General features: G+C 44.8%; 5 protein-coding genes across 9 annotated transcripts; all 5 read left to right on the forward strand.

The window, feature by feature from the left end:
- Positions 1 to 3,930: 3,930 nt before the first annotated feature.
- LOC108934535 (SKI family transcriptional corepressor 1 homolog-B-like) lies at positions 3,931 to 14,004 on the forward strand. Of its 4 annotated transcripts, none has more exons than XM_029256060.1 (9): positions 3,931 to 4,089; positions 5,839 to 7,630; positions 8,442 to 8,538; positions 8,878 to 8,985; positions 9,135 to 9,206; positions 11,902 to 11,976; positions 12,304 to 12,378; positions 13,010 to 13,075; positions 13,469 to 14,004. In XM_029256060.1, exons 2-9 carry the CDS (start codon positions 5,849 to 5,851, stop codon positions 13,564 to 13,566), a joined length of 2,373 nt encoding a protein of 790 aa, XP_029111893.1. In that variant the 5' UTR covers positions 3,931 to 4,089; positions 5,839 to 5,848; the 3' UTR covers positions 13,567 to 14,004. The 4 variants fall into 4 exon arrangements, with proteins under 4 accessions (XP_029111893.1, XP_029111896.1, XP_029111894.1 ...); XM_029256063.1 differs by having other exon boundaries at positions 13,472 to 14,004; XM_029256061.1 differs by lacking the exon at positions 3,931 to 4,089 and adding an exon at positions 4,515 to 4,650.
- A 4,425-nt stretch (positions 14,005 to 18,429) lies between these two features.
- Positions 18,430 to 53,207, forward strand: pias1b (protein inhibitor of activated STAT, 1b). The gene is made up of 14 exons (XM_029256521.1): positions 18,430 to 18,486; positions 37,079 to 37,514; positions 43,598 to 43,682; positions 43,884 to 43,931; positions 44,326 to 44,416; positions 45,329 to 45,463; positions 46,141 to 46,246; positions 46,987 to 47,060; positions 49,776 to 49,936; positions 50,196 to 50,326; positions 51,633 to 51,813; positions 51,921 to 52,066; positions 52,307 to 52,347; positions 52,848 to 53,207. Exons 1-14 carry the CDS (start codon positions 18,463 to 18,465, stop codon positions 53,148 to 53,150), a joined length of 1,962 nt encoding a protein of 653 aa, XP_029112354.1. The 5' UTR covers positions 18,430 to 18,462; the 3' UTR covers positions 53,151 to 53,207.
- Positions 53,208 to 58,929: 5,722 nt separating this feature from the next.
- On the forward strand, positions 58,930 to 60,677 carry LOC108934539 (relaxin-3 receptor 1-like). Its single transcript, XM_029256353.1, has one exon. The coding sequence runs from the start codon at positions 59,126 to 59,128 to the stop codon at positions 60,206 to 60,208; it is 1,083 nt and encodes a 360-aa protein (XP_029112186.1). The 5' UTR covers positions 58,930 to 59,125; the 3' UTR covers positions 60,209 to 60,677.
- A 6,024-nt stretch (positions 60,678 to 66,701) lies between these two features.
- morf4l1 (mortality factor 4 like 1) lies at positions 66,702 to 73,719 on the forward strand. Its single transcript, XM_018752418.1, has 12 exons — positions 66,702 to 66,856; positions 68,990 to 69,036; positions 69,821 to 69,888; positions 70,336 to 70,422; positions 70,725 to 70,805; positions 70,950 to 70,972; positions 71,379 to 71,467; positions 71,648 to 71,749; positions 71,907 to 71,995; positions 72,167 to 72,339; positions 73,007 to 73,091; positions 73,201 to 73,719. The coding sequence occupies exons 1-12, from the start codon at positions 66,817 to 66,819 to the stop codon at positions 73,283 to 73,285; spliced, it is 969 nt and encodes a 322-aa protein (XP_018607934.1). The 5' UTR covers positions 66,702 to 66,816; the 3' UTR covers positions 73,286 to 73,719.
- Positions 73,720 to 80,204: 6,485 nt separating this feature from the next.
- On the forward strand, positions 80,205 to 117,892 carry LOC108934664 (uveal autoantigen with coiled-coil domains and ankyrin repeats protein-like). 2 transcript variants are annotated; one of them, XM_018752666.2, is made up of 19 exons: positions 80,205 to 80,426; positions 95,977 to 96,107; positions 101,415 to 101,503; positions 102,325 to 102,389; positions 103,266 to 103,323; positions 103,752 to 103,822; positions 104,191 to 104,297; positions 104,834 to 105,015; positions 106,777 to 106,814; positions 108,345 to 108,401; positions 109,135 to 109,242; positions 109,389 to 109,421; positions 109,981 to 110,073; positions 110,293 to 110,323; positions 110,514 to 110,563; positions 112,425 to 115,130; positions 115,569 to 115,721; positions 116,461 to 116,526; positions 116,736 to 117,892. In XM_018752666.2, the coding sequence occupies exons 1-19, from the start codon at positions 80,379 to 80,381 to the stop codon at positions 116,805 to 116,807; spliced, it is 4,158 nt and encodes a 1,385-aa protein (XP_018608182.1). In that variant the 5' UTR covers positions 80,205 to 80,378; the 3' UTR covers positions 116,808 to 117,892. The 2 variants fall into 2 exon arrangements, with proteins under 2 accessions (XP_018608182.1, XP_018608183.1); XM_018752667.2 differs by lacking the exon at positions 80,205 to 80,426 and adding an exon at positions 94,922 to 95,196.
- Positions 117,893 to 142,452: the final 24,560 nt, after the last annotated feature.

Raw genomic sequence — 142,452 nt, forward strand, 5'->3', positions numbered from 1 at the left:
AGTTTACCCAGTGGCCAAGTACAATTGAGCGAAAGCAGCAGCACTCTGACTCTCTCTGCGTGCAAAAGGTCCACAAAAGGTCCACAAAAGGACAGACTTCATTCAAGGAGATACGGGAATCTCTCCGACAGATGAGTCCCCCGTTCGCCACACAAATAAATTCACCACTTTTATAGCCTCGCTCCGCAGAGTCTCTCCCCTCCACGGTCCTAATTAAAAATGAGCCTTCTGCTCGGTCCACTTTATAAAACAGCCTCGTGTCGGGGACACATTAAAGAATTTCCCCCGACTGGGTGCTTCTCTCAAAGAGCTTTTACCTGTGATTTAATTCTTCCCTCCTGCCCTTTTTTTGTTTCAATTGTCCTCTTCTCAAAACATTGAGATGCATGCAGTCAGAATTACGAAGTGCCTCTAGGTATCCTGCGTGACGAGTACATTTCTGAAGCGCTTCGTGATTCATATGGACGTTTGTAGAAGCGATATTTTTATGAATCGCTTTCTCTTGCACGTTCACGTTCTGTCACTGTGAGATAAAGCATAAATGGTAATTGAACATCTGTGGCTAAGTGTTCACTAAAGCCGAGTACAATATAATCATGTAATATAATATAATTACATTTTAAAAGTAACGCAAATCCCCAGTTTTACGTTTTCCCCATATAAATGTCAAGGTTTCAAACTAGCGTGTTACAGCGAACACACTTGAACGACCTCAGTCTCCGTCCTATTAATATTTAAATGATCATTTGTTTGAAGAACCGAAAGCGCGCGAATAAATGCGGCTCACGCCATTTACTCGGGAAAAAAGAAAAACTTCTCCCTTTCTGTCCAGCTGTAATAAGGGTTAGGGTTCCGCTGAAAATGACCGCGGCTGACGCGTCTAATTAAAAGCTCTGAGCCCGAGCTGAACCCGAGCTGAACCCGAGCTGAACCCCGACCTCGTGAGTGTTTCGCCATAGTTGAGAATAATCCTGTTACGATGCGCTCTAAATTATTGAAAAGAGAGAAATAATTACAGTATAAAATTGTAATTATTGTTGGGAGGGAGGAAAGACCGTGAAAGCTGACACGGCCGGGCCAGACCCGGTTTAAGTTGCTCCCTCCATTAATATTGCATAGAGTCGCGCTCCTGCCCCCCAGTGAGCAGCGCGCGGCGTCCCGACGCCCATCGCCTCCCCTCCAGCTCCACAAGTTCCAGCTGCTCAGAAAGCAGTGGTTCCAGTGCTAGTTTGTGCACCTTCGCATGGAAGCAGCGGCCCTGCTCACTGTTTACCACATTTTACCGTCTAGTGCACCGTGTTCCCGCCTGTATTTACAGGACGCCCACAAACTACATTAGACGCCGGTACACTATATTTCCAGGACGCCAACACACCACTTTTACCACATGCCAGTGTACGCTCCACTTCCCCGACGAACGTGTAAATGCGTGTTCCTATACTGTACATTTCCATAAACCATATTTACCAAAAATGGGCGCACACCACATTTCCATAAGGCAAATATATATATATATATAAATATACCAAATTTGAGCGTTAACTGCATTTCCAAAACATAGACACACCGAAGGTGAGCATAAATCATGTTTTCACTATACACACACATACAAAATTAGAGTTTACTCAGTATTTCCAGTCGCATACAGCTATAGCACCTATTCAGCAATATATATCCATAACGCGCATATACACCATATGCACCATATGCACCATATAGACCATGTGCTGTCATTCCTTCTATTCAGATGCCGCTTTTAGGAGATCATGTTATCAGCAGGGAAAAAAAAAATGTTTGGGTTCTACAAGAATACAGTGGTGCTGATGTGTTTTTAAGGAAAAGTTAAAACATGAAGTCCGCGAAGGCTAGAGACACTGGGCTGATAGACAGACACACACACACACACACACACACACACACACACACACACACACACACTGGAAAATGACCAAGCGACTCCGGTGGTAAATAATGCATATATGATTATGTAACCCAAGCGTTGCTTAACAGCAGAAGCTGTTCTAGTTCAATAGGATCTGCTTAGCAAAAGCATAGCTGGAGGCCGTTTGTGGACGTTTGATTAGGGTAATTGTTCACATTTTGGCCGAGACAGTATGATTAATTACAGTTTAATCAAGGCGTCCATTAAGGACAGTTAATAATATGGCATCGTATAAAGAACCTCGGGAAATTTGGACTCTTAATGCATTGTAATTTGTATTTAAATTGTATCCTATACACTCGAAAACTCCTTCTGAACCATGAAATGTTGTTCAGGTGGCTACAATAAAGCCCATCTGGATCAAGAGAATGAATGATAAACAAATTATACCGCGACCACAAGGTCGTTTGCTATTATTATTATTATTATTATTATTGCTGTTTCTGTTGTTCATAAATTAGTGAAACAAATCCCCTAAACAAATTATACATTTGATCAGTTCTGTCATTTCCTCGTATTTTGCCACTTTGCTCTAACCTGTTCTGTCCATTTCTTACATCCTTCCGCGGTATGTGCAGTGTAAAAGTCTTGTGTTTGAATGGTGACGAAAATAAGGGAGATACTGATCGAATAATCTTCGATTCCCCTTCAGTAAAACCCTACTCGGTTATGACATGTAGTACATGTACATTTTTTTACGTCACAGAGCAGGCGATGATTTTCTCGAATGATGCGCTGACTGTGAGGAAAAAGGGATTTTTCTCTGCGAAAAACAGCGGACTAGAGCTTTTCTCGCAGATCATGTCGGGACCGCATTTCTGTTTTCGACAAGTGACGAAACGTTCGCGACTGTTTGGACACACGACACGTGCGGTGCGTGTGAGCAACAAAATTCGTGTGTGTGTGTGTGTGTGTGTGTGTGTGTGTGCGCGCGCGCACGAGGGACTAAATTAAAGGCGCCAAATATTATCATTTCTTCTTTTATTCCGAGAACCATCGACATGAACGATCGTGTCGTCCAGTCGTGTCTTGGGAAAAATGAGCGATGTTCTGTTTTCTGCAAAACTGTGAAATGAATCTGGTGGCGCGTCAGTCAGTGACTTGGTCAAATTTCTGCTCGTAATTATTAGAGGATGATCATTGATTTCTGGGTGCGCGAGAGAGAGAGCCCACGGATGGCTGTATCGCGTTAAAGAATAAATAACGCCATTAAGTTGTTTATTATTTGTCTCCTAATTATTTTTCGATACATTGAGGATCATTTCGTGCTTTGCTCATCCCTTCTCGAAACGAGTCCAGTAATTCATTCGTTCGGTGTAAAATAGTCTGTGGCCCGCCTCGTACTCCATGAGTGCACACAGGGAAGTGTAATATTTCACATAATCTACTCGACAATTGCAGTGACCGTGTGCTTCATGTGTGTGTTCACTTGTGGCGCCCTATTAATAACTATAACTATAAGTCGGTTACCTGCTGGAGCTGTGCTGTTCGGCGGGGAAGTAAACATTATTTTATTGAGTACATGATGATAATAAACACCCTGTGCACTGAAATGATGATCATGAATATATATATATATATAGCTATACTGCTGGATGTAGTCTAGGTGTGTATCGGTGTGTCTAGTGTGTTCTCCTCTCCTTTTCCTCGCGCGCTCACTTTGGACCGTGCGCGTGGCAGGCGGTCCCGAAGGCGGACTGTGGAAGTGAATATGTCGCGAATATGTTGCGAATCTGTTGCCGCTGAGTGGGAGTGTTTGGACATTGGTTCAGCTGTCAATGGATCTTCGCCACGTGGCCACTGTCCTCGCGCACCCCGCACACGCCCCCACGCGCACACTGCACGAGCGTGGGGCAGGATGGAGGTGCGCTCGCTGCTCCGACAGAAAGATAGATAAAGAGAGAGAGAGAGAGAGAGAGAGAGAAGGAGGGAGTGGGGGGGGGGGCAGAGGGAGGGAGAGAGAGAGAAATAAACAGGCCGATACAGTCCAGTATCTGTGACCAAATTTAAACACGTCAGTCCTCCACGCAGTTCACCTCCCACGCAGGACGGTCCCCGACAGGTACCGCCGCGTTATTCTGTGAGCAGTTTCGTGTAATTAGTTAGCGGTGTTTCCGAGGAGCACTGATTTCATCTCTCGAAAAAAGGTAGGACTGCTCGTTCTCTCATTTCACCCCGTTTCGCACTCCTCCCTTTTCGCCATTCGTAAACACTCTCTCATCTATTTTTTTAATTAAAAAAAAATGTTTTATATATATATGTGTGTGTGTGTGTGTGTGTGTTATTTCTCTATATATTTATGTTATATATACATATATACACATATATATATATTATCGGGCGCACTTTTTATTTGGGCTAATGAAGCGGCCGCTCCATTTGGCGTCAAACTATTATGATTTCAAAGTGTGTAAGTAAGCGTGTGTGTGTGTACCCGCGTTCATTTCGGCGCGTACGCGTTGCGTTGTACTGAAGCGCGGTGTTTTCGCCCTTCTCCTGTCGACATCACGGCCCGAGGGGCGAAGACGTGACGATTCCACGTAAACGCGTCCCCGTTTCGGCGGCGCGACGCGCGGTTGCCGATCGACGGTCGCCCGGTTATCATGGAAGGAAAGGCGCCTTTGTGCTCTTTTAATTATACAGGACGGCGGCCGAGGCTCAGTCTGTGTAATTACACGCAAAGCGGATCAGCGGCTCTTTTCCTGCAGGTAAAGCTCATTGGCGCGGCTCAGAGCGGCTCCCTTCTGCTCTTTACGCGTTACCGTCTCCGTTGGCACAGCTGGGTAATCTGGCTCGCCTCTGAGCCCCAGTGAAGATGATGGGGACAGGAGGATCGTGTCATACCGATCACAAGCCACTCGGTTCACTCAAACGCCCGGGAGCGCAAAAAGCAGACAATGGTCGGATAAGAAGAGAACATAACATAATATTATACTCACTGTACGTGGCTGATTTTGTTTAGTTCCTTCGCAATAATAATAATAATAATCATAATAATACCAATTACTTAGGCAAATCGTTCTGTGTTACTTAAAACCTTAATCCAGATTATTAGGATTTGATTTGGATTAAAGAATCCTGGCGAAAAAGCAGGAGCGAGACTACGTCACCTTAAAAAAGGAAAAAGTTTATTTAAAACAGCAGCGGTCAGTGGTGAATAAAAAAGAGCCACCGACATCGCCGGTCATTTCCTTCTCATAATTAACTGTAACGGTTTATAAAGTTTAATTATTCTTTCTTCCAGCCATCGTCACCTTTTTTTTCTGCATCTCGTTTATAGAGAAGTTGGCAGTCTTCTTTTTTAAGTACTTATGCTTAATTTTGCGATGGCAATAACAGTGCGATTAATTACGCTATTTTAATATTACATATTTTTTATCTCAGAGTGTGAGTAGAGTTTAAATTGCATGTATACATAATTGTAAAACAAGCGGAATAAAAACGTGCAGTTAGACAAGATAAAAGCAATATCGCTTTTTCACAAAGAATCAATAATGTGACAAGAGCTTCCTTCCAGTGCGTCAATTACGATTTCTAAAAACGACCTAATTTGGATCGCGCAGCCAGGGTAAAATTTACTTTAAACTAGAAAAAAAAAATAAAACTGGTTTAAACAGAATAGAATCCAATATTAAATAGAGTGGAATTTACTGTTAAATATAAGAAGATTTTTTTTTTTTAAATAAACACGATTGTTTTATTCTTACCAGCATTACTGTTTGTTTCATTAACGTGATCGATTTATTTTGAAGACCGTGATTATTTGTTTCTTTATTTTTTACGAGCATGGTTGCGGTGTGATGCCCCCCCCCCAACACCTCCCCTATAAAGTTAGCTCTAAAATCAGCGCGTAGCTCCAAACACTAATCCGAGGGGTTGTTCGCGTGTGTTTGCAGACCTCCAGGGATGGAATCGATTCCCAGCCAGCTTCCAGCAGGACGAGATTCCAGCTCTTCCCCGAACTCCAAGCAGGACCTGCAGCCCTTCTCCTCCGGCTCCAGCTCCCTGAAGCCGAACCAGGTCAGCGAGACGGCGCTGTACGGGGTGCCCATCGTCTCCTTAGTCATCGACGGCCAGGAGAGGCTCTGCCTGGCGCAGATCTCCAACACCTTACTCAAGAACTACAGCTACAACGAGATCCACAACCGGCGCGTGGCGCTCGGCATCACGTGCGTGCAGTGCACACCGGTGCAGCTCGAGATCCTGCGGCGCGCGGGGGCCATGCCCATATCGTCGCGGCGCTGTGGCATGATCACGAAGCGCGAGGCCGAGCGCCTCTGCAAGTCCTTCCTCGGGGCGCACAACCCGCCGAAGCTGCCCGAGAACTTTGCGTTCGACGTGTCCCACGAGTGCGCGTGGGGGAGCCGCGGCAGCTTCATACCCGCGCGGTACAACAGCTCGAGAGCCAAGTGCATCAAGTGCTCGTACTGCAACATGTACTTCTCGCCCAACAAGTTCATCTTCCACTCGCACCGCACCCCCGAGTCGAAATACACGCAGCCGGACGCGGCAAACTTCAACTCGTGGAGGCGCCACCTCAAGCTGACGGACAAAAGCGTGTCGGAGGACGTGGCCCACGCGTGGGAGGACGTGAAGGCCATGTTCAATGGGGGGAGCCGGAAAAGGACGCTGCCGATGAGCGCCTCCGAGCGGTCCTCCCCCCTCAAGCAGCAGAGCTCCGCCGGCGCTGCCCTCCCCCAGACGAGCTCGCCCGAGGTCCCACACAAAAGCCTGCGCTGCGAGGAAGAGCGTGGCAGCGCCGTGGGGCTTCCGAGCGGCGTGCGCAGCTACCCGGTCATCCCGGTGCCGAGCAAGGGCTTCGGGATGCTGCAGAAGATCCCCCCGCCCCTCTTCCCCCACCCGTACGGATTCCCAGCCTTCGGACTGTGCCAGAAGAAGGACGAGTCCGTGGGACTAGTCGGGGAGCAGAGCAAGAACAATCTGTCGGGTGTGTTCTGGCCCGGCGCGAAGGACAGCGTGTACCCGTCCTTCCCCATGTTCTGGCCTGCTGCTGCGGGGGGGCTCCCCATTCCCCCGCCGTACCCGCCGCAGTCGCAGCCCAAACCCCCCACGGAGCTGCTGGGCGTCAGGCCGCAGGGTGAGCCGGCGGACATGTCTGAGCAAAGCGATGGGAGCACCAACACGCCGAAGGACAGCCTTCTGGACAGCGAGCGCTGCTCCAGCACCCACTCCGCCAGGAACGAGGAGGACAAGTCCGGGGACGAGACCAGATCCACGGAAGGGGTGCCCATCGCCCACAGGAAGATGAGCTACATCTCTGCCTTCAGACCCGTTGTCAAGGACGCCGAGAGCATCGCCAAACTGTACGGCAACAGGGAGGCGTACAGCGGAGGCCCCACCGGCTATGTGTCTCCAGATTTCATGAGCGAGAGCTCCAGCTACAGGTCCGTGTCCCCAGACGTGGACAGCGTGGAGGAGGAGCCCGATGTGGACGTGGAGTCCAACAGGGCGCCGGAAGACGACGAGTCTCTGCAGCTCTCAGTGGAGGACCGCCAGAGCCCCCCAGATTTGCTCATGGCTCAGGCTGGCGCGGAAAAGAGCCAGGAGGAGGCTGGGAACGAACCTCTGGCTGCGCTGGAGGAGCCCCAGAGAGGGACCTTCGCCGCGGACGAGGAGCACCACAAGGAAGCGGCGTCGGAGAGCGGAGACCACCCGGCGCTGTACGGGGTGAGTGAGTGGGTCTCCTGCCTCACCGGCCACCGGCTTCTCGCATCCAAAAAAGTGAGCGTTGCTGTAAGAAGTTGCGCAGCGCGGTATTCAGTCATTGATGACGGGGAAAGGCAGGAGGGGGGCGACTGATCCGGACACCGGCTACATCTCCAGAGGGACACGGGGTGAACAGTAAAAGAACATGAGGAGAGCATTCCTCTCGCTGATTATTAATTAAAATTATTAATTAAAACAGCAACGGTGGCACGCGTCTAACACACGTGCTCCGTCCGTGTGTTTTTTTTTTTTTTTTCTGCATGCATGGATGGTAATATATTATATTCGAGATACTAGCGAGATGATGTGAAATTCTAACAGATTAAAGCACAAAAGGCTTTACACGCTGCACGGAGAAATAACAGGGTATCTAGTGCACTTCACATGAGATGAATTTTCAATGAGGGGACATTTGGAGACGCTGGGCTCGAGGCTTTGAAGAGCTTCCATCGCCTGGCCCAGCCTGAATTTCAATTGCCGCCATTTGTGCAGAGTGTCCGTAATTATGTTTATTTATAAATACTGTAGCCCAAATATCGTTCTAATTTGGCCCGACAGCAAAGGGCCAAAGGAGGGCTGCAAACTGGGGCGTATAAAACATTAATTGTTACTTATTAACCGTGCACAATTTAGCCTCGTGTCCCCCTCCCCGCACACACGCGCGCGCACACACGCTGGTGTTTCAGATGTGTAACAGGAATAAAGGTTGTGGGGTTTCGTGGGATTAGAGAATTGCGGGTAATTACATTTAATTACCCGGTTAATTTTACAGGTGTACGCACGTGAAAGGGATGATCACATGGCCCCGAATGGCCCAGCTAATTTTGGAGCAACCAGCAATTATCCGTGCGGCCCACTGGACTCAAACGGTATACACAGCTGATCTTTATTCCTTGCAGTGTCAATAAACCCCTCTTGTACCTCCAGTAACATCTGTTGCTGTATATTGATCACATCGTCTTGCACAACAATAAGAAGAAGAAGAAGAAGAAGAACAACAACAATAATAATAATAATCATAATAATAATAATAATAATAATAATAATAAATCACCCAGACACGTATAACGCATGCTACTGTAAAATGAAATTAGAATAAAAAAGGAAAGCAGCTCCTCAAATAATTTTTATCGAAACACTTTCAGATCACAATGTTAAGCAGTATTTTAAAGAACTTTTTAATTGTTTAAAATTATATTTATTTTAAGACTCTCTTAAAGAAGACATCGCCTCTGCGCCAAAAGAAGCGGAGCTGAAGAAAAGTTATGAGGATCGAGGAAGCGGGTCCAAGGAAAGTCCTAGAGAAGCAGCAGCGGGTGGGTTCGTCTGCGCTCTCTGACATTTGCTCCCTTTTCTTGCTTCTAAAAACCTTTTCAAATACATGTCATGTGCACGCAGATGAGTTTGAATGTGCTTGTGTGTATCCCCCTTCCCGAGTCAGTGTGTTTTATTATTGTGCGCACAGGTGAGGAGGTGGTGCGCGCTGATGTCAACAGAGTAATACTCGTGGAGAAAGATATAGAAAACATGGCAAAAGGTAAGAAGATCGCACAATAGAACAACAGTAAATAACGCTCATCAGTAAAAAAAGAAAAACTTCTCTGTTGCGATATAGATTTAAAATTACGGAGAATGCTGTTTAGATCTGATACCAATATTTAAGTAAAATTAAGCGTACGCAACCCCCCTCCCCGTTTGAAAACCCATTTAATAAACGAAAATTCCAATTCGTTAGTGATAAAATCCAAATGACAATTACTGCTCTTTTCCAGCACGGTGCAGAAATGAGCCCCGAATTGGTGGTGCTGCTGTGTCCTCGTGGCTTTTCCCTAGCAGTGAAACACGGTGAAACACAGTGGCGCGCATTGCGGGCGATGTGAGCTTGTTCTCACAAACAGCGAGTGGCTTTGGAAAGAAACCTCAGCACTTTGTGTGCGCCAGAAAGTCATCTTTCAGTGCGCAGCTCCAGCGCTCCAGTGAGTGAGGGGGAGGCACATGGAAAGAAAGATAACAGTATGCACTTCGCCACTTGTGACTTTAATTGTTATTACCGAGTCACTGTCAGTAAAATAGAGACGTTCACTTTCTTTATTTAATGAGCCGCCAGGTCGCATGAACGTGCTCATTTTAGAACTGCTCGTACCGAATGTTTCCTTTAGAAATCCCATGACTGAAATAAAAGTGTCTCAGCTCAACAGAACATTTAATGGAATATTTAGCGACGGAACGTTTAATGGAACATTTACTGATAGAACTGTCACAGTGTTATTAAAACATTTGCAGGAAGAACCTTTTATGGATTTTCTTGCTAGCAAAACGCTTAATGGAACGCTTGCTGGTTGAACACCTAATGTAACATAATTGCGCGTGTTGTCTGCATGGTGGCAGCGGGGATCGAAAAAGGTCATTGGGGGAAAAGGGCAGTTGAGGGCATGACGTCACGGTCGCTCGGCCGTTTCATGTTCGGCGCTCGTCCGTCCCTGCAGGGAAATCCCGGCGCTAATGCGCTCAGCTAAAAAGCTCCCGGTGGATAACGGATAACCGATGAGGGACGAGGGATGAGGGATGAGGGATAAAGGCGCACGCTGCTTTGGTAATCATGCTGTAACTATGACTGTACAGCTGATTACCCGACTTTACTGGGAAACAGGGCCACACACTTCTGACGGATGGCTGCTGGCTTATGTGCAGGTTATCTTATTAGAAGTACTTACTTTTCCAAGGTTACGTACACGGGTTTAAGGTTCTCTGCACGATTTAACATCTGCCCAGATACTTCTCAAGTGCTGGTCGACCTCTTAGTGCAGCAGTCTTACGAAAATAGAATAATAAAGAAGAAGAACAAGAAGAAGAAGCAAAGGCCAGCAGTGTTTTGTCCGTCAGACCTACTTCATTCCCAATATTTATGTCTGCTTTATGACCTAAATATCATGCCTGTTTGCATAAGACTGTAGTTTTCCGACACTCTTCGAGTTTTCTTGAAGCGTTTTTACAAAAATCACATTTGGTGGTGGTGACGATGATGATGATGATGATGATGATGATGATGAGAGCTGTACATGATCCTGTTCCGTCTATTATGATCTCCATTTCTCCACGCTGACCGTCAAACGTCAAAGCTGGTTTGCTGTAGTTAAATTTTAAAAATGAGCAACATTAAGCCCCAACCAACGTAGACGACTCTAGAAAACAATTTAAAAAAAAAAACTCGAACGACTTTAAAAAGTGTAACAGATTTTAATAAGCCTGTTGTACCGGAATTCTCTCCAAATTGTCGGCGGTGATATACAAGATGTCAGTTTCTTGTGTCATTTTAATACCGAACTTATGTAATTACTCCGTCTACACCGCATTTTACACAATATTTTATGCTCACGCGCGCGGACAATCTTCATAGAGACCGATTGAGACCGATGGGGGGCGCTGTAGACCTGGTGTGACTCTCCTCCTGGGGTACAAATAACATTTAAAAATATGCCGAGAGGAGTTGATTAAATACCATTCATTAAATGTATCTTTAAATTTTGCCTACCATTAGTACTTTTGAAATGAACCTTTAAAATGTTTTTAGATTTCTTGGTCTCACTGTGTGTCTGAAACGGTTCAGTACTTCACATGTAAATACGAGTTAGTTCGGCCGAAAAACAGATTAAATTTTTTTTTTTTTTCGAGCAGCCAGTTCTTCTTTAAATAAATTTCATTTTATTTTTTCCTCTTTTTTGCCAAGCAGTCCAGAATTGTCACTTTTATTGCGTGTTAGAAGTTATATATTAATTTTTAAGCGTTATTACGTGCAGTTGTTTATTGTGTGTTTTATAGAGAAGTACTAGCCTACCGCAACATTTGTTAGAATAATTTATTTAATATTCCAGTTTAAAATTCTTTTCTGAATTAGCGATATTTTCAGTCCACCTTATTACTCTACACTAATTGTCCTCTTTTCACCCTAAAGCAATAATTATCCTACGGTCGTGGATCTTACATACACCGTTTTTACCACACACCGTTACAGTTCGCTCAGTAATACCATTAACTGTGGTGCTGGAATAAACGTAACATCCTCTTGGTCTCTTTCCTGCAGATTATCATTTTTATTTCTGAAAGTAACCGTTTAAAGGAATAATGCTTCTAGGGAATCTGAATAACTGAAGACACTGGAAAATTAAGTCTTCGCTGGTTCCGTGTCGTATAAAATATGTTTTTTTTTTCTTTTATTTTAATATGTTTTGCAGATGAATTGCAGAGACAGCTTGTGGAACAGGTGGAACTCAGAAAAAAGCTGGAACGAGAATTCCAGAGTCTGAAAGGTATGCCAACATTAATAAAATATGTGCTCCAATATACTTTTGTCTGTGGGTTCAGAAGCATACGGGCTATTTTTTTCCTGTTTCCATAATCACGCTTTCATGTGTCTTCACAGAATATGGCTTAACTGACCTGTTGTTTTCACTTGTTACCGCCTAAGCGGTATGTTACTCAGTGACTGGACTTTGCTGCTTCCTCGTGTTGTGGGGATATAACTGAGTGCCTGGATGGTTATGAGGATCATTAATGAAAAGCAACATCGTCACGGTGATTAAACTGGGAGTCCAGCAACGGTGGAGGGACTCAGATTTGCTCTCGTCTGTGTGCAGACAATTTCCAGGACCAGATGAAGAGAGAGCTCTCCTACAGGGAGGAGATGGTGCAGCAGCTGCAGATCGTCCGAGGTGAGACACACACTCCACACACTCTTCTTCCTGCTCACACTCTTCCTCTCTCTCTCTCTCTCTCGTGGTACTCACTCACTGTGCCTGGCTTTAGCGTGTAATCCGGCTGCACGAAATTACACGAATCCCACGCTCATTCCATATATTGTCCACATTTTGACAAAAGAGGGGGTTTTCCAGGTTCAACGTTAGGAAATAAATAATTACGTACCGAGTTTCCCAGTTTAGTCCAAACTGAAACGATTCGATTGTGTGACGTCCGACACTTGATTTCGTTTCGTATGTGTCTCTTTTCCCGAACTGCACAATCAAGGGACTGAATGTGAAGTTTTAACTTTTAATTCTGTCCCATTTGTAAAGCGTTCAATGGGGCGCAGAAGCCAAAACCCAGATGACAGGGCAAACGATCGCAGTGATTTACTTCTGTTCAATACAACAAATGGGATCCGTGCATTTTAGAGATCCTTTTCCCAATACGAAATGTGTTCGCAAAAAATGAAATTAAGCAAATGAGAAATAAATGGCACATATATTTAGCGGTCGTTGTATCACTCTTTTATTCCAAATAATTATAATCACGCTTTTATTAGTTCGTGTATTTATTTGCTTCTTCATTCTTTTCTTTCTAAAGACACTTTATGCAGCGAGTTGGACCAAGAGAGGAAGGCTCGCTATGCAATACAGCAGAAACTTAAAGGTAATTGATCTTTTCGTAACGCCCGGAGCGGGTGGAATCGTGACTGCGCGTGACGACGCGCGTGCACGATGATGTGGGCCGTGGTGGCACGCGCGCCGACTTTCATCCGTCGGCTCGTTTACCGCGTTTACTCTCGGCGGGTCGACCTGTCCCTTCCTCCAGCGTTTAAGCAAGTGCAGCCGATTTTTGTGTACGACTGACTCCATGATGATTAAGAAGTGTGCTGCCCCAGCTGCGTGGCATCGTTCGTACAGTAGCAGCTATACTGTATCCTATATATATATACATACGAATTATCCGGCCGCGTGTGGCAAGTTTTTCAAACAAAGTGTCACACGGTTGCCGGGGCGCCCTCGCGCAGCTCTTCTAGTGATCCATCCACTTTCTCCCCAGAAGCTCACGACGCGCTACACCATTTCTCGTGCAAGATGCTCACCCCGCGCCACTGCACGGGCACGTGCTCCTTCAAGCCCCCCCTGCTGCCGCCGTAGCGCGCGGAGCAGCAGCGCGCACCCCCAGCAGCGACGCGCACGCGACAGCACAGTTAGCGAGCCGCTCCGGCGGCCGGAGCTCCTCCTTCCCCGGCGACGCGGACGACGAGCAGCGACGGACGAAGCCCCGTGTTTCCGCGCCCGTGTGGCCGCTGCTCGTATGACTCTGACGCACGTTGATTGATTCATTAGCGGACAGTCACAGGAAAGACGCAGGTAGCGCACATCCACACCCCCGAACCAAACGACTCCCTCCGCTAGATTATTATTATAATAATGATCCATGATTCAGCGAGTGCAGGCGGAATTTCCCGGCTCGTTCATTGTATCTACTGTAGATTGTTAATATAAAGTTTTAAACTTCTTGAGCCCCTTCTGGAGGATTTTGTACCACCCTCTGGAAAGATATGACCATCTTTAGATACTACTACTGCTGGCATATATTATGTGGCTATGTGCAATTAATATATATAATATATATATATATATATATATATATATACTGTGATTCTTTTTTTTGTTAGTAAAATGGTACCTTTCATTTCTTTCATTTGGATTTAATACTTAACCTATGTATGGATTTTTACATTATTATTATTTTTTTTTGTTGTTGTTGTCAATATCTGTTTGCTCTCATCTGAAACAGTTTGTATATTATTGATGTAAAGCACTTTAAACTCGATATCCTATTAACTTAGGTCTGTAATAAAAAATCTTGTTTGAGAATTAAATGTATCAGCCAAGTTTATCATTATGAATCATTGTTGTAATTATTGTAATGCACAGTTTTTTCGATTTTATTAGCAAAATTTCATATGCTAATGATATAAACATTGTAAAATACAAAAAAAAGTTGAGTTCTAAGTATTCTGTTGACTGACAATTTATTTTTGTGATGTAATTTATGTCTAATAATTCTGCACTTTTGTGGCAGCTTTACCTAAATGGGCTTCATCAAGATCCCCATTTTATATATTTACTAATTTATAAATCTCAGTGTTTTTACTGAATTAATTCAGGATAATTACCTTCACAGAGGTATAGAGTATCAAAATTTACATCTGTACCATGTTGCTTTTTTCCACAGTGTATTATCCAAAACTTTTACTGACATCAAGATGTGACAATGGCATCAAATTTGTTACTGTGACATTTAATTCTTTTAAAAATTATCAACTTGAACATATTATTTTTAAGACACTTTCTTTCCAAGAACTAATTCAGTTAAGTAATGCACAACATATTACTGTTATTATTTGTGTTATTGACAGATACCTATCCAAAGTGCAACATACATGGGCATTTTTATTTAAGCTGTTCAATTTGACACCTTGCTCAAAGGCATAAATTCGGTTTCCCATCTGGGTTTTGACTCAGTAACCTTCTCAAACCACTTCACCAACTGCTGCCCAAACACGAAAAGCCGATAAAAAAGAGAGGCTGGCCTGTATCCGACATAAAGGATGACTTTCTGAGAAATGTAGGAGTGCAAAAGGAAAACTGGGCTTCTCACATTCATTTCAGTTCATGTAGTGGAAAAACACTTGAAAAATTGTATGATGGAAAACAGATGACATAAAATTCTCGCATAAAATAGATAAATATACCCAATGTAATGATTTTACTTAAAGGCAGAGATTTTACAATGACGTTTCATATCTTAAAGAACAATTTAAACCATAATGGCCTAATATCAGACATGGAATAATAATATATTTTCTGAGAGTCCCGCTAAATTCAAATAATTAAATACACAAATATTGTGTCATAATGACTATCGGGATTTGTGGCCACATTTAACAAAATGTGTTTTTTCTATTAGTGAGAAAGTATTTTGTCCCCAGTTTCCAGTCCTTCATTCCAGACTCTTAACTACTCTCCTCTGGCCTTAACAGTGAACATGGTGTAACTAAGAAAAGACACTTACACTTAGAGATGCCACCCATCACAGAGATGGCTTTCGCCAATAAAGGTCTTCATAGACAGAAATGCTTGGAACACAAGGAATGCAGGCTGCTGTGTCAAATTATAGGAATATTGATAATTTCCCAGTTTTGCAATCTCCTGCTTCTTCAAGTCAGCTTCAGTGACTTCACTTGCTGATGTGAAATAAAACCACAAAGCTCCCATGTTGGGAGCAGGAAAATTCTTCAGTGTGTTTTGTCCCTGTAAATCAATAGCAAAAAGAGACTTGTAAATTCTGGCCACATTAATTCGGGGGCGGCACGGAGGAGCAGCGGGTAGCGCTGTTTCGTCACGGTACCTGGGTGGCGCGACAGTAAGTGGGTTCGATCCCTGCTCAGACTCCCCATGTTCCCCCGTGTCAAAAGTGGGTGTGCTCTCTTTTCCTCCCAAAGACATACAGTTCAGGCGAATTGGTGGTTCAAAACTGCCTTTAGTGATGAGTGAATGTATGTGTGGCTACCCTGCGAGGGAGTGGGGTCCCGTCCAGGCTGTACTCGCCTCCCTTCAACCTTGCACCCTATGGCTCCGGAATAGGCTCCCGATCACCGCTTCCCTGCTCAGGGCAAACCGTTACAGGATCTGAATGGACGGACAAGTTCTGATCACGGGCGGCGAGACGGGTGGCCGGTGCCTGTTACAGCCTTTGCCCCAGCCGCCCAGTCAAACATTTCAGGGATGGAAAAAAAGGGGGGAAAAAAAGATGGGTCAAGTTCTAAATTCAGTGGTTTTACTTAACTTCTTACACTCACCACTTACTCTGTCTATCTGTGCTATTTTTGATGGTCAGTGGTTCGAAAGGCTTGTTTAAGTGGATAAGCAGCTGTAGCAGTGCAACTGTGCGAAGAGGAAGGTTGATGTAACCAGCAGGTAACAGTGCAGATATTTGTTCCTTGTCGTTTTGTAACAGTTTCCACTGAATCAATGTAAATGTTGAATTTTGTGTATTTGTGCAAAAGTAATGTCTTTTTGGCCAGCTCTCTTTGGGCCAGTCAGCTGGCGAGACGCAAAACTATCCCTTCATCCATCCATCCGTCCAGCACTAACTGCTTGTCCTGGTCAGGGTCGCGGCGGTAAGGCGCCTATCCCGGTGCCACTGTGTGCAAGGCTGGGGGGGTACCCTGGGGGGACACCAGTCCATCGCAGGGTAGCCACACACACACAACACTGTGGGCAATTCACCGTTGGTGGCAAAACTAGAGATTTATTTGCGTTTCTTGTGAATAAAATAAGAAATAAATCCATCTTGGAATATTCATCAATTTCTAATAGGCCTACTGAAAAGATCTACGGTGACTTACTTTATATTATACATTAAACGTTCATTTAGCTGACATTTTTTCTTCAGAGCGATGTACATCTCAGAATCTCAGAGAACAATATGAAAAGTGTATTACATCAACAGCCGGAGAGATTTGGATGGAAACACGTGATTCTTGGGTTCGGTCCATTTGTCGCATACCACTAGTATACATTAAATGAGTACCTGAATATACAGTTTTTTTCTGGAGGATCAGTGTCTCTAGTTCTCTCTGTCTCCAATCCCAGTACTCAGCACTCCCAGTCCCAGTACATACTAGCACTACTAATCCCAGTGTTCCCATTGGTGAAATAAATAATCAGAAATAATCATGCAGACAGGTACATTTTATTTGAAAGTTAAGATTTAGTTAATTATGCAGATTGTACTTCACATCGATTTTAGATTGATTCCTGGTCCCCTTTTGTTATTTTCCAGTGGCACTCTTTTTTTACATTGTAGGGCAATATCGCATATGGTTTTTGAAATGCGAGAGCGACATCTCTTGGTGAAACTGCCGAACAGCAAGAACAATTATTTTACAATGACGTCACGACGAAGCTGGTTCCCGCGGTGCCGCGCGCTGCTCTACATTGTTTGCCACAGACGTCGCTCGTCTTTTTGTGTTTTCATTTAATTATATTTTACGATTATAAAAGAAAATACTACAAGCAGGGGTGCGGCTTTTTTTCCTGATTAAGTGATGGACAGTCGGACTACTTTAACATGTCAGTATTTTTAATATAATAAGTTATAAGAAAAAACGAGAAAGCAAAGCATGATTCCACACTTCCAGACAGGAGCAATAATCCCTTACGTTTTTTCGTTATGCATAAATTTTTGCCCAAATCAGCATTGTTGGCATGGGGACAAGATGTTTATACTGAAGTAAATAATAACGTAAGTTGATATTTAATTTTTCCCTTTAAGAAGCGTATTTTGAAATGCAGTGATTTAATATTGGCGGTCATAACAGTTATTCTCATTACTGTGACCACCAACAGATTCCTGGTGCACAAATAATCGCACAGTTATTGTTGCTCATAAAGATTTATCTCAGTGGACTTGAAAACCTCTGCTTCACTGCTGTACTTTTTCATTATCTAAGCAGAAATTACGCCAATCGGAAGAAACAAGGTTTTATAAACTAACATTGCACATGTATACGTTTCTGTGAAAAGAAAACATACATTTAATCTTGTCCCATCAAATTGTCTGTCACGCGGTCCTTACAAGATGCAATTTTCTTATTATTTCTGGGACATTATGATAATACACATTTACAAACTGGGAGGCGTGATTTTTGTGAGAGTGGAAGTTCAGACTCAGAGCAGTTTCAAAAAGTGTGAAACAGCTTCGGACAAGGTGCCAACTATTCAATCAGACAACGACAACTACTTGTACAAATAACACTGAAAACATTCATTCACAACATCGAGCAACTGGACAAAACACTGCACGACACAGTCAGTGGTACTGAGGTCCGCTACTCAAGTCTTCTTGCAAAGGTACTTCGTTTCGTAACATGCGCAAGCTACCGCACGTCTCTCACCGTGCACGCGCACGCCTGTGCGTCACACACGCCCGGCCCACGTGCAGGGGGGGTTGATCACGCCTGCGCCAAGAGGAACAAGATGGCGGAGAGTGCGGAACTGAAGGTAAGTCGTAGCAGCAAACCACTATTTATTTCATTGCTCAGCAGTCGGTATTACGCACACCTAGTGCTTCGCCGCAGTTAATAAAAACGCGGGGGAACTTTATTAGCCGATTTCTCGCCTGTCCGTGGCGTGGAGATCGCAAAGCTCGGTGCTGCGGCTCGCTGTTGAGATGTGGACATGTTATTGTTGATGTTCGCGGCTAGCTGGCTAGCTAACGCGCTTCTAGAACGACGCTGCCTCGCTCGAGCCCCTCCGCTCTGACGACGTTGGCCAGCGTCTGTCGCTCGAGCGGGAACCGCGTGTGTGTGGCCGCCTGTCGAAGGGTGGTTGACGGTTAGCTCCTCTGAGGGGGAAGAGGCAGCGCGCGCGCGCGCGCAGACTCACCGCTGTCAGGAGAACTAACGGCCGCCGAGCGGCGGCGGCGGCCGCAGTCAGTCAGTCAGTCAGTCAGTGTGCGGTGGACGGAGCGGTGGATGGATCCCGCCGGTAGTACGAACCCCGCACGCCTCGTTGCACCCCTCCACCACCGCCGGAGCTACGTTTCACGCGAGGTTCAGCGTCGAAAGAGTGAAATTCGCGATCCCTGCTGTGTCGTCGAGCAAGGAAGGATTCGTGTCATTTTTTTTTTTTTTTTAAAAATTAACTCAGAAACGGACGGAGCCTCACGCGTAGCGGCGGATTGTTGTTGAAGAGACAACACAACAGCCTCCTCCTCGTTCGTTACACTTTTCGCCGCCGAGTTGGGAGTAACATTAACATAATATGATAAACATTACTTGTAAATGTTTAAGTAAATTTGTTAAAATATAATTATACACTCGTCGTCGTTTTCCACTCGTCTCGGTTATCGTTCAAATATCAGTGTTGTTCATTTGGAGGTGGAGTATTTGATCGCTATGCGCTCAGCTGTTGTGTTGGCGGGAGGATTCAACGATGATAATTTTTCACCGCGTATTTATTTCTGCGTGAAGAAGAACGTGTTGCAGTAGTACTATGCGCTGGTGAACGCGTTAGATTCACACTGTGACTGTACACATCGTGGTCCTGCTACTGATGATGTGATGGACATGTTAATTGTGGGTGTCGTCGGTCTGTAGGCTGTCAGTAGGTTCGCCCTACCTGGGCTACTATATTATAGTATAGGCTGTCGTTATAATAAATGAGATTAGTTATGACTCATGTGCTCATGTGTAACAGGCAGACAGAGAACATCTTTTTTAATCAGCAATGTGTCTGACTGCTGCTGTGTAACGTGTTAGCTCTCAACAGTGGAAACACTTGCAGGGTCCTCTAAGTTCTTACTCACACAGCTGCTGCTGGTGAGAAAAATGCATGCTGCTGGTGACAGGTTAAAGTGAGCTTTCTGGCCGGTTTTGTGTGTGTCTCTGGGTATACTATTTGCGTTTAAATATATTAGACACCAGGGTAGGGGTAGCAGATGCAGTGGTTAGAGCTGTCATTTTAGAAGCAAAGGAAGTGGGTTCAAATCGCTGCTGCAGTGCCCTTGAGCAAGACATACTTTGAATTGCTTAAGTAAAAATTAACCGGTATCAGGTAAGTCACTGTGAGTAGCTTAATGTGCAAACCTTACTTTGTAAGTCATTTTGAAGACAGCATCCGTCCGCTGAATTAATGTTGCCCTCATGTATTCATGCTGAGAAGTGAGTTTATTCAAAGTTATATTCCGAACGTCTCTTAACACTTATTCCGTTGCCATGATGTATAATATGTATTCCTTGAAAGTGACTTGTACAGAACGAGATTTTTAGGCGTGTGCATGATTTCCTCAAATTAAGTGACAGTAAGGGGTTCTACTTTGTGATGAAGGCTGTGATCTGTTGTTGAGTGAAACAACTTTTGGGTTGCTCTCTGATCTTCTAGCCTGTACTGTGGTTTCAAAAGGTCACCCACTACATAATACAAGCTAAGATCCCCTGCTGAAATAAAACCAGTTGGAGTAAACATGGTTGAATGAACCAAAACATGAGGTGGAAGTGCAGTGGCATTTAGAAATGCCAGAAACTGCTTCCCTTCTGTTGCTTATTCTCTTGTATTTGTGTTTTGCATAACACATAAGGAGTGATTTCATGCTGTCAGTGACTTTATGGTTGTCTGTCTTCTAACCTTACTAGAAACCGTAGGTTTATATTCAGAGTTTCTGCAGCAAGGTTATTATTAAATCTGATATTATGATGAATGGTATAGATGGTCTGGCAAGACCATGGTGGGAAAAGTCCTACTTATTATAGCATGGTTCAGAATATGGCATTGCTTTTTTAGACAGTTCATGGATTGGTTTCTGAATCTGGAAGTGTTGATGTATGGGTGGAGCGAGAGGGAGAGAGAACTGGAGGGCGGGTAGTGCCGGAGAAAACCGAACCCCATACTATGAATGAGTGCCGAAGCTTAAAGCACTTATGCTTCAAACCTCAGGTGCTCAGGTCCCACCGATTATATCCAGGGGCTGCCCCTCACAGTGTGTGTGATGTGGACAGGTTTGCGCACTCTTATTGCCGGTGGTTACTGCAGTACTGCTGGATGGGAAATTGTGTGTATTTCCTATGCTTGCAGTCTTATTTCTTGCCATTTTTGTTGCAGTGAAACTGTAGGTAGTACAGTTTTTAGATCTAAACTGTGATCTAAAGGTTAGTGGTTAAAATAGACACACAGGGGACATTAGTCATGTAAGTGACTGAAGTACTTGAAGTGAAATTAAGTTATTCCAGTAAAATGCTTTAAAACAGCATCAGTGATAACTAAATTCTAGCTTTAAATTGACTCTGTCTATAGACTGGCTTGAGGAAGATGGATATATGTCACATTTAAGTAAATAATTAGAACATTTAATTACAGTGCTGCAAAATGGCATGCAATACACATGAGTATGAAAGCAAGGCTTATAGGTTGCCAGAATGGAATTGAATGTGTGGGTGCACGGTTCCCACAATGCATTGCATCTCAGTCTCTTTTACATATTCACTTGGCAAAATTCTGAGGACCCAGACTGGATGTCACAGACTGGATACGTGGAAGTTTGGACCAATTGACCATAAGGGATAGTAATAATCACAGATCAGATGCAAAACCAGTTATCAGGAGACCAGTTATCATGTTGCCTTTATGGTCTAAATCAAACAGCTGAGAAATTTTGTGATGCTTCACTTCCATCATATGGAGAAATGGTAACCTTCAATTTCATTAGTTACCTTCCTAAGGCCATATTGGAATATTATACATGGTCTGTTTTTTATTTACCAGTATGTTGTCAGCACATAGACAATTTTCTAAATGTGAGGAACAGTCCTTGTCTAAGAACACAAATGTTTGGTTATAACATTATCATTACTGTGACAAAATTTTGGATTTTTGAAATTCTTGTCTGATGTGAGTTGTATTGTGGAATTCACACACCAAATGTGATGTAGGTGTGTCATTGTTTTGGTCCAATTTCTGCTGTAATCTGTCAGTTTGAGAACATTCTCACAGATATAACATTTTAAATATTTTATATAGTCATTATTTTTAGTCACGTGTAATAATTTTTGCAAGACCTTTCCAGTATTACTAGGAGTTGTCCTGTCTTAGTTTTTATTTTTGATTCTGATTTCATTTGTGGAAACATGTTTTAAACAGCATTTTCAGCCCTGTAGAATCACGAGCGTGCAGAGAACAGCAGAAAATTCCAAATCTAGTTCAGCTAATTAAGACAGTAAGAAGTGTGTGTTTATGTATGTGTGCATGTCAGTAGCAGAAGAGGGTAGGTGGGTGAAGTAGTTCAGTGCAGTTTGAGTGCATTTTAAATGCAGAATTTTTTTTAATACGACTTGCATACAACTTGTAGTTACAAATCACCCCTTTACTGACTGGGAGTTTCTCTTTTTTTTGTCACCCTTAAGTAACAATCAAATGAAAACTTTTGGGGGAAAAAATTGAGTTACTGTATATACAATGGTTCATAATAACAAATGGGCACAACTTTACAACGTGCATGAGAACATTGCTTGTCTACAGCGGTTTGTCGGCTTCCTTATTTTCCTGTTGTCTCATGTGTTACGGTATTTGGTTTTAATTTTTTTTTTTTTTTGTTTTTACCCTCCTAACCATGGCACCAAATTGTAAATGGATGCATCACCATCACTTGCATCACAAGAAAAGGGAAACAATCACGATTGAAACTAGAGTGGAAATGATAAAGCGAAAGGTGGAACACCAACAAACAATGGAAAAGCGAACAAAGTTTCTTTAATGCTCTCTCTCTCTCTTTCTCTCTGAGAGCACTCGGCTACAAAAAAACACTTCTTCCCAGTTGCGGAATCGTACTCCAGACCTCCCCCTCACGTTCTCAAATTTTCCTCGCTTTGCTCTTCAAGTCTTTGATAACAACCTCCCGCCTTCTCCCTCGACTACAATTTTGGATCGTCGCCTCTGTTAGTTCGTTGATCGACCAACCATTCACCCATCCCTGACCACAAGAACACGTGTAGTCCTTTGATTCTGAATAAATGATCCTGCACTTGGGTCCAGCCTCTTCCGTGTCCTGTCTTTGTCATGACAGTAGTAACATTTCTCTTTCTACGTCTCTTATAAATACTGTAGTTACATGTATTATCATTATTACTGTATTGTTACATTAAAGATGTTGTAGCGTATCCAAAGTGTTTCCTTAATGTTTTTTTATGCATAGAAAGGTACATGATATACGATGTACTAAGACAAACATTTGAAAGACTTACGTTAGATATCCATAATACCTAACTGTTCTAACTTATGTCAAAATCCGATTTGAAGACAGACTGAGGACACGGAACTCATTCGTAATTTGGGGACTGCCTGTACTCTACATGCCCAGAGCCACTCAAATTGATTGTGAGTGTCTGCACGGGTCTAAAAAGCAGCTAGTGTACAATGTTGTTGCCATAGTTCTTAATATTATAAAAACCTATTGTACAGTAAAAGGATGCCTGCCTGTCTACATGTTTGCACATGAAGCTGCTAGTTAACTAGGTAATACCATACAGTATATTGACTAGATACAGACTGCTGAAGCATTGTTCCCCTGTCCTCAAAAAACTGCCTGCTGCTATGATTTTGGAACATAATTATGGTATTACCATTGCGTATCTTCTGTGAGGTTTAGGAATATGCAGTGAATCGTCTTTAACCGTAACAGATGGGTTTGGGATGTTTTGCAGGTCGGCGGCATGTTCTGCCCATAGCAATCAGCTCACTAATAAGGCAGTTGCTTTCTTTACTGGGGTCGGGAGTAAATACAATATTGTGAAGGACTCCTGTAAGCGGTGGTGAAATGAGATTACACTTTCATGAAACATGTGGGGCTGCTCTTAGTACAGTTTCAAGCTTGATGATAGTTTCCTGAGCATGCATACAATCTTTTGTTTTTTGCTCTATAGCACCAATTTTGCTGTACAGGCAACATTACCTGCACCAATAAAGCCATCTTCCTAAAGAACAGCTGTTTCCTTTGTAGGTGTGATGTGCACAAGCTAGGTTCAATCTAGAGGACTAAAACACTTGGCACCTACTGCACTCAGCTGTTATTGGCGTGTAGTCTATTATTGCTCATGGTCAGAGGAAGATGTGGTGTTATCTTAAGGCTGTGCTGCTGGAGTGACCATCACTATGACAACGAGTTCACGTTTAGTCTTTCAGTGCCTCAGTGAGGGTGTGTGGCTTGCAAAAATGCATCAGTGACTGGGATTCCCCAGCACTTCATTGACCTGGTGTTCCAGTATGCCTCAATTTTATACATACCTCCAGGCTCACAAATTTAAAATGCCACTGGCAATTATTTTTTTTAATTAAACTTTTAATAGTAAATTGACATGGAAGAATGCAGAAGGACTGATTTCCTACTGTTCCAAAGTAAATTCATACTATAAAGTATCCAGCCAGGTATTGGACTTTTACAGTTGAATTTTTCAAGTGCAGGAAATAACATGAAACATGGTTTGTTTTCAGTTGGCTTTGTGTTTTTATTATTAACTGTAACTTGGCAGATACCTTTTTCACTGATGTTTTGCAATGTTAGATGTTTACGCTATTATCAGGACAAAAATGTTGAGGTTCCAGTAACATGGCCAAAAAATTAGGGTATGTAGGTAGGGAATTAACCCCCCCCCTTTGCATTCTAGTGGTATTGACTAATGGTAGTGGTATTAAATAGATTTCGCATTGGAAATAATCCTGTAGCCGTAGGCCCGTAGCACGGATTAAATTTCAAGCATGCAAATGTTTACCAGAGATGCTTGTAGGGTACCAAAAACCTCTAAGCTTTATATTCAAGATATATAAATATCTAATATAAATTTAAAAATCCATCCATCCATCATCAACAACTGCTTGTCATGAGCGGGGTCACAGCTAGCCGGAGCCTAACACGGTGCAAGGACGAAGGGGGAGGGGACACACCCAGGATGGGACGCCAGTCCGTCGCAAGCCACCGTAAGAAGGCCTCGAACCCCAGACTCACCACACAGCGGGAAATATTAAAAGATAGCTTTATATATGTATTTGTGTTTGTGTGTACATATTTAATTTTTGCACACACAAAGTATACACATCTTTATTGACATACTCATAAGACTTGCATTGCAGGAAAAAATTTTTGATGGTGCTGCAAAGTCATTGAGTCATGTGAGGTGTCACATATTTCCCTGTCATGTTTAACAGTTTTAATGTTAACTGTTTTTCTACTAAACATTCTTATATAGAAATGATTAATTTTGATTCACATAATTAATGTATTTTAGCAACATTATAGAGCAATTAGTATGAGCTAGAATAAAGGCGTTAAATGCGATATTGATGAACAATTGTAGAAACAAAGTATATATTAGTTTAGTAAAATTCAGGACCTTTTCAAAACCCTGTCAAACTCACTTTAATGTGAGACATATTTGAGCACATTTAAAACTGTATTTTTATTTTTCATGAAATTACTAAAAACGAACTTACCTCTTTTCACTATTGTTGTTCCTTGTGATACACATCAGTCTACAAAATGCTTACTCTTTGGCACAAGTGTTCGATTGACATGTAATTCTCACTTAAGAGATTGCCAGTGAATATTCAGATTTCTTATGCAATTTGTATACGAAATGGTAAAAATTCCCATTCACTACCAAAAAATCTTTACAGGGTCACCATATTTCCATAGAGTCAGCCAGGTTATGGGAAGTTAATTTTTAAAAATTTGGCCTCAGTTACCTGTTTCTACATTTGGGTAATTTTCTTTTTTCTTTTTTTTTTTTTTTAAACGGGAGCAGTTCAGATGATTTGAGTTGGTAACCTTGCTCATGGTTATTGCAGTTTTTAGCAGGTACAGTAGTCCCGTACCCCCCTCATCTGCGGAGGATATGTTCCAAGATTCCCAGCAGATGCCTGAAACCACAAATAGTACCGAAGCCTATATATACACTTGGTTTTTTTTTCTTCTTCTTCTGTATAGGGGGAAGAAAAAAAAAAAAACAAAGGACCAATGCCCAGGTCCTCATAAGTATAGCTTTTTTGAAATAAAGTTTATTTATTAAAAGAAAGGCTTACTTGAACACAAGCATTGTGATACGACAGTCTATCTGACAACCAAGATGGCTACTAAGTGACTAACAGGCGGGTAGTGTATACAGCGTGGATGCACTGGACAAAGAGATGATTCACGTCCCTGGCGGGACGGTGCAAGATTTCATGGCACTACTCAGAACGGCATGCAATTAACTTATGAATTGTTTATTTCTGGAATTTTCCATTTAATATTTTCAGACCACTGTTGACCGTGGGTAACGGCAACCGTGGATGAGGGGGTGACCACTGTATTTGAATCTACACTGTACAGTAAATATTCATTTACATTTATATAGCTGATGTTTTTCTCCAAAGTGACTTACACTGTTAAGGTTGTAATTATTAAAAACTTGCAATGATTTACCCATTTATACAGCTTGGTAATTTCACTGCAGTAATTTAGGGAAAGTACCTTACTCAACGGTACTACAGCCAGAGGTGGCGATTGAACCTGCAACCTTTGGATCCAAAGGCAATAGCTGTAAGCACTACGCTACCAGCTGTCCCTACTTTCATTTTCAGGAACTTTGATATTGCTGTGTAAAAGTACATAAACTGGTTTTTAGAGCATGACTCAATTATTAAAGGTGTAAATGCTAAATAAGTATTCATTTTATTGATATGCATATGCAACAATCTCTCTTCTAAATTTCTGATGCATGCAATTGGTCACCGTTTTATGACCGTAACTGTAACAGAGTTGTACGTTACTTTGGAGAAAAGTGTCTCCTTAAATATAATTGAAATATCAGAAACCTGAACACCTATGCATGGTTGGAGGCAACAGCGGGACTTTTGGACATGAGCAGCTCTGTGGATGTTCTCCCTCCCCTTCCCTTCTCTGGTGCATGAATGGGCATTTTGAGTCCGCAGGCAGAAGTATTTATGACACATTGTAAACAAAGAACAATCAATCATGCCTGCAGATAGACCAGTGTTTTCGTGCTCATTTGGAGTTCTGGGATTCCTCTCCTCTTCACACATCACATAAAATTCATTTATACCCAATACAAGCAGAGAGGAAAAAAAACACTTAGTTGTGTTATTTACCTTAAAGTGCAGAAAACTATCAGCTAGGAGGTAGAGGAAGGCAGGCAGCATTACACTGACAGCTCAAGCTTGTTTAACTATTTGCTACTTCACTCTTTTGAAAAACACAAGGCAGCCTTTACTATTTGCATTTTGCACTTTGGGTGAAGCTTTGTTACAGTACTTGAGTAGGTGTGTTACCTCTGTTTTTGTGCAAAAATAAAAACTAAATACTTTCCATAGTACATAATGGCACAAAGTTTGTTGCTCAAAAGTTAAGTTATGGACCTGCTGTATATAAATTGGACATTTCTGAAATTCCTTAGGAATCTTAATTGCTCCATAAGTGTACAGGCTATATGCCGTATGCAGGACTACATGGATTGCTTTATTTTACATTTATTCATTTGGCAGATGCTTTTCTCCAGAGCGACTTACAACTCCAGAAAACAAAGTTGCATTTCTCCAAGAGAGAAATATAGATGCAGACATATGATTTTCAAAGTATAGTCAGACTAATAACACTTTAATCTGTTTACATTTCACAAGTGGCTGCCTATGGAAATGATAGGGTTGTGTTGTACAATATTACACGCTACCTCACCTTTTCCCCCTTGTCTGTGCTACCATTACATGTTTGTTTGAAATGGTAGTTGTCAAAGAGTGGGCTTTAATGCATTTATTTAACTTTGTTCTTGAATGTCAGGAAGCCAAATACCCACTTGCTTGTGGACTTGAGACTGTGCCTCATGTACATTTTTTGAGTATGTGAAAATTGGACCCAAACTATGAGATCACAGTTGGAGACTGCTGTTTTTTTTTTTCCCTTTAGCTTTTTCAAGTTTGAGCGGGCACGGCTTGGGTTGGAGGTCTTGTTGTTCGTTTTTCTCTGGAGAACTGAGATGATGGTAGGGGGGAGTCGGGGGGGGGGAAGCAGGCTAGAACCCCCATGTGCAGATTATTTCCAGCCGGGCAGCCGCTACCCATTTGTGGGTTTTACAGCACTTTTAACAAGTTAACCCTCTGCACTCTCGCACTGATTAAATGCTGCAATTTGTATACATAGCAAATCAGAATGACTACTTCTTCCTCTGGACTGTTTCTTGGTTCATGAGTACACCTCTGTCTTTCTGCATGGAAGCACAGGTAATCTTGATAAGTAATGCAGTAAGCGTGCCCTGGCCTGTATAGTAGCTGATTACCCAAAGACTGCTATTTTATAGGTGTACAGGTGTACGTAGGGTTTAGTTTATTCGTAAGTCTAAAAATTGTCTGTGTTTTTACACTGTATGGGTATTTGTCCTTGTGTGTGTGTCCCTGTCTCTGCGCATTGAAGTTGGCTAGGCAAAGAAAGGATAATATGCAGCAGAGCCTATGGTTTTTCAGGAAGCTGTATTGCTCACAAGAAGAGGGAACAGTGATGTTAAAGCAGCCATTTCCTGTGACCCTATCATTGCCCTTGGTGAGAGGAGCATTACAGATCCTGTTACTGCACAATATGCGTTGCTAGTTTTTTTTTTTTTCCCCAATATTTAAAAAAGTCATTCTTAGCTCACTGCATTCCCCTTTTACCTTGAATTTAAAAATGTGTTTATTTTAGCCTTGTGTTTTGAGAGTCAAGTCAGGTGACAGGAATCCTACATGTACACCATCGCTGTCTGTAGAAGTGCCTGGAACTTTGAGAGTGGTGCACTCAGCTGGTGTCTGTTTCAGTCTGTCGTCTTAAATATTTTATTGAGACAGTGCAGAGAAATCCATGCAAATGTCGATCTGAGTGCCTGCATAATAAAAAGCACTAAGGAAATGTCTCATTTGAAGAAGCAAAGCCTACTTGAAAACTGAAATGTACAAAAAAAATTATGGATATTTTGAGCAAGATGTTCCTGATGTGATGAGGATTTAAAGCCTTAGAGCCTGGGAACAGTAGAAATGGATCTGGCTGCACCCCTACCCTGGTTCATTCCAGGAATACCCAGCTACATTTCCCTCCCTCCCAGGTGTGTTGGATGGGTTCTGCAGGTAAGGGAAATGGTAAGTCAGTAAAGCTGGCCCGTATTCATGAAAATAGGACCTTACAGACCTGCGTATGGTGGCTACCAGGAAATTGATTTTCATAGTTGTATTACATTAATAAAGTGGAAACTCAAGGCAGCTTTACTTTTGAATACATTAGTTAAATCCCTTTTGTGCTTTAGTTAACTGCATATTGGTGAATGAAGCATTGACACATTCAACTGGTGTGCCTTCTGTAAGAAAATGTTCTACATTCTTGACAATCTGTTATAGCAAATTTACTTTAGCACCTTAGAAGTCATGAGCTGTTAATTGCTGGGAGTTACTTTTTATATTTAAATTTATCCTGATCCAGCATATCTGTTTTGAATCAGTCTTTCCTTAGATAAGAACTAATAAGATGGAAAGACTTGGTAGATGTTTGGAGGGGGTAGATTAGTTCTCTTCTCCTGACAGCGTGGTTCCTGCTGTTCATTGCAAAGCTAGTTCTAATTTCTGTGCTGCTATTAATTCTTTATTTGGTAAAGAACGTGGGAGCTAGCCAAGTTTAATAATATATTCTCTGAAATGCATGCTGCTCTAGGCATTATAGAAGAATATAGGTAGGTGGCATGGGCTAAATGGCTGAATGTCTGAATGTCTGAAAGGCTGTTGCTTACGCTGGGTAAGTCTTGGTGTTTCTTTGCTTCTCCCAGGTCGCCTGGAAGGACAGAAGGACAGTAACACTCACACTTCTGCCCGCTTATGAGGCACATGTTTGGGAAATGTGCCTAGTAAAAGGCTTTACTGTGAGATGTATGCAAATTTGCCTGGCCTTTTTATGTTATCTGCATGTCACTCAGTTATAAAGACAGGAGTTTCTGCAGACACCCTTAAAGATGATCTTTGTATTCCAGTTTTTTTTTCTTCATGGGGCCCTGTGCCTCAAAGAAAGAGAAAGAGGGGGCAAGTGTCTACATGTAGTTGCATGCATAGACTTGCTTAATGTCAGGGCTTTGAACAAATACTGTATATAAAGACTGCATGTCCACACACACTCATATGGATGTGCATAAAGGTGGCCAAACCTGTGTGTCTGAGGAAGTGTGCATTTGAAGGATGTAGAAAGTCCCATATTTTATATTCCCACAATAGAAGGTAGCTGAAAGCATGCTACATGGGGTGTGTGTAATCAGTCAGAGCCCAAGTGTATGTGGTCTTTATGTTAAACCCTTCTCTAAATTAATGTTAGACACAGACACAACTTCTGGCTTCTACTCATAACACTGAAACCAATGTGTGTATCACTTGTGTAGTGTTGGATAGGTTCGGTCTGTATGTTTAATAGGCCCTCAATCTTGATGTTTTCTGTGAGCTGTCACCTTGTGCAGGTGAAACTGTCTGCATGCAAAAAAGTCTCTTTTCAGTAAAATCAGAGTTGAGTTTTGCTTCAGGAAGATGAGAGATTTTGGACCCCACCAGTCCTCTGTGTCCCCCTGCCCAAACTATGATATTAGAAGCATGTCCAGGGTGCACAGGAGAACAACGTATTTGGCTGTTTATTCTAAGCCTGTGAGCTGGGAGGCCAGGGGGAGAGCGCAGGGGGCTGAGCTTGGCACAAGGAATAAAGGTATGCTCTCTCTGTCCAGCTGGGACCCAAGTCTTATATAAGGGACAGGTGCAAGAGATGCTCTCGCTCTCTCTGTCCCTCTCACTTCCCTTCTCTCCCCAGATCTCAGCTGCACTGTCTGAAAAGCACCTGCATTAGAGGCCCAGGAGCTGGCCAGTATACAAAGTCCTCATAAAGCCCTAACAGGGCAAGCCTTGTACAACACCGTTAACACTCCTTGCTAGATAAGACTCACTCAGGTGTTGAGCCTTTGCATCTCTGACTTCAGAACCCACACCTGCATTGTCAGGAACAACATCACAGTAGACACTTGCATTGGCTACCCCTTTAAGAAATGGGTCTAAACATTACTGAAACAAAACGTATAAACATTGCTGAAAGCACTCAAATCTTCTCTTGAGTACACTTTTTTGAATGCAAATTACAGGGTACTTTGTCTGTACTAAAATGTCATATTCATTGCAACATGATGTAAATAAAGATGTTACATTGCTGTGAAATGTCTTCAGTATTGCTGGGGATGTAACCAAATTATTAAGATGGTCTTTCACAGAATAACCACAAGACCAATGAGCTGTAACCTTTTTGTTATGTAATGCACTCCTGCAGGATAAGATGAACTATAGTTGGTTTTCTCCAGAATTAGATTTTTCTTTGCTATTGTATGATTATACACCCGTTGAGTGCTAACTCAGTGCTGGTTCCCACACTTGAATCACTGTGCGCTTATATCTCCGTGTGGAGAAAATGTGTTTATGCCTTGTCTTTGTGTGTATCTGTCTTGGTATGTATCTAAGTATGGGGCTCTCCATGTGCACGCCTTTACGCGTATGTGTCTGTGTGTCTTTATCTGTGTGCTTGAGCGCCCTGTGCCAGAAGAGAAGCAGGCCATCCTCCTGTGCCACTGTAATTGGAGTTGATTAGCAGCTGCAGCAGTCATGTTGGACCGTGATTCTCCTAGCAGATTAAACGGCGCACTCTGAGCGAGGCCTCTCGGCTCAGCTGTTGGTGGCTGCTGCTTCAAAGCTCCATTTTGTTTAGCCGTCTCATCTTGTTAAGGTGTCTCTGCTGTTCTGGGGACACAGAACAGTGCCTGAGCAGGGGTGTGCATGCCTGTGTGTGTGTGTGTGTGTGTGTGTTATACTAGGTTCTAACTGGTTGCCATGTTGCTTACTTTTTTCAAACACTTTTTGTGGTCATTTAAACATGACCAACTTGCCTGTTTGGTTGAGCCCAGGTTGTTCTACAGGAATGAAATGAGATACTGCAGCTGATGTACAAGACACAGGGGGTCAGTGTTGATGGTGTTGATGTACCTTGTGTACGTACGTATATAGACTGAGCGAACAGGAGTTCTGATTGAGGACAGAAAAGTAACCACAGCATAACCCCATTAATGGGCAAAAAGAGCATGTGCAAACCAACTGTATTATCATTTTTGTAAGAATTTTAAAATTGTTTCTAAACATAAAATGTACCATTTTGATCGGCTACTCTGATTAGTTCACATGATGTTCTTGGGTTGTGTGTTGCTTAATTGCCATACTGCTGCAGAGACAAGATCAGCCCCATTGTGCTGGGAAGTGGCATGATGGTCAGTGTTGCATAGCAGGCAGGTAGTGGGTAGAGAAAGCAGGAGCATGTTGGGAACCCTGCTCCCAGGCAAAGTATCCTGAACCACATCCCTTGAGAGAGTAAAAGTGTGCATGCATCCATGTCTGCGACTCTGCCCTGAAACCGTAGCAAGGTTCATTTATTTTAGAAGCTTGGTGGCTTATGGCTCAGGCCACAACGTTCCTCCTCTTTCTCGTCCTTTCCAGAATGGCATGCTTAGTGTTTGCCACCAAAACAAGCCAGTATTTTCACCTTTTTTGTATAGTTGAAGCAGGCTGATGGAGGGCCCGAGCCATCCATTCGAGCCCCCATCCACCCTTACTCTTGCTACTGGTCATTTATTTTGCTGTGGGAGCAAAATGAAATTCTTCCAAGCTGTGGATTGCAAGGTGGGGGCTCAAGTTCATGGAACTGAAAACAGCTAAGGAAAGTGATATGCATAGAAAATCACTTTCAGTGGGGGGAAAAAAAAAGTTCTTCCCGATAAGGTCATTACTCAATATATTGAAATTTTAGTGTTGTATTATGCCTTTGAGAACCTTTAAGAAGATACCTATACATACTGTTCTGTTTATCCATCATTGTAATTGCATTGAAAGTTTTCTTACGCTATGAAGTATATGCTGTTACAGCACTGCATAAACATGCAAAGGAACCTAAAACAACATAAATGGTCTCTTTTCATACGAAGCCTTCGCCTCAGTTTGATTACATGAAAAAAATGTTTAAGAATAATGGTTAATGAAGTGCATTCCTACCTCATATTTAATGTGTGTGAAATATACCACTCTTTGGGAACTTACCTTTCCATATATTAATCTGAAAAACTTAAAGGGTTATTGGCTTTCAGGACATTATCAAACAAGTTAGCTAGGTTGTTAGCTAAGTTGAATAAATGTTGACAAGGTAAGACTGCTGAGCAGAAACAATATCAGCCTTTTTCTGTTTGAACATTTATTTACAAAAGTTTTCTAGTTAACTGGATGTTCGCATCCTGAAATCGCCAGAGGTCTGTGTTAAGATGGGTGGCTATTCATGGGCAGGGTGTGCATTTGCAGAAATATTTGAACTGAAAATCAACTGATAGGGATATACTTAAAGGAATTAGTTCTGCAGTGCTACTTATATGCTTAGTATGGTCAATCAGTTGCAATCTGGGCAGTGTCTACGAGAAGTTTGAACGCTGTAGAGAGAGATTTGTCACTGCTGCAAACCATAATATATATGTGTGTGTGTGTGTGTGTGTGTGTGTGTGTGTTTATTGAGGAGAGGTGAAGGGTTGCCTCCGTATGTATGAGATGGCTCTCGGAAACCTGCAGGTTTCCTCCATTCTTCCAGTTGGCACTAGATTGTCTGCATGACTCTGCTAAGGCATTAATGTGTAAAGACACCAGTGGGCTTGGCAGGGAGTGTAAGATGTTCTAGAGTGTCTCTGCCTACCTCTGCCTACCTTTCAGAGGGACAGTACACACCACCATCTTTGATGAAGAGGAGTGTGACTTAGCCACGTTGTAGTGGTAATGGAAAGACCACGTTATTGTTTTTGAAAAGGCCAGTGTCTTGCACCAGGCTATCCTAAGGCTTGATGTTTACCTCTGAGCACTAATTAACGATTCTGGGGATGCTGGCTTTGTTAGAAGTAGTTATTACATTCTCTTAGGGTTGAATCACTGCCTTGGAAGTTCTGAAATACTCATTGGCCAAACCAACCAAAGTTTTCATTGATATTCTCTTTCTGCTGCCTTCTGCAGTGTTCCTTTTTCTGTCACTATATTTTGTTTCTACACTCATTTATCTTTGGATGTATGTTATAGCTCTTTCTTTGTTCTATGTTAAATTCTACACATTAAGAATAGAAAATATTACATGTATGCAGAAGAGAAGCAGTTTTCAGACTCAGTGCTGTTTCACATAAATGTTCTTCATAGTTGTTCCAGTAATGTAGTTTATTGTTTTGTGTATTTTTTGACCCTTAGCAGGTTTTTGTACTTTTGGTTATGTAACATGCAGCACAGGAGATTGACTTCCATGATAGGGCAATGAAAACTGGCATTCTGCTGGTTTGGCTTTAGCTGGATTTAGAAAGCTGGTGTAGTTTATTGCCATAAGCATCACTTGAAATGTTTCCATGTATATTACAGACAAAATACTTTCAAATGATGTGCAAGAAATGTGATGAAATCATCTGTAAGATGAAATAAAAATTAGGAATTTCTCATTTATCAGTTGTTCATTATTTCCATTGAACCTTCAAAGGAGCACGTTTCCCCTGCAGGACAGCATGTGAGATTTCCTTTCTTCTCTTTTGGTAGGTAAATGACAACATATGGAAGTGATTATTTAGTGCAAACCAGTTTATGCTCTGTAGTGCTGAGAGGCAGGAGAACCATGCCTCAATTCTTCTTCAGATCTTTTATGCAGCTTTGTTTGAAATGCTTTGCTGAAAGTGTTGTCTGGGAGTGAATGGCGCCCTTGTTTGGAGGACGCAGGCCAAAGCATGTCATAAGAATGTCAATAGACTTGTTCTGGGGAAGGGGTTGGATATGTGTGAATTAATCAAAAATTTAAAACTATGCATTGGTTTTGCATTTTAAATGGCAATCACATTGTGCCGCTACAGTTTCACATTTCTCTGATTGTTGGCACTGGAGTTTAGGCTTGCCATCAGTTTTCAGTTAGAAATGATTATTTCTGATTGGACCAGTTGCAACCTGGTTTTTCTGTGGATCTGTCTTCTTGGTACTGTGAGCTGACTGAGTTATGGGAGAAGCAGAAGATGGATGATTGAAAGTGTGGGAGGTTTAGTAGTGGGAAGCATGGGAGCAGAAGTAGGTGTGGATTGGAAAGTGTGGGAGGAGAGTGAGGTGTGGTAGGCAGCGTGTTAGGAGAAGGAGGGGTGGAAGTATTGGAGGAGAATGTAGAAATGCATGCTGCCGATGCAGCCCTAGAACACAAGGAATCTCACCCACCTCCTTAATGCTGCATTCTCTCTGTTCTCCTTCAGCTTTTTTCTCCTCCAGACAGTGGGAACACTGCATAACCAACAGTGTGGCTATTCCACGCCAACCCCCCCAGCAGCTTGGCTGCACCTCATCACCCCCCCCAAACTCCACACCCACCAGCAACACGCATGCATATTTCATGGAATGGACCATTACTGGTGTGGTTATGTGCCTTCCCATCCAATGCTTTGTGCCCTAGTTCATCGCAGCACTGAGGGGGCATAGGGTAAACCCTAGGATGGCTCTCTGAAACTAGTAGGCCCCTAGGACAGGGTCTGTATATATTTGTCTGTGCTAGAGACTGTGGAGGCCCCCCACCTGGTAAACAAATCTGTAACGGTACTTGCTGATGGGAGGGTCACATAGAGGATTCTCTGGAAAAGAGAAGGAGATAGTCTTTCACTAAAGATTTTATCAGTAATAGATTATATCTGCCTGTTGTGTAATCCTCAAAGACTGACTGACTTGTGAAGCCTCAGTCCATGTACTAGCTAGTGCATTTGGTCCTCCTAGCTATGTAGCAGGTATCTACATAGGGGATGCTGTGTTCAGGCCTGCTTTCTTTCTCCAGCCCCTCTTCTGCAGCTGCCAAAACAAATGGTGCTAAGTCTGAAACTTTATGCAGATGATGTGCAATAGTGATTGGTGAGACATAGCCTCTGAAGGTGCGTGGGATGGTTTGTGTTTCTGTACATGTCCTCATTGTGGTCAGCCTCTGAAGGGAATGAAATGGCTCTCCTTTTAGTGTGAGTGCAGCCACCACAATGCAGCTTCCTGTGCTGCAGGCATTCAACTGACCTGTCTGCGAGCATTTGCTCTACTCAGGGTTTCTGAGGGCACCTGGGCCTCACCACCAAACCAAGAAATTTAGGATAACTTGTGTCCCATTGTTCTCCAGTCATGATTATAAACAAATATTTTTAATCCCATTTATATTATTCTACCAAAATAAATTCTGTGAACAAAAATGTGCTTTAGGGGTGAAATGTTTTATTCTTTATCCAAATATTTTAGTAATGCATAAATGCAGCTCCCAGTAAACGCTTCATATGCAAGACACAAAAGAGGCAGTCTCACTCCTGATAACTCGTGGCACGGTGTCCCGTGTTTCTCATCAGTGGGGGGAAGAAAAAAAAGAAAAAGAGAAGGTTGTGGTTTATTCAAAGCTGTATCTGATGCAGATTAAGTAGAAATGTATAATTATTGGTGATGGTGTTCGTTAATTTCAGTACAGGTTAGTGCAAAGTGTCCCTAGATAAGATTAAAGATGGCTTAAAGATGGACAAAGTATTATTATTAATTTAGTGAGCATGCATTGATAGCCCCTCGAAGATTAGCTGCTGTATAGGTGATGGGTGGCAAAATTTCATCAAAAGTATGAATGTTAATATTTAATCTTGAGAAATCTAACTGGAGAAGAAATTATGTTTAAATGTATTATCAGAACGGGGGCGCGGTGGCGCAGTGGGTTGGACCACAGTCCTGCTCTCCAGTGGGTTTGGGGTTCAAGTCCCGCTTGGGGTGCCTTGCGACGGACTGGCGTCCCGTCCTGGGTGTGTCCCCTCCCCCTCTGGCCTTCCGCCCTGTGTTACTGGGTAGGCTCCGGTTCCCCGTGACCCTGTATGGGACAAGCGGTTCTGAAAATGTGTGTGTGTGTGTGTGTGTGTGTGTGTGTGTGTGTGTGTGTGTATTATCAGATCCACTGTGGAGTAATTAGCTGCTTTTCTCTTTTCTGCCCTGACAGCAAATGGTTATGAGCCTTCGTGTTTCGGAGCTCCAAGTACTACTGGGATACGCAGGTCGAAACAAACACGGGCGCAAACACGAACTGTTGACCAAGGCGCTGCACTTACTGAAAGCTGGCTGTAGCCCTGCCGTGCAGATGAAAATCAAAGAACTCTACCGGCGGCGCTTCCCCACCAAAATGGTGTCCCCTGCAGACCTGGCCCTACCCAGCGTTCATTCTGCCAGCAATGCCCTGCCTGCAGGTCTTACTCAGCTGGCTTTTGACGGCCATGGCGCCCCTTCGCCCCTACTGCCCGTCTCCCTGCTAGGACCCAAACATGAGCTAAGCCTGCCCCACCTGCCCTCGGCACTCAACCCTGTGCACCCTGATGTGAAGTTGCAGAGGCTGCCTTTCTACGACATGCTGGATGAGCTTATCAAGCCCACCAGCCTGGGTGAGTAACTGAGTCGGTCCATCCATCAGTCTCTTTGTGATTTTGAGACAGTTTATTACCTGTCACTGTGTCATTAACTGTTTGTCTGCCTGTCTTTTACTGTGTGTTACTGTACCCATCTCTGTGTCTACCTGACTTTGTTGTATCTGTTATCTCGATGTGTCTGTAGTTGTCAGGTCGGCTCTGAGTAATTGGAGCTATGGTTTAAAAAAAAGGAAATGAGGAGAAGTGTTCTTGTGTGTGTGGTGGTGGGGATTTCCTCTGAGGAACAGCAGACATTTTGTCAACAGTTCCTTCATGTTAGCAGGAAACGGTTGTGTCAGGTGGTTTACCTGTGGCTTCCTTTCCAGTCCGCTTAAGGCTCTGATATGTCTGCTATGTGTCATTTTTTTAAAATGTATATCATGCAAAGGTTTTTGTATTTAGAACACCATCCAGCTACAGACAAAAACAAGCTGTGGTGGCAGCAGGCTGAAATCGCCCTCCTGTTGTGCTCCTCAGATATTTACTTCAATAAGCAATTGGAACAACTGAGGGCAACTTTCTTGGTCAATCCTGGTATTTTGTTTGCAAGGCAACAGCTCCATACACAATGTATTAGATGTATGCCCAAAGAAATTCAGTTTCTTTGTATATTGTGTAGTGTTGCTGTTCATTTGCATGTATTCATTTAGCTTAGAGTTTTCTCTAAAGCTGCAATGAGTTACCCATTTATACATCGGGGCAATATATAAATACTTTGAGACTCTCAGAGTATCAGGTGGATAGAGAGAATCTGTTAAAAGAACAGACTGATAAAGGTAGTGCTTTTGGAAGTGACTTGGATTCATTTTTAGCAGTCTTGGATATCTCTGCAGAGAGGTATTTTTTTATTTGTATTTAACTTTTTTGTCGCTTGTGTGCTTGAATATTGATGCTAGGTGTTTTAAAACAAAATTTGTAGCTGATGATGATTCCAGATGAGCAAAAAGATTTTACATAATAGGGGCACTCATTTGAATGACACCATTTCATTATTTGCATCCTTTTGCTTTAAACTGCATTGGTGTGTGTTCTTTCAAAATGTACAATTTTTCTCAGCCACTTCTCACTGGCCACCAGTTTGAAACGACTTTACAAAACTGAGTGTGCAGGTTACGTAGTTAAAATGACTAATATTTTCGAACTACATTGTTACCCAACCTTGCACAAATGTGTAGATGAGTTCAGCTTGAATTTTTATGCATGTGTACCTTTGCATATATTTGCAACTGAAATCAGTTGAGAGACATCAGCCAGTGGATGGAGTCCTTAGTGTTGAAAGTGCTTACCAGAACTGTGTCTGCTCTCACCTCTCTTACTCCCTCGCCAGTTTTTTGAATGGTCATGTAAAACAAATTAAGCTTCTGAAACCCTCTATTTAAAAAGGGTTGCTGTAGTAAAGAATCTTATTTGCGGATGTGCAGTTTTGTCACACAATCCCTTTGCTTATTTGCATTCAATCACAGGTGTGTGCACCTGTACAAGTTTACTTGATGTATGCTGGACTGTATGTGAGTAGAAGAAGCCCCAGTGGACAATACTAAATGACCACTGGTCACAGCTCCAAAGTCGTAGACCAAGTTATCCTATAATAACTGAGACAGCAACAGAATGTCTTTGCCCAGTCAGCAGGGTCCTGAGAGCTATCCACTGTCGAACCGAAGAGGAACAAGCGAGGTGCAGAATAATGAGCCTCCTGGTGTGTTTCATGAGCTCCTCACTGTTGAGGGCCTTCTCATGGTCACTTTTGTCTCCTCTGTTCCATATTAAAGACCTTGTTACCTGTGGACTTGAATTCATGTTGTGAAATTCATTCATGTTAATTTCAATTTAAAAGCCCTGATTAACATAGTCTTTATGCGTCACATAGTTTAATTGTGAGTTCTTTTCAGTGTCATACTGTTGTAAAATTACAGCGGAAAAAAATCTTCACGAGATGGTGTCAAATTCAAGCCCATAAACATGTCCCCTGAGGAAGATAAGCACCTCTCATTTATTTGTGCAAATGATGCATTTCCTGGAATGTTAACCATATCCGATAAGTTTTCTGGCTTTATCAAACACAGACCAAAGTCTCTTACAAGATACAATGGAGTAAACCAGTTTGTGTTCTAAATAATTCCGTTTTATGGGCCAGTGTAAAGGTTCTTTTAAACTGACCTTATCAAATGAGTCATATGGTTTTATTTTTTTTTTTTTTTTTTTTTTACCATAACAACATATTACACCCTGACACAAGGCTCAGAAGTGACAGTACTGTTTTTCTCGGAATGTCAGAATAATTCATAAGGACAATTTGAAATACTGTATGAGACAGTTCTGGGGCATATTATCTAATTTTATATTGTACTGTATTGAAATTAAGCCTGGTTTTTGCTCTTAAAAGCAGTGCTGTCAGCCACCCACCCTCCACCACATTTACACTGGGTCCATTTGTAAAATGACTGACATGTTACTAAACCAGTCAGTGCTTAGCAACCGTCACCAGGCAGCACTTCCTCTGGAAATCTCTGGCAAAGTACCACTTTGTAAAGAGAGCAACTGCATTGCACAAGTATATTAGAATAAAAATGGACAGAAGGCTTGTGGATTTTATTAATCCTGACTGTGATCTTGTTAAGAATTGACCCTTTTAAAGCATAAGCTTTCTGCTTTCAGTTTCACAGCAAGCTTTTCAAATAACTGCGGGTTAATCTATCAAGGGGAACAGCCTTAAAAATAACAGCATATGTCAAATATGGACAAACAGCACAACAATGGTTGTAAATTAAAGCTCGCTGAAAGTGGTAAACGAACACTTAGGATAGTTGTTAAATGCCATAAAAGTTTAGCCTCACAAATAACTACAGAATTGACTCAACACCTCTCTGACTCAGTTTCAACAAAAATATACATTTTGAGCTCAACAAAGCTGGAATTTATGCCATTTGGAAACAACTTATATCCATGACCAACACCCAAAGACTCGCAGCTTCTTGTAAGGAGCAGAAAACCTGGACCCCTGACCAGTGGGAAAAAGTAATGTGGTCAAGTGAGTAATCTTTCACACTATTTCCTGTGTCCAGATGGGTTTTTGTTTGGAGAAAGCCAAAGGATGCCTTTAACCCACAGTGTTTGTTGCCAGCTGTTTAACATGGTGGGGGATCTGTAATGGTATAGGTAGTCATTTCGTAGGAGTCATTAGGTCTGATGATTGCTCTTCATGTTCATATAACAGGCCAAGGAAAATGAGGCCATTTTATAGGACCAGGTGCATCCTGTGGTGCAAACACTATTCTCTCATGGTGTTCCCATATACCGTTTAACCCTACACATCACATGAAGTTCACTAATACCCAATACAACCCAAATGATAAAGACATAAGTAATTAGTCATTTGCAGGTTACTTAACTTGAAGTGCAGACGAAAACTGCACATCAGCTTGGAGCCTGAGGTATTACATGGAGGTGGAGGATGACAGAGAGGCAGCACTTTACTGAGATGTTCAAAACTGGTCGATGTAGAAGGCGCATAATTTAAAATGCTGTGTCAGCCAAAAAATTTGTCAAAAATGTTTACTTGAAAATTCTTACGTTGGGCACCAAATTTAAAGGAGTAATTGTTTATGAATGGTGAGTAGTGAGTCCCCTTTTGGACTTGAAACTTCGGAAACTCAGACCCTTTCCTCATTAGCTTGGTTTTTTTTAACCACTGCATTGCCTCCTTACAACGAAAAACAACCTGGCTCCAATCAGCAACATGTAGACTCAGGCTTGTTGTTCTATGTTGGCTTATTGTATTTTCTCCTGTCCTTCATTAATAAGATCGAAATGTTGCCCTTGAAGAGCAACCCTTTTTAAGGCACTTTTTGAGAAAACAGCTTCAGGTTTCTCAAACTGTTTGCTTTTGTTGCCATATATGTGGGATAGGCGGTAAGTTCTGGTTGCCGTGTAACACATTAAATGTAATGGTATAATAGCTGTATCAGAACCACAGCAGTGTCACACAATGGCCAATCTTAGAACATATTTAGCACATAAGAGTGTGAACTTGTGAACTATGTTTCTCTCTTTCTCTCATGCATACACGCACAGAAAGAACATAACACACTGATTTTCAACCCAAAACTGTGGAAAAAATGACACAGTAAACATTCACAGCACATCTGGATTTACTTTTATTTGTTTAGAATGATGAGTGCATGTTTGCAGAAAGTGACATTTGTATTTGTCTTTTGGATTTCATATAGTTATTTTTTTAATGGCTTTGGAGAGTTTTATGAGGATTCCTAGGTAAAACATCTTCATTCTAGTGTCGTAGGGAAAGGTCAATTTTGTGAGCCAATGCTGAATCACTTCCTTTGTCTTGGAAAGTTCTCTGCCTTTCTCATCCTGATGAGATGTTGTGCCCATCCTTCTCTCCTCTTTTATGATAAATTCTTCCATTGCTCCTCATTGTACACGCTAGTGTTCCTGTCCTTCTGGTTCTGTGGTATCAGAGCTCTTCCAGCACAGACCCTGCTGTGGGCTATAGTTCACACTCACACACTGTGCCACTAACACACTCCAGCTGCAGTGTGTTCCCTTGTGCCCAACCCACAGATATTGTATAGCACATTCTTTCTGCTTGATTTAATCCCCCTGGCCCCCCTCCTGGCACTGACTACAGGAGGCTTATAGCATTGAAAAAGGTGTGGCCAGAGGGAAGTAAAAATGGGCCAGAGGGTTCTATTTGCTGTTGGCAGATGAGCTGGTTAAGAAGCTCTGTGTGTTGTTATTTGAAACCCCAGAGCAAGTGCACACCTTTAAACCCTCTGCGCAGCGAGTCGTAGAAACAAATCAGACAGCAGGACTGCGCAGCTCTATTGCAGCTATATTTAGCTGCGGTGCCATGGAGGCAGCGGAGAATCCCGCAGCATACATTGTTTTCTCTCGGATTAGTTTTGTATTGTGCATGTTGACCGGGTGTTGGGGGCTGGAAGGATGTTGTGCTGTCGTGACAGTAGACTCTGATGTTAGTGCAGCATTTGCGTCGGTTTTAATTGGCCTGGCTCGGAACATTTTCCTGCAAGTTAAAAACCGCTCCTTAAATTAAGAAGCACAGATTAGTTTATGAGTTTTTGAATTTCAGCGATATCTTGTAGGCAAAAGATAGCTATATTGTTTGGCCAATTAATCAGTATGTTGGGTTTGCATGATGCTTGTTTGTGTGCATCTGTGGTGTATTCAGCACACCTCTCTTTCATTCCTATAATAGCTGCTCTCCTTTTTGTAGATTTAGGTAGGGTTTGACATGTCTGTGAGCGCTGTCCTTTCTGATCTTTGCTCTGGGAAGACAAAAGTCCTGTTTAAAAAGATTGGACAGTTTAATCCCATGCTATTTTGGCGTCACTGATTGGGCTCCGCCTTTCCCAGGAGAGCTGGAAAATTGGGGAGCAGGGGAGGTGATGCTCTTGCTGTTTTTCCACTTCGCTGAGGTTTTTAGGTTGTTTCAGTACAATTGTTAGGTGATGCATGCAGTCTGAAGGAGCAATCCTGTACCCATGCAGCAGATGGACATGCTCTTGCCATTTCTTTGCTGTTATCACAGTTCTGTCTGCCACCCACATGCACGCACACACAAACAATCCAGAGCATTTAAATAAGCACCTGGCAGTTGGCAATACACATCCCTGTGGTCAGAGTTGTCTTTTTTCCATTGAGTGATTGCCCTTCAACACAACACACACAAAGTTTCTGAGTATATTACATCTCCTGGAGCCAGGCTGGCCAGAAACACAGGTGTCTACATTTCAAACACAATTTTATACAAAGAAATGCTCTACTTTTCTGTTCATCGGTATTAGAGCTGCAGGAGATTGTAGTGTCTGAAATGACACGAGTAAATACTGCAGTTGTGTTTCTTTTCCATCTGCACACTATTGTTTAAGTTGCATATTCATAACTTTGGAAGACCTGCTAAGAGGTTTGGAAGAAACACTTGTGTTTCTGTGATCTTTACTTGAAAGTGTGCCTTTGGGGGGTGTTCAGATATTCACTACTGTACTGTCTTTGTAACCAGACATCTATCCTTCTATTTCCAGCCTCAGATAACAGCCAGCGGTTTCAAGAAACATGTTTTGCTTTTGCATTAACACCCCATCAAGTACAGCAGATCAGCAGCTCAATGTAAGTCTCCCATTTTCATTGTGGATGGACATCTATGTGTTGTTACTCATTTAACCCATGATTTAAGGAGGAAGGACCAGTATAGAATACAGCTAGCATTATTTCAGTGTAGTTTCTTAGTCACTTCAGTTTGCATTTTTGAAATCTGTCAGTAGTGTTTCATAAAAGCACTGATTGAACTGTGTGTCCTCATGTACACAGGGACATCTCTGGGACCAAATGTGATTTCACTGTCCAAGTCCAGCTAAGGTATGTTTCCCCTGCTTCTTTGCCCCTCATCACCTTGTAGAGGTCTCATACTGCAGGACTGTGGTTTCTAAAATCTCCAGCTGTCTGTGAACATACATCCTTCAGCATACAAATGGTTCTGATAGCCCTCAGCTCATTTCAGTAGCATTTTGAGTTTAGCTAAACATTTCTTTCAAAAATTCGCTTAACGAACTCTCAGTAGATTTTACCCGTTGCAAAAGCAAATCTCTGTAGGTTAGGTTGGATAAGAAGGTGCCAGAGAAATAATGGAACTAATTCATGTTATCTTGCCTAAACTAAGTTATTTTTTGGTGAACACTTTGTGAAAATGCTTCTGGGGACCTGCCTCCCTGTTGCACAAATGATGTTTAACAGTTGGCCTGTTCTCTGCCAGATTTTGTTTGTCAGAAACGAGCTGTCCTCAGGAAGACCATTTTCCTCCCAATCTGTGTGTGAAAGTGAACGGGAAGCCCTGCAGCCTCCCGGTAAGTGGCTTGGCGTGGCTCAGCCTTGGTCTGTTGTAGCTTTATTCATCACACCTTACAGTGACCTACTGTGGCCATGGGCTCAACACGACACAGCTTTGTATAGCTTTCTGTCTAGGATCCATTTCAGGTAGTGCTCATTAATGTGCAATAAATAGCGTTCAGTAGAGAGTTATTATTGATTAGTTATGTTGGTGTAAAAATAAGTGGGCAAATATGTTCTACTAAAAAAAAAAAAAAAAGTTGTGTGATCCAATATTGTTCTTTACAGGGGCAATTCCAGTCACACACAGCAGTACTTTTTGTAATTTCGTGTTCCTTTCTTTTAATATTATTGGTACGGTGGTCCCCCCCATCTTCGGTTTCGCTTTCCGCGGTTTTAGTTCCCCGCGGCGGAAAATATTCAATGGAAAATTCCAAAAATAAACAATACATAAGTTTTAAATTGTGCGCCGTTCTGCGTAGCGTCATGAAATCTCACGCCGTCCTGCCTCGGACATGAATCATCCCTTTGTCCAGTGTGTCCACTCTGTATCCACTACCCACACTTCAGTCACTTAGTAGCTGTCTCAGTTATCATATTGACGGTTGCGATATTTCAGTGCTTGTGTTCAAGTAACCCTTTATTTTAAAATAAACTTAATTCAAAAAATAATACTTATGAGGACCTGGGCATTGGTGCTTAGTTTTCTTTCTTCTTCTGTATAGGAAAAAACATAATATATATAGGGTTTGGTATCCCTGGTTTCAGGCATCCACTGGGTGTCTTGGAACATATCCCCTGTGGATAAGGGGAACTACTGTAATGGGGTGATACAATGTTAGGATATTTTTTTCTCTGACTTCTGCTGTTTTTCTCCTCTGCCCAGATACTATTTGTTCTTAATATCTGAATTTCTTTCTTCCCTCCAGGGATATCTTCCTCCAACCAAAAATGGTGTAGAGCCAAAGCGACCCAGCCGACCCATTAATATTACCTCACTGGTCAGATTGTCCACAACAGTACCCAATACCATCGTTGTATCATGGACTTCTGAAATTGGAAGGGTAAAGGAGCTCATGGACATCTGTTTGTTTCAGTTAAATGTTAACTATGAAAATGGCATGGAATGATATAGTCAAAGGTGTTTTGCAAGTATGAAGTAATCAAAATTCTTATGATTCTGAAATTTTAAATTGGTATGCATTTATCTATTAGCCTCTCGTTGAACTAATCTTACAGATAAAGTTGCTAATCATACAAAGGTGTAGGAAAGTCAGTTAGGTTTGAGATTTATTTTGGAACAGGCAAATATATCTCCTACGACTAGATATCATATTTTCTTTCCCTGAAAAAATTGTCTCCCTGCACCAGAAGAGTATGAATGCTTTGTGATAGCAGATTACCTTCTGTAGGCCTTTTATTTATTACTGCTAGGCATGTCTAAACAAGGCTCGGGCATACCTTTGCTGTGAAATCTGTGCATTGTGGCTCTTGACCACATCAAAACCTGAACAGACAAATTTATGCAGTTTGTGCCCATGGCATGCTGTAGTTCAATGTTTTAAAGCTGCCAGGGTCTCTGTTCTGATCTCCTGAATTTAGGGGAAGAGTGAGTCAAAGGCAGTGACGCTGTTCCCGCATTGCCGCAGTCACACAAGGAGCTATTGTTCACCTGTGGAGAACAGCAGTGACTTTGCGTTGTGTGTTTATGTGTGCGTGCATTTCATGTCTCTCTCTTCAGAGCTACTCCATGGCTGTGTATTTGGTGAAGCAGCAATCTTCCACTGTGCTGCTGCAGAGGCTGAGGGCCAAGGGCATCCGCAACCCAGACCACTCAAGGGCCCTCAGTAAGTGTGCTGGTACAGTTCTTTTAGTTGGATGGGTGTGTGTACTGCTGGAGGTGAGAGGATTGCTTTCTTGAATTGGGCCTCCTCTTTTAGTTTCCAGAGGAAGTACAACAAATATGGAGCAATGCAGGCCCAACTCATGTTTCCATTTGAGACCCACTTGAAGCTGCATAGTCTTTGTGTGTATGTGAAACTTGATGTGATCGGGGTGTTTTCAACATGTGGCCCCTGCACAGAGAGGGCTAAGGGATACTGGAATAAAGGATCCAGAGTAGGGGTACAAAAAAAAAGTTGTCACATAAAACTAGAAAAATCCGCTATGTGTACTATTCACCTCACAAATTGTTGCACTTTTAAAGTGTTGTCTACTTACATGAGTCTTTTTATTTTTAGATTTTTCATTGTGCTCCTGTAATAGATCAAATTAATGTGAATATGTTACATGTTATGACCCTCACCAGGGTCAGTGGTTTCTGATGGGTGGATGTTATATGATGCCATACATGTCATAGTAGGCAAAGTAAGATGTTTAAAATTAGGGAAAATTCCACTATCCTTATAAACTCTTTGACATCACAATAGAAATTGGGTTCTCAGTTCTGTTTTCTGACACCCTTCTGCTCACTTTCTGAAGTGAATGGTAGTGTACTGTGTCAGGTTGTATGCACATAGAGGGTGTTGGTGTACATGTAGCAGTGTCTCATAAATGCCTCATGGTTGTCTTGCCCCCCTCTCTGTAGTCAAAGAAAAGCTGACAGCAGACCCTGACAGTGAAATCGCCACCACAAGTCTACGCGTCTCTCTGCTCTGCCCGGTACGTAACGCTCAACATATTTTTTACTTCATGATGTACCGTTCATCTTGTGAGTAGGAAGTTCATCTGGGCCAAACACCAGATGCACATGCTCTCATCTTCTGTGGGTTTAACTTCAATGGACAGATGATTAAATATCCATCCGTGGCAGCTGCTGGCAGCCCGTGCACCAGTGAGTGCCAGGTCTGTGACAAGGATTTTCCATGGTGGCAGCCTCTGGCGCACTCGTACAATTGGCAAAGGCCCCTGGGACCTAATTGGTGAGCTCGTTGTGAGGACATTTAGCAACACGATGCGTTTAGTTGGAAGCCCAGTTAATCCAAACTGTTGAATTGTTTCTGGCATGTTTTGTATGTAAACTGTGGATTGGAAATAATCACACAGTGTTCAGTGAAGCTGGTATGTCAAGTATAACTACTTAAGTATTACTTAAGTGGCTCGGATAATGGAGCTGAAAGATGCTTTAGGAAACAAAATTGAACTTTTTGGCTGTGAGGGCAGGTGCTAAACTATTCAGTTGAGGTTGGATTGGTTTGCTTACTAACAGTTGGAATGAGAGCTGTGCCAGGAGCTTGGTGCAACAAGACCCGTTGCTTGATTCATTGTGACTTACTCCTTGGCTGCAGTTGTGTGTAGCCACTGCTTAGAGCGAGGCTTGTCTGCAGTGTTGGGAGGCAGATTTGAGGGGGACAGAAAATCCACAGGTGTGGCTGAATGCCGTGACCACGTGTGGTATGCAGCCGGGAGGGGGCTTGCCCAGCGCTTCCTGTTTTCAGGCTTGTATAAACAACAATGTGGAGCCTTCGCTCTCTGTCCAAGCCTTCTGGGGCTCCTGGTCTTATGGTTGCCATGGCAACCCTTTTCATTGGCATTCCACAAGCTCAGCCCCTGGTTTCAGCACTGACTTTGTTCCTTATTAACTTTTTTGGCAATTTGAGTGACAGCAATTTCTGTCAAACAAGAAAAGGCTTGTAAAAGTGTACATTTAGCTTTAGTTTCTGTTATCTAAAAATATTTTTCTTTTTCTGTAAATAAATCATTATTAATAAGAAATGAGACTTGAACACCAGGTTTCCAAAAAATTTTTTGTGACATTTCAAAAAATTGTTAGAAAAAGTATTTTGGATGATGGTTGTTTTTTACATAGTCTTTTACATATGCACGTTTACTTTTTATAGATTTTAGTTCGGGTTTTAACACACTTCAACCCCAGCTACTAATTAGGAGGCTGACGCAGTTAAAAGTGAATCCCTTTGCATTAAGTGGTTTTATTCGTTTTTAACAAATCGAACACAAGTCAGGGTCAACAATTCTTATTCTGAGGTGAAAACTACTAATACGGGGGCCCTGCAAGGTTGTGTTAGCTCACCCATTTTATTTACATTATACGCTGAGTGTGTTACTAGTCAGGATAATACCTTTTTCATCAAATTTTCTGATGATACAGCAATATTGAGTTTATTGAACAGGAACACCACACCTTTGCAGTACTTTCCTGAAGTTGCCAGGTTTGTGGGGTGGTGTGACAATAATTCCTTGATTTTAAATGAAATGAAGACTGTTGAAATGATCTTCAACCCCAGATCTGTTGGGGATCATAGCCCTGTAATAATACATGGTAATATTTTTGAACAGGTTTCTTCATATAAATACTTGAGTGTTTATATAGATAATTTGTATGTTGGTCTTCTCACATAAACAGTCTGTGTTCTAGATTGCAGCAGAGATTACATTTTTTGCAAAGGTTAAAAGTATTTGGGGTAAACCAGAAGATTCTGTTTGTTTTATCAGTCTGTTTTTGAGAGCTTGATAAGATATGGTATAACAGCATGGTATGGAAACTTGACTGTCCAATCAAAATCGAAACTTGCACGTCTAGTACATACTGCTCTAAAAATTATAGGGTGGGAAGAGAAACGACCCATACAGGAGTTGTACGAGACATCTATTTTAAAACAAGCTAAAAAAAAAAATTCCTTTTGGTGACACACACATTCTCCATGAGAATTTTAACATGTTACCCTCAGGGAGACGATTTAGGATTCTGATGTGTAAATCAAATTGTTTTAAAAATTCTTTTGTGCCAACTGGAGTTAAATTATTGAATAGAGAATTCCAAAACTGAGATTTTAGATTGGTATACAGCAAGTTTTTAATATATTTTGACTGTTGCTTTATTTCTTATTTCTTGTATGTTATGGTATGTATTGTTTCATGTGAGTCCAATGTTGTGCACTGGCCGTGTCGTGGTTGTCCAAGACAAATTTCCCAGAAATGGGACAATAAAGTATATTCTATTCTCTTCTATTGTGAACTATATTGTGTGGTATAAGTGGTGTACAATAAAGTCTGTACAAGACATTAACATGACATCAAAAATATCCGGGAAAAGGTGAATCAGAAATCATCCAGGAAAATGAAAGCTGGAAAGATATCGTGCCTTGGCTTAAAGTGGAATTTTTATGTTTTTTTTTTTTTTTTTTAAAAAAAAATCGTTTTGCACCATTAAGGCTAGTTGTTTTAATACTGTGGATGTTTTCCTGTTACTACTGATGGAAACAGTATATTTCTTCTCTTAAGTAGCAGTAGTAACACTATATCACATGGAATTATACTTAATCTGTCTTTTTGTGTGTTTGTCTATGCACTTGTTCTTCTTTTCTCCACCCTTGATGTCCAACTCCATGCTTGTGTGCTGGTTGGCGGTTTTGACAGTTGGGAAAAATGCGGCTGATGATTCCATGCCGCGCCATCACCTGCTCCCACCTGCAGTGCTTTGATGCCACACTCTACATCCAGATGAACGAGAAGAAACCCACTTGGGTGTGTCCCGTCTGTGATAAGAAGGCCCCTTATGAACACCTCATTATTGATGGGTATGTGGCACACTTGTGTGTGATCTAAGCCTTTGTCTCCACAGTCCGAGTACATGCAAGTACAGAAAGCTGTTTTATGTCTAGGGACAGACATAAATTAAATTACTCTTCATCATTTCAGTCATAGACTTACATGAGTTAGCCGACAGTGTCATTGCACTGTAGTGAGGAGAGTGATTTTGAGCAGAGGGAAGTGCTTTTATGATTTAGAAAAGTAGTGACTTATCAGTGAGTTTGGTGATTTTTATCATCTGCCCAGGTTATTCATGGAGATCCTGAACAGCTGCGTGGACTGTGATGAAATCCAGTTTAAAGAGGATGGGAGCTGGGCCCCCATGAGGTCGAAGAAAGAGGTGCAGGAGGTGTCTGCGTCCTACAATGGCCTGGAAGGTGCGCTGCTGTGGCAAGTGCCATGCTTCTGTTCTGTGTGGACCTCTGCAATGCTTCCTGTCCTACAGGGTTTAAATATAAAACCCCTAAATGTGGACTTATATGGTAAATGGAAAATGGTATAAGTGTCAGGGTGACTTGGGAATGCTGTCGGTACTGCAGTCTTTATTATGGACACTATGATTCAGCACAGTTCATTTCTACAGCGATCTAGCACTTGATGAATGTCATTGTTACAATTTCAAAGGTTGTCTAGGGCTGTAGAGGGGTGTAACACAGTTTTTCTACCAGTTTATGAATTATGAATTGACAAGACAAAAAATAGTGTGCACAAAAAGGAGTGTTTAATGTTCTTTTAAAAGAGAAAAGAATCAAAGTGTACAAAATAGAGCCAAAAAATAAACTTTAGAAAGGTTAACAGAATGCAGAAGGTGCTCAAAAAACAAAGAAAATGCCTAACTACCCCTAACTCTTGTAGACAAGCCACTTTCTAACTCTAGCCTGGAAACAAATAGAGGTCAAATCCCAAAACAAAGTCCACCACCTTCCTATCTATACTACTTTTATATTATCTAAAGAAAGAAAACAAACAGCCAACCAAGCAGGTGTACCAGCAGTATAGAAGTGATACAGAGAAAGAACCAAAAATACCAACAAGAAGGTTACAGAAAGACCAATAGCATTATCAAAATCACACTAGAACAGGTTTGTTAATCTACAAGCAAGCTCTCCAGGGACCTCTGGGAAGTTTGTTTTTAACCTGTGGGAACTCCTGCCTTTCCGGTCCAACGAATCCCATCCATCACATCTTGATTGACATTGGTGGACAGGTGTAACTCCAAATCCACGTCAGGGGGAAGGGAAAACCAAAAAAAAATGGAAAAACAAAGTGGAGACCCCCTGTGGATGTAACATTATTCAGAGGATAAAATATGGCCAGTCACACATTGCCTGTAGTGTGAATGTGTGTTAAAATGCTCTGTTTTATGGATGGAAAATTGTAAGCTTAACATAGCGTTATTGGCTTTGTAAGTCGGTTAAGTACCAGGGGTTAACACTTCCGAATTGTGTCTGTGATGCCTGTCAATGCTGTACTCTGATCATCACTGGACAAATGGTTCTTCATAATGGATAGGTGGGTTTGTCCAGTAAACCATTCAAACATCTTTGAGTGGTTACATTTGTGTTTTTCACACAGATACGTGCCTGTACTCATAGGTTTGCATTTCTTGTATCCGTACCTAATTTTTGGTTACATTTTCTCTATGAGTATAAGGACCCTCTTGACTCATGTTCTTTGCTGTAGGGGCTTGTCGGACAGTTGTTCCTGAGCACAGAAACAGCTCCTCCCACAGCAGCAGCAGCAAGAAGGTGGAGGTGATTGACCTGACGCTGGACAGCTCCTCAGAAGACGACGAAGACGACGAGCCACCGCCAAAGAGGACCTGCCCCTCTATGTCCCCTGCTTCTCCCCCCATGAACAAGGGGTGGGCCTAAATTTTTACTCACTATATTTGAGAGTTCTTTTGACAAATTTTCATGTGTTGTCTATTCTGTTGTGTGTTTTACAACCATCCTTGGTCCCCATCTGCAGGGTGCTGAATCTCCACCCCCAGGCATCACCGGTGGCACGCACACCCAGCATGCCCCCTGTAGACACCAACTACATCCCTCCACCACCACCATTACATCCCATCCAGGACTACCGGCACTACTACCACACACCCAATGACCTGTCAGGTAGTGCTCCATGGCATGCCTTCTCTCTGACTGCCAGTTTTCAGCACCAGATGTAATGACCAGATTTATCTTTTTATGGTCCCACTTTATTAGGCAAGTAAAACATAAAGAAACCTTATAAATGCTGAAGCTAATTTTTAAAAACCATTTTTTATTCACGTTATCCTTTATTTATGTTTTCTTGTTCTGATTACATTTAACACACTTTTGACTACATTAACATTTCTTGTTTTTTTATAGATCTAAATTTCTTCTCCTTCTTACAAGGTGATAATCATCAGGTATGTCTCGTGACAAGAATTTGATTGATGGTAGTACAGTTCTTTGTTGTCACGTATTTGATGCGGGTTTAAAAAACCTTATTGCCTTGTCTCTGTTCAGATTAATTCTTTTAAGAATACATGCCTTTTGACATACAGTGGGTATTTAACCTTACACAAGTCATCAAGATAGGCTCATGCAAGTTGTCTCGATTTCTTACTTATAGTCATAGTTCATAGTTGTAGCTCACTAAACCTTATAGAGTAATGTAGACCTGCTATGAAGGCTTTTTGTACATTGACGGCACGTAGTGGAGGGATAGTCCTACTAAATGAGACTGCTGACTCTGCAGTGACTCATGACCTTTTGAAGGAATGCACAAAACGTATTGTTTCTTTGTATATTTCAGGCTCTGTGGGCAAAACGGCTTCCCCTAACCTGCTTTGCTGGGCTTTAATTAGGCTGGATAAACAGTGCAATTTTGGTGCATGTGTCACTGGCCTCTACTTTTCCTCTGCAGCATTACAACATGGTGATGGCGGCCGCAGCAGCTGCCTCTGCTTCTGAAGACCATGACCTCCTGCTGAACCGCTTCCTGCCCTACGGCTCCTCTCAGATGTTTCTGGAGCAGCCAGGCACACCAGCGGGCAGCACACTGGCCCCAGCCAACGGTGGAAGCAGCAGTGGCAGCAGCAGCAGCCTGGTGTCCTCCAGCAGCCTCCGCGACAGCCATGCCCACCCTGTTGCCTCCAGGGCTAGTGCTGAGGCAGCGGCCGCTGCCGCTATCTACGGCTCCATCCCGGATGTCATCTCGCTGGACTGAACTCATTAGCCGGCACGTGCACACAAAATAAACTCAGACTCAGTTGAAACAAAGAAGATTTAAAAAAGAAGTAAGGTCTTTTTTAAAACAAAAAAAAAAAAAAAAAACAGAAAGGAATGATGCTGTGTACAGAGAACAAAATATATTTTCAGTTTTACTTTTGTATATAAACTTAGGACTTTGCCTGTCCAGTGACTTCAGTTGATATTTTTTCGTGGATACTGAAGATTTTTTCACAGCTATACATTTGTTGTCCCTTGATTATATTATAGCTTTTGTATTTCATTTTATTTTATTTTGTTGTTCCACAGCAATGGCATTATTCTCCTCCGTGGTGTTATGTTAGGCCAATCACTCTTCTATTTCAAATCATTGTAGTAATATTTCTTCAACAAGAGAATTACAACTCAGTGGTTGACAGTGTTTTATTATTCATATGTGCTGATCATTTTATAATGCTTTTAAGTTATGTAAGATATATTAACTGTTTAAAAGCATTCCCTTTGCCTTTTCAGGATGTAGCTACAGGGGGTGCACAAATGGATAAAGTATGACATGTTTTCTCTTCTACCAGCTGGACTCTTCTAACTTTCCTGCCTAACTGCTCATGCTTTCATGTAATTTAATTTAATGAGAAATCTATGCTTTTTTTCTTTAGATCAAAATAATTAAGTATACTGTAGTTGTAGCAGTTTTGCTCTTTTCAACCACTTCATTTTCATTTGCACAATGCCAAAAATGAACCCTCAAAAGAAAAAATATTAAGACTTATTGTAGTGCTGTCCTCTTTGTTTTTGGTGGCAATATTAGCTGGGTCATACAGGAAGCTGAAGTAGGAAGAGTGGCACAGCACCCTTGTTTTAAACACGTATCCCTCATTTGACTTACTGGTGTGCTTTGCATTTCACATTGATACCGGGTTGACTCTGGATTGACTCTTAGCGGGAAAGTTGTCTCTAAACTTGTGTGTTATGAGAATTTCCTTTGTCCTGTGAACCACATCCTGGTTGAGAGTGGCGCCTAACAGAATTTTCTGGACTGATTGGAACATTTCGACCTCTGGGTGAACACGGGTGGTAATTGTGTAGTTGAGAGTAACGTATGATGAGGTTTTATTGGCTTTGTATACGTTCAGTATCTACTGCATCCATTAAATGGTCAGTAAAGCATCTGTGAGATCGGTGAGTATTTTCACTGACAAAGCGCTTAAAGCACTGGGACAACCACAGTGACCATGACAGACTATAGCACTTTGAGCTTCTGAAGTCCACACGTAAGCATGGTCCCGTGAGCAGAGCGTAGGCTGCTGGGTATATAAATGCCTTGCGAGTGTCAACCTAGACAGCAGGATGTGGGATTGCGTTTCCAGTGGACTGATTTAGTTATTCTGTTTGTTTTTTTTTTTTTTTTTTTTCCTTTTTTTAAAAAATAAAAAATAAAAAAAAAAACCACCCCTGCTGGGGAAATGATTGGTTGCTGTTGTGGTTGAACCCAGAGAATCACAGACGGCTGTTCCCTGACCATTAACTGACTCACTGTTTATGGCTGGTGACATGCTCAGTGACAGCTGGTCTAAAGACAGTGGTCTTGGGCCCAAACATGTTTTGTTGCACCACAGCAAGAAAACACGCCACAATTCCTTGTGATGACATTTTGATTAATCTAGTTTTTTTATATGTTGCATTACTCAAGATACATGTTATTCTTCCTGTTAAAAAATAACGGATTGCTCAGTGCTCATACCATGTATGAATCTACATCAGTTTTGTCCTTCAACCATGCAAAGATATTATAATCACGATTGTCTCAATGATGTCCAACCACGCATAGTCTGTTTTCATTTTGAGTACAGATTGAAAGTAATATTCTATCAAATATGAAGCCTGAATTTCTATAGTGCAAATAAGAAATTATGGAATTCATGCCCCTTACCATATAGTCAAGGTAACCTGGGGTACCCGTTTCTGTTTTTTCTGCTCCGTGAAAGTTGCTGCAATACTTCTGCAATGTCAGAGTCTCAAGGTCTTAGAAATAGTCCTAATGATGCACAGCTCTCTGCCCTAATTAGGTTCCTGACTTAGGAAATTGCCTGTGACAGCCTTTTCTAATCAGCCTCTCGGTGTCAAGTCCTGATTAGTGCAGTTAGCGAATAAGTCGAAAGCTAGTCAACTTTACACAAGATCTGTTTTCCTCCTTTGTTTCGCTCAATGGAAAGTTCTTGTCACTCTTCCCAGTGTAATGTTATTTTCCATTTTCCCCTCTATAAAATATAATCAGTATTTTATTTATTGTCTAATGTATTTTTACATTTGTGATTAATTTTCATGGATGTATTACTGTTACAACCTGATATTTTTGTTTGTAATTACACAATACTATTTAAGAATCTATGGTTTAGTCACCTATGTACTGAAACAAGCATCTTTGTTTTTCCCTGTTAGTCTCACTCATGCAGAACAATATATGTAATACATGGGAGTTGTTAGCCTTGCAGCTGTGTGTTTCTGCTTGTTATTTCAAGTTAAATAATTATGTTGAATATAAACTGTTAAAGGGTAAGGGAAAAGAAGTTGTGCATCTGCGACTGCGTGTACACAGGCCTTGTCACAAACTGGTAAAGTACAGGAATTGTCATAGATCTCTTCCAGAAGATCGTAGTACAGCTCTATCAAAGGAAGTGAGAGCAGACACTGAATGTTCCCCATTTTAAAAACCGACAAGCAGCGACAAAGAATGCATGATTCTTCAATAATCATGTTTAACCATTGAGTTTGTTTCCCTTGGCAATTGATACTTTTAATTATGCATTGCTTATCCAAGCGTGTTTTACATAGCATCTTTGCATATTATAATCAGTTGATTAATTGGGTCAGTCTAGTTTGAGCCTGAAAATTCCTCTTCATAACCCCAGTGCCCCTGCTATTGCCACTGGAACAGGTACATTGTACAGCTGCAACACCTTTGTGCTGTTGCTCAATCTCCTCTTATTTGTGGCACTGCACTTCCGCTAGATTTGGTTTCAGCCAGAACCTCTGGTACAAGACATTCTAACATATTCTTGAAGAGACACCGGAGACATCAAACTTTCGAAACATGAGTTTTTAAGATATCTACATTGATCAAGTTACAGTGAAGTTTATTGTGGTGTCTTAAAGACTAACAAAGGGAAAATGTAAGATTTGTTGTATTCCTGGAAAGTAACTGGCAGTAGGGCAGAGGTTGCTCCAGTGATATTTTTTCATTTTTTGTGGTATACAGTACACCAGAGATTAATTTGTTTTCAAACAAAAATACATCAGTAAGTGGACAGGTGATTTAGTCCAACCTGCAAAAGTTTCTCTAAAGTCAGTTAACATCTGAGCTCACTGCCTTAAATTTGCCATTTCTGTTTCCTTGTGGCATGTCAAACAAGAAAAAATGGCTTTTTAAAAGAAGACGATGGGGGTGGGAGATGTATAGTAGACCAATGTCAGTTTGTATAAAGTACCAAGTGGAAAAAATATTTATTACATGCATTGGAAGAAATTGTTTACCTATTGAATGTTACCTGTTTATGTAGAGAAGTTTAGATGTAATAAAACGCATTCAGCTAACTACATTTTTTATGTCTTTATTTTTCTGATAGTCAAGCATTAATACACGAATTTCTTTGGACACAAGTCGTGTATGTGTTTGCTAAATGGGTTTTTTGCGTGGTTCATCTGGAAATAGGCATTGTTTGTGTTTGGAGTGGGGTTATTATAAATGATTTGTTGCTGTAATAGTCAAATCTGCAGTATGTCCCCTTGCCAAACAAAAATTTTGCTTGTTTTTGTAAATAAAAGGCCTATCGCAATCCTGCACAAGTGCACTTTTTCCTGCAGCTGATAGCTTCTCTCTCTAGTACAGGAAACCATCTGGATCCTGAGTTTTGGAGAAGAAAGTGAAGAAACACTGATGAAAGGTATTCTTGGTTATTCTGTGAATTTTTTTGTATGTTCAAACTGGCTGACTATACAGTGACACGTTGAAATGCTGAGAAGTGTTTGTAAAATTTTGTGTTAACACAAATGAGAGCATTGAGAAAGGTAAGTCTATGCCCAATAACTATATAATTAATCAGAGAAGGCTGACAATCAGGTGTTTGAATTTTTGTTTCTTCCATAACCTTCATCCCCGTCATCAGAAAATGTTAAAAGAGAAAACTCATCGTTGATTCGAAAGGGTATAAAATATTCTTGTATCTGACTGACATGGATAAGGGACGGATCTCAATATAGCAGCTTTTTTTTCTTTTTTTGAACTATGTATGGTTTTAAGTGCTTCTGTATTGTATCTTGAAAATGCTCCGGGCATTCCCCGCAGTAATAGGATTCAGTTATGTTGTGATGAGGTAAAAATATCAAGCTAAGCAAAAGCAATATATGATTAGCAGAGGAATTCCTGCTGCAAAAGGTGCGTAGTCAAAGTCAAGCCCTGTGGTGAAAGCAGCGTTATTGGGAGCAGGCCGAGATCCCTTACCGAATGCCCCTGTGCCGGTGTTGGGTCTTGACCTGACGACTGCTACAAAACTAACTTAGACTAACATTTGTGTCCTCGGTAGATAAAGGTCTCTTTTCAAGGCTTATCATCACACACACACACACACACACATTTTCAGAACCGCCTGTCCCATACGGGGTCACGGGGAACCGGAGCCTACCCGGGAACACAGGGGCGTAAGGCCAGAGGGGGAGGGAACACACCCAGGACGGGACGCCAGTCCGTCGCAAGGCACCCCAAGCGGGACTCAAACCCCAGACCCACTGGACAGCAGGACTGTGGTCCAACCCACTGCGCCACCGCACCCCCTGGCTTATCATCACTATGATGGAAATCATGATTCTTGTCCGAGGGGGAAAATCACAACATTTTTTTTTTAATGCAAATTGTGAAGTAGCTAATATAAGTTTGTACTTCACCTGGACTGAGGTATGCCTATGACACATTCTTTGTCAGTCATATGTTCACGAGTACTGGCTCATTTTAGTGTAGATTGTCACAAAATCAGTGTGGAAGGGGGGGCTGCGCGTTCCCCGACTGTGTACTCTACCCACAGTGATCAGTAGGGGGCAGTACATTCCCTACGCAAACAGCAAGTTGTCACTGTGGGAAGGTGCTCGCAGCCTGGGTGAGGGCTGGGGGAGCGGGGACGCGGGGAACGTGGGACCTACAAAAAAATTCGAGAGAAGATATTACAATGTGGGCTGAAAGTCGGTTTTATAAGTTCGTATTGCAAACCTGGCTGTAGGTTTCCTCCTTGGATCGAGGCGTCATATTCATAATAATGTGGGTGGTTATGTTTTAACGTATTCTCATTTGTCAAAGGTTTCTCAAACAACCCGAGAATTCTGCATCCTCCTGTGACCTGTGCCATTCAGCTGTTAAACGCGATTAACAGCACTAAAGTTGGTTGTGCATTTCAGCAATGATTCACAATGTTTTGTAACCTGAAGCTGATTTTGGACTCCCATCCCCGATACTGTTTCAGCACCCTAGATCCCAAAATGTGTACATATCGAATATAAATCCATTTAATAAAGGCACAGACTGGGAGGGGTGGGCAGCGCGCTCGAAGGCAAGAGCTGTCGGCAAACTCACAGTGGGCGGGTACCGGCGGCTCGGACACGAGGACCCATTGCCGCGAGTTCAATGTCAATCAAACTAATCTGACCAATCGGTGCGGTGTGGAGGCGGAGTCTCCGAAAGCGCACTTCACTTAAAGTAGCTCGCAGTAGAAGCGCTCCAGCGCACAGGCGTGCGTGGGGGTGCGCGGGAAGTTAGTCACGGAGGGAGGGCAATATTTTACGTGCAATTCGAAAAACTTTACATTTCGAAGAAGAAAGTAGCAGTACAACTACAAGATACAACTGTAAATGTAAACCTTATATTATTAGGCTACATACTCTGCTACTTGACAAGCCGCGAGTCTTAGGGGCGCGAGGCCAGCAGCAGTGATGGGTGATGATGATGTTCTAAACCAGAGTGGCGCTCGGACCCCCAACAGGTCTCTGAGCCACAACGACAGATTCCTCAAGCTGGAGGACATCGAGGTGAGCGCGGACGGCAGCCCGGTGCTCAGGATCATCATCTCCATCGTGTACTCGGTGGTGTGCGTCGTGGGTCTGGTGGGGAACCTGCTCGTCCTCTTCCTCATGAAGGTGAAGCAGGGCGTGAAGAGGTCCTCCATCAACCTGTTCGTGCTCAACCTGGCCGTGACCGACTTCCAGTTCGTGCTCACCCTGCCCTTCTGGGCGGCGGACACGGCTCTGGACTTCAGCTGGCCCTTCGGAGACGCCATGTGCCGCATCGTGCTCTCCGTGACCGTGATGAACATGTACGCCAGCGTCTTCTTCCTCACGGCCATGAGCGTCACCCGCTACCGCTCCGTGGCTTCGGCTCTGGAGGAGCGCGCCTCGGGGACGCGCTGCTCGGCCCCGTGGGTGAGCGCGCTGCTCTGGCTGTCGGCCAGCGCGGCCACGGCGCCCACCTTCACCTTCTCCAGCGTGGTGAGCGTGGCCGGGGAGAAGCTGTGTCTCCTGCGGTTCCCCGAGGGCCAGCGCTGGCTCGCCCTCTACCACGTGCAGAAGATCGTGGTGGCCTTCGTGGTTCCCATGGTGATCGTGTCCGTGTGTTACCTGCGGCTCTTGCGCTTCATCCGCCGGAGGAGCAGCATGATGAGGAAGAAGGAGCCGAGACGCGGCTCCTCCAGCAGCAGCAGGGTGACCAGGTCCAGGGTGACCAGGTCCGTCACCGTGGTGGTGCTCTCCTTCTTCCTCTGCTGGATGCCGAACCACGCCATCACGCTCTGGGGGGTTCTGGTCAAGTTCAACGTGGTTCGGTGGGACAAGTCCTACTACATGATCCACACGTACGTGTTCCCCGTGTCCGTGTGTCTGGCCCACGTGAACAGCTGCCTCAACCCGGTGCTCTACTGTCTCATGAGAAGAGAGTTCAGGGCGAAAATTGTGGGCTTCTTGTTCCTTTTCAGTTGCAGAGATCAAAATAAAGAAACGCACCGCATCCGTTCCCCGCAGTGATGGAATCGAGGAAGGTCTCCTCCTGGTTGTCCGTGGCGTGGCTCTGTCTGTGTGTTCAATGAACAGTTCATCTGTGTCAGTTGCTGAAATGATCATGTGCCGCATGCAGTGACGTGAAAAACACGGTGCTGTACCGCCCTTTACACTCCGCTCAACTGCGTTCCCAAACAGTCACACCAAAGTAACTTTCGCATATGACTTCCAGTGTGAAGTGGGCATTTCACGCAACATTGTAATTTTTTCAGCAAAAAGGTGAAGCTCTGTGGATGCGCATTGATTGCGCACAGTTTCGTCCGCAACACGGTGGTCAGAAAAGAGTTTGTTAAATGTGAATATATGCAACAACAGCTGTGCTTATGTGAGCCAAATGCACTGAGGAAATTAAAGAAAACGCTGGAAAAATACAAATACCATTTCACATAACATAGTTTGAGTCCACATTGCTATCAACATATTCAGAAATTAGAAATTGCAGCTCATCTGTTTGTTTTCTGGACAATGCACATAATCTGTTCTTAAATATGTTGCTGCTCTTTGACTGTCATTTCTGTTTTTTCCAGAAAAAAAAAAAACTCAATACAATTGAAAACCACTATATCTATTCAGTGTTCAAGTTATATAAATTAAATACTTTATTTCAGGCAATGCAGGAGTTTTGAGATGATTTTGGTCACATTTTATATTCCAGTTGTAATGTATGGATTACTGTTTGATTCTGTTTTTCTTGTCTGCATGTATCAGTTTTTCCATCAATATCTGGATATTTTTTTTTTAAATGTTTTCATTTTCTTTGTTTTTATCTTAAAAGCATTCAGCTGTTACATTTTTTTCTAGCAATGTTGTACATAATTCAGTTCCATTTATTTGTTTGTATTTTGTCCCCCTTAAACTGATGTTAACAAAGATTCTCATATTTAATACAAATAATAAAACATGTTTCTGAATATGCCAATTTCACTGCAAAGTCAAAACAACATGTAAATTGTTGAGATATCATAAAGGTGTACCTGCCCACTCCATACCAAGATGTGGCTGTATGAAGATCCTAGATTATTGAATTTCTGAGGCTAGATTTCTGTCAGTATGTAACTGATTCCAGAGGAAGGAACTACATACTAACATAATAGTTAGTAGTAGTCAAATACTAAATGTGGGTGTTACTGTAAAAAGAATATGCAAAAATAACAAGGACAGGAAAAAAGGACATAAACATGTGTGGTCACATAGAGCCACCACTTGCTCCCACAATCCCATCCCTTAACCTCTTTTACATGGCATTTCCATGCAATTTATCACTTTTATCTCCAAGCTCATCAACCCCCCACTCTTCTCTGGTTGCTCCCCTCTGCCTTCAAAACTGCCCTCAACTCACTGATGTTTAAGAAACCCTCTCAAGATCCAGATTCAGTATAGTACTACAGGCCAGTATCTGTCCTCCTCCTTCTGTGTAAAACTCTGGACAACTTGTGACCAGATGTTTGTATTCCTCACCCACAACGATCTCCTTGATGCTTATTAGTCTGTATTCAAAGCTGGCCGTTCCACTGAAACTGGCCTCCTTGCACTATCGAAGGCTCTCCGGTTGGCTTGAGCAGCTTCCCTCTCCTTGGTCCTCATCCTCTTCAGTCTGTCTGCAGCAGTTGACACTGTCAGCTACCAGATTCGACTCTCCTGTCTTGGACAGCCTGGCATCAGAGGAACAGCACTGAAAGGTAAATGAGTCATAGCTATCAGGTAGATCCTACCAAGTGGTCTGGCATGGCTCCTGGTCATCCCCTCAGCCTCTCTCAACTGGTTTTCCACAGGGCTCGGTATTGGGCCCTCAGTTCTTTTCCATCTACACCTCTTCCCTCAGCCCTGTTATTATCTCCCACGACCACTGATGTACCGATGATACCCAGCTCTCCCTTTCCTTTCCTTTCGGAGCAACAGATGTTTCCTCATGCATTGCCGCTTGCCTCTTGGACACCTCTGCTTGGATGTCTGACCACCACCTGCAGCTCTTTAAAACTGAGATCCTTCACCTACAACTCTATGCAACTTGTGTTTCAGGCCATGGTGATATCCTGCCTGGGCTATTGCAACTCTCTCCTGTCTGGCCTTGTGGCCTCTGCCATCAGACCTCTCCAGCTGATACAGAATGCCGCTACACAAGTTGTATTTGACCTACCGAAACGTTTTCACATGTCCTCCCCCCTCGTCTCTCTCCGCTGGCTTCCTGTAGCTGCCCACGTCAAAATCAAGACTCTGGTTACGACATATAAAACCATCAACGGATCTGCTCCCTGATATCTCGTCAACCCTATCGCCGCTACATCCCAGCCAGACCGATACGCTCCTCTACCTCTGAATGCTTGATATTCCCATGTGCTATGTCCACAAAGGTTTTCAGTTCTTGTTCTGTGGTAGAAGGACCTCTCTCTCTTAGAATTGCAGAATCTCTCTCTACATTTAAGAAAGGTCTCAAAACTCACCTGTTTCAGATCACTTCTCCCCTGAGCTCGATAAACGCGTAATTGTGTGTTATCTGTTTAGTAATTTAAAAAAGACCTACACGGAGCTACTCGTGTAATGTACACTGGTTTCTATGGTGCTAAGAGACAAATTAACTGAATTCACAAATCTCGTGTATGCATCCAAATTTCTTCGTTTGTTGGCGTAATGCACTTTCTGTATTTTTCTCTGAGATGTACATCACATTGGAGAAAAGCGTCTGCTAAATGAATAAATTTACATGTAAATGAACATATTTATTTGGCACAAAGCCAAACGGGAATCCTATGTTAATTCAAAGACAGAAGATTCAGACTAACCTTCTTCACCCAGTCAGAAAAAGAAATTAAAGACCAGTCTTCCATAAACTTAACAGCCTGTAGTCTTTAATTCCTCTCTAAACAAAAGTACTGGCGTGGCAGCAAACCTTATCTGGTGTGACAAAATTAAATACAAACAAGAAAAATACAACATGAAGGCTGTTGTCAGGGTGCATCCAAACAATTGTGTTGGTTCCATCAGATAGAGATGAATCAGCAGCAGTTATGGTGAATATTACACACATAGAGGATTTGTCAGTCTGCCGACCATCAGTAGGAGCTGGAGAACTGAGAAAGAAATTGCCAGCACGTAGCTTTAGCAGGGATCTACGTATGCAAGAAAGTGTACGCAGTGTGTATTCCAGTGATGCTATTCAATCAAATCTCCCTCTGAACTGATCGGACCTCCCTCTGATGCATTCATGTGCAACAAACAGTTTTACACGCAGTGTGACTGTGATTCAGACTTTATCTTGGCAAACACAAGACAATAAAACAGGGTACAGCGTGCACAGAATGTGAGTTGCTGGGCATGTACAATCGACAAGTTAAATATTAGTTTTCATGTTCAAAATTTTTACTCTTTGTGTTTATCCGCTAGTGTCTTTACTAACTCGAGGTAAAGTTGCTCAACTACAGTATAGTAATACATGGAAACTGTGAGGCAACAAGCAAGCATTCAGTCACAATTGTCTAATACCTGCCTTAGCCATTAATTCATTAATATCCAGTCTCCAAGTGTGAAAGCAGTAGGGAAGAATGGCTGAACTGACTTCCCCACCATTTATGATGCAGAGGTCAGTGTGAAGTCAACTTTAGACCAACTCATTACTACTGTATCAGTACTTAGATTTACATTTATTCCTTTAGCAGATGCTGTTCTCCAAAGCAACGTACATCTCAGAGAAAATACAAATTTGTGCATTACATTAGGAGGAAGAGACATAGTTGCCGACATGTGATTCTCAAGTAAACCTGATTACTGGTTACTTTCCACCTGATGCACCGATGTACTTGGTTGCAAGGTTATAGATACTTCCTTCAGAAACCAAGCAATTGCGCCCTTCACTCAGAGGGTGTCAGCCAAACTGTGTATAAAGTCCACGGAGTATAAACTGCCAGATTAATTTAATATGGAGCGGGGAATTTTACAATGTTGCTGGAGGCCATCATACTAATACAAACAGAGAAGACCTAGGATGGCTCTTTATTTTATTTCATGACTGCAGGGACAGTTCCCAGTTACTTAGCCTATTGTTCAACAAGAACATTCTTTACAGTTCACAAGCTGAACATATTGATGAAGTATTTTTTTAAATGTAAATCTCTTTGTGAGTCAAGCAAATAATAAATACAAAGTAACACACTGTATAATAAGGATTGCAGCAAAGAACTAATTGCAGAATTATGATTATGGTATGGGCAGCTCAGTGGTGTAGCAGGTAACACTGTTGCCTGCCAACACCTAGCCTGTTCACGATTTGAACTGGGCTCAGTCTGTGGGGTGTTTCTCTGGGTTTCCTGCAGGTGCTCTGGTTTCCTGTCACAGTCCAAAGACACGTGTTTCAGATAAACTGGCAACTCTAAATTGTCTGTATTGTGTAACCAACCGTGTGTGGTTCCTCTGTGACGGACTGGAATCCAGTCTAGGGTGCACCCTGCTCAGGCTTGTGTCCCGTGCTTCTGGGAGAGGGTCCAACCCACTGCAACCTGGATTTGTGGAAATGGAAATGATTGCTGAGAGTGAGTGAACAGCAAAAATATTTGTAACAAATCGTATCCAAGTTTATGCTAAACAGCTTAAAGATGTGGAAAACATCATTTATCCACCCTAACCAAGTCTTTTATTATACATTCGTTGGTTGCGTATTTTCATACCTTTGGAGCCCATACTGGTAATTGAAATGGGGCAATGAAATTGGTGTGCTGAAATTTCTGTATGTTGAAACTAAGCTAAAAATGGGAGAAAATGGTGATAAAATGGTTTTATTCAAGAGAGAAAAAAAGTGATTTTAAAACCAGTCCTTACAGTGATGTGGAAAAAGAAAGATCACCCTTCTCACTTCTATGGCTTTACATATGGGCACCCACAACCAACATCCAGCCCTAACTAAGTCTTAGCAGTAGATAAATCTTTCCTCGGGTTACAAATGAAACAACGGATTTCACAGTTATTGAAGAGTCTACCAAGTGAACATGCAGAGGACTAAAAAAGTAAGAGTACCCTCAGTTCAGAAGGCAATTAGAAGGTAATCAACTGCTGCTAATCCATTGCACACAATTAGTTGGTCAGGAAACCCTGGTCAGTGTCGTAGGGACTGCTCAAGTTTGTGTTTCAACATTCCAAAGACAAACGACATCTGTCATGATGTCAGAGAAGCAACTCGCTGCTCATCAGTCTGGGAAAAGGCTTGAAGACATGTCTAAACAACAGAGTCCATCATTTAAAAATGAGAAAGATTATTTGCAATATGTGGACGCTACCATTGAAAGACTGACTAGGCATGGCCTTGACAGAAGACTGGCCCAGATGAAATACCTGCTCCAATGGAAATTTTCCAGCAAGGCTTGGTTTGCAAAGCTACACATGATGACCTACAAGACTGGAACATGGAAACCTGGACAGAGAAGACTGAAGTGGAGTTGTTAAGCTGTAAATTTGTTTGTATATTTGCCATTTGTTAAGAAGCAAACATGCATAAAACCTCATACTGACTATCGGTGAGAAAGAGAGGTGATCATTTGGCACTGTTTTACTGCCGTTGGGGGCGGTGATGCAGTGGGTTTGGCCGGGGGCCTGCTGTGTGGCGAGTCCGGGGTTTGAGTCCCGCTTGGGGTGGGGGTGCCTTGCGATGGACTGGCGTCCCGTCCTGGGCGTGTCCCCTCCCCCTCCAGCCCTGCGCTGCCAGGTTAGGCTCCGGTTCACCGCGACCCCGCTTGGGACAAGACTGCGTGTGTGTGTGCGTGTGCGTGTGTGTGTCCAACAGCAAAAGCATGGCCAAAAGCAGACAATCCAAAGGAACTGTGTTCCAGTAAATGGACGCCTTCAAACATTGACATTACAGTATTAATTGGTGAATGATTGTAGGGAGCTTAGTTTAACTAGCGCTACTTCAGCTGCCCTAAAACAGAGGTGTCAGCTAAATACTAGTTAATCACTGTACATTTGGAAAAATAAACCTTTCACTGTTGAATGAATGCAAGAGACTAAACAACGACTTAAAAGATATTACTGCTAAAGGCAGTTCTACAAGCTACTGAATCTGCCTACTTGGCATGTGAATGCTGACATTTTTGGATGAAGAAATGATGTAAGTAAGCAAAATGTGTTTTGCGTTATGTGCCAATACGAAAAAGAATTCATTTTGTGCATGATTACTGTACACCTCTGTGAACTTGAACTACAAGTGCGCAAATCACGTTTTCCAGTTTTTTTCTGCAGCAGAAAAGTGGGAAACTGACCGAAAACTTGGTATACACCATCTGCTGCTCAATAATACAACTGAAAAAAATCAACCAAGCCACGTAGATGGCACAATAAATGTAAAATTCGACACGAAATCCACAACACGACAAGGGCAGGGCGCACTTCCGAAGGACAAAGCGATCCCACCTAACGGAAGCACGTCCTGACGTGACGTGATGACGCATCGCAGGGTCACGTGGTGGCGACGCGCAATGTCCGTGAGCGCGCCCGTAGTGACGCAGAGCGGCGCTTTCACCGTGTCTGGATGGCGTAGAAGCTGGCGATGCCTGAACTTGATTTTCCAGATACTTTAATAGTTTAATCTGTGAATGGCGCCAAAACAGGACCCTAAACCTAAATTTCAAGAAGGTAAGGCGGATTTCTGGTACATGTAATGCACGGTTAACGTGGGCGGTGTAGTACTTTCCTCGCGCCCAACCCGTGAGGTGCAGATGAGATGATGATGGCAGCAGTTCGTACGCGCCGTTGGATCGCGCACACGCGGCGGTACTCCAGCCTGGAAACGTTAAACCGAAACAAATATAGCGCTGCTGCGCATAAAACCAAACACGAAATGCACTTCCATGTGTGCGCGGCGGTCGGATATGGCGGATACAACAGTCAGTCAGCGTGTGTCACTGCCCCGGCCGCACCGACCGACTGAGGCAGGCAGGCAGGCAGGCAGGCAGTGAGTCAGTCAGTCACAGTCAGTCAGTGTGTCTGCAGCAGTCTGAGGCCCTGCTGCTGCTGCTGCCTGCCGACTGTGTGCAGCGGCGCGCGAGGCTCAGGCTCTCAGGCTGCCGGGCTCATTGTTCACTTCACACCAACGGTCGGATCATAAATAATATTAATAAATAACTAGGCAGAAATGAGCTGAGAGAGGGTGGGCAAAATATCAAATAAAATTCCAAATGTATGCTCGTTGTGAAAATCTAGAGTGCGGAGCAGTTAATTATGTCTCTGTGTGCGTTTTTTAAGGCTTTGTGTGTTTGCGCTTCCCGCGTTTCCGTTTCCGCGGCTCTGCCTCGAACGGACACTTGACTTGACTTGTTCTTCTTGACCGCGCGCGGCGCACAGCCACGGAGTTAGTTGGCAGATTAATGAACACTTTTCGACGTTAAAATACAGCTCGTGTGTAGCGGGTGTACAGATATATTATTAATTCCTTCTCTGTAAGGAAGATTTCTTTCTTTCTTTCTTTCCGATTCCTTTTGCTTTTCCTCTTGTTTCTTTCTAACACACACACACACAGCGCTCGTTTGGCTCCGCATCGCATCGTAGTCGGCCGGGATCACCGTTTATTGCTCATCATACATACTAGGCTTAAAGATGACTTCATCTTTAAACATTTCTAGGCATGAAATCGTGACGTGTTGTACACGACATATTTAACCTCTCCAGAGGAGTTTAATTTTCCCGAGGAGCAAGTGGTGTTTTTGTCTTTCGACTCGTTCGTTAGGTTTCCCCAATGCTGCCACATTCCTGATTGCAAATCCTCTAGGAAGCCCTTGATGATCATATTATAGTGGGATGATTTGGTCAAGAAACTGCAGAAACACTGGGCTGGTTGATGAGTTGGTTCTTTGCCAGGCACAGGAGGAACTGCCTGCCTTTGCTGAGGAAAAAGAGTAAAAGTGAGTACAGGCATAGTCTATCGATCCAGAGGGGCCCTAGAACGGAACCCTGATGAACTCCCATCAGTCTCTCACCTTGGTCCGAGGTCCTTCTTTGATGCACTTTTGTACCTTTATAGTGTTGAACTGTATAGCAGGCGGCAAATGGTTAGAGTAGCAGCCCTTGGACTTAGAGGTTGCAGATTTGAATCCTGCCTCCTTCAACAGGCTACCTTCCCTAAAATTGCACCAGTTAAAAATCACCCATCTGTGTAAATATAGGTAGGTAACTGTCAGTATCTTGGCATTGTAAGTCAGTTAAGTAGCACTGCTGTCTCTCAGTGCCTGGGTGGTGCGAGAGGACTTGGGTTCGATCCCCACTCGGTCTGTGTGGAGTCTGCATGTTCTCCCCATGTCTGCGTGGGTTTCCTCCAGGTGCTCTGGTTTCCTCCCACAGTCCAAAGACATGCTGTTCAGGTCCATCCATAGTGTGTATGTGTGTTCCACTGATGTATGGATGAGTGAGCCATTGTAAGTAGTGTAAGTCACCATGGTGAATAAGGTGTGTGGGCTGGTAAGACTACATAGAGCTCATTGGAAGTCGCTTTAGAGAAAAGTGTCTAAGTAAATGAGACACAAACGAGACACTTTAGAGAAAAGCATCAGCTGAATGAATGTGTAAATGGATGTTGAACATGTCATGAATTGTTGATATATGAATGTTATAAAATAAATGTAGTGTCTGGGGTGACCAGGAACACATTTTCAAGCATAAGATAATCATTCCATTCAGTCGTGGTTTGGTATGAATATTTACGAACTGGAAAGATGCATTTAATTGAACAACCCACTTAAAATACCTTATGTTTTTTTTAATCTTCCTATTCAGGTGAAAGAGTTCTGTGTTTTCACGGGCCATTGCTCTACGAAGCTAAGGTATGCCAGCTATTTTCACTGAATACTGCTTCACATTCTTTATTTTCAGAATTTGATATTTAGATTCTCACCGTCTTCTGTCTCTATAGCAAATTGGTGTTGACACTGCACCAAAGTTAATAAATAGTTCTGGCCTTTTTCTAAATACAGCTATGCGCCGCTTCACGACATTTCGGGTAGCGACAGACCGCATATACGCTGGTGGTCCTATAAAAACATAATGGACTGAAAAATTACTATCAAAGAGCGCTGTCGTATGGGTCGTAACGCGATGCATCGCTCACATGCTTTAAGCATGTTTTGTAAACAAACCAACTGCACTGCCAGACATATGAAAGTATATACAGTTAATGTATAGTACAAAATACATGATAATGATGATAACTCTGTTACTGGTTTATCTATTTACTGTACAGTAGTTTTTATTGTCATTTTAGTCTCCTCTCTTTAAAGTTCCGTAATGTAAGACAGTACTGTACACTCCACGGTGTTCGCTCACCGACGAAGTCGAACTTCGAATGGTTTCACAGAACCTAACCTCCTCGTTAAGTGGCGCATACCTGTAATCATCTGCTAATGTATTGCACATTATATTGTATATATTGGATTTATATACAAAAGTGTGTATAAAACAAAGTAAACTGAAAACTTTAATAGAAACAAAATTGTCTTGCTACACAAAGCTCGCTGTCCGACTGCTCGGTGTGTGGTCTGTTACAGTAAATGAGTGTTCTTCATGATGACGGTCATTCTCGTTTCAGTATTTTTCTGTTTCTTTTTACAGTGTGTAAAAGTTAATATCAAGGACAAGCAAGTGAAGTACTTTATTCATTATAGCGGATGGAATAAAAAGTGAGCTTACATTTTGGTGCATCATCTTTGTGGTTTTTTTTTTTGGTTTTATTATTCTTTGAGCTGTAGTACACTTATAGTATACAGTACTGGTTATGCTGTGGTCATTTAAAACATTGTCTAAAGTTAGCTTTTGATAGTTAACCTTTTTTCTTATTTTCAGCAAAAATGTTATTAGGAAAAGAATGGTTTAATTTTTAAAATGTGTGCTTCCATTTGTAAGTGTAAATATTTAACATTTAACACAACAATATTTAATTTGACATATTTTTACAATTAAAATTAAGGTTTTTAAATTAACTTGCAGAGTAACTGCCCAGGGAAACAACTTTGCAAGCTGTAGCATATTTGGGTTATTTAGCGTCAGTTTTCTAACAAATGTGAACAGAAGACTGCACAAGATTATTGCCTAGTGATGAGAGTTATTGGTATTTTTTTCCATTTCAGCTGGGATGAATGGGTTCCTGAAAGCAGGGTGCTTAAATATGTGGACACCAACCTACAGAAACAAAAGGAGCTTCAAAAGGCTAATCAGTAAGTCCTTCATTGGCAATAGTGATGAGTATCATGACTTCTGACCGATGGGAGGCAAATTCCATTTCTGGAATATGGGATGCACTTATCTTCCTAATGTACAGACTGTAAAATATTAATGGTGGAAATAATGACTTATTGAAGATGCTAGTTAAAGTATTTGGGAGTGACTTTCCTCCCTTTTTTCAACGCTGCGACACTTAAATGCTGGGATTGCGACTTCCTGGACTGCCATGTTTTCTGTTTCTGCGCTCTTGTGCAGTTGCTGTGTATAAACCAAGCTGCTTTCCTCCTTTTATCAGGGACCATTATGTTGAGGGAAAGATGAGGGGTGTAGCACCAAGCAAGAAGATTGCTGCTGTGCAGCAGAAAAATGTTGATCTGTGAGTTGTCCTTTCACTGCTGGCTTTTGCGGGGTGAATAGAGGGAGCACTTTGTGTACATTATTCCAGTTTTAGTGTGAACCATAGAACTCCAGCTGACTGAAGCATAAAGCCCTTATGTACGCCCATGTATTTCTCTTTCAGGAAGAAAAAGAACAAACAAAAGAGTAAGTAATCTTTTGTATGAACCATTTTGGGTTTTAATTTGTGCAGTATATTTTCTATAGATACGATTTCTATATCTAATTGTATTCCTGCACTTTTTAAAAAAAATTAACTGCATAGAACCTGAAGCAGTGGTTTTGTTGAAATGAAAACTATAATCCAATTTAAAATGCTCATGTTGGTACACAAATTCCATGTCCTGGTTTTATTTTGCTAGGATGTGTAAATTTAAATTAGTCATTGTGATGTTTTTTTGCTCTTTGTAATTAACATCATCACAAAATTACTTCTGTTATAAAAAAAGCTTTGCATTGCTTTAGTGCGGTTGGGATGAGTATACCAGTGTTGTGGTGTTAAGGCTATGTGGAAGTCGGTCAGATATGTGTGCTGACAACCCTGTTTGTGCAGCGCCAGGAGCAGGTGAGGGAACCAGCTCTGGGGAGATGCCTCAGCCCCCTCGGAAGAAGAGGGCCCGCGTCGACCCCACTGTTGAAAGCGTACGTCTCCACAAGTCTTCCCTTTAATTCCTGCTGAGGAGAAGGGCTGACCTGTAGCAAAATGCATTCATCACTTTGAATCACTGTGCTGTTCAGGTCGTGAAATGTCAGTCTGGATCCAGCTTGTGAGTAGCCTGTTAAAGTGGTGGTCTGCCCCTCATGTGTCTGCTCTGTTTTCAGGAAGAAACGTTCATAAATCGAGTGGAAGTAAAGGTGAAGATCCCAGAGGAGCTGAAACCCTGGCTGGTGGATGACTGGGACCTGATCACCAGGCAAAAACAGGTGAGGTGGAAAGCAGCAGCAGCAGCAGAGGAAGCAGCCACACAACGCCGCCTGTGTAGAAATTGCTCAAGTGTGTTCTGATCTGAAACATTTCTGCTACAGAAGGAGAACATTGATATAATTTCAGAAGTTATGTTGTCTGTATGCTTTGTTTCAGTTGTTTCATCTGCCAGCAAAGAAGAATGTTGATACGATCTTAGAAGACTATGCAAACTATAAGAAATCGAGAGGCAACTCGGATAACAAGTAATCTACACATTATTGACATTCAGATTAGAAAAGATGTAAAGTGGAAGTAATCTAATTGTTGATATTGCTGTATTTTTTTTTTTTTTTATTAAATAGTTTTGTGTGCTCTGGAGGCCAGCTGGAGTTTTCCTTGTGAGAAATACTAATTCTCCATACCCCTCCACACAGAGAGTATGCCATCAACGAAGTAGTTGCAGGGATTCGCGAGTACTTCAATGTCATGCTTGGTACCCAACTCCTGTACAAGTTTGAGAGACCGCAGTATGCCGAGATCCTGGCGGACCACCCCGACGTGCCCATTTCCCAGATCTACGGGGCTCCCCATCTACTGAGGCTCTTTGGTGAGGAACCTTAGAGCACAACCGTCACCCCGATTGTTGCCTAGCTGCGCTACAAGAGGAGTGTGCGCACTGTTGATTTTTATGCAGCGCTCCCCGAACTCTCTTGTTAAAATGCCATTTAAATTACATCAGTGTTGCTTCCTACAGGGGCTGAGGATTTTGCTGAACATTTTTAAAAATAGTAGCTATGTTGTACAAATTGACTGGGAATTAAAGTGGGAAGACATGAGCTGTTACTTATTAACTCTTAAATTGTAGCTGTTAATACTGTTGAGTCAAATTCAAATCGTGAACACTGGCATCCTTTTCATGGTAAGGAAGGGTGTGGATTGTGAACACAGGAAAACATGCAAACAGCTCAATTCGAACCCATGTCGAGATGCATAGTTCAGGCAATATGAGCCAGCAGTCCCTGCTGTACCTTTGTTTTGCCTGTGGATCAAGGACTGTGGTTTTTGAGGTAGAAGCTCGGAGGCTGGTCAGTTTTTTTTCCTTTTTTCCATAAGTTTTCTAGTGAAAAGTTAACGTTTCACAGGTTGAAACATTTAGGGAGCGTATCAGTATGCGCAAGAATTAGTTTTTCGTCTTCCGTTTAAAGAATTTTACTATGCACTGTAAATATGGTCCCAAACATTAATGAGCTCTCCATTCTCTGTGTGTGTGCCAGTGAGGATCGGGGCCATGTTGGCCTATACGCCTCTGGACGAGAAGAGCCTCGCCCTGCTTCTCAACTACCTGCAGGACTTTCTGAAGTAAGGCATCGTGTTCTATTGTGGGATCGTGATTGTCAGCACCGGTGCAGGTTAATGTTTTGTTCGTTGATGTGGTCAGAGCTCTCCAGTGGTGTTTTTTGTGTTACAGGTATCTTGTGAAGAATTCCTCCACTCTCTTTAGTGCCACTGATTATGAAGTGGCCCCTCCAGAATACCACCGGAAGGCAGTCTAAGCAGGACATGTGAACACTGGAACTCTCCCCCACCCCACTCCTGTCCCTGGTTCACAGCTTTTTTCCCTTCCGTTTGGGAGTCTTGTCAAGGTTCTACACAGGGACAAGAGGCTTTAGTATGACTCCTCACATATGCAGATTTTTTTTTTTTGGGCTTTCAAGTCTTGTTCCACATCACAATTGATCGCTGAAGCAGTTATTTCGGATAGACATGTGTTGCATGTTTTCAGCCGGCTTTTGAAAGACTCTTCATAAATGCGACTATAAAATGTCACCTCGAATTTTCATTTTACTGTGATTTGCAGCATTATGATCATTGTTCACATAAGTGTCTATGGTTTTGTATCATGTAAAATCTGTTCAGTCCAGTATTGAATGGGAACTCCGGTAGGGACTGAAATGTGCATTTTATAGAAACATAAAATGCATTGTTTTTGGTTACTGTCATTTTATAATAAAATGTCTTAATTTGAATGTTTTAATTCATGAGTGTCAAGTAATTTTCAGCCTTTACTGCAGTTCTGTTGAATAAAGAAATGTTTAAAAAAGGTTAAAGAACATTACATTTTTACCCTGGGTTTTTTTTTTCCCCTTGAGGTTTCCACCTCTGAAATGACATTATGAAACTGTAAGAAGAGTATTGGCGTTTGATTGACGCTAGGGTTAAATTTCATAGATTTTTCTTTTGACAGCACTTAGCTTGGATGTAGGTGTACTAACTGGCAACATCTTAACAGGCACAGTTTGTACCAATTTGTCAGATGTGGCTTTGACTTAGAGCCCTTTTGAAAGGCCTGTCTTACGATCTCCACTGTGGGCCAGATGGCCTGATTGCCGTTTTACTTTTCACTGGACTTCAAGACAACTGTAGACATTTCCTCACTTGTCAGCTGCTGAATTTAAAAAAAAAAAAAAAAAAAAAAAAGTAGATGTTTTGCAAAACGGGGAAAAAGGTAATTGTTACTGTAAGTGACTTGTACTCAGTAATGTTGCCACAGAAATGGTTAGCTTTCTGACAGATTTTGGAGAGCCTGTATCCACTAGAAATTCGATGGATCCTTTGTGAAAGTGTTTTCATGTACAGCACTCTGATTATCTTGGGAAGTCTTCAGTGTTGTCAAGTGCTGCTGCGCTGGGCATTCCATTTCCTGCTGATCTGACAGTGCCGGAGACATGGAGTGCTCTGTTTAAAATCTGTCAAAAAGCACTTTGTTACATTTGTAGTGTTTTTCAAGTGCAGGAAGAGAATGCGTGTGCCACACGGGATTTCCATTGAAGCCAGTTTTAAGTTTCAGCTGCATACATGTATGCCTGTCACGCACAAATATTTTAGTTGCTTCGTAAGAGTTGTCTGTCAGCTCTCGGTCCTACACACCTTTGAATTGGCCTTTGGGAGCTCCACTCCTGCGTTTGTGTTGTTTATGGAATGGCTTCTGCTCCGAGTCATGCTGTGAGGGATCTGGAATTCCCGCCGAGTCGCTTTCGCCCCTCTTCGGCCTCGGATCGGAGCGGGAAATCAGTGCTAGGAAAACAGGTTCCGGGGTGACGTGATTGCATGTAGAATGAATGGCCGTTGGGAAACGCCTGGTTAGTGTCCCTGTGCTTGTGCTCCAGTGATTAAAATCCAGTCATTTAATTCCACTGTTTGTGCTGGAGAAGCTCTTTTTCTGTTCCAAGATGTGGTGCCAAATGTCATATTAACTGCAATTTAGTTTAAAAACAAAAAAAAAGTTGAATAATGATGAATTAGCAGGCTGATTGCGACTGTGCTGGAGTGAAACAGCACTGGGCCCTAATTGCCACAGAACTACTAATATGGGTTTGAGGACTAAGTGTCACATTGGAGCGAACGGGGCGGTTTCGTTCACCTGCTCTTCGTGGAAACCCTGGATTTCGAGGATTTGAAAATGAGTGGTTACCCCAGCAGTGGAACATAAACCCCCTTTCTGCATGTTAGCCAAGGATTCATAGTTCTTATGATTTTGCTCAATTTTTGTACAAGTGGTGTCTGCTTCACTCTTCTGAGCAGAAAGTTTGACCCTTTTACTTCCTCCTTGTATCTCGCTGTTTTGCTCAAGTTGCCAAGGGCGGATTCCTCTCTCTGTTGTGTACTAATAGACCTCAGATGTCTGACAGGTCAAAGCAACCTTAATCCCACTGGAAGCAAGCCCTGGGGCTGGAGCAGGTGAAGCCGTTGGGTTTGCGGTAAGCCGAGATGCGGCTGAAATGTGACATTCGAAACTAAACTGCTCCTGACGTGAGGTCAGGAGATTTGTAATTAATGCCACTCATGACTAATTAGATGAGCTTCTTACATTTGCATTTATTTATATTTGACGCGCGCTTTTCTCCGAAACGACGTACATCTCGGAGAAGTACACGAAAACTGCGTTGCGTCAACTGAGGGAGAGATTTGGACGTAGACACAAAATGGGATCTCTGCTAAAAATAACAGGTGTGCGACTAAATTTGATGAGCCTGATTTTCACAGCAATCAATGCCCATGGCTTGATTGCTCCCATTAGCATTTGATTATGTCCAATTTTCTCCGAAATCCACCGTTTCTGCAGTACTGAGCAAAACGGTTTCGAATTCACATTTTAAACACAAGCAGGACGCAAGAGATGTTACCGAAGTGGGGAAAAAAAGTGTTGCTATTGAAAGTGGCTTGAGAGGTGCTGCCAAAAAGGTGTGTTCGGAAGGGTTCGTCTGCTCGCCGAGATTCTAGCGGACCTTTCGTGACCTCCGGTTGCGAACGCACTCCTACCTGCTCCTGTTCGCTGTGTTTACATCAGTCATTTTTTTGTTTTATCAGTTTGTTTCAGATTGAAAGTTACCCAGAAACAATGAGTTCACTTTGAGAAATAAACCGAGCGGAAAAAGAGAAAGAATCGGCGGGGAGCGAGCGCCGCAATCCTCCGCAGGGCCCTGCCGTCCACAGCCGTTACTGTGTTCCTGCTGCCCTTCAACTTGTCCAAACTTTGCTGCGAGGGTCACTGGGTTTTCTGCCATTCGTCTCTTGACAAGACCCCGTTCGAATGCTGGAGTTCCGAGTCTTTGCCCCCAAACTTTTCCACTGTAAACGGATTCGGCGCAGCCCGCTTTGAAGAGCTCGGAATCCCCACAAGAGCACCGCGTTTCCCGAGATCACAAGACGCCGAATTTCTTGAACCTCGGGCATCAGTAAAACGGGCAAGTGCCACGGCTGTCTCCGCCAGTCTTTGGGGACACCCGGCTCTAAAAGCCTCCTTTAGCCTGGAGTGCAACTGTGGCTCCACGCGCTCTGACATGAACGACCTTCTTTCTCGGCCGCTGTCGGACGGCTGACGTTGCGCCCCTGCGACCGGCACCCGCGTTTGTTTGACGCTCTCCTCTGTAGCGGCCGTCACCGGCCCGCAGTCTAACGGAGAGTCCTTCATCGAGCACCGTGTACTATTCGTTAAGATAACGGACATCTTTCAGCACCGAGAAACGAAATGTTCTGACTCAGATTTTATTTAAACCCTGAGAAGATTTTGAAAAATATTTGAACAACTTCTAACGAATTAGCCTAAATTAACTTTAAATATGCAAGACTAAAATGCCTGTCCTAGATTTGTGGTGTGTCTTCACTTGGTGTCAGATGAATCTATGAAGAGTTAGGGATTGGGGGAGTGGGGGGGTAGAGAGCCCTGATGTGTTGATTATTTCTCTCGTCGGATCGCAGCACACTCATCGACCAAAGTCTCGTCTGGGGTCCAATTAGCTGGCCGTTACTTTTACCTCCAAAGTGCCCAAGGGTGAGCGTGAGAGGGAGAGTGCAGCTTGAAGGCTGCCCTTATTCATGGTTTTAAAGATCATACTATCCCAGCAGGCGATGACTTAAAGCCTGAAATTATTTAATTGCTTTTCGATTGCTGCTTTATGCAGGATGCATTTTCATTGCGTTACTTAAAATGCAATTTCCGTACACAAACTTATTGTTCTCATGTACGAAACGTGCTACACGTCTGACGCTCGACACGACTGCGTTGTTGCAGATCAATATTTGACAAAAGCAACATCATTACGGTTGTACCGCGTCTCTGTTGCAGCGGTGGAGGTTTGTACGAGCTTTAATGGTTCTTTATTTACTCCTGCTGTGCAGATTCTGGACATGGCAGCAATCTGATGCAAGAAATCCATGGCAACACTGTTTCCATGGAAACCAGGAATGGCAGCGATGGGAAAAACAAGTCTTTCATCATGTGGGCCTGTTAGGGACAGAATGCAGTTTGGTGACCAGAGACCCATTCGAAGTGAAAAGGACCTGGGCCTATGTGACAGCAATTTCCTTTTAGCGACGGTGGCGCAATGCTGTCAATAATAGATTTTAACGGTATGGAAGCAGCAGGAAAGCAGGGAAACATCCTGTCGAGCGCCGACCAACAGATCCATGGACCAGTACAAAAGCCGCAGCCCGCAACATTTTTTCTCGTTCGGTAAAGCCACCGAAATTAGACAGCCGTGCTGAGCAAGAACCCGGTGACGGCAGAACCTGTAATCTTGATTTCACCATCTTTGAAAAATTCGGCCTACGTTTATTTTCTTTGGAACGGGGAACCGAAGAACAACGAGGAATGCTGTTCCGTCGGCAAAGCAAGGGCTCAAAGCACCGCTGCATTTAATGTGAGAGACCCCAGGCTCTCAGGGGATGGCGGGTGTAGACAAAAGGGAAAAGTACAAATACAGTGTGCGCTCTGAAAATGCACGAGGTCAAACGTGTTGCTGCTGCTGCTGCTGCTGCTGCTGCTGCTGCCCGATTCCGTTTCTCCGCTGCGACACTGAGCGCAGGAGCGGCTCGAGATTCTGACTTGCGCCAGCAGAGGGCGCGCGTGCTCCGTTTTTACGTCCTCCTAATTGCACTTGCTAATTGAAGGGCATTTCTCTTTCAGGCGTGCCTTATTTAAGCTGTATTCCTTTTTATTCAAACTTTCTTCTTCCATAACACCCCCCCCCCCCCTCCTTTTTTCTCTTTTATTCTATTTTTATTAATTAATAGCACTCCAGTTTCTTTGCTTTTCCTTAATGAACTGTGTTTCTTCAGATCACCTACAGTGTTCAGCTGGTGACCAAATAGAGAAAACAAAAACACAACAGAAGCACTTTCCAACACGTTTTAAAAGAAGCAGGAAACTCCCAGTGCATTGGGTACCACGGACACTCTGCAGTCTTTGGCATGTTGAAGATTACACCCCAAGAAGACAGCTTGAAAAGCACCGAGCACAATATTTTTTGTCGGAATTAAATAAGAAAAATGAATACTAAATGTTGTGTCTTTATCAAATGCAGCCTCTTTCTGTCTTCAAGGAGGAGGATTTGAAGTCAGTTTACCGGTCTGCAACTCTCCAGCTCGAGTCATCGAAACATTTGTGGCTGTGATCAGAAAATAAAAGTCTGAAAAGGAAAACTGCATACGGCCATTCTCTCTGTACATTGTTTTACTCTGTGTGTGTACTGTTTTCAAAGTAATCCATTACTGTTCACTTTTCCCTTCGGTACAAATTTCACTCTTTTTTCAGCTACATCCCAGACATAACACATTTTTATTCAATGTTTTATTAGGCTTCAGATCAAACAGAAAAAGCAAAAGATGTTTTGCAGCTTAAATTTTTATCTGATGAAATGCACTTATTATTTAATAATACATTTATACAACTGTTGCCTCACAGTGCCTGGACTTTGGGTTCTGACACAGGTTTAAATGCAGAGCAGTCTGTATGGAGTTGGCGTGTTCTTCTTGTGTTTTTCTCAGTTTCCTCCCACAGTCCAGAGATATATGTTTCAGGTGAATTGGGGAATTTAATGTGCACGAGTCCTGAGTGTGTTTTGCTCAGCTGTAGATATAGCTGAATGACTGCAGAGAGTTTTAGTGCTGTATGTCCAACATTGTAAGTCACATTGAACAAAGGCATCAGCCATGTACAAGGAAATAACAATAAATATTTTTTAACATGTTAAAAATCCTAAAATTTTACATTTTTATATGTAACTAGAGCACCCTACATGTAGGCTTACTGATGCCTCTTTACAGCAGCTGATGCCTCTACAAGCTGCTCCAGCTTTTCTGAGAATGTTTTCAGGGCTAATGACAGTGACATTTCCTGCTCCTTCAAAAAATGTTATTATTCTGATTGAATTATATGACTGCTAAATTACACTGTATGTCATTAAAGGATTAGAATTTGAATCCTATAAAGGACAGGATTGAATAAAATTCTATTCAGTCACACAGTTGAAACATACTTAAGACCTTAGAACTATGTTTTAAGAAATGAAAAAATCCACTTTCATTTGTCTCATGTGAAACTTTGTTAAGTGCTATTCAAATATTTATTAGCCAATGATATAATGTTGAGAGACAAAACAGTGAAATATGAACATAGCTGTCTATAAGTGTATCAGTTATGACCTTATTATGTATTAGTTGTTACTGCACAGAGCACAATCAGGCCTGTAGTGTGAAGGTGCATAGTGAGTTATTACTGTTACCGTTATTTATCGTTATTGTTTTTGCTGTTGCATGATTATTCACTCACTGTCATTGCCATTGTTTTATTTTGCGCAGTTTTTCTATTGTCTCTGTCTTTGTCCATACAGTCTGTGCAGAAGCGCTCAAGGAGAATTTCATGATACTTGTAGACGGTACTTGTACCTATGACAATAAACTCGCAACTTGAGGGTTTCATTGTAAAACCCTTTTTAGAGATTCCAACTCTTTTCCACCAGGTACAGATGACGTCACATCTCAGGTCTTCCCCCGTTCAGGATCTGGGATCGGATTTGAACCACTTAGGAAGTCCCTCCTTTAGAGCCATTTCATTGGATAACGCGTCAGCTTTTGTCAAACACCCAGCTCTGATTGGTTCCTTGAACCGTCAATTTCGTAACAGGTCGGGAAGGCGTCAGGTGAAGTGTCAGATTGTTGCTATTATCCATAGTTCACAGAAGAGGAAAAGTTGTCGCGGCTTTAATGAAGTAGTTCAGAACGTACTAAATAACTATATCGGTTCTATCTTCCACAAATCCAGTGTTTTTAATCGATGAAAAGGGGCCTTTTTTATAGACAGTGAAAATGAAAAGTCTGAAGTATCGCCTGAAGAAGCAAGAAGTTACAATCGCGGTGAGTTAAATGAATCCGGAGTGGAGCTGCTGGAGGTGTGACGTGTGTTCGCACTCGGGATATAATTATATAAAAGCAATACTTTCACTTTACAGTACCAGCAGCAGCTGGCAGCTCCTCCGTCCGTCCGTCCGTGTGTCCAGTTCAGTTCTTGTCCCGGTAACGTCTGAGGTGCGATTAGGTGAAATGGAGAAGGACGGAGTGGACGAATCATTCATGTTGGTGCCGCTGAGTTTAGTTAGTTAGTTAGTTAGTTAGTTAGTCAGTTAGTTACCTGCGTCGCCGCCGCCGCCGCCGTGTGCTCTCTGTCTCTGTGAGCCAAGTTGTTGGGAAGGCTGTGCTTGTTGCGTAGCCCTCAAGTCCTCCACGAACGCGCTCTATTGACACTTCGTTAGTTAGTTAGTTAGTTAGTTAGTTAGTTAGTTTCCAAAGAACTGCAATGAATTCTACTAGTCTAGCGTGTCTGCAAACTATTATTAAGGAAGCTCGTCCAACTGGTCACTCAGGCGGTTTTACACACAGAGACGACGTGGGGGAAAAGGAAAGAAAAAAAAAAAAAAAAAAAAAAAAAAAAACCCACGACGTCGACGATGTTATCGGACGTTTTTTCCCGCCCGGCCGCCGGCTTCGTTGTCGGTTTCTCAGTCATTGGAATCAATCTGTGCGCTTCTTTCTTTCTCATCCATCGCTGTGTACACGAATAATTTGTGACTCAAAAAAGCACAATACTGATAATCTGTCACTGAATATAAGTATAAAATATTACGGCTCCGTCCTCTTAGTAGTGTTCTCCCTTTTCCTGTTAACGCCCTTTCACATCCCGCTTCCACAGGAGATAATTATAATACAATAAAGTTACAGCGACCTTTACTCGCGTTTACAGCTCCATCATCATCCATGCGCGTAAGAAGAAGCGAAGGGCCGCTTGACTTAGTTTGAAGCGCAGCGCGAGCGCGAGCGCCAGATTGGACGCGCGCGAGGAAGGCGACTCGTGGCTCGTGACGGAGCGCGGCCGAGTAACAAAGTGTCGCGGAGCAGAACGGCAATGAATGAATAACACAAGTGACGATATATAAGCAATGCGGTTTCACACCGTTACTCCACTGATCAACTGCCGTCCTCGTGGAAAGCTGCGCGTGCAGTCGGTGGAAAGCAGCGCTCTCTGCACCCCCCCCCCCCCCCCCCCCCCCCCCACACACACACACACACACACACACACACACACACTCACACTCCTTCCTAGGCTAGAGCACCCCTTAGTGAATTACTGTGATCCATACAGTGTGTCCATAATCCTCATTTTTAGTATTGCTTCATCATTGAGCCCATGCTACTTTTTCTTCAAAGACACGCTCCACGTGAGGTTTGTGTTCACATAAATTTTCTATGGCTTTTTACATATATTTTAACTTGAGGAATTCAGGGTAAGCAGCGGCTTAATCAAGGCTGCTCGAACAAGGAAGGAGTGGGATTCTAGCCGCTGTCCTCCCAGTGCAAGGCTTGGCAAGGGATTGGCTCTCATCACTCACTGCTGTACCTTCTTCTTGTTACCTTTTTCCTTAAAATAGTTAGATGGAATTTAAATCTCTCTCGAGGAAATCATTAGGATGGCAGCAGCGTGCTATAAGAATTAGTCCATTAATGCATCACTGCTGCGTTTGAGATTAATCGTACCAGTACCTGTCGGGTTAATCATGGCATGCTTCATATATTAATGTGGATTTAAGACTGCTTGGAAGGATAGTCTTGCACATGGTTTCACTTTGCATCGTACTGTGCCTAATATGGGTGTGTTTGCAATTTTACTTTCTGTTATTGAATGATTTGGGCTATGCAGAAATGTCGTTCTTCCCTCGGAGCGGAATGAAACAAGCAGTGGGAAGCGGTCTGGTTTATGAGAAGCGAAAGACGCCTGCGTGCCCTCCAGGCTCGCTCATACCTGAGTGACTGACAAAATCCACATCCTAATATCATGGCTCCTTTAGCACGGTTGCCATTTGTATTCTGCTCGTCCAACCTTGGGTTGGATACGCCGGACAGCCTTCTTCGCTGCTATTTAAATGAGAGCAGGATGGAACTGAAGCTTGTTTGTTGTGTGAGTTTGTGAGATTGGAAGTCCTCCTTTCACACAGTCTTCCCTAAAGGAATGTAATTCAGTGGCACTGACCGTGGACAATCCATAGCAATCCATAGCATTCGTGAATGGACGGGTGCTGGAGAACAAGCAGGACCTACTCTGTGTGTGTGTGTGTGTGTGTGTGTGCGTGCGTGTGTGCGTGCGTGCGTGCGCACGCACGTCTGAGCAGCCTCTGGATACACAATGACTCACCGTTAAAAAATGCAGCAATATTTTTTAACAAAACACTACATTAATGAAATGGCTTTACTGGAAAATCACTTTGTAGCTTCATGTTATAAGATGGTACAACCCACTGGTTCTTGTGTGGAAGCACTACTTTTTCATGCTTAGCTAAGATATCTGGCGTTAAGTCTTTGTCGCACCCAAAATAACCTGTTTTTTAGGGTCTCTGCGTTGATGTCAGTTTAGTGATAAGTGGTATTCTTTCTTGTGCTATCTTTCATTTGTGGAATACACTTTGTACATTTGTGGTATTGTAAAACGTTGACTGTGTACAAAGTATAAATAGCCTGGGTAACAACTGAAACTTGGTTTTTCACTCAGTAGAAAACGTTTGCTTCTGTAGCAGTGACTGACGGGCAAAGAATTGTTTTACACACCAGCAGTATTGAACTTTCAGTGCTTGTGCTTCGGAACAAATAGCTATTAAGTATTCAGCGTTCAAGATTACCCGCAAGATTGTATGTGGAGTACAGCCTTTAAAAAGTGTGGTTTCAGCCATTGTTTTGGACAACCCCTATTTGCTGTGCCTGGTTTTACTGCATTTGTAACAGGAAACTAAAAACTGAATAAAGGCAGGCAGATTTTTTGCCTCTCTTGAGTTCAATGGATAATTTGCATAATCAGTTGTGACCTGCATTAAGGGCGTTATGTTTAGAGTTGCTCCTTTCACATAAATCTGTTATATTTGCTCTGCAGCACTCAACTGTAGTTTCACAGAATTTGTTTAATTTGCCCTTTTCTAAATTCACATTGTAAGAGTGCAGTTTCTGTTGAACCTTCTCAAATACAATGTGTCTATTAGTGCTGATGTTCAGTGAATGAAGTGACATTTCATGATGATTTGATTAGTAACTTGAATTTTTATTTCTTTTCTGTTTTTAAGGTGAATGAAAAAAGGTGGGGCAGCTGGTAGTGTAGTGATTAGAGCTGCTGCCTTTGGGCTTAAAGGTCACAGGTTTGAATCCCACCCCCTGCTGTCGTACCCTTGAGAAAGGCTCTTACAATAAATCCCTCCAGTAAAACTACCCAGCTGTATAAATGGGTAAATAACTGTACATACCATTGTAAGTTGCTGAAGAAAAGCATTTGCTAAAAGAATAAAAGTAAATTAATAATTTTCTACTGATGGAGGTTTGTGATGGAAGCTGTGAAAGCACACACTGTAATGCCAGGACTCGAGATCACACAAACCACATGAAGAATAGTTATATCTAGGTGTGTATTTTTATTTCTTTATTTTTTTTAAAGCTGCTTAGTTTGACACAAGGTGAAGCTGGATATTTTCTAATAATTTCCTTCCCTTGCTTTTGTCACGACATGCCCCTGTCAGCACAGTGGAAGTAGGAGGGAGGGCTTTTCAACCCCCTCTGATGAAACGTCTCAATGCCTCGACTCGCTCTTGAAAGGCTGACTTTCGGATGATGGGTTCCGGTTCATCCTGCTTCTGTGGACACTTGGCCGCCTGCGCTGAGTGTGGGCCCCAGTGTGTTTTGAGAGCGGACAGCATGGACTGAAGCTTGTCCTAGCGTGAGTAACTGCTCCGGGATCGCAGGCCGCCCGAGCTGCGTGGCCGCTCGGGAGGTCGTGTCACACTGTGTCCAGTGCGCTCTTGTAACCGGGCGGACGCTTTAGTTCTGTTCCCTTTTGTTTCTAAAGGCAGACATGACTTTTCCATCAGTCCAAAAATTGTGGCCATCATATATAAAGAACACAAAGCATCTGAAAGCGCTGAGGGTTGTGTGTCACCATACGTGAACGAATGACTTTTACGCCGGATTTCTTTGTACCGTTTTCCTCATTTACGCACACTAGTAAAGTTCCTGACTGAGAGTGGAAGATGCCTGTAGGCAGTGGTCTAGACTTAGCTTTGATTTTTGTCTTTGCAAATTTGTGATGCGAGTGGTGATCGTGGAACTCTGCCTAAAGGCAAATTCGGCCTCAAGCAGGTTTATGCAAATATTTCATTCCAGCTGCATTTTGTCCAAAAAAAAAAAAAAAAAAAAAAAAAAAAAGATGAAAAAGGGACTTGGGTGGACTTAAAATAGGAATGCTTGTTATAGTGGAAGGAGGAATGCTGAAGCTGTCAAACTTCTTGGTGGAGTATGGAATGTGTTGGTATGACGTTTTAAAGACCCAACGTTAAATAACTGCGCCAGAAGTCAAGGTGGCGGCATGTACTCTGAACTAGGGAGGTGATGTTCTGAATATAACGACTGATCAACAGCTGTTTTTAAAACTGAGGTTTTAAGTCTTTTTCCGCTGTTGTGGTTTCAAAAAGTAATATCTCATTTATTTCACGTAGCTTGTGCCAGTTTATTTGACTTGGAGTAACAATAAGGAAGAAGTAGTACATTCAGACTTCAATTTTTAACCTCCTCCAAAGCAACACCCTGCTACGAAGTAGTTAGTTGTAATAGGGTATGTCTGATTGTGTAGCTGTGTGAAGTTGTTCAGGAAAAATTAGCAGAAAGAAATCCCAAAGTAGATTTTATGGGCCTACACATTAGTGGGAGACAAGGACGTTTTAAAACGGGCATCGAGAGGATTTCGATAAACGCCGTATGACTAACATTGAGGACGCAGTATGTGCTAACATTGATTCGAACAGTGACCTGTGGCCTTTTGCAAGGTAATTGTCATGTTTCTGGAAGGAGCGCTCGCCTTTGTGCAGGCAAGTGCTTTCTTGTTTCGGATGAGCATCTGACTGCAAGCGGGAGCTGGGCGTCATACATTCCTCCTGCCGGTGAGCGCAGTTAGCTGCGCTGCCCCTCCCGTAACAAGACCCGAGTCATCGAATGCCCCCGCTGCCTCAGAAACGCAATCGCCCCTCTCCCCCCCAAGGGGGCTCTCCTTCTACAGACGGCACCCCGCCCTTGACGCTAGCTTGCCGTCTACGAGCGCGGGCGGGGTGGCCGGCCGCCCTTCTCCAGGAGGAGAAATGTCTCGATTTCACGGTGGCTGGAGGAAGGAGAATAAGGCAAACGGTTAATTTTCCATTAGTGGATTGGAAGAACTTGAGGTGGACGTTTTCAGTACGTTTCTCACTCGTGTAACAGATTTCTTACCCCTGCAAAATATATGTTTGAATTGCTGGCTTGCGAAATAATGCACTCATGCAGTGTGTGTGTGTGTGTGTGTGTGTGTGTGTTCGTTCCACTGATGTATGGATGAGTGAGCCATTGTAATTAGTGTATCTAGCAGTGTAAGTCACTGCGGTGAATAAGGTGTTTGAGCTCATAACACTACATAGAGTTCATTGGAAGTTGCTTTGGAGAAAAGTGTCTGCTACATGAAAACATGCAAATAAGTGCATACCTTACAGTATATAAAGTCTGTGGCTAAACAGTCATATTGGTAAGTATGTATGAAAATAGGTTGATTTTGTCATTACTTTTACATTTATTTATTAAGCAGACACTTTTCTCCAAAGCGACTTATAATGGATACTATGTAGCGTTATCAGTCCACACACCTTATTCACCGCAGTGACTTTCCCTGCTAGATACACTACTTACACTGGGTCACTCATCCATATGTCAGTGGAACACACACACACTCTCTGTCACTCACACACTATGTATGGGTGAACCTGAAGAGCATGTCTTTGGACTGTGGGAGGAAACCAGAGCACCTGGAGGAAACTCATGCAGAGAACATACAAACTCCACACAGACTGAGCAGGGATCGAACCCACGTCCTCTGGTCCCAGGTACTGTGAGAAAGCAGCACTACTTGCTATGCCTCTGTGCTGTCATTACTAGCATGAAATCTAACTGGATGTACTGCAAAGGCGAGGTCATTACTACCCAGACCCCAAAAATTTCAGATGTGTAGATTACATTAAACAAAGTGTAAGTGTACAGGTTTATTGCTTGTAAGTTTGCTTTTTTCTTTTTTTTTTTTTTTTAAATAGAAAAAAATCAGACTGTAATGGTCCTTCAACCTAGGCAATAAAGGAGAAGGTGGGCTTGCTCCTAAAATGATGTGTAGTGTGTGGTAAGAAAAGTATTCCTTGGGAGGTTCAAAAGAACAAGAATGAAGATCTTTGTTCAGAACTATGAAAGAACACAGATACGTTGGTTATCATTTGAAAAAGACGTTTTGATCTAATGCGGTTCCCACCTCCGGCAAGCTGCCCACACACATTTTTTCACCATACGTCTCCAAGTAGCTCTATCAGAAGGAGCGAGCTGAAAGAGCTCACCGTGCTCGCTTGTCTGCTCCCGCCGATGCGCCACATTCAGACTATGAAAAGGGGGGCCTTCGAAGCCGGGAGAACGGTGTCTCGTCGTGTGTACGGCTGAAGCGAGGAAGGGCTCGGAGCTCTGCGAATCAAAGCTTGCGCGCTGTTGTTCTGAACGCTTCCCCGGAGACGTCGCCACGTACGTCAGGGGACGCCCGGAGCTCGTCCTGCTATCGGACTTTTTCTTCGAGAGCGCATCCTCATAACTTGTGTTTCCACATCAAAAGGGCCATCAAACACACTGCTCGTATTTTAAATATGGCTGATTTCTCACACTTAGTACATGAAAGCTTTTGCTTAAGGTGTGTGAGATGAATTTTTTTCAAACCTGTTGAGTTGAATGGGATACATGAAAGAGGCTACAAGTTTCCCGAGAGTGTTTAGCAAAAATATTTGAATGTGTACTTGTAGTCTTTACAACCCTGATTCAATGTCAATGGAAGAACTTTGTGTGGTTCATATTTTTGATGCTGTAGCCTTTTTTCTGCAGTTGCAGTTCAAATGATTGCTTTATAGGGCTTTTTTTTTTCCCCCAAAATAGTGAAATTTTTCAGCATTAAATGAGAAAAAGGAATCGTACGGATTCATCTTTCGCTAATAACCAACCTGCATCTCCAAAATGACAGGAAGTTGAAGGTAGTGTGTGAGTGACACAGAGAGAGAGTGTGTGTTCCACTGATGTATGGATGAGTGACCCATTGAAAGTAGTATATCTAGCAGTGTAAGTCACCGCGGTGAATAAGGTGCGTGGACTGATAACGCTACATAGAGCTCATTGGAAGTCGCTTTGGAGAAAAGCGTCCGCTAAATACATATACGTGAGCGTAGTGCCCGTGCGGATTTCGCACGGCTCCAGATGTAGATCACCGAAGAACAAAAACTGCCAGGATGAGTATTGTGTAGGTCGGTATGGCCTTCAGCAGTCACATTTGAATGACTGGACTCTAGGACTCTAGGACTCCAGCTTCTCTATGAGAAATAATGCACGCTTTGCAATTGCTGTTTCAGGGGATTGGCACTGGGTGCTATGGACTTGCCCTGAGGTCACGGTGACTGCGTTACTCTGGTGTCCAGGAAGCGTGAACACGCGCTCTTCCCGTACGCTGGCGCGGCGTAGCGAGCTCCCTGCGGAGTCAGGAAGAGTGCAAATTATCCACGGGCTGCGGATCTCCTCCGGCTGACCGAGGCGCTCTGCGGCGCCACGGCAGCGTGACTGCGGATCTGCTGATGGCACAGGAGCGAATGCTCCCCGAATGCTGACCCGCTAAGCCGCGCAAATCCCCCTCTCTCCGGAAAGAGGGAAGTGTTCTCTCAGTCACGCTTAAATGCTTTTGTGTGTGTTAAAGGTGTAAGTGCAGTCATCTGGGTGTTTCCTAAAGCGCTTGCATAACCCGCTGTGCTGCCCTCTACCGTAAGGGTTTTTACGTTTGCCTTTATTAAGAGGAACCTCATTTGTGGACGAAAATGTGGAAACGCGTCATTGAGATCGACGTCCTCCGAGATACGCCCCTTTTAATTCCGGGAATGCCACTCGAAGGCGCTTGAGCAGTTTCGTTTAATGCCCCTGCTTCGGCTCTTCGGGCGTTTCTTAGCATTTATGAGGACCGCGCTTGGATTGTGCAGGTCTCTTGACTGTTGAGCAGTGAGGAACGTTTAAATTGATTCACTTAGCAGATGATGTTCTTCCAAGCTACTCGCAGTGATTGTTGTATAGTATTTAGGTGACGTCTTCATCCAAGGTGACTTACAGTGCTGGCTGGATAGATTACACAAAGTGCCCTACAATCATTCCCTCATTCATTGTGTACAACAGTGTAAAAAACGCACTTAGATGTTGACGCACCAAGGCCAATTTAGAGTCACCAGTTGATACGAAGCATGCCTTTGGACTGTGAGGGGGGGGAAACCAGAGCACTTAGAGAAAACCCGTGTATGGAGTGTGCGCCACATCATACGCGAAGGAACGCGGGTAGACATCCGTAGAGTGTTACGCAGTAATTAATGAAAGAAAACTGCATTCATATGTTGTTCTGCTGTCTGAGTAACTATTGAAGTAATTGTGTCCGTTTTAATGCGATTCGGTGACATTTTAGCAGAAAAGAGTGTCAGTTTTTTTGTACTCAGAAGCACAGTTTAATCTGTGAAACCAATACTTTTTAAGTTATAAGAATTCACCTTTTTAGGGCTTTTTCAGGAACAAATTGCCTGCGTAAGAAGGGTGAAGACTAATTTTTGTAATAGAATCTTCAAGGCTTTATTTACACATACTGTAATGTTCCAGAATGTTCCGGTTAAAGAAGATGACGAGTGCCATTCGGGCCGTATTCATCATGGCTGTCCATACACAAACAACTGGCAAAAATACACAAGCTTTGAATATCGGCTTGCGTGTGAAAAGTGAGATGCTTTTCTTTCCCGTTGGGAGTTGCTTGGGAGTTTGTTTTCTCTTTCTTGTTACTATAGCGATTGGCCTTTATTACATAGATGAAGACTGAAGATATGGAATGTAGACGTAACCTTACATCCCCTCTTCGTGACCCGTTTTCAGTGCTTTGACAGTGTCTTAAGCACCTTGAGAAGTTTTGTTCTCAGGAACTATTAGAAAATGTTTATTCACTTTGTAACCAAGCAGCTTTGTGGCTGTTTTGCTGGCATTCACTCAGTTTGTGGTGAATTTGGATTTTGTTACACTTGAGAGTCCTGTATCCTGGTTTTCTGCTTTATGAAGCACATTGTTTAAGTGAGGGTTTGTTGACTTCTTAAATTCAAGCAGCAAACTCCTGTAAAGTGAGTTTATGTGGTTTTCGTACCCGAGATAGGTTTGTTCTATGTGTCCTGTTGCATAATTTTTGGTTTATGAATATATGGTGATTTCCCCCCCCCCCCCCCCCCCCATTATGCATGTGCCTCTCCTCTTGTGTGCATTCTGTCTTACTTCATGTGAGTGTGTTTGTGTGGGAACTTGTCAAAACGGAGCAATTAAGACAGATCTATGTAATTACTCCAGGTGATGTTTGGCATCTAGCAACTGAAACATTTCGCACCAGGTTAACCCGCTAAAAGCCGGGTTGTCTGCCGTACAGAACGGAGGTTTCGCATTCAATCTTAATTAACTGGTATTTACACTTGTCCTACTTTCTTCCCGTCAGTAATTTGCACACGCCGATTGACGAGTTCAGTGAGTTTTCACAGTGCTTTTAATTCAGCCTTCATTTATCCTACTGAGTCCTGGGAAAATAAATGAAATGTAAAGGAAAAGTACTGTGTTGCTGAACACTGCAGTGGAAATTGCACTAATTGCAATATGTTTGGACAATTATGTTTTTGACAACTTTTTGTCTGACAGTCGTGAGCCCCTTGAACTCTCAAACTGGGCGTGTCAGGAATGATTATCCGGTGCGAACGGACGTTGTGAGGAAAATTAACTCGGCTGCTTTTGCTTGTACGATAACCTAACAAAAGTGCAAATGGTGATGCTTGAATACATAGACATTCATAGAGACATACGTATAAAAAAATACTTCAAAAATACTTCAACGGTGGGAAGTCTGGACATTTGTGAACATTACTCAGTGGTGGAGTGGCACAGCAAGTAGTGCTGCTGTCTCGCAGCGCCTGGGTGGTCCGAGAGGACGTGGGTTCGATCCCCGATCAGTCTCTGTGGAGTTTGCGTGTTCTCCACGTGTCTGCGTGGGTTTCCTCCGGGTGCTCTGGTTTCCTCCCACAGTCAAAAGATATACTGTTCAGGTTCGTGTGTGTGTGTGTGTGTGTGTGTGTGTGTGTGTGTGTGTGTGTGTGTGTGTTCCACTGATGTATGGATGAGTGAGCCAGTGTAAGTAGCATATCTAGCAGTGTAAGGTGTGTGGGCTGATGGTAACACTACATAGAGTTCATTGGAAGTCACTTTGGAGAAAAGTGTCTGCTAAATAAATAAATGTAAATGGTGGTTTGAGCTTAGTTGTCCACTACAACGATACCAGGGCAAGTCTAACCACAGTCTGCGTGTTCAGCAGGTAACATGGTTGACCAATTTTGCATTGGAAAATGTGAAAATGTGTTGGTGAGATTGTTGTCATTCCTTACTGTTTCCAAAACTAATAGGAAGGAGGATGAGTGGGGAGTTGGGGGATGTGGCTGGCGGCTACGGACTTGTCTAGCCAAGTATTCCAGGAATTTTTCTCAGAACTGTTTGTGGAACCATTTTCATTTTGCAGCTGGTCTTTCACGTTAACTAGGATATGAGTAGGGAAGGAAAGTTTCGGATTTAAAGTGTTTTTAAAGTCTTTGAATTACTATTGTACATTTTTCTTGTTGTTTTCTTGGGTTTTCTTTACCAAGTGTTCAAGTTTCACTGAAGTTTGGTGTCATGAAGCATGAGAAGTAGACAAACTTTGTTTGTTTGTTTGTTTACTTCTCCCTTTCCATGTGCTTAACTGCTCTTCATTCATACCTGCCTACAGCCCACATTCTATTGTTTGGAAATTAATTTAAAGATTTAATTTTTTAGTTATTCTCACAAATTTACCCTTTCATTTGTGTGGTTTCTAATCATGGTTTGCAAAGTCCCTAGCTCACTGAATCCAGTAAATAAAGGTTTGCACCATTGATCTGTACTGTATATACATCCCAGACTGACTAAACCTTTTATGATAGCCACTGTACTCAGCGGGTTCCCTTTTACTGGGGTTTGAGTGCAGAGGTCAGAGGTCGCTGAGCTGCTGCCCTCAACCGTCCATCTAAAATGGCAGGTTTGGGGTTGAGCGCCTGGGGTCACATAGCAACCAGGTCTTACTCTCATTCTGTAGATGAGTATTATGAAGGAGGTGCTGCAAGGGTGATCTCCAAGGGAGCACTGTGCGCTGTAAGCTTGGCTTGAGATCTGTTGCCTTTTGTAGAAGGCAGTAAGTGTTGAGCTGCCTATTATGGCTCGAGCATTACTGGTAAGTCTTTCTGACATCTGACAGACATTAAGACAGCTTGATTAGACCCTGTCTTGTGTTTTGCCTTGGTAGCTGTGACCCAAAGTGTGTAGATACAGCACATATTTTTTTTTTTTTTTTTTTGGCCAATAAATGGAACTTCTTGGAGTAACAGTCTATTTGCTCTGTATTCTTAGCTGCGAGTGAAAGATGGTTATTAAAACTAGATCTCTGTTATGGTCCCAAATGGTCAAGAGAAATTGTATTTGTTTTTGCAACGAAGGGGAAAAAGAGTGGGGCTATTTGAAACAGTCCTCTCTCTTGGTACCTCCCTGTTGCTGGAAAAGAGTGTAGCTTCTGTAGGTATGGTGCTGGGATGGTGGTACGTAAGGAGTGCTGTGCCCGTGAACACTGGGTGGTGTAGGGTTGGAGCTGTCGCCTTGCATCTGAAAGGCGCATGTTTGAAACCCTGCTCCAACAGTAGTGCCACTGAATAAGGTACTTAGCCTAAACTGCACCAGCAAAACTTGACCCAAGCAATTACCCAAACATGGTTAAATAATTGTGAGTAGCTTAACGCTGTAACTCGGTCTGGCCCGAAGCTTCACCTAAATAAAAATGAATGTTCTGTTCTTGCTGGAACATGTCAGTCTGTAAAGAAATCTACGGATTGCAACTTGGCAGGTTCTTAATAACAGGTCGTGTCCTCTTAGGCCGTAATGTCATCAGGGCAGGATGGGTATTGGCGGTAAGGGTTTGTAGTGGCCAGGTGAGGTTCTGGTTCCTTTCAACGCCCTTGGAGAACTGGCGTGCGACGTGTTGCTCTGTGCCGATGAGCCGTTTCTCCAGCAGGACGTTAAGGTGTTCGTTCACTTCATTCGGTTGCTTTTTACTGTGCTCTCAGTCACGTTTCTCTTTTAACCCTTCACCCCTGGATTTGCTGGATGTGTTGTGGTTTAGAACTCAGTTAAAATTTTCTGCTTAGGCTGCACTCATGTTGCCAAATGTAATTTTGCTTCCACGGTTACACGTAACATACCGATAGTTAGGCTCGTACCATTTCAAATATTTATTAATTTAAATTGGATGCCTAGAAGTAGTTGCCTGTGGATAGTTTGCTTGGCTGCATCTGTACATGTTGTCTTTGAAATAATCTGTATAATGTCATGGTTTAGACTCTAAATAACGTAACTTTATTGTCAAAGTTCCACGTTGTTCTGTTGACTCCGGTTTTGATCCGGATGCCAGGAGAGTGACCTGCAGATCTGTCTGACCCAGCAGCGGTCACGGTTCATGAAGCATTTTCAGTCAGGTGATATTGCTGCATGTCTTTCGGTTTATATTCCTTAGTAAATCACTCACCGAGAGCCTTAAATTGCCTGCGCTGATATTAGCGACATGAGCGCATACCTGCAGTGATTGATGTGGAAGAACAACCTTTCATTTAGATGCAGCCTCATGTTGGAGCCTGTTGCCGTTTTCCCCGGTCGCAGAGGCTGGTTTCAGGATTCTCGCACCAAGACCACCGCTGTCCGAGGGTGGCTGCGCTTCTCTCTGTCCCCATCTTGCCCTCGGGTGTTTTGTGTTTTGGCCAGCGCTAATCAAGTGCAGGGAGTTGGCTTTACTCCACTTGTTGACATGCCGAGCTCCTGACTTCCTTCCAGGTCATCGCCTCTCGAGCAGGGAGATGTGCTTGACAGCTGTGAGGAATGTGGTGCTGCGGAAAGGTGTGATCCGTCTGCCAGCTGAGTGGCGTGGATCTGGATGGTTGCTTGATCAGCACCTGGTAGGATGTCTCGCCGAGCCTTCCCGCTCTGTGCCCAGGCACCACATGTACCACCGTGGGTCATTTTGCAGCATGTGGCCAAAGGAGCATCAAACAAAGCAACGCTGACCCTTCGTGCGTGGAGTCTGAAGGCAATTAAGATAAAGATAAATGACTGATTACCAGTATAATACTGATCAGTATGAAAGCGTGTTTAGCTATATGTGTCTCATAGTGTTCTGGTGAAGCTATTAAAAGTAGAGGCACTTTCTTTCTTTTTTTATCTTATTGTTTCTATGGGACATGGCAGCATAAGTGGAGGACACTCAGCCCTTCATATTACATGTCACAAGAAAGGTCGTTTCACATGTTTGCACAGTATCAGCGCCGCTCTTAACGCCAGTCTGGCAGGAGCTGTAAGACGAGACATCGCTGATGCAGGGTGTGTAAATTAAACGTGTCCCCCTCCCACCCACACCACTACACTTTTTTCTTCTTTTTTAATTTTTTAAATAAATGTCTAAATTAAAAAAAAAAAAAAAAAAAAAAAAAAACACGACACCTTTCTTTGGAAATAAGACCTGCGTGAATGCATTTATCATGGGACTTTGATGGGTGGTAGCACTAGACAGCTGATTGTAAAAGCTGACACCTAATCCGGCTACTGTGTGCGTGCGCTGGGATCGTCGGCTCTGCGTCCAAACTCAGTTCAGCAGACAGTTTAAGGTGGCTTGTAAGGGGTCCCTTTGGAGGCCGGCCAGGGACAGCTTAAACATGACACTGTAATCCAGCTAGGTGAATATTTCTAGGCGACGAGCGCATACCGACGCTAGCGAGGTTCCTCCTTGGCTGGCCTTGTTTTGGTGCCGATTGCCGCCCCGCCGATATGCAATTACTCATCGTCAGAGAATGCTTACATTTTATTATTAGCCCTGTCCTCCGATCAGTCATCAGGGAGGTTGGAGGGTCAAAAAATAAAGAGATGACCGGTCTGAGGGGGCCGTCTGCGCAGCGATTGCTGCGGTATTTTAGACCCGGGTGAGAACACATATTTACCCTGCGCTGTTGGCGAATGCCATTTGGCGGGTAGGTCTTGTGCGAACGGAGGGGAGCGATCCGGGCCTTAAGCGTAGGCACTGCCCGAGGGGAGAGACTCGGCCCAGGAGGAGGAGCTGTCCCGGCGCTCGCCTCCTGCTCCAAGACGGTACGCAGAGCGGCGATGAGGTCCCAGGCCGCAGCCTGCAGCCGAGGAGCTCTCGGAAAGCGCTCGGGAAGCCGTTCGTCCAGCGGGAGGGCCGAGGCGGCGCGTTCGGCCGGGGGCCCGTTTTGAGGAGGGTCCGCGGACTGTCGCTGCTTGCTCTCGCTTGCTGGCCGAGCGCCCTCCGAGGAGAGGGGAGACTTTTTCAGAGCAGCAGCCATCCGGCGGACCAGCCTTTTCCAGCAGGATGAGCCGGTGGCTTAAATGTACCTCCGTGTACTTCGTACGTATACTGCTGATGATGAGGGGCTTGTGTGCTCCTTCGTGCTCCTTCGTGCTCCTTCGTGCTCCTTCGTGCTCCTTCGTGCTTTGTGGGTCTACGTTTGGTTAGAAGGCTTAGCAGTTTTCAAGGCACCTGTGGAATCGGGTTAGAAAAGCCAAGTGTTTGCTCACGGATCAAGTGGCGACGGCACTTCCTTAAACACGTTCAGCAGAACAGTATAGCAAGGAGAGTTCCTGGAACATTGTGCTCTGTCGATTTGCATGACGAACTGTGCCTGGAAACCTCTGTCGTGTTTTTACTTGTCGTCGAAACTGATGGCAGACGTTATTCAGTTCTGCTCTCACTGTTAGGCTTTTTCCATTTCCCTCTTTATATGATTAATGCAGTTTATTTTTAATAACGTCCGGCCTCCTCTTTGTGTTTCTCAGCTATAGTATTTCGGTAAGAATAATGCGTTTTACATTCGATTGCAGATATTTTGACATGTGCTAGTTTTAGTTGTGTTTATGAATTTTTTTCAGACATAAATGATTGAAAATGAAACTCCCCCCCCCAAGTGTAAATGCAGCTTGGCATGTGTTTACTGAAGAGTAAATGCCGATGTAGTGTTTAGGAGGACCTTCCTAGGAAAGCGATATTGTCCCGTTTGCCATCGAGGCTGTCAGTCTGAAGAGGTGAAAATGCATCATTGACCGCTCGTGCGTTGTGAATATTGGTGAACGAGACGCAAGCGTCGCGGTCCTTACCTGGGCTCTCTGTGCCGCATGGCCGATCTTTCAGAACACAGACTGGAACAAGTATGACGACCGGCTGATGAAGGCAGTTGAGCGGGGCGAGGGGGAGAAGGTCGCCGCTCTTCTCGGCAAGAAGGGCATCGTCCCCACCAAACTGGACGTCGAGGGCCGTTCGGCGTGAGTATTTCCCGCCCCCACAGCTATCGCTGCTCTCCTTGCCTCTGTGTACTTGGCTGGGCTTCAAGTAAAACTACAAATAATTGAAAGTCTAAATACAGGGTCATTGTTGTTTTCTGCCATGTTTTTTTTTTTTTTTTTTTTTCTCTGCAGCCCTCATTTTTGTGCACAATCTTTGGCCAAAACATCCAGTGTCTCAGCTACCCAGATGTGTATCAGATAGGATGGCTTTACCAGTAGGGAAGGCTGTTTCTACCATATTTATCTGTTAGATACGCAGTTCAATATTTAAATTTTTTTTTTTTTTACAGCACCGTATTCTCTAGGACTTGTACGTCTCACTAATTCTTGATCCAGTGTTAATACCTTTATTTGTAAACTCTGTAAGTGGATTACTTCTGCTTTGTTCAGCCATGCTTTATGTATGCTGAAAAGATAATTTTTTAAAAAAAAGTTTTTGGAGCATGAGGAAACAATTATGATATTTGAATGTCCTGGTATTTGCAGCGTCTTCTCTCCATGACTTGTGGTTTTATATTTGCTGGACTGGATGACTGACGTGCACACTGCGGTCAGTGCTTCTTGACCAGAGCTTCTTGTAGCAGAAAGTTCAGCATCAGCAAGAGTTTCAGTAAACATTATATTCACATACATGTACTTAAACACAATATAAGTTTAGATCTGGTGCTGACTGTAATTCCAGAGTGATGGTGTCATGCTGGGCAGCCTCATTATGTTTAGCCTGATGTCCTGAAATACAGTTAGGTTGTGTATTTTTAATACGAAAGCAGGGTAAACAAGCGAAGGATGCGAGGCTGAGTGCATCACAAATGTCCTGCACGTCACAAATTATAATCACTAGGTCGTTCTGCTCAGATTTATTTTACCTTTTGGATTTGCATTTTGCACTTTAACCGTGGTCAGACCAAATCTGCTTATCTTAAGAATATATCTGACAGAGCTGCTCTGACAACCAGTGCATTTTGATGGCCTCTTTGTGAAAACCTTCCCCGAGTGTGTCACTTCTCAGGAGTTGACCTGCTGGTTACGTTCAACAGAGTGTGAAATTCTCACAGGGCACTGTCATCTCAACAGAGGCGAAAGGCACCTCTCGTATTTAGGTGGTAAGAATTTTTCCAAACCAAACAATGTGCGTTTCCTGCTGAAGATGCCTTGCTGTGCCAACGCCTTTAAACACAAACTGGAGCAAGTGCCGGCTGGAATAATCCATCGCAGCGGGTGGCTGCATTATCTGCAGAGAGCTTCCACCGTCAGGAAGTAAAATCCTAAGAAGTGCAAAGGAGGTGCATAAAAAAGTCCATTTCAAATTTGTGAAATTAGAAATGGCTCTATCAGCTATAACTGTGTGACTTTAATTTACTGGGTCCTCTCCAAAGGTATCGATTTGACCGCCACATTTGCCCGTCCAGCAAGTTGCTGAACGAGGGAGAACCGCCTGGCAAGAATCCCTTTCAGATGTTGGGAAGTTCTCCCTCCGTCCTTCTCGAGTTGTCCGCTGTCGTGTTCAGCAGCTTGCCCATTATTTGGCCTCATTGTAACAGATGGCAGAATCCAGACTATTGTACAGCTGTTTTAAAGGCACGTAACTGTAGACGCTATAATTATTGAATGACGTACCCATCCACCCATTCATCATTAATAACCGCTTGTCCCGTGCAGGGTTGCAATGACTTTTATTTATATTTACAATCCCCCCCCCATTGTGCTTATGTAGTATTGTTCAAAGACAGTGCAGAGGTTAAGTTCAGTGCTATTTACGTGGTTTATGTGTCTCTCGCACTACTTTCCCTGGAGACTTCTAAAAATACTTAATTTCCTTGGTGTTGCAGGCATGAAAGTGACTGGGGAAGAAGCTGGTGCCAAGATAAGATGTCAAGTGTCTGGGGCCCCTAATGGGCCTGTCTCCAGTTTCACACATACTTAATCGCCATGGACAGTTGCACACGTTTCTTCTAAAATCATCATCAAACCATTAAGATTGAGAAATCGGGCACACGTCGACCGAGACTGCTTGCCTTTATTTTTTTTAAAAACACATTATTTGCAATATTCATGTTGGAAATTTAATTTTTGATTTTCTTATGAGAACGTGATGTTAGTTTCCAGTTCATTGAGAGTTTACAGTGTACAAAGTTTCTTTGACAGTGATATTCAGTGCAAGTTTTTTAATCTTGTGTACAGTTACTGTACGCTTACTTTCAACTACTTCCATCTCTCACCAAATTCATGTTTATTTAAGCATTTACTACCTGCCTAGGCAACATAGCCCTTGTGATGTTCCTTTGATATCGCTGTTGCTGTTGTCTAACTTGTCTAAACTGTTGGTATTTTACATGTTCTCTGAACACTTAAGATATTTCGTATTGTAGCTGTCAAATACAGTGATTAAAAAGAAGTGGGTACGCTGCTTTATGCCCTATAGCTTCTGGAGTGCTGGAACCCTTCATTGGACAAGGAGGTATGGATGGATGGATGGATGGATGGATGGATGGATGGATGGATGGATGGATGTACATTTGCTTTGTAACACCTTGCTGTCGTCTTCTTTTCTCTCCCGTTTTCTTTCTAGATCTTAGACAAGCATATCGATAGAGCCCGTGTCATGTTGTAAACTGTCAGAGGTGTGTACACCCTCCCAGTAGACGTGTGTAGGCCACTTCCTCCATCTGACTTCTAGCTGCACTTTGACAGGTCACATCTCTCCATGGCTTTCCTGACACATCCAGAAGAGTGTTGCTGTACAAGTAGCATGGAGGTGTATATTGCTGGCACCATCTTCCTTATAAGTGAACAGGTTTACTGTCGATACTTGGATGGCTTTAACAATGTTAAAAGCTATTGGTTTGTTTTCAGTTAATCAGAACTTCTGCTGTTAGTGTTTAAGGGTGCGCATTACTCACTCCTGTGTTTGTGATTTGAGAGGAAAATTGGCATTAAATGACAACCCCAGTTCACGGAGCATATTATTAAATGTGCTTTGTGGTAATGCAACTCATCTTCGTTTTTTTTTTTTTTTTTTTTTTGCCGTATATTTTCATGAACACTTGAGCACAGGGTAAACATGAATGTATTGTGTGGTTTCTGTCTGTGTACTTGTGACTGAAGTGAGTGGGAATGGAAGGTCTTCTAACAGAAATGTTATCTTGTTGTTTACTTTACTGTCACTGTCAAGGAGATGGTGTTGCACTAGGGAGGGATGACCTCAGTCCTCAGTTTTGAGTCTGCTGGTGAGAAACCAGGTCAAAGTCCTGCTTGCCAGCAGCTTACTGCTCAAGACTTTTCCTTCGCCCTCAACATTGCTTTTAATATCCATGGTCATGGTCCCAAAGTGAGGTGTCAGTCAGCATGTCTCCTGTGCACAGCTACAGTGTCATATGTTATGTAGAGTAAACATAAACACAACGTGAAAATGAAAGTCTTAGTAAGACCCCAGAGCAACGTGTGCACCTACACAGGTGATCACTGTCCTGGTCTTGTTCTGTTTGATGGATCAAACTGTGAGCCCCTTTTGTGTGTCTCGCATCGAAGATGTCTAGAGCTGTGACAGAATGATTGGATTGGATTCAATTAAAGGTCATAGGTTTAATGTTAAATATAGTTGCTTTTTGACTAAGCTATGCTGTGACCTTATACTGTCTGTAATTTACTACTACCGTTCAATAAATTAGCCATTCAGATTTGATGGGGTACACCTAATTTTTTGTAGCAATAGTCATGAGCCAGCACAGTTTATTGGAAAGTCAGCATAGAGTTTTTAAATAATCTTCTTGTGGGGGCAAAATAGGAAAAAATTCATAAGAAGTTTAAATAGTTCTGATGTTAAAAGAATTCACATTGAAATGCATAGCAAATATTAAGTATTTGATGAGGAATGTTTTGCATTAAAGGTGCAGTGCACCTAGTCTTTCCCAGTCATATAATTCATAACACTCATTGTCCCCAGGGGTGGAAAAAAACGTGGGTGGTGATCATGGAAGTAACAGTGTTATTTATTGTTAGGTGAACAGGCTGTCCAGTTGCCGTGAATTTCATATCTGTCATCAGCACCCTAGAGCGCAGAAGGAAGTGAGGGAGCAAAATAATAGGTTGGTGAAGGTAATAGGAGAAGAAACCTGTTGCAGAATGTGTGACTGGCTGTGGTCCCAGCAGAGAAATTTTAGCTGAGTTTAACCAGTCACATGGCCATGAGGGTGGGCTGAGATCATCCCACCTTACTGAGAAGCAGGTCTAAAAAACACGGTGGAGAGTGGCAGCGCTGGCAGTAATGTGGCTGAAAGGGTGGTTTGCAGCCTCATTACGTTCATAAAATTTTTGCACGCTCGTAAAATCTAACTGGGCTGTTCTGTAGATGAAGGTTCTTTGAATGAGAAGACTATAACCGCAAGGCTGCTTCTTGTCTAAGGAACCTTGGAGCAATCTTGGAAATAAAGTTTGGGTGATTAATCCAGAGCTGATACCGTGCTTTTCCCTTTATTGTAAGCCAGTAGTAGCAGTAATGTTTGCCTTGGACTGTATAGATTGGATGGGTAATGGCCGAGCCTGGTCTTCTTACTGTGGGCCTGGCTGTTTGGGATTTGATGGAGTGCGCAAACCATTGATGGTCCCTATGCTGTTTATTTTCAATTTACATTTATTCATTTAGTTGTTTATCTCTGTATAATGCACCTATTTCATTGTTTAAAACTATGTCCAAGTTATGATATTGTAACGACCCGCGTTACTCTTCTGAGCGGGAAATGTGTTAATTGTTTATTGGTTAGCGTTCGGTGACTTACGGGGAATATAAGGGGGTGTTTGCGTCTGCTGCGGGGGAAAAAAAAAAAAAAGAGGAGAGCCCCATCCAAATCCACGGTGCTGTGCGCCACAATATTGATGATGATGATGATGATGATGATGTCACCAGTCTCGGTGTAAAAACATCTCATGGGGGTAGTTATCTCTGTCAACACAGCTGTTAAAGACTCAGGAAATTGTAAGGTTTCATAACTAACAATATTTGAGAAATCCTGAAGTAACTCGGTGTGAGAAGTCAGTAGATGTGTGTAGATGGGAAACTGAATATTTGAAAACCAGAATGTGAGCTCAGTAAGGGAGCTTATTACCTTCTAATATGAACCAGGTTTTAGCATGGAAATGAAAGGCCATATTCAGTGAGAATTTCTCTTACTATGTTCATAGCTACTCTGTTTTTGATTTTCTTCTTTTTGTCTTCTGGCATGCATCCAAGTTTGTGGTGTGTAGATTTCTTTTTTAAGTTAAGCAATCTCACCACATCTATGTTCATAGATTCCACCTGGCTGCCACCAGAGGACACCTGGACTGTCTGAACCTCATCCTTGGGCACGGTGTCGATGTCATCGCCAAAGATGCTGCCGGTAAGACGCACTACTCCTACCAACATGGATGCTAGTTCTTAGAAAAACCACGTGCTTCGCATTGTCTAAGTGTAAGAAGTACATTTTGAGTACCAGTGTATATATAAAATCTATAGCACATTTTATAATTCAGTTTTTTTCTTTAATTGAAAAAAACAATTTGATCATTTTCAGCAGGATGGGAGGAAGAGTGTCTGCATACCAATTTCCCATTAACATGATGGAGTTTATTGTAAGGGGGTAGTCCCTGCTGCATGTCCTGAGTGCTGGATGTGTGTTGGGTTTGTAATTACAATTAAAATATAGTTATACTGAAGATACATTAATCATATTTGAGGGGCAAAGAACTTTCTTAGTTAAAAAGATCTGATGTTAAAATGATTATTTATACTGGTCCTGGTTGGAATGAAATGTTACACAACACAGCAATGCTGAAAGTGTTCACTTGTAATTTGCATTTGATCCACTTTTCTTACAAGGAAGCTACCAAAGAGTCACAGGTATTATATTAGGACACCAAAAACAAGAGAGAACGCGAGCTAACGGGCCCGTTCTCTTTGCAGCGTTGGACTTTTCTGTGGCGCTAAAAGGGTCCGGCTTGCTATTGCCTTTGGCTCTGCTTTTATGTGAGCCATATGTTGCGCCCATGCCGTTGTTGCTGAAAACACAGGGCAGTTCTGTTGATACCTACAAGTCCCGTAGGGTGTTTCTATCTCTGACAATTGTAGATTAATTTCCAGCATGTCCGTGTCTTATGCTTCTAAGTGAGCAAAGTTCTTCGCCTCTCTTTCCACTATTAGGTGCCTTCTGCTCTTTTTCAGGTAAGAATGCTCTTCACTTGGCTGCAAGGAACGGACACTCTCTCTGTGTGCAGAAACTCTTGCAGGTTTGGACTCGTTTGCTGTTTTTTCACGTAAAACCGTTGAACTTTTTCTTTATGGTTTGTGCTTTGTGTGCAAGCGCTTCGTCGGCTAATTTCCGGGACGCTGTCACGGTGCCAGATCTTCAAGCTGCGCATCTATTCGTGTTGAAGTCAACAGCCGCCTTGGGGTGTTGCTTTGCGACTCGCGTGTGACGTGTTTTTGTCACAGTGGGGAGCGACACAGTCCGCTCGTAGAACATTAGCGGCTAGCGTGTAGACGGGCGCCAAGGTGGAACCGCGCATCACCGTGACACGCGGGCGGTAAGCGGCAGGGCCGTGGCGTTTAAATGGTGTCGACTTGGCCGGCCGGCAGTTTAGCCAATGGGTGTCTGCCATCATTCTGCTCTTACCGGCAGACTGAATCCCACAACCAGGGTAAATCCCGCTATCCCCGAAGCGTTAAGTTTCCCAGCTCACGCTTACTACCCGGTGATATGACGCCAGTGCTTGTTTGGGAACCTGTTGCTAGAGAGAGAAGGGTTTTTATAGGGTGCCGGTGCAAACAGAGTCACAGCTTGGCCTCGAGCCCCGAGATCCCCCGCACATGACAGCGCGCTGTCTGCACGTTGACATGGCTCAGCACCTCTCTGCTGTCAACAGTGTGGCATCCCAGCCTTTCTAAAAGTAGACAAAAGAGTCTGCTGACCACTTCAGAAAGAGTTCTTTAATATTTTTCCCCTTTTTTACATCTACAGCTTTTAAGATGTCTTGTAGTCACTTTTTCGGATGAAGAATTCTATGAACCTTGTAACCTTTTAGCTTTCTCCTTTGGTCCCCTTGTAGAGTTTGAGATGTGCATGACGTTTATCTGCGTTATTTCTTCTTCCTGTTAATCTGCAGCATAATTGTCCGGTCGGGAATGTTGACCTGCAGGGAAGAACGGCACTGCACGATGCAGGTGAGCGGTACCAGCCCCTCGGGTCAGCGGGAGAAGGTTTGCATTTGATCAGCTTCGGCTGATGTTGCGCAGGATGGAAACGGTTGCCATGTTAAATGGAACTTCTAGAGGTCGTGGTCTCACTCCTGATACATCAGTAAAACTCTGGCTTTTATCTGTAATTAGCAGAAGGTCGTCCAATCCTGCCTGTACACAAAGTTGCGTCATGCTGCAAAGGTGTATTCTAGATGGGTGACTGAGACGCATATCCTTCAGCATCTCTGTTTCGCTGCGGGTTTTAAATATCTGTTGAAAATTGTTCTTTGCCAGAGTGTATTTTAAGTTTGCAATTCATGGTCTTTTTTTCAACGTCTTTTGCACGATGCTTTGTACGGATGTTCATTGGTGGAAGCACCAGTTATTTGATACCACTTTGTCCACCTCCGCAGTCATGGCTGGCTGTGCTTCCAGTGTTAAACTCCTCTGTGACAGCGGGGCGTCTGTAAATGCTACTGATTTTGTGAGTATGGACACTCCAGTAAGAGCACTGTCACATGTGGCTGTGTATATTGTCGGTGCAGAAAGCTGGGACTACAGTGTATCGGGACTGATGTACTCGCTCGTTTTTGTATTGATGCAGTTTAGCCGATGGAATATAAACCTTTTTTAATAAACGTATTTGGTCGTTGACTCGTAACATCAATTATATTGTGTACAAAATATTAAGCATGTTAGAGGCTGCTTTTGTTTTTGACACCAGTGATGACCTTACCGGTGATGCATCATGCTTACTAATAATAGTAATGAATAGTTCCCAGCTGCCTTAGTTTTATTTTTAGCTGGGTGGTGTATCTGTGTTTTGCGTTCTTCTGTTCTCCCTGTGCACAGGATGGCCGAACTCCCCTAGTGCTGGCTACCCAGATGTGCCACCCCCATATCTGCCAGCTACTGCTGGAGCGCAGGGCAGATATCACAGTACGGGACAAGCAGAACAAGTATGGCTTTGTGTGTGTGTGTGTGTGTTTGTCTGTCAGTCACTGCACCAGAGCTTCTTGCCACCTAAGCACTTTATTAATTTGCAGTAGTCAGTGCTCAAGTATATTCTCAAGTGTTTCCTTACGTAATCAAGCATTAACCATTTTGGTAAACATTTTCTTTAGCAGTTTAAGAGAGAACCTAAGTGTAAAAACTCAGAGGAATCTGTTTTGACCATCTCTAGAGATTATATATAGCTGGGGGAAAATGCAAAAAATTGCTAGTATAACTTATAATAAAGAAACAAATACTCATATCTCAAACTGAATAAAACCACTCATAAATCACTGCAGAATATGCATTGAGAGCATTGCATTTAAGCAGCAAATGTGAAGTATTCTTGAAATCTGCCAAAGTAGCCAAAATTTTTTGTTTCTCCTTTTCACTCAAAGGTTGGGCACATGGTCTAACGTGTAAGAAAGTTTTCCAGAGCTCAGAAGCCTTTTTTCTGGTCAAATTACTGGTGAACTCTAACCTTTTGCTTCTGTTGTTGAAGGACTGCACTGATACTGGGATGCGAATACGTGTGCAAGGATGCTGTGGAGGTCCTGCTGAGGGCTGGAGCGGATGTCATGGCCGTGGATGGCTTCGGACACGACAGCTACCATTATGCCCGCCTTAGCAAGAACGTCGAGCTGGTGGCTCTGGTGAGGAACGCGGTGGAGAGTGCCGCAAAGGGTGAGGGACAGAACTGACCGGAGGCGAAGTTACGTGAGATTACAAAATTGCATTTGCTTAATCCAAGGTGTGCTGTGTGTTGGAGTGCTTGTAACATCTCTGTTAATGGTCTGGTAAGTGGAAAAAATTGCCTGATGAGCGAGACCATTTTCCTCTTATTATATAAAGATGTTCTTGGTGAAGATGGAACGGTTTTAACAGTTCTGACTGTGGCTGGAGGCAAAGAAATGGTGTATGGTGTGTTTTCTTCCAAATGATGTTAGGCTATTTCATTAACTGACAGGTTTTCCCTGCTTAAGGAAAAAGCAAGAATATGGCTATCGTGTTTCTCTGAAAGGCAGCACTGTTATGTAAAATTTGAAAAGTAGTTCTTAGTACTGGAGAAGTGCAGACTCTGTAGGTGAGGAAAATGCAGGTCGTGTGCGTGTGTCTGCTGACACTTCTGCCAATGGAGAATTTCTCTTGTTCCCAACACGAATTGGTCTTTCTTGTGTTTTTCTTTTTTTTTTTTTTTTTTCTTTTTTTTCCCCCCCTTTGGGAGTTTGTAAATTGTTTTCCGTATTGTCAACAAAATACATAAATCTTCACTCTTTAATAAGCGTTTATTAAAGATAATTGCTCTTTGCAGTGGTGCAAGACACACAAAGCTCTTCAGCGTACTGATGTCAACTTGCGTTATGTGTTTGCGTTTAGAAAACACCCTCTTATTGTTTGTAGTCACTGTTCTGGCCAGCGCGGCAACATTCTTTGCGCCCAACTGTGAATACGTCAAGCTTTCGTCTGTTGGCAGATGACTTCATTACCATTCTCATCCTAGCTCCTTTCCACGCGATATTTCTCACGGCTGAATTGTGTGTCCAGTAGCACTATAGCTTTATTACGCATGCTGGTTCCCTGCTCTGAGAGCGGCCTCATAAACCAGGATTACACACACACACATTTTCAGAACCGCTTGTCCCATATGGGGTCACGGGGAACCGGAGCCTACCGCATAAGGCCGGATGGGGAGGGGACACACCCAGGACGGGACGCCAGTCCGTCGCAAGGCACCCCAAGCGGGACTCGAACCCCAGGCCCACCGGAGAGCAGGACCCGGTCCAACTCACCGCGCCCCCCGCTAAACCAGGATTATTCATACTGAAAAACAAGATGGCAATAACAGTTTAATAGCATGGCTGGAATAACCGACTGGGTCGTGACTATGTCGTTACTTCAAGGTCTGGTCTCATTCATTCCCATGGTGCTACGAGAGTAAATTCCCATCCTGGCAGCATTTACAGCTGGTTAGCCATTGCTGTTCTGCTCACTCCTTTGACTTTAAGCTTGCTCTGTATGGTTCGAGACTTCTGAAAAGATTACATCTGGCTCTCCGCTGAAATCCATGCCTGGTGGATCGTCTGAAGAAGTCCCGCAGGCTCTAAGTTCACTTAAAAACAAAGTGTTTTTAAAAAAAAAAAAAAAGGTGAAAAACGGTTGTTGTTTCGACATGTGGTATGAACACATTTCTACACACGCCATTTAAATTAAAAGTTGGTCGCAACGTTTTTCTGTTTTGTCTGCTTACGTCTGTAGTTATGTGTTGCGTTACGTTGACAGATTTCAATAAGGTCATCGCACCTATATGTCACCGGTTGAGTTCGGTTTATGAATTATGCAGAGTAAAATTTTTCTTGCAACTGTTTCCATACTGAAGAATAGTCGCTTGTAAATGTTAGGGAACTAACCTTTTTTTTTTCCCCCTGTGTCCCTTTGTATGGAAAGCCAAAGGAGCTGCAAAGATGGAGCAGAGATTGCGACAGGTAATACTGCATTTTTTAATGCTTCATTCAGTTTTATGTTTATGTGTACTCTTTCTGACTACTCTCTCAGTAACACGAGGAAATGATTTTATTTTGAGTACTAAGACCTTATTTTATTTGTGCATTGCCCCTCTTCCTTCTGGAAAGATCCACTGAAGGCATTCATTGGCAGTTCTGCATCTGTTCACCATTGGTAGTTCCGTGTGGAGCGCGTACAGCACAATGAGGAATAAACCAGAAGGAGATCTTTTCTTTTAAACAAAGCATTATGCATGTCAGCCAGGACCGCTCTGATGTGGTGAACGTTTCATCCTGGTGGGGGGGAAAACTTGACAGGAATGTAAATATTTGCTCACTTTTTACCTTTGTATGTGGTCTACATGGATGCGGTCATGTTTAGGAAACTGTCATGTGGGTCAGCAGGAATCTGTAACACTTTTGTTCTCTGTCCGTGTGATGTGAAGTCAACACATGCCGCCGCACACAACTCGGTACGTGCGAACTGATACCGAACGAGCCGACCGCACAGGGTATTGCTGAAAAATTAGTATCTGCCGTCAGACAAAAAAAAAAAATGTGTAGAAGCACATATGAGACCACGAAGGAGTGTGCCTATATGTTTTACATTTTCTTTCGTTTTTTGTTACACGTTCACGTTATACCGTGTGTAAACCATCCCAGTACGCTCTAGAAATATTATAGTTCAATAATGGGGGGCGTGGTGGCGCAGCGGGTTTGGCCCGTTCCTGCTGTGTGGCGTCTTTGGGGTTCGACCCCTGCTTGGGGTGCCCTTCGACAGACTGGCATCTCATCCAGGGTTTGTCCCCTCCCCCCTCGGCCTCGCGCCCTGCGTTCCCGGGCTAGGCTCCGGCTCGCCGCGACCCAGCTTGGGAGGAGCGGTTGTAGACAATGCAATGCAAAAACAATGTCATTGAGTTTATTTGATGCCTACTCGTTCATTTATATCAGCAGTGTTGTTTCGGGGGATTTTTGGGGTTTTAAAGAATCACTGTTTTGGACCTGTTATAAGCCATACATTTGTCCTTCTGACAGTGTCATTTTTTTAGGATTTGGAGCCACGGGCAGGCTTAGACGTACCCTGCACATTGTCGCTTTCTCAGGCATTACCATCAGTACTCTTCTCTTGGTTAGCAATGAGCAAACAAGCAATCCTGTTCTGTCGTGATTAAACTTTGTTGTATTTGTACTTTTTTTGCGTGTGAAATTGGCACTTGAGGCACACTTTGCATTATTTTCAAGAGGACAAATTTCTTTGTATGCGTTGTGCACTCCTCTTGGTCGAATTGCATTAATCTTATAATGTCATTTTTTTTTTTTCCCCCCCTTGGTGACACTAGATGAATTGATGAACTCAAATAACCCTTTTCCTTGTCTGCCGCTGCTCGCGTTTTCTTTTATTCCCTGTTGCTGCCACTGCCATCTAGTGTTCAGTCACATTCATTTGTCTCTTGTGTAAAATTCTGTTTTTTTTTTGGAATTTCTGCAATAAGTCATGTGCTTTTTCTACAGCAGTCAATAGAAATGGCTATTGAAGCAGAAGCAAACATTAAGGATCAAATTATACATGTGAGTTGAATTTTTTTTTTTTTTTTAACACTCGTTTGAAGCTGAGAGATTGTATTTCCACTTAAATCTCTCTCACACACACACACACACAGTCTGAAACCACTTGTCCGAAGCGGGGTCGCGGGGAGCCAGAGCCTAACCCAGCAACACAGGGTGTAGAGCTGGAGGGGGAGGGGACACACCCAGGGTGGGATGCCACTCCATCGCAAGTCACCCAAAGCAGGACTCAGACCCCAGACCAGCAAGAGCCAGCCAAGCCCACTGCGCCCCACCCCCCACCACTTGAATCCCCCTCTCTTACATGCGCGCACACACACACACACACACACACACACACACACACACACACACACACACACACACACATATATATCGTCTGAACCGCTTGTCCCATATGGGGTTGTGGGGAGCTGGAGCCTAACCCGGTAACACTGGGCACAAGGCCGGAGGGGGAGGGGACAGACCCAGGACGGGACGCCAGTCCGTCGCAAGGCACCCCAAGCGGGACTCGAACCCCACACCCACCGGAGAGCAGGACCTGCTCCAACCCGCTGCGCCACCATGTCCCCCCCCCAATTGAATCAGTCACACTTAATACATCTTTTACGTTGTTTTTATACATACTATACACATTTTTAGCCATGTATCATTTGCACGCAACACAGAAAGGTTATTGCATAGTGCCGTTGTTTAAATTGTTCTAATAGCAAATGATGTTCAATGAGTGATGCAGGAACTGGAGAGAAAGAATGAGAGTCAACAGGAGAGTCTGAAAAAGCTTAATATGGAACATAGAATCCTGCTGGACAAGGTCAACCAACTGCATCAGCAGCTCAGCCAGGTAACAGCACTGTTTTATGCTGAATGCTTCACATCTGTTTTCTCGGGACAACAAACCTAAACCTGTACAACTGAAACAATATGGTAAATTAAGACACTAGGTTTTCCCAGGAAAGATGGAAACGTGTCTTTTTTATTATTTTGCAGGAGAAGTTAAATGTGGAAGACATGCAGAAAGAGGTAAATAAATCAGTTTTTGACCCCATGTCCTTTTTTTTTTTTTCTTTCCAGTAAAGTTCTCTGTGCTAAACATGGTTATAATGTGGTAAAAGTTACTGCTCAGTTTGAAATGCAGTAGCAAGCTCTTGTACAGGAACATAAATATTTATGTTGCCGCTAGATGTGTATTATGTAAATGTACATATACTATATAAATGTACTGCTTTGAAAGAGTGTGTAATTTTAAGATCTAGGCTATAATTTGATTCTTTTTGTATCAAATGATATCATTTACATCTCCAGTGTAAGAATGCCGTGACTGCTGACTTTGACTTAAGTATAGAGTAAATTCTTGGTTTTTCAGATGAAAATGTTTTCTTTTGGGAAAATTCAGGATACAATTAACTTGTTTTTTCAATACATATTAAAAATAATTATTGAGCCAAAAAATATTTCATATTTCTGACTTAAGTTGTTTAACTGTGGCTTCACACAGCATATCTGAAGTTGCTCTGATTTACCACTGTGGCTTTTTGCACTTAAGATCCAACACCTTCTGCGTCCTGCTGTTCTCTTGTAGAGAGACCAACTGAAGTTGCTGCTGATCTCCAAGGAGAAGGAGGACGGTGTCCGTACCCCAGAGACGGTGAAGGTCCAGTTAAAGAGTCCCCTGGTGAGTCATCCTTTCAAGCATCACTCCTGCTTCTGCTGCAAAACGCAGATGAACCGTGTCAGTTTGCCACATTGTCCCTGTTGTTATACCTCATAATAACCCTGTGACAAGGCAGAGCAAGCAGTTCTTTCTGCTTAGTATGCGATAGTTGTGCAGTACAATATGATGTGTTTTTTGTGTGGTTAGGAATGTAATGAATTATGCCATTTGTAATTTCAGGGGGATTATTCAGGCCAGTCTGTTATCAAAGGTAATGGAACCCTTTTCCTTTTTGCGTAAAATGGTCTTGATGGCAAAAAGAAAATGTTTCATTCGTCCAAATAGACAGACGGAACAGATCACCCCCCCCCCTCTATACTGTGTTATGTGAAGGAAATTGAGATGTGATGAATGGCTATTACATATTTATGAAGTAGTTGTATCTTTGCCTTTCCTTTCAGGAAAAGACAACATCCTGGTAAAACAGTCTCAAAGCCTGGATTCTGCATCGGTATGTTTTTTTTTTTTTTTTTTTTTTTTGTAAAAACACAGGAGCACAAGTTACAGTAGCCTGCAAAAAAAGCCACCAAAAGGAAAATATACTAGGTGGTTTTGGCTTTAAACCCCCCTGTTAGCTAGATGTTGTTTCAAATAAATTTGTCTTTCTGTCTTGCTTTGAACTTCACCTGTTTCGGCTGTACGGGCGGTCCCCGGGTTACGAACGTCCGACTTGCGTAAAACCCGTAGTTACGAACCCCTCCGTAAAGCCCGCTATATTAAAAATTTGAGTTACTGTACATACAATGATTTGTAATAACGAGTGAGCGCTGCTTCGCGACGTGCGTCAAAACATTGCGTCTACAGCGATTTGTCGGCTCGTGGGCGTGTAAGACTTCATTCTTTTCAGTCGGACTGTCACGCCCGCAACCTTGCCCCGAACGTCCGCACCTGCCCGAAATCACAGCAGTGGGGTATAACGAAGCCGCTTGCCGAATCTCGTTTGAGAAACCTGTCTGTCTGGCGCTCATGCGTAAACCCACGACAACGTACCCGTCCTTCCAAGTCCCTCGTTCTCCTCAATCCCTCGTTCCTGCTGCCGACGTTCACGACTCCTGACAGTTGCATCACCTCCTTGAGGACATCAGATTCTCCCCGAGACCTACGTTTGTGCATCGACCGACCCGCACCTGTCCCCGACCACAAATCTCACCTGCTCCCTTGTGTACCAACAATAAAGGTCCCGCGATTGGGTCCACACACACTCACTCACTCACTCACACACACACACACACACACACACCTCAGTTTCCTGCCTGTTCGGTGTGACACGGACCACGTGGCTGTTAAGTGTCTCATGTATTGGGGTATTTCGCTTTAATTTTTTTTTTCTTTTTACTCTCCTAACAATGGACGAAAGCCTAAATGTGATGCAAGCGATGGTGATGCATCAAAGAAAAGGAAAATGATCACGACTGAAACTAAAGTGGAAATAATAAAGTGATCGGAAAAAGGTGAAACACTGCAGTGAACACTGGAAAAGCAAACATTACAGTTTCTTTAATGTTTTTTTTTTCAGACACACATTCTCTCTACTCCTCCTCTATCTATTATAAATACTGTAGTTACACTTATTATGTTAGAGATGTTTTGTGTATCCAGAAGTTTCTTTGTTTTTTTTATGCATAAAAAGGTACACAGTATACTACATTTACATTTATTCATTTAGCAGACACTTTTCTCCAAAGCGACGTACATCCCGTAGAAAATACAATGTTACATTACATTAGCAGGAAGAGAGACTTGGATGCAGATGCGTGATCCTTAAGTGCAGTTAGTTTACTTTCCGCCAGTATGAACCAATGGACATCTCACGAGTACAATATACTAAGACAAACATTTGACTGTCGTTGGCCATGAACCGTACCTAACTGTCCCGACTTCCGTAGAAATCCAACTTAAAGAGAGACTCAGGAAAAGAACTCATTTGTAATCCGGGGACTGCCTGTAATGCATTTGGATATGAAATTTAATAGCTTCTTGACACGTGCAGACAGTGGTTGCGATAACGTACAGAAAGCTTAGGGAAATCACTAGGGTCTAAGTAAACGTTTGTATTCTCATTTTAAAGTGTGTGCTGTTTCGTCCTCGGGAAATGAGAAATTTCCGATTAGCAAGCTTATTGTCCGCAGGTATTTTCACTGCTAGGGATAAGCTTTAAATTGAGGCTAAGGCTAATGTACTTTCATAGTCTACCCTTGACTTTGGCACATTTCTTAAGAATTACTTAAAACTTGAGTAAAATTCAAAACGCGGGGAACTACGTTTAAAAACGTACACTGGCTGAACATTTTGACATCTGTGCCCCATTTCAGCTTCTGCAGTCAGGTCCCGCATCGCTGCGATCCGTGTCCCGCCCCCTGGAGCTGACGGTGCCGGGCATGGTTCCGGCCGGGGAGGCAGAGGCTCTGCGCAAAGAACTTGAAGCGGTGAGAAAGAGTCGGGAGGCTGCAGAACAGGAGGCTGGAAGGCTCAAGGAATCACTCGCACGTAAGATCCAGGAGTGCGAGGAGCTGGCACAGAGCCGAGACGCCGCCAAGCGTGAATCGGAGCGGCAGGTGCGGGAGCTGGAAGAGGCCCTGAGTGACGTACAGAAGAGGATGTTAGACTCTGAGGCGAAAGTGAAGCAGCTGCAGTCTCACGTGGTGGCCGTAAAGGAGCGCCTGAGCAGCCAGCAGCTGGAAGACCTGAGGGTCCAGCTGCAGGATGTCAAATCAAAGTACGAGGGAGCCTCGACAGAGGTGGGTCGACTGCGTAATCAGCTGAAACAGAGCGAGAAGGCCTTGGAAGAGTACAAGAAGAGCGAGGGAGCGCTGGCAGAAGAGACGGAGAGGCTGACGAAAGAGCTGGAGAATGCCAAGAAGGACAAGGAAGCATTGACCCTGGAACTGGTGGACATGGAATCTCTCGTGAAGGAGCTGGAGGTGGGGCAGATGTCCATGGTCCCTACAGAGAAGTTTGACAACATGAAGAACCTTCTTACCAACGCTGTAGATGAGAAGGAGAAGCAGCTGGCAGAGGTGAGGGAGGACTACGACAGGGTGCTTGAGGAGGCAGCGGAGCTCCACAGGGAGCTGGACAGTCAGAGGACCAGGGCTGAGAGAACTGTGTCCCAGACGGAGCATGAAAGAGTGAGGGCTGCGCTAGAGGAACAGAATGGGACCTTGAAGAAGAAGCTGACAGATGTAACTGCCAAGAGCCAGGCGCTTATCCGAGAGGTGGAGGAGATTGAAAAAGAGAGGGAACTTTTGAGGGTACGTGTTCAGGACCTGAATAAGAAGATGCAAACTCAGTATGTGCCCCTAAAGTCCCACGAGGAGCTGAAGAAATCACTCAACCACAGCATAGAGGACCTTAACAAGCAGCTAATAGAAGCTGTGCAGAAGAGAAACAAGGATGAGGAAGAGCTAAAGAAGCTTGAGGTAGAGAGGGCCACACTGTGTGAAAATGTGACCAACCTGAAGAGTCAGTACATCCAGAAGGAGAGGTTGGATCAGGAGGTGGCAACGCTGACGGCTCATAATGGAGAGCTGGAGAAGGAGCTGGAACTCCTTAAGGCACAGTGTCAGGACAAGGAAAAAGAGCTGGACAAGGTGGTGGCTGAGTACACGTCCCTGAGGCAGAGCTTGCAGAGAGGGTTTGTACCGAGAGGCGAGCATGAGAAAATGAAAGATGAGTTAAGTAGAGCTTTGGAGGAAGCAAAGTGTCAAGTTTCCAGTATGGTAAAGCGGTGCAAGGAAAGTGAGGATGAGTTGGGGAAAGTGAAAGAAAGGAGTGAGGCGTTGAACAAGAAACTGCAAGGTGCTCAGACCACTTTGGAAAAGGACTACGTTAGTTTTAAAGAACACGAAGAAGTGAAAAGCAAGTTGAGCCGTGCCGTTTCTGAAATGGAGAACAGGGAAAAGGAGGCCTTGCTGAAATACCAGTCTGCCCAGGAGGAAACAAATAAGCTTCACAAAGAGATAGAGGAACAAAAGAAGGAACTGGACACGATTCAGGAGGCAATTCGGTCGAGGTTCATTCCTCTGGCCGTTGTTGAAGAGAGAGAGCTCTCGTTCAGTGCTTCTCTGAAGAACTTAACCGAGCAGCTTGCAGAGATGCAGGAGAAGTACAACCGTGTGAAGAAGGAGGGAGAATGTCACAAGCGGGAGAAGGAGATGCTGGAAGTGGAGATGACGTCTGTGCAGGAGAAGATGGAGAAGGCCTTTGTGCCAGCTGAGAAGTATCAGGAAGTAGAGCGCTTGTACCGAGGGCTTGGCCAGAGACTGGAGGACCTGGAAAAACAGTGCAAGGATGTGAGCGTTCAGAAAACTGAGTTGGAGGAGAGGAAGGCCCAGTGCGATGCTGAAATTCAGAGCCTGAGGCACAAGCTGGAAACGGAGCGTGTGCCGCTGGAGCAGTTCGAGGCCGTGAAGCAGTCCCTGAACGGCAGCCTCCAGCAGGCGAGGCAGGAGTGCGAACGAGCGGCGGAGGCCCACCGGAGAGAGGCGGACAGAGCGGGTGCCCTGGAGAAGGAGCTGCAGGCCCGTAGCGGTGATGCTGCCCGGCTTGCGGAGCAAGTCCGCATCAGGGAGGCCTTGGAGGAAGAGGTGGCTCACCTCAAACTGGTCTTGAGGGAGGCGGAGGAGAGCAATGCGCAGAGGTCAGAGGACGTGGCCTCCCTTCAGTCCGAGCTGCTGAGGGCCACTAGGACCCTGCAGGACCTCCAGAGCAGAGGGGTGGAAGAAGTGGCGTCGCTTGGGGCGGAGAGGCAGAAGTTTGAGGAAGAAGTGGTGGCTCTCAGGGAGAGGCTCTCAGTTGTGAACGAGCAGTACGAGGAGCTGTACAGAGAGGCTGCCCAAGCGAAGGAGAGCGAAGCAAGGGCCAGGATGCAGACAGAAGCCCTCCAGGCCAAGAGCATCTCCATCGAGGATGAGATCAAGGAGCTGAAGAGGAGGTATGACGACTCCCTTAGCACCATAGGGGACCTGCAGAAGAGGATTCAAATGTCTTCAGAGCAGACCGAAATGAAAGATAAGAAGGTAACTACCCTTCTTTCAAACTCTTCTGAGAAGTGTATGCAGAACATTTATAACAGTGACACAACGGGGGGGGGGCGTGTTTTCCCCACGTTTGCTCGGCTTTCCTCCCACAGTCCAAAGATGTTTCACATCAGTTGGTGGCTCTAAATCGTCGTGTGTGAGAGAGGGAAATTGTTCTGTGAATGAGTATACTGTATGTAGCGTTGAAAGTTACCTTGGACATACTGTAGGTCGTATGAGGTAGAATTAATAATGCTTCTGTCACATTATTACACAGAAATAACATGAAGAATGCTCCACTGGGTTGTTGAAATGCCCCGTGTCCCCGATATTCACAGCTTCATATTTTCGTGTTTGTATATCGACTGTCCGTCTGCGGTCAGTTTTGGATGCTTTGTCTGGTCGTTGGGGTCTGAGCAGCCGCGTCTGCGTGTTCAGATCACGGAGCTGCTGGCGGACGTGGAGCGACTCAAGCAGGCTCTCAACGGCCTCTCCCAGCTGGCCTACGCCGGCAACACGCCCAAACAGAGGCAGAACCAGCACGCCGAAGCCCTCCAGGCCCAAGTGAAGAGCCTGCAGCAGCAGCTGGCCGTGAGTGTCGCCCCCTGGTGGCAGGGCTGCGCCGCCGCGCCCCGTTCGCCCCGTGTCGGAGGCGCTCGTACAAGCGCGCTCCCAGGGAAGGTCTTCCTTGCTGCCGTGTTCAGGAAAGACCATCAGTGGGTGTCGGCGTTCGCCGTGACGCCCATATCGAGCAAAGTAACTGTTGTTGTTGCCACGTGAGAGAATGAATATGATGCAGCGCAATACGATGGAGTAAATGGTGCAAAAGTACAAGATACACTAGCGAGTGCCTTTCTGAAGGGAGGTTATCACACTTCTTACACAGAAAGACTTTAACAAATTTAGCTTTTTCAGTTTCGTAAAAGGTAAACGATCGAGAAGAAAATTTCTCCGATATGGGAGAATTCTGAATCGGAGCAACTCAGTTGGGACTAAATTACAAGAAACTGCAGTACTTTCCTATCTGGAGTTGCCCGTTATGTCTGCCTTCAACTGATGGTTGGCCTGTATGTGAATTCACTTGAGCTCCTTCGAGGGCGGAAATGTACAACGTGAAAAATGTTTTATTTTCTTTATTAATTTAAAGAAATTCTGTCCTTTTGGCATTCTTTTTTTTTCCAGTTTCCTCTGAAAAACGTGATTTAATTCTGTGAAAACGTGAACTTTTTTTCTTCCCCCTTTAAGTTGAGGATGACATGCGGTGCCTCACTGTCTACTTAGTGTGTAGTGCTTTCACAATTTCAGCCTTTTGTCCTCTGTCTCCGCGCAGGATGCTGAACGGCAGCACAGGGAGGTGGTTTCCATTTATCGAACGCATCTGCTCAGCGCGGCGCAGGTACGACGTGCGGCTCCGCGAATGTGCCGAACGTACTCGGTTCGGTTGTGTGACAGACGTGCCCTGTTGCAAATGATGTAGCTTCTGAACTTCAGGGTTGCGTCGACCAGCACGTGTCATATGGAATGTGGGCCGGCGGAAGGAACGGGTTTTCGCCAACGGGTTCTCCGACCGCCGTGGGGGCTGACTGAGCCTGCGCTGTGTTGCAGGGCCATATGGATGAGGATGTGCAGGCCGCCTTGCTCCAGATCATCCGCATGAGGCAGCAGTTTGTGTGTTAGCGGCAGCGAGGAGGAGGCGCCCGCGGGAGGGATCCCATCGCCGAGCGGCCAGACCCGATTGACGCGAGTCCTGTTCGCAACCCTCACTTTGCAGCCAATGAACCAAAAATACTCTCATCGCTTGTCACCTGTCAGTGGTACTTTTCAGGCAAACTGAGAGAGCTGGGAGCTTTGACAGAGTGTGGTGTTCTTAGGGGAAAAGGTACTGTAGATGGCAGGATGACCAGGGGTTGCTCATTCAGTACTCGTCTAGCCTTTCCTGCTTTACTGGGGATTATTTGTACATCTGAGTTAAATGCATCCATGACTGTTGGGTCACTCTCTATTGACTTCGAACACTTTTACACTGACGTTTAGGTGGTATGAATATGGTACGGAAAATAAGTGGGTAAAGCGCACCGTGGATGGCTTTTTCCTTTGTTTTTCAAATTCTCTTGCAAAGGCCGATAAAGAATTATGTGGCCTGTATAGATCTTACATTTTTGTTTTGGTTGCATCATTTGATCACTTTCAATTGATTTACATGAAATGGCTGTGAACATTAACAGTGCATTATTTACCTGCTAAAACTACTGAACTCTTGTTGCCCTGTGACTCTACAGTCTAGTCAAAGCTATCGAGTCCTGCCGCAGCCACGGTCGCAGTGCATCAGCTGTACCCAGTCTGCGTACCTTGTTCATACCGCATCGTGCATAGTTTCGCAGCATTGTTGTACGCCGAGGATCTGGGACGCACCTTCCTCAACTTGTAATATGTACCTGAGCACCACGTAGCATATTGTTACCATCATGATGATTATTGTTGTCATTACTTCACCTTCACCTTGACTTGCCATAGAGCCGCCTCAGCTGTCGCAGAGAGAAGTACCTAAGTGGCAGTGTCCTCACTCCCTCAGTGAGGCAGCTCTCTTGTGACCCACAACAAACCGCGGTGCCTCTAGATGTAGGTGCTGGATTTGGTTCACTGAACACTCATGATGTCTTCCTTGAGAAGGAAAGGTCAGTCATCTCTGAGTCCCAGTAGCAGTGCTCTGCTAAGTTCTCTGTGTGTGTGTGTGTGTGTGTGTGTGTGTGTGTGTGTGTGTGTGTGTGTGTGTGTGTGTGTGTGTGAGTGAGAGAGAGTGTGAGAGTGAGTGTGTGTGTGTGTGTAGCTGGGGTGAGGCTGCCCCCTTGTGGAGCGACTTGGCAGGCCAAGTTGCTGCTTAATTTTCCTCTAGCTTTTAACTTGTAGCGATGCATTGGAGGTTCAGTAAAACTTTTTGTGCCTTTTCACAGATATATTTTTTTTTTTTTTTGGGTAATTGCTTTGTAATACTTTGATTAATAAACACTATGTTATAATGTTCAGCAGGTCTGGAGTAGAATGGCGCAAAATTTGGTGCCAAAATCATTAGGATTGCTATTGATCCCTCTTAGTATAACACTAAGGCATAACAGGTGTATGTGAAAGATGTTGATGCTACTAAAAATCTGACATAACATGCTGATAAGTATGAGATCAAGAAAATGGGTAAATAAATGCAGTACTTGTTTTTGCATTCACATGATGTGATTGAAGTTAAAAGAAATGTAACCACTTTAAAGCCTAGCTTGATTATTTCATCAGCTATGGTTTATGAATTGGTTTGTATACTTGCCAGTAAATCCCAGTTAACTCTTCCATTATCTCTTACAAGTGTTATTTGAGCAAGAATTTGTTTTTTTTTTTTTTTGCAAATTTAGTATCAACTTCAATAAAAGTGCCTGTTTAGAAAGGAGAAAAGTGTCTGATCAGTTACTTGCATGGATTTGACTTGATATGTTTTTATTTGTGCTGTTAAAGGCAGTTGACGCTAAAAGTAGAAAAACTGTTTTCATTAAAAACACTTAATAAATGGATATGTACAAACAATTGGTAAGTACTATAATTTCTCTGAAGCGGAAAGTTTATAATCAATACAGGGTACATGACACAACCAGAGTTGTTATCTTCATCTAGGCTGACGGTATATTGCGTGTTTTTTTTTTTTTTTAATTATTAAAAAGTACTGTACTACTTATGTACTAAATTACATTTAGTATTCACGGGATAAACCTTTCATATTCTGAAAGACAAACATGTGAAGAGGAAAGAAAAATCAGTTTAGAGTTTGAGGTTTATTACTGAACGGTTCAGCATGAGAAATTATTTGCCACTAGTGTTCAGATGCAATAAGGACGGTGACCTGTGACCTTGCCAGGGCTGGAAGAACCCGTTTCACGATGTGCGGTGTTGAGCAGTACAAGAACGTTCGTTAGCTCTTTAAAAACACCAATGACAACCGCTGCTTCCGAAGGGTCCGAATATTTCCGCGTAAATGTGGCCCGATCGGTACCGTTTGACTTACGAGACATCGCTACATAGAAGCAATAATTAAGAGGTGCTGCGTTTCGAAGCGCGCGTCTCCGTACCGCGACGCTCGAACGGATCCGCCGTGGGCTCAGGCTGCCGTCTCTCGGGCGTTTTTCTTTTAAACGCGATCCGTGCGGAAATGACAACGGCCCTGGCCGGCGCAGAAACTTGCTTCGTATCGGAGCATTTTGCCGATTTCTTCTTTATGCTTATGCAATCTGCTCTGGTACCTTGTAGGCCTGAAATGGCGCAAGTTGTAGAGATACCAAGGTTGTCGTTTAGCGCGAGGAGAACGAGGTCTGCGTGTTCAAAATGGCATACATCTATCCGTTTGCAAAGAGCACTATGTAGGATTTAGCGGAGACCTTTTCGCCCAGGCCAGGGTGACTTAAGTACACCACCTAGTGTCGATCGCTCGTCGCATCACCAGAGCCAGCGGTTCGCTTGTAACGCACGTCGTCGGGAGGACAGCGGAGCACCTGGAAACCGCGCCAACTCCGCGCGGACCGAGCGGGCGTGGAAGCCACGTCCCGTCGCGCCGCGAGACGGCAGTTCTGCTCGCTGCCCCGCCGCGCCGCCGATGCGCATGCGGCGGCCGTTCGGGATCGTTAAGTTGGAATCTGATTGACGCTTCCTAGTTGGGTTTGTGTACCTCCCCATTCTTCACAAGTTGTCCGTTCAAGTGTGAAGCATAAAAAAGCAGATTCTTATACCACATGTTTGAGGTTCTGACTGAGTATTTAAATACTGGAAAGAAACATAATTTCAGGGCCAGACAAACTGCTCCCCCCCCCCCCCCCCCCCCCCCCCCGACACCCCCCAAAACAAGTGGGCTTGAGCGTTTAATACCGTTCTTGTTTTTAATTGGATGGATTCGAAATTCATGGCTTTCAATCGGCATTCTCTCCCCCAGCTTTATTACTCTGTTATTTGCGGTCTGTGCTGTATAAGCTGTTCTCAGCAATTATGGTAAATACAATTCAATCTGTTAAGAGATTTCCCTTTAATGTGATTTCCAGGGCTGTAACAAGGAACAGATGCCATGTCTTGGTTTTTCTCAAAACATTAATCATCCCCTTTAGGATCACAGTGCTGCAGTGCCTTTTAACAGGCTCCTAAAAGAATGGTCTGTAACCTCTCCACCCCACCCCACCCCCCCGCTTTGCTTTCCTCCCGAGACTTTCATGCGGTTTGTTACCTCGCTCGGTAGTCTGCCGTCACGGCACCGGCTCCGCCTCCCCCCCGATTCGAAACAGACACGCGGCGGATGTAGACCTGCTGGCATGTCATACAAATTGTTTGCTTGCTTTTGGCACCGTTCCCTATTCCTCGCGTACCCCCCCCCCGCTTCCCTTTGTTTGGGTCCGCTTTGCTGCGGTCTCTGCTTTCTGCCCTCCATGCGGGCTGCGTGTCTGTCGGTAATGGGCCGTTAGCCAGCGTGCGGACTCCGCTCTGCTCGGCCTCCCTCATTAGTCCTCCGGGGGTCCGAGTTCTCCCGGCCTCTGCGTCTCGGCTGCTTTTGCCGAGTCGAAACACTTTGTTGCTTCAATCAAGTTCATTTATGGGGTAACAAGGCTCTGGAGAGCACATGGTGCCGATTTGAGTTGGACGGCTTCGGACGGCTCCCCCCCGATCCGCCCCTGCCTTAGCCCCCCGTTGCCCCGCGAGCCTCCGATCCCGAGCTGACCTGCGTTTTCACGCACCTGGGACAACTTGCCAGGGATGCATGGGGGAGGCGGCGGGAGGGCCTTTTCATTTCCCGAGATTTATGAGATGAGTGGGGGTGCGGAACTCGCAGGCCGAACGTGCAGTGGGTGGAGGGTGCAGCGGACTATCCGTGCGTGAGATTTTGTGTCTTTGGAAAGCACTGGTGTGCATGTAGACACACGCGCACACACACACACACACACACACACACACACACACTTTTTATTGCTGGGAGGAGTCTATTTACACCACACACAGTCAGGTTCTGTCCCCCATCTCCCACCGTCTGAAAACAACTGGTCCGAAGAGTAATTTCTCATGTGCTTAACGCGAGATGTATCTTGTGTGGAAAGTGCGGACGTCGCGCAGTGATGCATTTTCCTTTCTCCCCCCATTAGCTTGTGGCTCACCGCTAATGCGTACTGCATTTCTCGCGAAGGCCAAGCGGGGAGAACACGGCGCTCCCACAGCTCTTTACCCAGGTCCTTAATGGTGGGGAATGGGGCCCTTTGCACAAATCCATTTAATGGGGGCGTGTAAGATGCGTCTCCCTTTTATCGGGTCCGCTCTTCAACGTTACAGCGATCAGTCCAGAGAACAGATCATAACACTATTGATAAGACATAGTTTATGAATGAACTTAAATATTTCCTGATGAAATTGATTGATTTGGCCAAGTTCCTTCTTGTTAGATCCCCCCGGGCACCCCAGTCTGAGAAAAAGGGACACCGGGCTGTTGTTGCCGGCTGGTGCTGCGTAGGACGGGATTCGATCCCGGGCCCTACGGATGTTGCTCCGCGCTGACTAATAGAATGCTTTTCAAGGACATTATGTGCTGATGCAATATTTTTCGCAGGAAGGGTCTGAACTTCAGATCCCGGATCCCGCTCATCTGGCATTTGGAAATGTCCGGCGATGCTGCACCTTGTGTTTGTGGGTTCAACGTTTCAACACCTCTGCTCTTAAGCGATTCTTCTGGGGAAGGTCATATGGATGATAAGGTGCACCACCGGTTGTTCACCGGGCCCGTTTTCACATCAGCTGGAGCCGTGTGAATGTTTATCGTTAGTATCGGAAATTATGCTTGAGGTTAAAGGCTACAATAAATGGAGAATTACTGAGAAACGCACACAAAAGGGGAGGCATTCTCAAGATGTAAACAGCCAATGAAACAAAAAAACTCCAGCTGCCCCCCCCCCCCCCCCCCCCCCCCCTTTTTTTTTTTTTATTGTTATGAATTCTTACAGAGAGGACACATTTGGTGTTGTTTAAGAAAGATTAAGTGAAATGATCAAAATCAGTTGCTTGAAAAAGAAATAAATAAAATTAAGTAGGTGAATCAGACGATGTACATATGTTTTATTTCAAACTGTCAATGTCCACATGTTTTAAACTGAGTGTTTCTCCTCTTTTTTGTAAATTTCTCTTTCTTTATAGTATTGCTTTTTAAATCATTTAGAAATTTATGTACCACACAGCCTTGTCCCTGAAGACTTGTAGTTTTAGGCAGTCAACTTTACCATGATTTACTCATTTATACAGCTGGGTGTTCTTACTGTATCACTTCAGTGTACACACCTTGGCCCTTGGACAATTTGCTACATCTGGATGCATATATCATTCCTACCTCAGTGTAGATTATTAAAACCCTGGACCACATCGTGGAGGATTTTTCTTCATAATTGGAGTGAATGCGTGTTGTACTTGATCATGTGGTAACCAGCCATACGACCTTCACTCCAGCGAGCGGAAGATCACCGTTACATCATTTTGTCTGCAGGTGGTCATTGCTGTGTAAACACAATGCTTGTGTGTGTGTGTGTGTGTGTGTGTGTGCGCGTGTGGAGGAGGCTCAGTTGGCCCAGCACGCAGCCTGACGGTTCGACCAGCGTGCCAGTCAAGCAGGTGTTTAGCATGCGGAGGAACACGGTGCCATATTATAGGAGTGATAATGCAGGTAATTGCTGTCTGAAAAGGGGGGTACAAGAAATAATTAGATTTTTTAATTGCATCTATTGAGACTTAACTAAAAATAAATGGCATTACCCTTTATAAGAAAAAGAACGGTTTCTGTCTTTTGATCTGGAAGCGGAGGGGTAAAGGCTCTCGACTCGCTGCTCTGAATTTTAATTAAATTACCTAGTTTCTCTCCCTCATTAGTTCTGGTACTGAGGTAATACCTTTAATATAGCTTTAAAAACTGATTTAATCTCGCCTCTTTCATCTCATCTTTTCCCTGAGTTTTGCATGGCTGTGATCCGCGGTCCTGTCCGCCTTTCATTGCACCTTTGTGCCGTAAATTTGTCTTTGAATTAAAATGCAAATTCCCTGATTAGCAATTTCCTAATTCTGCCTCATGCACTGCAGTCTGAGCCTATAGGGAGAGTTATTATTCACCTGATTTGATTTATTTTTACAGATGAATCGAGGGCTTCAAGCAGCTGGGGGTGGGGTGGGGTGGGGGGGGGCATGGCTTTAATGTCTTTGGCTCTGCACGGCCAGACTCGCACCTTTCAACCCCCTGTCCCCGGGCAAATCAAAGAGAAATATTTATAAACCGTCGGCACAACAAATATTAGCCGGGCCCGTGTGTCAGCACGGCGAGAGCTGCGCTCAAATCCCTCGCACACAAAAGCCTTCATAATTGCCTTGACTTCTGTGTAAGAGTTAGACACACACAGGTATCTGCAATGACTTGTCCCCTGAGCTCAGGAAATTTCTTTAATCCTGCTTTTTTTCCCTCACCGTTTCATATTCATCTGTGGCCTAAATCAAACCCCACGTTTCATCCCGCAATCTAACGCTGGATTAGAAGCGTTCCGTTCAGATGGGCTTTCTCCTCTCCGCCTCGGACGCTCTCCACAGGTGGTACTCGGGAGCGTCGCCATGGCGGCGGAATCGGGTCCTCGCCGACAGGTGAGCGTGAGGCGAAAAGCCGAAGAATTAAGTGCGGAGGAACTCTCCTGGAGATGAAGTGCGGCCCTTTTGATTTGCTTTATGGCAGGTGTGACCGTGCGAGGTTGACGCCAAAGCTCGGCTTTCATGCAGATAAAATGACGGACGGTCTTAGCAAAAGACCAGTGGCCTCGCTCCAATGAACTTTACCTGTTATTAGCATCAAAAAGGATGTTTTCTTCTTACAATACTTAATGTTACATTTTAGTTTCTGTGCTCTGAGGTGGAGAGGAGAAGCAAGTGTAACAGTGCCGTCCTTGATATTCACCTGAACAATTCTTTGCTTTGAATGCTTTTTCTCTCAGGCCTTTTTGCTGCCCTTTTGAGTTGACAAAAGCGGAATAAAAAGTAATTACTTTCCTTTTTTCAAATTCCAGCACTGCTGCAGTAAAATAGTCATTATGTCACTGGCATTTAAAAATGCTCTTTTTCAGCTGCCGCATTACTACCTGCAGGAATCGCTCAGGATCCCGTCGAAACGCAGTCGGTCCACAACGGCTGCGCGTGCGTCTGCGTGCGCACGACTTCTTCTTTCCGCAGAAACCGCGTTCCCTGGGAGCCGAGCAATTTTCTGCAGGTAGCGCTGAACATTGTGCAATAATGGACATAATGGATTTTGCAGCAGTGCCCTTATTAGGTACCGGCTGCCAGGGGTCACGTCTACCTTCTTCAACGTGTCACGTTCATCCACTCTCTCAATCGATCAAAAACGGCAAATCGGTTAGTTAATAGTGATGACGACGACGAGCGCTCATCGTGTTGACTTCCGGTGTTACAGAACGTAAAACCATACCGGTGGATGTACGGCGCACTGTAGCTTCCGCCTCGGCAGTGCAGCAAATGAATAAAAATTCAGCTTTTAATATCCTTAACCCCTATGCTTCACTGCCGTTGTACCGTAATTACCATAGCAGCACACTCGATTAAGTATTCAGCATGTAATGTCTCATTAGGTTTTGCAATCTAAGTGCTTTAGGTGTGTCAGCGATAGGCTATAATCTGTATAGCCGCTAGTATTGAATCGTTGCCCGCGGCAACGGTGTCTAATCTACTTTGATTATAGCAAGGAATTATCCATCGGCTGAGGCGAACCCTTTCAAATCAACTCCCTGACGAGATGCCTGGGTTCGATGAGGAAGTCGCACGGGCCCCTTGCGGTTCCGCCGCCGTGCTGAGGGGGGCAGGCTTGGACCGCGCTCGCGGGGCCTGCGCCCGCACCTCGGCTCCGTTTCGAACGCAGCGCTGAAAGACGCGGGAAAGGGCTCTGGCAGCCGGAGCAGCCGTTTCCTTTTCCTTTCCTCTCCTCTTTGGGTTCCCTGACACCCTGCCTCTTTGTGCCCTGTGCGGGGGCTGCTGAAGATTCCGGGATCCGAGTTGCCCCGAGCCCCTAATGCCGGCTGCCGCGGCCGGAGCGCGGAAAATAGATGAATTTTGCCTTGGACTCAAGTCCTGTTTCGCTGGCGGGTTTGTGGGCTGGGTTCGAGCAAAGTCGCTTTCGCTCCGTCTCCGTAACGTTACGGGGGAGGCGGCCGTACGAAACGTTCCCGTATAATCGCGTAAAAGTTCTAAAATGCAGACCGCGGTCCTCCGATGTCGTGTCATTTTAATATCGAGTTCTCGTCTTCTTGAGAAAGGAGTTAGCGCACGGTCGGGAGGCAGTCCAGGAGTGACGGCGGCGGGCGCGCTCCGTCACCGCAGCGGCCCGGCGGCTCCGCTCCCTGCCAGCGGCCCTGTCTTTCAGCGGAGCGGCCGCTGACTTCCTGCCAGCCGGCGGAGAGGAAGCGGTTTGGGAGCAGGATGACAGCCCCGCCAGGGCTCGGTGGAGATGCGGCTGTGGCTTGAGGTTTTCTTCCTTGGAAGTCCTGACTAATTTCTGCCGCGTCTCCCGCCGCAGAAATGCGCCCCCGTCGCCTCCCCGGAGCAGCGGCGTGTCTCCCGTGACCCCGTGACGCGGGAGGAAATGGCACGGGGGAGGGGGGAGCCGCGAGGGGTCGGGAGCCGCCGCGAGGGGTCGGGAGCCGCGACGTCTCTGCCCGGCGGCGCTCGGCACCCCCAGGATGGATCCGCTCTCGCCGCTGCGCGAGAAGACCTCGCGCGACCTTATTGTCCCCTCCGCAGATATTCCAGCAGCCGGCTTCCCGGAACGGTCCCGCCGCGAGTCCTGCTCTGTCTTTCCCGCGTCTTCCTACGTCTCCGCGACCACGTTCGTACCTGCGTTCGCATGAAGACGGCGCGCAGGACGGAAGGGTGACGCAGGGAGCGCCGGCCTTACCTGTTACGATTGATGCGATTATGAGGAAACGACAGCACGTGGCGAAAACGCCGGTTTTCGTTAGCAGAGCGGCTCTGAGCGTTTCGGAGAGATGAGCTTAGCTTCCCAAGTCACGGGCAGTAAAAATCAGGGCTGCTTATTACTGTTTGCAGAGATCCGGGCGATGACGGGCAAATGTTTGACCGGTTTCGTTTTTCCTCCTTTCGGACTACGGGTGTGACGCGCCGAGGGGTCTGGAGCGCGCGGCGGCCCGGCTACGACTCCCCGGTCCTTGCGAAGCGCCGTGGGGAAACGGCATCGAAACGCCTCCCCTGCGCCTTGACGAATGTTTACTCCGTCATCTTCCCTACAACATCTGCTTCGGCGATTGCATTACAAAAAAAAAAACGAAAAAAGAAAAAAAAAATCTCCATTAAAGCCCGACTGCAGCGTCCAGATGTCACCAATAATAGAAGTAAACATCGCTCGCGTGGTTGTCGGAGAGCAGCGGAGGTGCCTTTGGAAGGCGGAGCCCATCGGCCGTCGATGGAAAAGAGCGGAGCCCATCCTTACGTGACCGTCGAGGAGGAACGGTAATAAGGGCGCGTGCCGAAGGCCCCTCGGAAAGCAGGCCGCTCGGTCTAATTTGTATAAAGCACGCTTTGACGAAACGTACCGCGGTTTGCCCGCACCGGTCCAGAAGCAAATCGCCACCACGGAGGACCGCAGCCTGAATAATATTGCTTATTGTTCCGAAGTATCGCAAACGTATGATTTGCCTCGCATTTGGAAAGGGTTTTATTAGTTTGAGGAACTCGAGAAAGGAACTCGCAGCACAATCGCAGCGTAAACGACGACGGCAGAAAACGCAACGCGTGACGGATATTTCGCCATACAAGGTTAGCCTTAAGTCTTTCGATGAAAACGGAACATTTTAAATGGAAAGAGTAATTAGAAAATGTATTTCGCACTCGGCCGCCGGATTTGCGATGCGGCTCGTCTCCGACTGCGGTCGGAGCGGCGGAGGAGCTCCTTTGCAACGCGATTGTTTTTGTTCCTGATGAAACAGTAAATGGGTAAAGGGTATTAATGATTTATGCGCTGCCTGTTAGTGAAGATGTTGTGAATACTAATATCCCCCCCGAGATGTTTGATAATCTGATACCTTTGTGTTGGAACAGGAAGCCAGACCGAGAAGCGTTTCGCGGCAACAACTCGGCTCCGTGTCTGTTTATCCTTCCGTCTGCCGCCGCCGCCGCCCGCGTGTCACTTTGTTATTTTGGAGAAGCGGGACGGGTCCGCGGGGTCCCGGACGGGCGCGGGGGGTGCGGGCGCTGCGGGTGCTGCGGAGGGAACCGCCGGTGCGAACGCGTCGCGCGGAACCTGCGACCCGCTCCGCTCGCTCACCTCTGCGGCGGAGCGAGCGCCGGAGCGGGAAGCGACAGGCCCTCCGAAAGGCGAGCCGTCGGACGGGGATCTCCGGCCGCCTGCCGCGTCTCCCCGCCTTTGAAGACGAGGCCCTTCCAGCTGGGCCCCGGCACAGACAGGTACCGCAGACTTCCTCGGGACTTGGACCAAATGTCTCGGAACGGATCCGGTGCCCCTTAGCTGGAAATACAACATAAATTATTAGGGCTTGCAGATGTTCACGGCCCCAAATACGGGTGAATTAGTGCAGCTGGCAGCCCTCCTCCAAGTTGTTATTTTCACGACGCACGCAGGAGCGGTTGTTGCGTTGGCCGCTCAACAAAGGCCGTAAATCCAGGGTGTCGTCGCCTCGTCCACCTCGCTAGAAAAGATCTCATCCCGCTGGTAAAAGAGCGGCGTAGCAGCGGAAGGGAAGCCCGTGAGGTTACGGGTCTCGGCGTCTGTACAGCGCCTCTGATCCCCCAAGCCGGGAACGCGGCGCTTGAGCCGAGATGCCGAGTAGCAAGATTGCTGCGGCAGGCAGGAATGGCGGAGAATGCAATTAATGGCGGAGAATGCTGCCGGAGAGAAGAATGCCTTCTGATACCCAGATGCTTTGGAGCTACGGATCACCACGCCATCCCCTTGTTCTCTTTTCTTTTTTTTTCTTTCCCTGTTGTCAGTAGCCTGATTGTGCTGCTCGGGGCTGAGGGGGGGCCACGGTCTGTCTTGGAAGCCCGCGCTGCGAAGCAGGGTACGACCTGGATGGGTCACCGGTCCATCGCAGCATGATCTCATCCACGCACCGAGGACAACCTAGAGCGACGAGCACCCGAAGCATACGTTTCTGGGAGGAAACCAGAGCACCTGGAGGAAGCCTATGCGAACGCGGGGACGACGTACAAAGTCTGCACAGACCGAGCCTGATTTGAACCCGCATCCAAACTCGCGTGTCGGGCGGCGGGAGGCAGCAGCGCTACCTGCGGGTGCGGTGTGGCACACTTGTACTTGCGTATCTCATAAATAATAGAGTAAACCATCTTTCACATGCTTTCCTTTCCATGTTCCATGTACACACTGCCTGCATTTAGACTGAGGTTCTGTGTTCTCATCTGGCCTACTTGTGCACGCGACTTACAATTACTGCAGCGAGCTCCTGCCCGCAAGTCCCCGGCAAGCAATTCTCACAGCCGCCGCAACACTTTGACAGAAAGAAAGAGTTTCTTCATCTAAAAGCGCCGTTCTCTCTAGATTCCGGCGCAGAGGGGCGATTCCAGGCGGCCTCACGCTGTGCAGCTGCGGGAATAGCGAGGAGAGGCGAACGGCTCGGCGTCGATAGCGGCTGTTTGCGGATGTCTTGTACAAACTACTTTTGAAGCGCCCGACATCCCCCGAGAGATGTTTGACAAGGACGAGATGCCGAAACGGCACCCGAGCACAGCGACACGGTCCTAGGAGAGCGGCTTGCGTGCGGAACACGCAGAAAAAAGTTGATTAGTCACGGTTTATTCCAATTATTACAAGTTTATTACGCCGGATTATAGCGAAGTTTGTGCATTATTAAGCCTTATGCAATATTCATCGCTATTTCACATTCAGCTGAAGCGCGCGTGTTCGGAGAGCCGATTCGAAGGGAGGCGCGCTTTGCGGGCCCAATATGTTTCTGGTTACTCGTCCGGTGTGACGCGCGCACTCTCGTTTTGAAGGGTTTCGCTGTGCGGCCGGGGAGCCTTGCAGCGTCTCCCATGCTGCGGCGGATTTGCCAAACCAGAACTCGTGGACGTCACCGAAGCAAAACGAATGCGCCGTAACCAAAACAGGCCACCCGAGAGAGGGAGAGAGAGAGCGAGCGAGCGAGCGAGCGGATCCTGCCGCTCTGATTGAAACGCTCTGACGAATCTTCGGCGGTGAGAACTCTTTAAAACTCTCTTTCACCAGCTGGGCCTTGGCAGCCTTCCATGAGTGATGGTTTCCCCTAAGGGCCTTTTTTACACATGAATCACAGAAAATGGGAATTACAAATATCAAAAAATGCTAAATGTGAGCAATTACCATGCTCGGAGGTGGCGAGGGATTCACATTGGCCTCCTGCTGATCTTTTACACAGGCCGCATTTCTTCGAGGCGGCAGACCCTCCTCCGGCAACATGGGGCCGTCGGCGGTCCCGCTGCTCGGCCCCGCGGCACTTCAGAGGAACGCCTTTTGTTTCACCGTCGCGCCGTGAACCCGGCCGGCTTCGCCATCGGCTCCCGATCTCGACGTGCGCGCTTCGGAGGGTGTCGAGAGGCAGAGGCGTGTGGAGCGGGGGGAAGGGACGCCATGCCGCGCCACGCAGAGCCGAGAGGGCAAGGGAACGGGGATCGCACCGGCCGCCGCAGGCCTCGGAGGATTACGCGGCGGACGGGCCGTCGTTTCGTGCAATTACTCATCTTATTTTGCTTTCCTTAAGATGGTGTTTTTCGGAGGCCGAAGCAGCAGACCTCCTCCGAAAGAGACCAAGAGCTGTAGATAAGAAGCCTGGATGCGCTCCAGATAAGTGCGCGGTGCACTGAACAGCTGACAGAGAACAGCACTCGGGGGAACCGCAGGCATCCATAAATATTTAAGCCCGAAGAGGTTTATGGAGTTTGTCGTAAAGGATTTATGGCGGGCTGCAAAACCATGCAGCGACGTAGGGGGGCTTCGAGCCTTGCCGAATGCTCGGCGGCGGCGGGGCGGAAACTTCCGGAAGCGCGGCGCTGGGACGGAGGAGCAAGCCAAACATGCGTTCTGAAAATAAGACTCGCAAACATCACCCTGCTGCCAACAGGATGCCATAAAAGCAGTGTGATCGAGTAAACGTTTTAAGCACTAAACCAGGAATTCCTTGCCGTGTGAAGAGGGGGCTCCTCGCAGATGAACCGGAGCCTTATTCGGGACGGTTTTGGAAAAGCCGTGCTTGCTTTTCTGACAACCACCAGTGTTTCTTATGCGTGAGGTTTCCATGCAAAGGAGGCGCCAGTTTCCTAGCTCCGCCGCAGCCCGCATCGCGGCACGTCGGCTTGGATCCGAGCGCTTGCTTCGGTTCCGAATTTGCGAGGATCCTGGGCTTTGCCCGCTCACCTGCGGAACCGCCTGGGAGTCTCCTAGAGCTTCCTCAGAGGTGTGGTTCGGCAGCCTTGGCCAGCAAGTCTGGCACTCGCGTGGCTCGTGCTTAACAGTATCCTGCAGTACACTTTACACGCATGGCATCGTTTGAACCACAGCTTTGCATGGAGCGGGCGGCGTATCCGTGAAAGGCTCAACGCTGCCAGCTTCCTGTAGTAGTGGTGGTCTGCTGCGGGTGGCAGAAGATCCCCCAGATCACTAGCCAGGTGTGTGTGTGTGTGTGTGTGTGTGTGTGTGTGTGTTTAGTCTGATAAAAAGTGTGTTCAGGTGGAAGATTGCCCTCCAAACCCTCCTCTCCACATACACGTTGAGACCCTCAAATTCGGTCATGTGCATCTACTGAGCACCTAAAAAATGCTCACGTTTTCAACTGCTCATGTCTCTTCCTGTCATTTTCTCCCGTTCTACGAAGCGTTTTAAGAGTGCAACACCGTACTGATTCACAGCCCACGGGCCGAACCCCCCCGTCGTCGTCCGCTCACCTCTCGATAATAAAGGGCGGCCAACAAAGAGGAATTGGCGAGACGCTGCCCTCCCCCCCCCTTTCTGAATACGAGGCCTAGCGTTCGCACCGATTCTATCAGCTCCAGACAACATTTCATAAAAGAAGGTCTGTCATTTTAATACGTTTTCTGGAAACGGAAGGACAAAAGCTGCCGTCAGCAGACAACTGCAGCAAGAACAATGGCTCTGTATTTACAGCAGGGCCAAGAATAAACGTTACCTGCGTACGAGCGTTGAAAATAACACGTAGGAAAACTGACTCGGACAGCTGGCCTTCGATGCGAGGGTTAACAAAATACAGGATAGGGTGTAGGTGTAGGTGTAACCTTTATGTCGCAGTCACCGCTGCGTCGATGCTTTTGCGTCGCATCTCTGCGTTAGGCACCCCGAAGTAATTCCTGGAGCCGTTCATATCTGGTACCGTGTTTAAACTCTCAGCGTTCGTGCGAGAAGATTATATTCTTAACTATTCTACCCGTTTCCTCGTGTCCGGATGTAAGCAGTCATCTTGTATTAGGCGGTTCGCTAATAAGAATTATAGTTGAGATAAAAATGTTAATAAAACAACAATCTAACTGCCACTGTGCTGCTGTATGCGGTTTGTTGACCGACGGAGTGAGTGCGGTGGAGTTCGAGGCCGCCCTCTACCCATAAAACTGACAGTTGAAGGCTTTTTTTCCCCTCGCTGTGCGTAAAGGTGCGAGTCCATCAAGTCGCAGGTTTGTTACGTCCACCTGTTTAATGGACACTTCTTTTCCAACGCAACTTCTAATAATTTACCCGTTCATACAGGTTGGAAATTCCCCCCCGGCCCAACCCACCAAGAAGTAGGGCTCAAACGTGCAACCTTGGAGCCAAAAGGCAGCAGCTCTAGCCGCTGACCCCCCCCTGCCGCTGCCCCTTGGGGTGCGATGTAGGGAAGAGGCTTATTCTTGTTATTTTTAACACTGGCAAACGAAAATGTAAATCGGAGCGGAGAAGGCCAGCTCATCATCCGAAGTGGGTGAGGCCTGATATTAATCATTTTGCCTTCTTTCCACCTACATCGTGACACATCTATTATGTGTTTGGCGCAGGAGCGCCGGCTCTAAGTATGGTAACAGTTACACGCTTCGTACAGAAATGACGTGGCTTCTCTGCGCAGCCTGTTGTTTATGCAAAATGTCAGAAATCGGCACGGGTTCCTTTTCACGTAACAAAAATGTCGCTGCCGTTCGTGAAATTTCTGTAATGAGTTGTCGTGCGCACCGAAACGTGCGCCTGAGATGAGTCAAGGAGCCCGTGCCGGGATGCGCGACCCCGGGCCCGTTTTGCGTCACGTTCTCGTGCTCGTCGACGTACCTCGTCCAAAAGCGTCTGGCTTGTGCAGCTTCTTTCCTGTTTCAATGCAAATTTCAGTTATTTAAAATGCGACGCTCTCTTGCTCTCTTCCCGCGTACCTTTCTGCGTTTCTACGCCGCGCCGCGTCGCACTTTAGTCGGCATCAAAGTCTCTCGTGTTCCGGCATGTTCTTTCTCATCAGCTCGTGGACGGCGCGGCGGTCAGAGGCGTTTCTTTCCGCTCGAAGAGCACAGGTTTGAATCGCTCATCTTCGCTAGTTCCGTAATACCCCTGGGCATAGTACTCATCCTGACTTGGTACGGCAACAGCTACCCACCTGTATGTAAATGTGTGAATCGTTGCCAGTACCATAGTACACCAGCCTAACGTCAACGGTTCATTTGGAGAAAGTATCATAACGCTAGTTTTCAAACAAGAAATGCGCGGAACGCTTTTTCATGCTATTAAATTATTAATTTGCCGCTTTCTTTACGGTCACTTTCCTGCAAAGCAACTTTTTGTGTTGCATTACTTCATTTAGCAGATGTTTTTCTCCAAAGCGACTTCCAACAAACTACGTAGTGTTACCGGCCCACACAGCTTATTCACCGCGGTGACTTACGCTGCTAAATACACTACTTACAGTGGGTCACTCATCCATTCGTGAGTGGAACACACTCTCTCTCTGTCACTCGCTCACTGTGGGTGAACCTGAACAGCATATTTTTGGACTGTGGGAGGAAACCAGAGCACCCAGAGGTAACCCACAGAGGCACAGGGAGAACGTGCAAACTCCACACAGACTGAGCAGGGTTCGGACCCACGTGCTCTCGCGCCACCCGGGCGCCGTGAGACAACACTGCCACCGCTATCCAGCCATACCACCCGGCAGCTTGCGGTGCTCCGTCAGTCTATAAGGCTGAGTATTTTTGCTGTAGTAATCTGGTATGACTTCCTTGCTCCGGGCTGTTCTGTCCTTCAGGCTCTTGCACCTGTCGCCAGCTCTGCTGAGGGACGAGGTCGACGTACCACATCAGAAAACTGCGCCGCCCAACTCGTGTCCGTGTGCTCGTGGCTCTAGGTACGGACGCATCCGAGGCTCCGCCGACCCTCCCGCCCTGCCGCTAACACCTGCTACAATGCGGCTGTGAAGCTCACAAAGGAGCTCGGTGGCGAGGAGCGCAGAAGAGCTTAGAAGAGCCTGCGCCGTCTATTAGCGTCCGCTCCGTGCCGCCGCCGCCGCCTCCTCCTCTCCTCCACCGACGCCCCCCCTCCCGCCCCCCCCGGATTCAGATCCCCCCGTCGCTCTCCAGCAGGGTCACCCTCCGGCCTCTTGGCGGGCTCCTGCGGGCCGCCAGAAATCTCATTATCCCCTTAACTGTACATTTATCTGACAAGACAAAAGGGAGTGAGTGACCTGGTTATCATTAAAGATTAATAGAAAGCGTAGAAAAGGAGGAGACGTGGAAAAAGCAGGGCCTTAACCACCATTCCTTTTTCAACGCCGGTGATAGGCCTGACAGGATTATTAATCAGGAACCAAAGAAAATCTAGACCTTTGCTCCTGGCTTCCTCACTTATAGTCTTTAGTTAGCACCATAAGAGAGACGCGGGGGTCACGGGGTCTGCAGCTAATTGGTTCTACAGGGTGTTGAATAGCAATCAGCTGAGCCCAATTATAAAATCATGGGGAGCGTACGAAGGAACCCGCTAGTCCGGGCGCGCTGTGCGGGGGGGTGTGGGGCGAGGGGATGAGGGGGTGGGGTGGGCTGGCCTGGCCTGGCCTGTGGGGGGGGGTGCCTGTGTTTCATCACTACGGCTTCTTTCCCTGAGCGCAAGGCTATTAATAAAATTTATAAATCAACGGCAGCATAAATTTTAATAGAGGGCTGGTGAAAACAGCCACAGTCCCTGAAGATAGCTTCACCTCATTTTAAATTCCATTTGCATAAAAGATTCACGTAACACAGGAAGATTTGAGGGGAATATTTTTTTCCCAGATTTCTTTTCTTTTTTATCATGTGTTCATTTATTAGTAATGATTTTTTTTCCTTCTGAATCTTACATGAGCGCTCGAGAATCTAAATCAGTGTTTCTTAATAGCACGCCTCTTTTGCCTTTTTTCTTTCTTTTTTTTTTCCTTTTTTTCTCTTTTTTTTGCCATCTCTCACATACAAAACAGCGGCAGGGGTGATGCCGGGCGAGCGGAGGGAAGCGAAGAAGAAATGCTCAGAGAGGAGGCCTGCGTTCGCCCGCTGCCCGCACAGCACTGCCCAGCTGGCACGTAGAGAGAACTTGCCACAAAGTGGGCAAAGGGGACCGGTGTCACCGTACTGCCTCCCGCCTTTCTGCTGCCCTTGTTCCACCCTGACCCGCCTTCGCTCCACCTTCTCTCTCGCTCTCGCTCTCTCTCTCTCTCTCTCTCTAACTCTACATACCTTCCCACAGTCGTCTCTCTGTCCTTTTCTCACCTTTGTTCCGCCATCTCTCCACCCTCAGCTTTCCCGTAGCCCTCCCTCCCTCTCTCCTTCCCTCTCTCCTCCGCCCAGAGCTTCGGTTCTTACCCCGGACATTGCCGAGCGCGCTCTGCCCGTCTGGGTTTGACAGCAGGTAGGGGGCGGAGCCTTTCGCTCCTTCCACTCACCTGTCTGGGCTGCAGCGTCGTTTTTGCGGCCGCGGTCGTTTCGGCCCGTACCTGTGAACCGGAAACAAAGCGGTGTCTCTGGATGAAAGCGTGCTTTATTTAGCTGAAAAAAAATCTGAATCTAAACATCCGACGGACTTTTGGGCCCTTGTTTGTCAGACTAATTAAAGCATGCATTCTTTGGGTCATAAAAGAGCCCATTTTAAACTTAACTTTCAATTCATTGTGATGTAAGAAAGAAGCATTTGTAGGTTACGCTCACTTTCTCTGTTTTTATTCTTACTCCGGGCCTCTTGGTACTGTACTCTCGCTCCCATTCTGGAATGTTCTTTCTCTCCATCGGGATCCGGGTTTTGAACAATATGCGCTAGTCAGATAAGGAAGATGCAGGGCGCCGTGACAAGCGTGACAGTAGGTGCATTGTTTATCCACGGCGGTTCAAAGTGGAACTCGGAAGACGCAACTGTTTTCGTGAAGACTGTGGGATTTTTTTGTCACGGCAATCCACTACAGACGTATCACTTGAGGCGGTTAATTGCCCTTGAATCGGTGGCCTCCATGCTGAGTTTAAGAGCCGCACGCTGAAATCTGTTTTGGATTCATGAATTTATATAAAGGGAATCCTCCTGAGCATTCATAATTTTTTATTACGCTCCTAAAGAAGCAGTCATTAGACGCAGAGCTCATTTCACATTCCCAAACTGTCCTTGATGTTTGGCGGATCTGAATAAAAGAGCCCTCCGAATAAATGGATTTTATAAGATCTGTATCTCCTCGGAGATGCTATATCCTTGCGCGAACCGGGATCCCGGGACTGGTGATGTGTACCGGCCCTTTTAAGGCGACTTACACAATATTGTGGGCTTTATCCGTTAATTGCTGTGACTAAACCTTGTCGGGACTGGGGAGGAGGGAGTGCGTGTGCGTGTGCGTGTGCGTGTGCGTGTGCGTGTGCGTGTGTGTGTGAGCGGGGGGTTGGTCCTGTCACTTGCCTCGTGTGACCAGGAGCCCTTTTGCGTGAGCGAGCGAGGAGAGGACGGTAGTACCCTGGGGTGGAACCACCTGTGTGCCACAAGACACGTCCTTCTCGGTGTATTAAAGGCCCCGTTCCGCTAAGACTTCGCGTGTTGCCGGCCTCTTCGCGTGGACCCTCCCGGGGCCGGATCCCCGGAACCGTTTGCACCCCGGCGTCTAAAAAGTACGCGGTTACTGCTGAGCACAGTAGCGGAACAAGTAATTACGTGTTAAACTTTTGAACATATGTACATTAAGAGAGCCGCAGCTGCTCTTTCCTGAGTGGCTGTCATTATTTCGCATTTATTTTGTCTCCTTAAACGCCTAATTGATTGTGTTGTTTTGATTGTCATGTTTACTGTTTGCTTTGTGGAAGCATAATCCCGTTGTATTTGTCTGTTTGATGAGGGAGCCTTCTCGCTGAATAATTCATCCTGCGCTCCGGCGACAGACGACGTTGCGCTTTAAATTATGAACGCATTTGTGAAATTCGCGCTCCCTTCCCGAGCGCCTCGAGCTAATGAGAGGCGGAAAATGGATTTCACAAGGCCTGCGAGTTCACCTTTTAATGAAAGTATCGAGGAGAGCGTGGGAGCCTAAAAGGCATAATGTGCCGTTTAGGTTCGTACCGGGAGTTTGCGTGACCGCTGCTTTGTGTCGTCGCGCCACCGGCAGGGAACTCGTCCGTGATCAGAAGCCCCGGTGGGGCTGGAAGGCTGGGGGCTCCACCTATTGGCTCCTCTTGGCTCCTCTTGGCTCCTCCGGGCTCCTCCGGGCTCCTGTCCTTGCAGGGATGAGGGCCGTCTCTTGAAATGTGTCAACGCTGATCAGCACCATGTGATCCCTTGCTTCCCGCTCGCACTACAGGATGTTTTTGCCTAATTTCTTATTTTTCCCATCATTCCTGCTGTGTCGTCACCAGGGCCACGGAGAAGTGGCTCCCACGCAGAGGTGACCGCGCTCGCCGGGAGCACATCCTATGGTCGAAGGTGAGTGTTGGTCCCCACATGAAGCGCAGACATATGGAGGTGTGTTCAGGGAGGTACGGGGGGGGAGGTACCCATTCACTGCTGGGGTCCAGGACCTTGAAGGGATCCTGTCAGATCAGCATGTCCCCCCTCCCCCCTTTGTTTTCCTTGCTCTGTCTGTTTTTTTCCTCCCTCTTTTTCAGAACAGCCTTTTGATGGTTTATTCATCTGGCTCCCTCTCCCCGCCTCCCCCTCTGCGCTTTGGTCTTCTACTTGTTTACGTGTTGTACGAACGAGGCCCCGGCTTCAGGTCCCAGGTGACCGCACCCTGGCACGACGTGGTGGGTCGGCGGGTGACTTGGGTCCGAATCCATCGCAGCGCCGAACGCGACTAGGCCGGGCATCGCGCCCCAACCCAACTTTGCCATTTAGTGGTTAGTACCCAACGGGCATCTTGTTTACCGCATTATCACACAAACCCACACTTGGCTGCCAAAGAGTGATCTGCTTGCGAATGACACGGAGGCATGAGGTTTGGAATAGCACCCCACATCAGCAAAACGAAAATGGTCCGTTTTCAACAGGCAGTGATTTAATCTGCTCAGTGAGAAAAATATCTCCACAACAAATCTGAACATTCGGTTTACACACACGCTGTAACTGCTTTAGAGGTGTGTGTGTTCCGCAATATTAGCGTAAATTACTGAACACCATAGTGTTCACATGTGCATAATAAGAGCTCTGTGCGTGCGTGTGTGTGCGTGCGCGCGTGTACGCCTGTAGGACCGTATCTCGCCCTGCTGTCGCTGACACCCGGGGCTCTTGCCTGTGGGTTTCCTTTAAGATGCTTTTCTGTTCTTATCGTTTTCGCTTGCTGTTTGTTCCCAGGGTTATGGATTTTAGGTGTCGTGTGATCCGCTCTAAACCGCTACCTTTAATGTCTGCTGCAGGCAATGCGAATCAGCGGCAGGAGTTCCCCGGGGGTCCCGTTTGCTCAGGGGGGCGGGGCAGCGCGGCACCGGCCGCGGGCCGCAGGCGGAGCACCTGCAGGGGGTGACGGTCCTCCTGCCGCCTGAACGCCAGCAACCTGGGAAAGACAGGAACACAAGTGGCGCCGCACATCTTCATTAGCAGACCCGGGGGCGGGGTGGGGGGGTGGTGTCAGGAGGAGAAACCATTGTAGGCTTTGTGGGTATTCTACGCTTGGTGGTGGCACAGAACACAAGTTATGCTAATCAGATGTTATTTGCATAATTAGAAAAAGAAACGTTATTATTATTAAGAGATAAAAGCCTGACTGAGGGTTATTTTAACACTCCCAGCAGGATGCTGCAAGTGAACATGAGAAAATGAGATGCCCTTTCAATGTTATTTCTGTATTTTAATGCGAAAAGGATATTCATCTAAGTTAATTAGCCTGTATAAATCTTGGCGATATTTATATATCTTAATATAATTGTTTGAGAATGTTTTTTTAAAGAATGTATATGTTTTTGAAGAGGAGCCGTTTGCAGGGAAAATAGAGAGGGAGTTATTCAGATGCTGTGTTGAGCGCATCATTAGGCCTGCTCCCCACGCGGTGCTTTCGTCTTGATGGTGTTCAGGGGGAATTCTGGGCCTCCGCCACTCAAGGACAGCGAGGCGGTGCTGCGGGAGCGTGATCGTCTCGGTCACGGTTACCCAGCCCGGGTTCGATTTTAAGAAAATTTTCAGAGGCCGCAGCTCAGCGAGCAAGCCGGGCCAGGCGTTGGACTCCGTGTGCTCTCCCGTGGGGACGAAGTCACTCGCAGACTCCCGACTGCCTGTGCGAGGCCAGCTCGTCCCTGTCCGGGCTGCATAACATCTGTCCCGGAGGACTCCGTGCCCACCCCCCCCCCGCACGTGGGGGCAAACGCGGCGAGCCCCAGCCGACACCCCCGAGACAGCCTTCATTTACATCGCGTGAGGAAACCCGCGCCGTAGGACACCTCTGACCTAAATGCGGGTGAAGTTCGAAGAAACAAACTTCCCACGGCGTGGAGCAAATCCAATGAGCCGTGAAGCATCCTCGAAATGAAACGTTATTGCTTTGGAAAGGTGTGCTTTCCCCCTGCGTGACGTGTGCCGAGGAGGCGAGTCGGTTGTGACCCTGCCTGCGGACCTCGGCGGAAACGAAGGGTACGTCACGCAGCCTGCTGGGTACGTTCCTCCCGATACCTTCGGATGGGATCGGGCTTCTCGGGTGGCCCGGGAAAGCAGCGATGCTCGGGAAGCCCGCCTCGTTGTGGTGCCAAGCTCGGCGAGGGGGAGAGTTGAACATCCCACCCATCTCTGCTCTTCGCTCCTATGAAAAGGCCTGCACCGCCGTCGAGAATGTCAGGGAGGCAGCGGACGTGTCACATCGAGGTCACCTCCCTGGCAGTGGCGCTCGCGCTCTAGCCCCAGTGCGGTTGAGGACGCCAACTGCCTTCCGAGGGGGGGGGGGGGATCCCCTGCCTCCCTCCCTCCCTCCCTCCTTCCCTCCCTCACATGTAGGCGCTCTGCGCTTATTCTTCATCTGGCAGCCCACGGCCAGAGCCATGGATTAATATTTCAAAACATCCTCTCTCTCTCTCTCTCTCTCTCTCTCTCTCTCTCTCTCTCTCTCTCTCTCTCTCTCGCTGTCACTTGCTCTCTTTCCATTCTGTATTTCAGTCTCTTGCTCCTACACATACATGCTTCCCATTTCCCCTTCAGCACTTATTCTCTGCTTGTCTCCCTCCTCCTCTCCCCTTCCTGCTCTCCATCTCGCTGCCCGAGATGTGCGCTATTTGCCCATCACCCATGTTTTGCTGCTCCGGTGCTCCTGCAGCTCAATCAATGGTGCGATGTGTTTATGAATTAATAAAAACGATCGTAGATGTGAGCCGAGGGAGAGAGCGAACCAACGAGAGATGGGGGGGGGGGGGGTGCCAGGGTGTGGGCTACGCAGGCGCATTTTAATGAGCACCGGGGGGAATTTCAGATTTTTTTTCCCCTTTTTTTTTTAATGTGGATATCCTCATACTGCACCGCTCTAAATCACTGTCACACAAATGAGGTATTTCCCATCATGCCTTTGGTCTGGCCTGTAACTGTGTCATCATGTGGCACAACCGCTGCACTAGCGCACCTGCTCCGCTGTCCTAATTGAACAGATGATCCGCCAATTTGTCATGTTTATCTTTAGTGTCTTTCAGGCGCCCGCGCTCTGCTCTGCTCAGCCCCTCAGAACACAGTGCAGATGTAAGCAGTGTTTTTATGACAGATCTTGTAGTCATTACTGAATAATTCATCATTGCATTAATGTCTTCAGATAGCACTGCCAGCTCCTCGGCTCTCCCTCTCGCCCGCTCCCTCGCTCCCTCGCTCGCCCGCCCGCCCGCTCTTCTCTCTCGTCGAGCCCCACTTGGGAAAACTTTATTATGCTGTGCTCTGACAGCAAAGTATACAGATAAAAGATAATTGCCTGGCTTGACTTCTCCATTGATATGAAAATAGGATTTCCATTATTCACTGAGGTTTAAAGGTTAGTTGAAGGTTATTACTGGGGGACAGGAGCGGGAGGAGAGGGGGGAAGGCGCGGCGTCGCGGCGTCGACGCGTCCTCCGCTGTTCGGCGGCGAGGAGATGAGGCGTTTCTGAAAGGCTAATTTACGCCGCACGCAGCCGCGCTGCTCCTGAATCAACCCGAGGCCTCTCAGGAGATTTTAACATGGCAATAGTCAATTATTTATAAGCAAATTATGGCTGGCTTTTCCCTACAAAATCATTGTTAGCTGTAAATAAGGCAGGGCCCGTCTTTGTGCCAGCCCCCACCCCCACCCCCACCCCTCCAATTGCTTCTCTCTCGACAATGGCGACACGACGCTCTCCTCCCGCACGCCTGCCGCAGACGGCAAGGATAATGAGCAGCCGATCGGCTTGGACGGGGAAGGGTCCTTCGGGCCCGGCGCTAATACAGATCGCACCCTCGGAGGCACGTGCGGGTGTGTTCTGCACCGACGACAGGCGCGGCAGGCGGCGTTCGTAAATCACCTTAACCATTTTCCGTTCCCGGGTTAAGAGCCCTGCCCATTATAGCGCAAAGGAAAATTGCGGAGGGGGGGGACTTGTACGCCTGAATTCTTATTTCCAAGGTAACTGTGTGCACCTGTACTGTGCTTCAGCGGGGATTCATTCATGGGCTCCCTTATAGAAGCAGGCGCTTCCCTTTGTTCATAATGAAATGGCCCAAGGTGGTCTGTTCACGTGGCTCGGTTTATTCCGTCTTCTGCCTCTGGGAAATGAAATATTTGCAGTCCATTTACTCAACCCCTTGTAACATATTTCCTTTTTTAATATTCCAAGCAATGTGGAGGCATAAAATTACCGTTTATTAACTCATTCGGTGGCTGAGCTATTTTGTTACTCGGTTATTTCTAACCTTTTAACGTTGGCGGCGACAGCCGTCTCATTTCGAATGTGCTCTTTTTTATTCATTCGACTCGCTCTTTTCTCCAAAGCAACTTGCAATGTTGTGATACTTACAAGTGATTCACCCATTCGTACAGAGGTGTAATATTTTCTCGATCAATTCAGGGTGAGCAGCAGGAGGTCGGATTCCAGCCCGGTGCCTGTGCCGCTCAGTATGTGAACGTAAGCACGGCCAGCAGCACGTGGGCTTTCTTGAAAGGCGGCATCTGATAATATGAATTACGTGCAAAATTAATGTCATAAAACACAAAGATGGTGTGAGATTCGTGGTTATTATTCATTATTTAGCCTGCTGAACATGTCCGTCATTTTATTTTTGAGGGAGAGTCGTGCAGCGACAAAAAGGGCCTCCGCAGCGCACTAACAGCAGCACGACGCGGTAATAAAAAGACACGGCACTTGTGCTGTCCCGAAACATGCAGACAGGAAATCAGTGCAGTGCAGTGTTATCTCACTCTCTGAGGATGGTGCTGCGGTCTCTGCCTCGAGTCCCCGCGCTCCGACGACCGCCGTTACCGAAAAACACAAGTTACCGTGTTTCACCGAAGAAATTACCCCTCTCCGCTCTGCCGGGCGCCGTTCTTGCCCTCCTGCGGCACAGTGGGCGTCCGGGTGGCCCGGCAGGTAGCGCCGGTGTTGCGACGGGCCTGGGCTGCGAGGGTAGATGTGGCTTGGATCCGGGCTCTGCCTTCGTTCGGAGTTTTTCGGGTGACCTGGGAAGTCTGACTTTCCCTAGGTGCGTGACGCTGTGTGCGTGAGTGGGTGAGTGTGTGTGTGTGTGTGTGTGTGTGTGTGGGTGGGTGGGTGGGTGGGTGGGTGAGTGAGTGCGCGCTGCTGTGTGCGTGCGTGAGTAAGTGGGTGAGTGTATGTGTGTGTGCGTTAAATT

Source organism: Scleropages formosus, chromosome 11 (assembly GCF_900964775.1).
Source record: "Scleropages formosus chromosome 11, fSclFor1.1, whole genome shotgun sequence".
Lineage (NCBI taxonomy): Eukaryota > Metazoa > Chordata > Actinopteri > Osteoglossiformes > Osteoglossidae > Scleropages > Scleropages formosus.

Bases quoted from the DNA above. Each gene is read 5' to 3' on its own strand.
- LOC108934535 (XM_029256060.1), top strand. From the start codon at position 5,849: ATGGAATCGATTCCCAGCCAGCTTCCAGCAGGACGAGATTCCAGCTCT. The intron at 7,631-8,441 runs GTGAGTGAGTGG...TTAATTTTACAG, and splicing joins ACCACCCGGCGCTGTACGGG to GTGTACGCACGTGAAAGGGA. The intron at 9,207-11,901 runs GTAAGAAGATCG...TATGTTTTGCAG, and splicing joins TATAGAAAACATGGCAAAAG to ATGAATTGCAGAGACAGCTT.
- pias1b (XM_029256521.1), top strand. From the start codon at position 18,463: ATGGCGGAGAGTGCGGAACTGAAG. The intron at 43,932-44,325 runs GTATGTTTCCCC...GTTCTCTGCCAG, and splicing joins ACTGTCCAAGTCCAGCTAAG to ATTTTGTTTGTCAGAAACGA. The intron at 47,061-49,775 runs GTACGTAACGCT...CGGTTTTGACAG, and splicing joins GCGTCTCTCTGCTCTGCCCG to TTGGGAAAAATGCGGCTGAT.
- LOC108934539 (XM_029256353.1), top strand. From the start codon at position 59,126: ATGGGTGATGATGATGTTCTAAACCAGAGTGGCGCTCGGACCCCCAAC.
- morf4l1 (XM_018752418.1), top strand. From the start codon at position 66,817: ATGGCGCCAAAACAGGACCCTAAACCTAAATTTCAAGAAG. The intron at 70,423-70,724 runs GTAAGTCCTTCA...TCCTTTTATCAG, and splicing joins GAGCTTCAAAAGGCTAATCA to GGACCATTATGTTGAGGGAA. The intron at 70,806-70,949 runs GTGAGTTGTCCT...TTTCTCTTTCAG, and splicing joins CAGCAGAAAAATGTTGATCT to GAAGAAAAAGAACAAACAAA.
- LOC108934664 (XM_018752666.2), top strand. From the start codon at position 80,379: ATGAAAAGTCTGAAGTATCGCCTGAAGAAGCAAGAAGTTACAATCGCG. The intron at 106,815-108,344 runs GTAATACTGCAT...CTTTTTCTACAG, and splicing joins TGGAGCAGAGATTGCGACAG to CAGTCAATAGAAATGGCTAT. The intron at 110,564-112,424 runs GTATGTTTTTTT...GCCCCATTTCAG, and splicing joins AAAGCCTGGATTCTGCATCG to CTTCTGCAGTCAGGTCCCGC.